General features: G+C 40.3%; 3 protein-coding genes across 19 annotated transcripts; 1 reads left to right on the top strand and 2 right to left on the bottom strand.

The window, feature by feature from the left end:
• Positions 1 to 32,328: 32,328 nt before the first annotated feature.
• Positions 32,329 to 95,317, bottom strand: CLEC16A (C-type lectin domain containing 16A). Of its 12 annotated transcripts, XM_048962301.1 has the most exons (25): positions 95,116 to 95,317; positions 90,359 to 90,487; positions 89,016 to 89,149; positions 88,108 to 88,256; positions 87,213 to 87,318; positions 85,314 to 85,437; positions 84,228 to 84,402; positions 83,508 to 83,561; positions 82,672 to 82,785; positions 79,492 to 79,720; positions 78,062 to 78,191; positions 77,028 to 77,128; positions 76,674 to 76,796; positions 75,198 to 75,307; positions 74,701 to 74,745; positions 73,146 to 73,196; positions 70,927 to 71,055; positions 67,226 to 67,346; positions 61,841 to 61,992; positions 61,003 to 61,207; positions 59,645 to 59,812; positions 48,181 to 48,327; positions 43,247 to 43,370; positions 40,094 to 40,170; positions 38,728 to 38,840 (listed from the first exon to the last, which is right to left on the bottom strand). In XM_048962301.1, exons 1-24 carry the CDS (start codon positions 95,193 to 95,195, stop codon positions 40,140 to 40,142), a joined length of 2,931 nt encoding a protein of 976 aa, XP_048818258.1. In that variant the 5' UTR covers positions 95,196 to 95,317; the 3' UTR covers positions 38,728 to 38,840; positions 40,094 to 40,139. The 12 variants fall into 12 exon arrangements, 9 of the variants coding, with proteins under 9 accessions (XP_048818255.1, XP_048818256.1, XP_048818258.1 ...); XM_048962298.1 differs by lacking the exon at positions 40,094 to 40,170 and having other exon boundaries at positions 32,329 to 38,840; positions 43,251 to 43,370; XM_048962304.1 differs by lacking the exon at positions 43,247 to 43,370 and having other exon boundaries at positions 40,094 to 40,174.
• Positions 95,318 to 96,162: 845 nt separating this feature from the next.
• DEXI (Dexi homolog) lies at positions 96,163 to 104,614 on the top strand. Of its 2 annotated transcripts, none has more exons than XM_048962316.1 (2): positions 96,163 to 96,644; positions 102,781 to 104,614. In XM_048962316.1, exon 1 carries the CDS (start codon positions 96,261 to 96,263, stop codon positions 96,540 to 96,542), a length of 282 nt encoding a protein of 93 aa, XP_048818273.1. In that variant the 5' UTR covers positions 96,163 to 96,260; the 3' UTR covers positions 96,543 to 96,644; positions 102,781 to 104,614. The 2 variants fall into 2 exon arrangements, 1 of the variants encoding a protein (XP_048818273.1); XR_007380104.1 differs by lacking the exon at positions 96,163 to 96,644 and adding an exon at positions 96,656 to 98,252.
• A 111-nt stretch (positions 104,615 to 104,725) lies between these two features.
• CIITA (class II major histocompatibility complex transactivator) lies at positions 104,726 to 131,506 on the bottom strand. Of its 5 annotated transcripts, none has more exons than XM_048962294.1 (20): positions 131,289 to 131,506; positions 126,024 to 126,161; positions 123,536 to 123,664; positions 122,997 to 123,056; positions 121,553 to 121,636; positions 120,860 to 120,919; positions 119,716 to 119,865; positions 118,333 to 118,473; positions 118,138 to 118,194; positions 116,975 to 117,040; positions 114,835 to 116,548; positions 114,561 to 114,734; positions 114,388 to 114,459; positions 112,980 to 113,060; positions 111,717 to 111,809; positions 110,668 to 110,751; positions 109,831 to 109,914; positions 109,175 to 109,258; positions 108,421 to 108,513; positions 104,726 to 106,899 (listed from the first exon to the last, which is right to left on the bottom strand). In XM_048962294.1, exons 2-19 carry the CDS (start codon positions 126,145 to 126,147, stop codon positions 108,441 to 108,443), a joined length of 3,330 nt encoding a protein of 1,109 aa, XP_048818251.1. In that variant the 5' UTR covers positions 126,148 to 126,161; positions 131,289 to 131,506; the 3' UTR covers positions 104,726 to 106,899; positions 108,421 to 108,440. The 5 variants fall into 5 exon arrangements, with proteins under 5 accessions (XP_048818251.1, XP_048818250.1, XP_048818252.1 ...); XM_048962293.1 differs by lacking the exon at positions 131,289 to 131,506 and adding an exon at positions 130,866 to 131,274; XM_048962295.1 differs by lacking the exon at positions 131,289 to 131,506 and adding an exon at positions 130,136 to 130,732.
• Between the last annotated feature and the right edge of the window lie 12,673 nt (positions 131,507 to 144,179).

Here is a 144,179-nt window from a genome sequence, read left to right as displayed (position 1 = left end):
AGAATATAGCCATTAGAAAGCTATTATCCCTATTTTACTTGGGCATTTTTACTAAATATGATCTGCAGATGAAGAAAAAGCTGGAATTAATGTGAAAGTACTCAGCAAGATCTCCTCTCTGAGTCATAGGAGGACTCCCATTCTTCTGCATTTATTTTAGTATAGTCGTTTTCTTGTTTTATTTTACTTTTTAATACCCACCCCTAAAACTGGGCTGAGTATTACGTAAGAAGCATTTAAAAGATGTTGGTGGGGAAAATATTACCGAAAATCAGAATGTAAATACATTGATTTCTGGAATGCTGACATGTCCTATTAACACGTTTCTAATTACCAGGGTTTGCAAAGGAGATATTCTGAGTGGTGAAGAAACTCTGTTGAAAGCCATATAGTGTGTCAGTTAACCTAAGTGGTTATATGTATTTACGTAAGTAATACCCATGGAAGAGGAACACGTTGGCTAAACCTTCACGCTCCTGGTAAACCCCCTGGGAGCTGCACACTTGCTGCAGGAGTTGATCTTTTAGGCAGACCTTTATTTTTGTCACTGTTGTAATGTGTTCAGTTTGAGTGGGACAAGATCAGAAGCTTAGATCTGAGCGAAGTGAGAAAACAGATTTGATCCCTTCTTGGAATATGTTATCTTGCTGTGAACTGTATCACAAGACAAAGTGCACAGAGCTAGCAGGTCTCAAGGCACTATTTTGTGCAGCAGCCTGCTGAGGTTATCTCAGGGACATCTGCTGAACATGATCTGCTGTTAAACAAGCAAAGAGTATGGAGTCAGCTCTCCTCTACGGGTGGAATTAACTGTTCTAGCCTAGGACACAGCCAGCTCTGTGCACTTCTTACCACCTGATGCTGCTGGACTCCTTTTGTTACAGCCCTGAATGTGTGAACAAGGACTTCTCCATTCAGGCAGACATCAGGCTGCTCTGGGACCAGATGTAAACACCAGAAAGTAACAGCTTCATGCTTGTCACAAAGACTTTCTCACACATAAGAATGCTTCTGCTTGAAAACAGCTTTTTCCTTTTAAATTCTTGGTTCTCATTTATTGAAAGTAACAAAGGGAAGGCTTTATACATGCAGAATTAAAGTAGAGATGTGATTTTTGGGAAAAAAAAAAAAATCCACTCATATTTTCCCTTATCCTGGGCAGCTGTAAGTCCTTAACACATTCACTCATTTTCTGCACACTTCACATTCAGACTCAGTCATTCAGGAAAAGAACATCCTTCTCTTAATTAGCATGCATCAATGTGCACCCCATCTCAATGCCTCTTACTCATGTCCTATCTCTGACAGAGACTGCTGACATTTTCTAAACAGCCTACCAGGCTGCTTATCTGCATCAAATGAAACCAGGCTTTGTCTTAAAGGTTTCTGAACTGATTCAAAGGAGTTTGCATATCTACTTATGACAACGTCCCGTGCATCCTTCCTCAGAGTGATCTGGAATATCCCAGAAAGTACCAAGTACCAGGCAGGCACCAGCTGTCCTAAGGGTCAGACCTTCCAGTACATGAGCACCTCTGTGGCACACGCAGCAGTCTGACCTACGGGAAGCACAGACTGTTCACAAATTACGGAGTGCTCAGCTGGCACTAACGAGAACTTCAGCCAGGAGAGTACACTGCGTGCAATCAACAGCAGCTTACCAGATGTTACAGTACTCTATGTAAGAGATAAGGTTAAAGATAACACATATGCTGCATGCTAAATGACTTAGTCAAACCCTTGCAGGAAACTGTTAATGCATCCTCTTCCAGGAATGTTTCCTGGGAAAAACAGCCAGCAATTCAGAGCAGAACCCTTCAATGCTGCCTCCATTTGCCAGCTGCAGCTTTGCTAGTGGCATGGAGAGTGGGAGTTAGTTTCCATTTAGTGTGTTTCCATGTTATAAAGGAATTCTATAGAAGAAAGGCATCTGCGAGTGGGAGCACGCTAAATTCTCCAAGCAGGGCTTATGGTTAGAAGTTAAAACTGAACTCACAAGCTTGAAAGGAATTTGAGAAAGCTCTGTAGCAGACATGGCCTGTCCTGATGCCCACTGCCAAGAGATATGAGGTTCTGAGGAAAGCTGTCCTCTCATAGCCCCAAAACAAGGCACAGAATGGCCAGGGTTGGAAGGGACCTCAAGGACCATGAATCTCCAACCTCCCTGCCACATGCAGGGCCACCAGCCTCCCCATTTAATACCAGACCAGGCTGCCCAGGGCCCCATCCAACCTGGCCTTGAACACCTCCAGGGATGGACGGGGCATCCACAACCTCTCTGGGCAGCTGTTCCAGCACCTCATCACTGTCTGTAAAGAATTTCCCCCTGACATCCAACCTAAATCTCCTCTCCCTCAACTTAAACCATTTCCCTTTGTCCTGCTGTTATCTCCCCTTTCAAAGAGTCAATTCCCCTCCTGCCTGTAGGCTCCCTTTAGGTACTGAAAGGCTGCAATGAAATCACCCTGCAGCCTTCTTCTCTCCAGGCTGAACAAGCCCAGCTCCCTCAGCCTGTCTTCATAGTGGAGGTGCTCCAGTCCCCTGATCATCTTTGTGGCTCCTCTGGACCCTCTCCAACAGCTCCCCGTCTTTCTTGTACTGGGGGCTCCAGACCTGGACACAGTACTCCAGATGGAGCCTCACAGGACTGCACGGCAAGATCACAATTTGATAGAGTTGCAAGATGGAAACATGAAGAATATAAATGTTGTTGAATACAAGTCAGCATGGATAAAAACAGCAGAATGGTTTCAATCTGCAGCTCATTAACTGCAAAAACAAGCATGGCTGTATATAGTGACCTCAGGCTTGAGATGCAATTCGCAAATGGGATAAAGCCAGGGATAAGAGAAAAAACCACAGGGTGTCTTAGCACTTAAGAAAAACTGAGGAGACCATGCAGTGCTCCACATCTCTGAATCAGACCCTAGAAATTGATAGGATTGAATAAAATTTGAGAAACTTTACAAATTTAGATCCTGCTGGCAAACAAATCTTTTGTACCAGAGTCTCATATGTAGGGGTTTGTATTTCTCCCCTTGATAATGTTTTTGCTTGGGGGCATTGCTTTGTTTGTTTTTAAGAGCAGACTGAGAATTTTCTGTCACCAAACATCATGAATCCATAGCGAATCTGAGCAACTCGGCAGCACTGCCAAGGTCACTGCATTAGGCAGGGTTTCTGCTGAGCATCCTGCTCAGCCCTTCACCCATGCCTTGTGGGTCATCTAAGCTCAGGTACTTGGGTCCAGCTGCAATGCTGGGTGCCACACGACCTGCTGGAGCCTCCGCATGGCCTGCCCTTGCCTTCCTTTGAGAGTAAAACAGTAAAACCCAGCCAGCTCACTGCCTGTCACCTCTCCTACCTGCTGCATTGATGTGGCTGCTAGCATGGAGAGGAAACTGCTGAGCAAGGAGGAAAGCACTCAATGTGGCCTGTAAAGAGAAGGGCCTCACACCCCCATTCTGATCACTGTGGCTGCAGATGTTGGGGTGACCGACCCTTGCTAATTAAAGAAATGATACAACTTCCTATTGCAAAAGTGTGAAAATGTTAAAAAAGGAGGCAAAACAACATAGGAAGAGTGCAGCAGACTGTCAAATCTTGCAGCAGCCAAAGTAAAACTTAACTAAGTTCCAATTGCTAGCAAAATGACTACATTCTTCCACTTTGCAGGTTGGTAAACAACTTGCCCATGTCATCAGGTAGGTCAGTAGCAGACCAAAAGTGGGAGGTGTCAATTAAATAGTCGGGCCCTTGTGCACCAGGACACCAAACAATTTAGGCACATTTCTTCTCACATGAAATCAATCAAAAACCCTTTGCGAAATTTGTGCCCTCAGGGTGCTCATTCCTTCCAATGGCCTACACAGGGAAGTTAAGGTGCGTGGTGTTGGCAGCTGATGGCCAGGGACTGGAATCCCACCCCAGCTCTCCTGCATCCAGAAGCAGGCACTGTGTGAAGGTGCCAGCCGCTTTCAGCTGCACGTCTTGAGGAGGAAAGGAGAGAGGGGAAGAAGAAACACAGGAATAGGATGAGGGAGGCACTTTCTGAGAAGAACACAAAGAGTCTATTCAATCAAAGGAAAAAGCAAAGAAAAAGTAGCCTGAGGAAAAGTTAGCCTCTGAGAAACAATGGATCAAGCCAAAGAAGGAAAACACGAGTAGCAGAGGCATATGGTTCATTTCAGTCTTTGTGTTAGTACACGTAATTTATAGGATTTTGAATTTCCTTTCAAGGAAATCTGCTATTCCTATCAATGCCTTCTCTTCTGAGAAGATTTCCAAGCTTAGAGCAAAGAAGTGCCAGCACCCTGCTCCTTAGCTAGCCTCTCCAGATGTCATCGATCTCTCGTTTTCCTCAGAAAGCCACTCACAGGCACACACTGCCTGCTCTCTGCCAAGCACACATCCCTTCAGGTGATCTGATCAACTAGGCTCCTGGCTTTGAGTATTGACCCTCACCAACCAGCCCCTGCATTGAGGAGAGGAGGGGAGAATGCTTTGTTTCCGCAGGGATTAAAACTGAAGTTTGGAATGAGAAATTCAGTTCCCTTTTATTTTTTTTCAGCCTTGAGGTTTTAGTTGCGCATTAGTTATAATGACATTGGGTCCCAAGAGAAGGCTTAGCAATAAGCCACAAATGAGCAGGGAGCAGCATGACCAGTACGCCAGCAGAGCTTTCAGTGCTCTGCAAGGAAATCTTCCCTGGGTACTGATGGAATGCACTCAGTAAAATACAGCATGAGCAACAGGGACCTCCCACCACTGGCATGCACTCAGCAAAGGACACCATTTTGGTAATTAGCTGAAAGCAATTTTATTAGTGTCCTGTAGCTTACTGCTGTGGGTGTCTGCATGGAGTCACAAGTTACCTTCACTGATCACATGTACAGGCAGGGTTAAGTAAGACTGAGAGGATGTTGTAAATCTCCTATTTCTTGACGCCCTTCCAAGCTTGTTTGCTCTGACTGTCATATACTTCTGTGCTTCCCAAAGACACCTTCCTTCTGTCACCCGTATTGCTAAATTCTTGTTTGCAACATCCATTATCTCTTCATTTTTATTTCCTTTATCACTAAAAACAAATGAAAGGAGTGCAACGCATGCAGACCTTGCAGCCGCTGTGCAGGAATTCAGCTTGTGAAGCTCTGTAGCTGTTCCAGCTGAGATGACCAGGATGCAAAAATTGTACCATGAATCAACACCCTGATGTGTCACACATCTCCATCTCACGCACACTCAAACCCCTGTCTCAGCCTCTTCCTCTCCAGAAAAGGGCAAAGCCTTCGCAACTTCCAACACAGCCAGTATCACATATGTACATGATTTTACAAACTTTATTTATAAAAGGCTCAGAATCTCTCCATCCTTAAATTATGATTTAAGGGTGGGGATGTTATTTCACTAGAAAACAAATCACATGCTATAACTTGACAGCAGGTTTTAAAAAGAAACCACCCTGCAGCAGCTGGAGCAGCTGACTAGATGTTTTCCTCCTGAGCTTACAGGTTGGCCCCAGAAACGAAGCTGATGAACAGAGCTGAGCCAGTGCCAAGTCATTGTTACACCAGAACTAACACTGAGTCCTGCTCCTGACATAACACAGCCCTCCCACACAAGATAAAATCCAACAGCAGTTGGGATCTCTGTCACCACCAAGTCTATTTCATTCACGTGTCCAGAGATTTATGCCCGTGTTTTGGGGGGGAGGGGGAGAGAAAGAATGCTGTAGTCCCATTTTTTCTCTCAAGAAAGACTGATGTAGCTGATATGGTAAAGCATACTAAAAGATCCAAGCAGGCTGACAAGAATAAGGAAGAGGCTACAGTCTGCTGAGACCAAGTGTGGCAGAAGACCACCAGGGCAATGCTCCTATTGTTATTTGTGGTCAGTGGGTAAAATCATCATCTCAGCCTGAGTTCTTCATCTCCTGGGCTCAGATTCAGGAAAAATGGAGCTGGATTTATAATCTGAGAGGAAAAGGAAAGTTTTTGCTCTTCTCTGCATCTGCCATAAATGACTGGTTCCCCATGAAGTGCAGCCAGAGAGTGCTGAAGGCAGGATGATTGCATGCAGGGCCACGTGCCTGGCAGCCAAGGCCAGGCCAGCTCTTTCCTTGGAAGAGATGCCAGCAGGGCCACAGCTTTGGACCAGTGAGATAAGAACACCAACAGCCATAGGGGAGATTGCTAAGTGCCTTAGGGTCAGGAGGAGGAGAAGCAGTGACTCACAACTGATCCTAGCAGTCCTTGACTCACTGGGCCTGGGAAGATCTGCCCAGTAAGATGGAGGAAAGATTCCATTGCGATCTTCCCTCCCCTTTTCCCCACACTCAAACCTGGTGCTCAGCTCCGACATTCATCCTCAAATAACTCCATAATGCTGTCCCATTCATTCTCAAATAACTCCAGTGAACTCGTGCCACTCGGAGCAGGCATAAACCCAACGCCCTGGAATAACAACGCAGCTCCAGGAGGTGTGCACAGATGAGGTTTGCAGACAGGAGCAGCATCTCCTCACAGACTGCCTCAGCTCCCAGGAGAGGGCTGAGCAGCGCTGGGCCCCGACACGCAGCCTCCAATAGCAAGTCAGATTTTGCGTGGAGCTTTGTTCTCAGCTCAGTTTTGGGAGAAGTGGCACAAAAGACAGCACTCCCACTGCCTGACTTCTGTTCAGCCTGGAGCTCATGCTCTGCAGCCTCCCTGAGATGCGACTGGTGCCAGGTTTCCTCTGCTGAGGTGCAGGCAGCAGGGAGGGATCACTGTGCTGTTCCACAGTGCCCCAAGTTACCACTACGCAGCCACTCAGAGACACTTTGGGCCTGTCACTAACTTGGCCTGCATTCCTCCAGACCCTTCATTCCAGCAAGCACAGAGGAAGCTCACAATCAATGCCCTGGATTTGCCCTTGGTTCAGCATTCAGAGCCTCAGCTTGCCAATCCCAGGATTTCACCTCTACCAGTGTGTTTTGTTCCTTAATTAAGCTGTTAAATACCCCCAGCTTCTGGGGGCTGAAGGCTCAAAGGCCATCAGTAACACCAGACACAGACATCACAGTTCATCCTACACACACTGCAGTAAACCACTAGTCTCTGTGCAGATGCATCTGTGTGTCCCCAAGAAGTGTTGCATAAACACCAGATAAGTACTTTATGTTTTGAACTAGCATACCACTTTCCACCTAATGATAGGAAAGGATTTGGTAGCATTTCAGAAATGGGATTCTGGATTCCAGCCCCTGGAAAGGTCCCCACTGCCTACAACGCCCAGCCTCACTCACTCCTGCTGTTGGCCTTGTCCTTCCCAGTATCAGCCACACACCCAGCACAGCATCTCCAAGATCAAGAGAATGTAAAGCAGATGTCCTTTCTCTGCCCACTGCCAGCATTGCTGCTCCCTCCAGAAGCCAGGCGAGGTCCTTCTTTTGCCATTGTACATGGAGGTGCACATGATAGCTTAATTTTGCTGTTTCACCAGTCCACTGCTTCAGATAACTGCTCGGTTTATACCTGAGCAGACTCTTGTAACGATCAGCATTCTGGCCAGATATGCAAGACACGAAATACAGAACAAAGGGATCCTTTGAAGAGTCAGCAGTGGTGGTAGAGCTATAATAGGAACTTAAGTGTCCTGATATCCAGCCCCTTTAACTGGTTTTCTTCTGTTATCATTAGTACATGTTTGATCCCCAGACTTCTCTGAATTTGACCTCCTTCCAGTTTGCTTTCCCCAGGTCTTTGAAACCATGCTACTCCAATTTTCCAGTCTTAGCTGTAAGGCATGTACTTCTCAGGTGAAACCTTGCATGGAAGTATGGCATTATGGATATAGGATGGTTTTCACTGTACCATCAACTGCTGTGCTGAGATCCTGCTTCTTGGGTTGCTTTCAGTCAGAACTATTTATCTTGGGATAGCATTGCATCATCATAATTCATTTTTTTCCTTAACATCTCTGCATTTTATGACATAGCCCTCTACCTCCCAAAAATTTCTTTACTACAGAAAGTTTAATTGATAAAAGAAAAAAAAATAAATCAGTGAGACATTTGGACTGCCATAAGGGAAACAATAGTACAGGCCTCTGTAAATGTGAGCAATTGTTTTATGTTATGTTGCTCAATCCATCAAGGTGCTCCAAGAGCTGTCCAGGGCCCTTCCATCCCTTCTACTCATGCACATCTGTAACCCAAGGCATTTCTGTAACCCATTCTCATTTCCAAGAAGTGACTTGAATTTTCTATGTCTCCTTCAAGTATTTCATGAAAACCAACTATATGCATTATTACTAACACATGGTTAAGGCAGAAGATCTCTGACACGGTGAGGATGAGGCAGAGGGGAAAGAGAAAGCAGTAGATGAAGACACCAGAGTGAAGGAACTCACTGCAGCCATGCAGGTGGCACAGTGACAAGCACTCAGCTTGCCAGTGATTGCTAATCTAAAATAGCTAATGATTCAAAATAACTCTCTTATTAATGCACTGGGAGCAGAAAAATGCTGCCTCCTGCAGGAAAGTAGATCAAGGGCTCCCTAATATAGGTGCGTAACTTTAAGAGTTTGTTTCCTCAGTCTAAGGATAGAGCCTTAAAATCTCTTTATCTCCTAGAGACTAGGTCCTTTCTGTCACTCAGTGCCAGCACAGGAAGCTGCAGAAGGCATGGTTTCAGAGGCTAGCTTGTGTTTAGTACAGAAAAGGTTACCATAGACATGACATAAATCGAGTGTAGAACCTATTTTACTCATGGATATAGATCAAGCCTTACACAAACACCTGAAAAATCCCTTTCAATAAATACAACCTATCCAAAAATGCTTGCTTCCTGTAGGGTCCTGTCAGTCGGGATTAGAGTTCAAATTCCCTGGCAGAAAATGATCTGTTCCTGCTCTCCTTCTTCCAGCAGTAACATTACAATAAATCTCACCAAACCTTAAGAGCTGTTCAAAGAAATGCAGCATGTAAAAATCCCTTTGGATTCACAAAGGGTAATAATGCTTGACCAACTTTAAAAACTTCTATCATGAAATGGCTGGCCTGGTTGATGAGGGGAGAGCAATTGGATGTTGTCTATCTGGCCTTCAGTAAGGCTTCTGGCAGTCTCCTGTGAGACCCATCCACATAGCTAAGCTGCTAATGTATGGGCTGGCTGGGTAGACTGGAAAGTGGCTCAATAGTCAAGGCCAGAGGGTAACAGCCAGTGGCACAAAGCTTAGTTGGAGGCCAGTAACTAGCAGCATAATCCAGGGGTCAATACTCTGACCAGTCCTCTTTAACATCACTAATGATCTGAATGATCATTAATGGCAGTAGTAAATAAAGAATACTGTTTTGGTAGCTAGGAACCTTCTGACACTTGTTCTCAAACTAACATTGCTAGGCATCCCGAGAGTGGTTCCACAGCATCACCATTTTTCAGCAATGGTTATCATCCATTTTACATGCAAGAAGCTCACGTGTTCGCCTTCCTGTGCAGATTTTAGCTTTGAAAACTGCATCACACCCACTCTTCTTCACTGCTCTACTCAATAGTATTCATACAGGCAGACTGCTTGGTAGCATAACCCGCTCTGTAGCGTACCAGGACAAATATGACGTAACATTGCTAATTCCAAGAAAAAGCACCTTTACACATCCTTATCTGGGCTGTATTTAAACAGGACGACAACACCTACACGATGTAATCCCAGCAGATGTATGTAACTGTTGACACACATCATAATTATCAGACCACAAACTATTCTATATCCTGATTGTACAGTGCTGCCAAACTTTCTATCAAGCTTCTTAGGAAACTACTACTCCCAACAATGGCTTAAAGAGCCAAGAAGTATAATCACTTAAAATACTTATGGGAGCTGCTCAGTCTGGGAAACCAAGTTCTGTAAATAGAGATATCTGAAATACCTAGAAATGTTTGGGCAACAAGACTGCAACAGCTTCCAGGGGAATTTGAATCAACTATTAGTATTCTTACCACAAAAGTGTTCTTCACAGCAAAAATAGTTCCTTAGAAAAGTAAAGGAAGGGAAACTTCACAGAGTGCTGGGTGGCCCAGGAAGCTGCGGAGTGGCAGCTGGCTGAGGATGCAACATTTTGTCTTATCAGGACACCTCATCCCTGATCTTCATTAAAAGAGGCATTTTGCAGTTGTCTGAGCAGTATCCCAGGTTTTTTAATCAAAAACTCAATAAAGGACTAAATGCAGAGGGATGGCCAGATACTGACTGGTTTTGAGGCGAGTAATAAAAATTAATAGACTAGTCATACTTCATGAGAGAGCAGTCAGAGGACATCCAAGAGATCGCACAAGAGAAAAACATCCTCAGGAGCTGTATTAGCTCATGTTAACTTACTGTGCAACATGCTGAACCCAAGAATGAACCTGGGCTCTACAGCCCAGTCTTGCAGTCTGCATGGTGATGCGTTCAGGTGAGCACAGCTCACCCCAAGCAATACAAGCCTAAACTTTCAGTGACCCACACACAATTTGCACTGATTTCCTGACCAACATGCCAAAGCTCCCGCTCAGTCAGGAGGAAATAACTGCTTGTAGATTTTGCAGGACTTCCCTCAGATATTGTCATAGCATTCAGCATAACTGAGAGTAAGCCCAGAAGGGGAATTTTCTGTGGACTTCTACAGAAGCATCAAGGTCTCTCCTTCACTCTGAAAGGCTGCCTTCCAATCAGGGGTCCAAGAAGGTAAAGGACACCAAGTTTACGTCAAGATAGACTCTTCAGGAAGCCACCCACTGACTTTGGTTGGTGGTTTACACGTAACAATTTTATTCAAAAAGATTACCAAGATTAGTTTTCCTTTTTCCCCCCCAGAGTGAATCCCCTGGAGAAATAAAAAGGTGAAACTCATAACTTTTGTCAGTTTGAGCTGTTTAAAAAAAAAAAAAAAAAAAAAAAGGAAAATGCACAAAATGCTCTTTTCTTTTGCTTCACTGCTTTTCTTTTCCCCAAAGACTCTCCACTCAGCAATACCCAACAGGCTGCACACACATTCACAAGTAAATGCTATTACACCTTTCACGGACTCTGGTTTTAGTGAGTATTTATCCCCCCAAATACCAACCTGAGGGCATTCTTAGAGTTAAAATTCATTGAGACAGTATTTGGTCACTGTTTGCTCATCAGTGTTTCACTCCACAGCGCAGAGTTCAAGCCAGGCTGTGGTATGCTGGATGACATTATTTGAAAAGTTATGAGAAATCCCATTAAAGCTTTTCTCAGTAACTTTCTGAACTTCTTTTTTCCTGGGCATTTGCCACATCGTACTGCCCTCCAAACTCTTGCTGCCTTCTTTCAGAAATTTCCCTCTAATCTAGTGGAAACTAAAGTGCTTTTAAAAAGAAGTGACATAGATATACATACACGTGTGCGTATATCAAATTTATATAGGCTGAATTGGCTCATGCTTTCCACTCTCCAGCAGCTTTTCTGGCACAGTTTCTCTCTCTCTCGCCTATAAAGGTATCTGGGAAACATGGTTTGCCCTACTGCCTGTGATTTCTGTTGGCTTATTTCCAATATCAAAATAAAAGCAGAAATGGGAAAGAAAAATAGTTCACGTCCCAACATTCATTCCTCCTTTTGCCCTCACCTAACCTACAACTAATGCACACGCTCAGAAATGAAATTACACCTGGTGAATGTTTGTATCCCTTCTGCAGAGCAGTCAGTACCCAGCCCTTTTTGTTCCCTTCCTTATCATAATCAAGTGCTGGCTTGAGCAGTCAGGGCTCCATATTTCTGAAGCATAATTATGTCTCAGCATTGTTTTTGCAGCCTCACGCTTCGTTACAAAACCCTGAGCCACACCAGCTTTACCAAAGAAATCCATTTCCTTGTGACTCCAAGAAAAGATTGTCTAAAGCTCCAACTGTTCCCTGGCTTTGCGTTATTTTGCTTATCAGGGACTTGGTCATAAAGGCTGTGCAGTCACATTTTATTGCCCAACACCAATTAAGAAAAGCAGATTTCACCACCTGATGAATCAGATACCGCTCCAATGTTACCAAATACTTCAGATGACCAAGAAATTGTGCACTCATTTAACAGAATGAAAACAATTAGCAGAAACAGAAAGTGGATAGTCCCTCTTTTGGAAACAGTTCTTAGGGAATTTTGGTGATGATGTTAATCGGAAAGGAGGAAGCAGCAGCAATTTCAAACTAATTTTAAAAAATCACGTTAGTGAAGTCTCTGCTGATCATATTCCTTACTGTCAAGGCCAATCCACACAACTCCATCTACACCATTGATGCACATCAATGCCATAAGTCTATTTAAATGACACTAGCAGTAAGTCTATAATCCAAACTACAGACAGTGGGCCAAGCCACTCCCTGCACAATTGTTTACCCTCTGCACTTCAGGATGAGCCAACTTTTTTTTGCTCTCCTCTTATCTCCTCTGACTGTTATTCCCATCTTCTAGCTTCCCTAAATTCTGTTCCCCCTCCCATCCCAGGGCAACCAGAAGCGTATTGGGAAAACACAGGAATGAACATAGAATGGCTTGATTTCTTGATTTGGGAAGAAGCTTAACAATCACCTGATTCCAACCCCCTGCCCTGGGCTGGCTGCACCAGCTTAGGCTGCCTAGGGCCCCATCAAGCCTTGAACACTCCCAGGATGGGACACCCACATCTCTCTGGATAGCACTGCCAGGGCCTCACCACCCTGAAGTCCGTTATGTAGAACTCACTGCTGCATTCAGGACATAGACAGTGCTGGACAAATGGTGATGGTACAGTACTGGTGAAAGAAAAGAATGGCAGCTCATACAGCACTGACTGGTCAGGATCCCATTCTAGACAACTGTAAATACAGCCATGCTGGACTCAGGTCTTTTGGTTGTATGGGTCATATGGTCCTCTTGCTCCCCAGCAGCAGCTTTCATGTGCTGATTCTAATTACATGAGATCAGAAACCTGCTGCAATCAGAAAGCCTCCACAGCATGCTCGCCTTTGACTGCATGGATCTGCAGCTGCCTTCATAATAAGGGCAAGAATACAGAGGAGGATTTAAACTCATTAAACGTTTGAAGGTGCTGGGCCATAAATCATATTACAGATACACTGATTTGATTTTAATATTAGTATTTACTGTCACCTAACCTGTGCTTCAGAGTCCTGAGTTCTAATACAAAGCACTAAATGAGGAGTTTGGGTTCAAACAGGGATTACTATCTGCCTATGTCCAAATCCGATTACAGCCTAATGACCCACTGCGTTTTGTGCTTGATTCTAAATCTGTTTCTTTTTTCAGTTTTCTCTTCTTTCTTGGAACATAGAAGTGATTATTTAAGCCTAAAGTGGGCTACATCCAAACTACAAAAATTATTTCCAGGATGGGATTCAGGCTAAACACTCTGTAGGTTTGTGCTATTTGCTCACGTCACATCTTCAAAGTAGTTAAAACACTAATAGACATATAGATATCTTAGTGTATCTATGGTATCACCTAATCTAAACTCAACTTATGTTAAGCATGCATATAACAGTGAGAAACCAAATAAGGTATCAGACTCATTAACTTACACCTAGTCATATTTATCTTATCTTACAGTCACATTTATCTCAGTTTAATCTTCTGTCCAGAGTAACAGGTTGCCCAAGGAGGCTGTGGATGCCCCATCCCTGGAGGCATTCAAGGCCAGGCTAGATGTGGCTCTGGGCAGCCTGGTCTGGTGGTTGGCAACTCTGCACATAGCAGGGGGCTGAAACTTGATGATCACTGTGGTCCTTTTCAACCCAGGCCATTCTATGAGTGTACATATATACAAGCTATAGGTGCCTGAGTGCTAGTATCATTGCATTATACACGGGCAGAAAAAAAACAACCAGCAGAAATAATTAACTTCGGTACTCTAACAGTGAGAGAAGGCGGCTTTCACAAAGCCACTGTGATCATTACCCTCTCGTTAAGAGTTTCTGAAGTTAAGAACCTTTAAAAATACTAGTGCTATGATTTAAAGTGTGCCAAAGTAACACTAAACAGATCAAACTCTTTCAGAGAGACAGCAAGAGTACAACCAGGAGAAAAAAGATGGGTCTAGGTGTGGGGGAAGTAATCCTTAGCTGCCTCACCAGACAGAGCAGACAGCTTCAGTTCCTATGTATGGGCAAGAGAAAGTAACTAGTGGCAGTGAGCAGAGTTTCCAGCTGTTAAATCAAAACTCACTTGTATTTTCTAGTCTACACATAGGCATATAAGAATTCTTCCGTATTGTTTTTTGAGCTCAAAGGCATTTACAATAGCATAAAAAAATACATCCTATAGATAAACACCACAAAAAGCTCAGGCTTACCAGGCTGCTCACTTTCACTGCAGGCACAGCTCCAGAACACAGATCAAGGAAACCAGCAGATGCAGAACCTCAACACCCAGAGCTCTGCACACACACTTCTACAGCTTCTCTGATCACCCAGGTGCTGCTCTGCTCAGCTGTAGCCTATCTGCCATCTAGTACCCATCCACAGCTTTTCCTAACCTCCAGTAATTAAAGCCAGAGAAAAGTGCTTTCAGCTGCAGCATTACAGCCTGCTTGTGCCTACTTACCCACAAGTTAAAACAGTCATTGTTCCTGGTCCTTTAAATACTAAACACAAGACAGTGAGATTTTTTTAAATTATTATTATTATTACTATTTTTTTAAACTGATGTTAGCCTTTGCTTTTTTCTCAGGGAAGCTCAGGGCTGACTTACAGCCAATGGGTTGCACTGGGCAGCTGCCAGATGGCCATATCACCTCTCAGAAGAGGTTTCCCTTTCTAGCTGTCCTTGTTATTTATAGACAATAAGCAGTGCCTCAAAAAATAAAACAAAACAAAAACCAAACTGAAGGGAGTGAAGGGGAGGGATGGCTTCAAGTTATTTGGTTCTTCATTTAGCTGCTGCCTGATAAGTGTTTGCCAAGGTCTCTTTGAACAGCTTTTTAAAAAACTTCCCAGTATCTGTGTGTGTGTGGGGGGGGGTGGAGAAGAAGGGGGAAGATCACAGAATTGTAGGGGTTGGAAGGGACCTCCAGAGATCATCGAGTCCAACCCCCATAGTCAATTATTCATAGCTCAGGAAGTCTGGAGATAAGGGAGAGGCTTTAATTTCAAAATAAAAGAACACTCGGTCTGAGAACAGCCTGCAAAATAGCCAGCTTAGGAAACTGGAGAGGGAGCTGTTTTATTTGCTTGAGATGTTAACTTACTTTGGAATCCAGAGCGTTTAGGGTGGAAAAGCAGCTGGAGGAGAAAACCAGTGCAGGCTTCTGCCTGTGTTTCCAAGCAATTCCACGGAATGTCAGGAGACGGTGGTGGAACTGATCCCTCGCTTTAAACTAGACAGCTGCTTGTGTACATTACGGAGCACTGCCAAAGCACATCATTTCCTTGTTTTGATTTTCTGATAATAAACTTCATTTTATTGTGCTGCTTTCCCCTCCTGCTGCTGCTGCCATGAAAGTTTCAGGTTAGCCCATGCCAACCTAGTTTGCTGCTGCCTCCTGTCCTTGGAAGGCAGAGAAAAAAATCACAAACAGATGAATTTAGCTGTGTTTGAGCTGAGCCACCCAGCAGCCAGCATCTGATCAGCTGCTATCCAGCTGCAGGACGTGCTGCCAGCAGCTCAGAAGGGTAGGAGGTTGGTGTGGAGAGCTGAGGGTGTGTTTTGGGGTGAATTTTTCAGCATACGTGTGTATGCGTGGTGAGAGTAGCGGTTGGACTGCTGAGACAAGAAGATACAGATGTGTCTGTAGGGTTCACAGAAGGCTGGAGGAGAAGCTGGGAAGTATAGGGCAAATCCATGGAAGACGAAATTTTGTATGGTGTGGTGCAAGCAACACAGCTGCTCTCCCAGTGCATTCATCAGCCACAAATAACAGAGCCACGTCTCTTTCTTAATTAGTCCTGAAAAAAATAATGATCTATCACTTGCTGTTATAATTTCTACTACTAAACAAAAGATTGATTACTCAGGGATTGGCAGCAGTAGCGATGACTTGCTTCAGTACTCAGAAAAAGATAAAAAATCCCAACAAAGACCCCCAGGCTGCAACTGAAAGTGAGAATCGCTTGAATGTGCCCAGTGAAGGTGCCCAAGTGTTTCTCGTTTGCCACCACAGACAGTCTCAAGCAGCAGAAAAATTTACTGCACTTGTGGAAAGCTTAGGTCTGCTGACTTCTCTGTAAGGATGGATTTATATTCCTGTGCTTTTATGATATTGTAAGATAGAAATGAAAAGCAAACATTAGGAAGAAAGCTATGGAATAATCAGTGGCATTTCTAATAAAGACATACAAGTCCAACAGAAGTAAAATTTCAACATTCTGTCATTTGAATATATTCCATTTTGAGTTAGCCAGTTATCTGGTGAACAATTAGAAGTATTCCTTGTCATAAAAAATGGCCTTTTCACAGCAACCTGTAGCTCAGTTATCTTGTTTTGCAAGTACAGAGGAAAAATGGCGAGGCAATTAACGTCGGGTTTGCAGGCTAAAAACGCCCCAGCTGCAGTAAACAAAGCCTGAAATTAGTTTTAATTCGAATGCTAAAGCCCTTTAAACTGCATTTATGCTAAGTAAACCACTGTAATATTAACTCTGGGGTTAAACTAGGCAGCTTCTGAGTTCAGACAAGTCTGGAGTTCTTTGAATTGCAGACAGAAACAAAATCACCAGAACTCATCACACAGCTGCTTTACACCACCTGGAGCAAGCAGGAAGGAGCACTGCTGTGCCCACCCCACATCACTCCCATTCCAGTGACTACCAGTTGTTCAGTGGGTGCTTTCCATGGAGACAAAATGGCCTCTACAGAGGCTGCAATGGACAAGAGGCCAATTTTTGCTGCCAGATGAACAGAATAACACCATTTCCCAGCCAGCTCTTTGGCCAGTCGTGTCCAGAGCCCTGATGACATCTTAAGTGTATTGAATTTAGATCTCGCTGAGAATTTTGTATATTATTTATGAGAATTGATTGATTTTTCTCTTCTGCGAGGGAATAATATAGTGTACAACAATGGGTTCCTCCCTTCTCTTCTGTGCTGCTGGTAAAATAATCCCTGCATCGCTGTCAGGTTGAACAGACTGCCTCATTCTGTAGCTCCTGTCTACTGCTGATTCACTAGGAACTCAGAGAGAGAAAAAAGGAAATTTGTGCCTACCTCTCCTGTGAACACTGCATTACAAACGTATTTATTTCGTCTCATTCCAAAGCACATTAAAATCAAGAAGAAATGAAGCATGGGGAAACAGGAGTAAGTTTCTTCCTTCCTCTCACCATGTATTATGCATGTTTGCTTTTTGTTAGCTTACACCTGACATCCAAAAGACTGTTACACAATTTATGTTCATGCTTTTTTTTGATGCAGTGAGGCTTCCATTGTCCCTTTGTTTTTTAACAAAACATGGCGTATCATAAGACAGACAGACTTGCAAAGTGAGACTATGGCAGAATTTGTGTCCCTGCTTTCCAAATTGTGATGCAGATTACCTGTCCCAGCTGAATAACTACTTGGCTCAGGAGGTGCTCCAGCTCCAGCTGTCCCTTTTGGCTTTAACTGTACACATTTTAAAGACAGTGTGATGGGTTCAGCATCCCTCCAGGCACCACTGGATCTGGATCTGAGTTAAAGGGCGGGATTATAGTGGATCCACTCCCCTGGAGCATCTGGTTCCTTACGATCTGTTGTTCATCAACCATTTCCCAAGAAGGAAGTTGATCTTCACTCAAAGAAGCCACTGTCCTTTAACCTACCTGACCCCTTCCACTTCATTATTTTACTGAAATTTTACTTATCTAGACTTTCTTTTAACGAGATGCTCTCTGCTTCTGTTTCATCCCCACTTTCAGTGATGAAGACATGAGCATCACCCTTCTCTCCCTCCAGGAGAATGGCTCAGGCTATAGCAATAAGCCATAAGCAATAAGGGAAAGAGAACAAAGAGGTGGGCTGAGGACAAAGCGAGGTTTGCCCTGAGCCTTCTGGGGAAATAAAAGCTGCAGAAGCTAGTTTGAATTGGGAGCCAAGTACAGAATGTCACAGAAATAATTTTTTCTATTTTTTTAAGTACATTTTGAAATCAGAAGAGGCCCATTTTTTTAAATTCCATATTAATGTTTTTACTTATTTAAACCATTTGGAAAGATTGAATATCTTCCTTTCTGTTTCAGAACTCGAGAACAGATAGTTATATTTAAACCAGTGCCCCACTGCTCCCTGCCTCAGGGAAATGCAGTGAGTCCAAGAACCTGAAAGTGAAACTCACTGCCCTGCAATAAGTTAAACTGTAGCTTTCAAGGAAGAGAAGCATTTACTAGAACAGCACAATTCTGGTTTTGAACAGCCAAGCATGTACAAAACAGCTGCAAAGAGCTCACATGCTTTTCCACTCCAAGGCTGCTCAGTGGCAACACAAAACAACACCTTGAATCAATCAGAGGAGAAGGAGACACTCAGTGGAAAAAACAGCTCTCCGCTTTGGAAGAAGTTTCTGCATGGACACAGCATTACCTAGCAAAGGGAGAAGTGTGCTGGGATCTGAAAGGATGTAACTCCAGTGCTGAGATCAATTCAGCTGCACAAAAGCAGAATCCTGCTCGCAGCAGCAGTGTGCCAAGCAGCAGGCTGCATGGGAGGACGTTGTTGTTGGCTGTTTTGCAGCCCCTCAGCATAGCTGCTGTTTACATCAGTTGCAGCAGTGTAGATATGAGCTTGGCACATACGATTGTGGCTGGTTTTCTGCTGGCTTAATCAGATGCAGGCTACAGCCCTGAATCCACAGTGCTGAAAATCTTCCCCTTCTCACATTCCAGGCATTTAGAAGAAACTATTTGTGTGAGCTGAGTCTTTGTTTTGAACAGGAAGGATACTGTCATCACGCTGGCAAGGAGTGCCTGTGAATGTGGTTGTGATTCCCTCCCCAGTGCAAATCCCTCAGATCTTCTCAGCCCCTTGCACAAGACTTCAGACTAAGAACAGAAGCCAAAGGGGCCTACAGCCCACAGTTGTGCTGCACATACCAAATGGGGAAGAGGACACAGGAGTAATATAACTGACGAAAAGAAGAAGAAGGGCAGGGCTGGACACAAGAGGCTGCCAGGACCCACAGCAGACGAGCTGCAGTTGGCCTGGCATGGTGCTGCTGGCATTTCATTCTGCTTTGTTCACAAAATGAAGCTGTTAAATTCTGTTGTCAATAAGAAAGTTCACAAAGTCCTTTCCCCAGTTCTTAGCTCTCTCCCGGAGAAAAATAATAATTAATAAAAAAATAAATCAAGGATGTTACCAATCCCACACGGCTCAAGGGGGGTGGTATTGCCCTTTATTGCCTCTGTCTTCAGACTTAGCAGGATGAGGGCAGAACAGTCTTTCTGCTGTTCTGTTGTCATCACAGCTGTACGGGCTCTCCTGGTACCAAATGGATGGTGATGTGAGGGGAGGAGAATTTCTTCTATGGGAAGATGACATCTAGCCAGAGAATGACAAAAGCTTGGAAGCCAGTTCATAGGAAAAGGGCAGTGAGGCATGTAAAATGCCAAAGCAAGCTTGTCAAATGCATGCCAAGAAAGCAAAAAATAAAACTTGGTTAACGGAAAAAGTCTGTCTTTATCTCTGAAGCCTGAAAGCAGAAAGTGTCTGCTGGCTGCTCAGCCACATCCTAGATCATCAGCCAAAACAAATGAAAAAAAGCTGAGGCTGGGTGGAAGTTTGCACAGCCACACCTGGAGGAAGCAAGCTTCAGCCCTCTGTTTGCATGCGCTGCCAAAAAGCAAGCCTTCCATGACAACACACATCAAGATTATGACGTGTTCCCTACTAAGTACATCTGCTATCAAACCAAGAAACTAACAAAAAGATCTACAACTGTTTGAAGAACAACAAATAACACACACAGGCACAGTGATGCCTGTAAAAGAGCTAAAGTAGGAGGAAAAAACAGCCTTCTCTACAAAGTCTTCAGGTACTGAGCATCAGACTCTGGCAAGAGCCAGGGCTGCTGTGAGATACCCTGCAGTAAAACAAAACCCCTCATGCTGACTCCTTCAATTTGGTAATCTTCATTCTTGTCTATATGGCATTATCAGCTGGAAACTGACATGCTCAATGGTTTCAGAGACCTCAGATTCCATTATTCTGCACTTACTAATTATAAACGCTTTGCCAAATATCTGATGTTTTCACTGGCTGAAAGCCCATGTTTAATGGGCTGATAAAGAACAATACTGTCAGAGAATGGCATGTGATTGGTTACATGGGGCAACTGAATCCGTGCCCTCAGGAGGTGCCTGCCCTGCCTGAGTGAACATTCCTGGCTGAGAAACTGAATGAAAGCTTCTCTCAGAAGAGAATTTCATATTTAACTATTCCAAGTGCTACTGAGCCTTCTCCTGCCATGCTGAAAGCTGAACATCAATGTGTGTTACTCCTCTGACCTGCAGTCAGTGGCTGGAAGGCAAAGTATCTAGCAGTCCAATCAAGTTGGGCCCCAAGACAATCTATGGCAAAGGTACTTCTTCCTTCCCTTAAAAAAAGAGAAGACAAACAGATCGACCCCAATGTGATGGTGTCCATGTGCTCTAAGTACTTTTTGGTTTTAGAACTAAATCCTTTCTGTGAAAACATGTCAAAGTACGTTAACTAAACAAGGGATTGGAGTGAGAGAACAGAAGACCAAACACCTCCAACAAGATGGCGATCAGCAAGATAGCCTCAGAAAGCAGCTCAAGGATCTCAGAGGTATCGAGAGGCTCTTCTCCAAAACATTCCAGCAGCTGCACTGGCTTCAGATAGCTCTTGGCTTACTTCACTCTGTTTCATTTTTCAAAATGCCTTATGCTGGTGGAAAGAGGAAAATACCAAATGAGTGTTAGTACTTCTGGCTCCATGATGCCCTGGGCCTTTGTCCTCTGAACTCTTTTAACTGCTACAATGACTTTTTCTCAGCCTCTGGAGGTTGCACTGATGTAATGGTTTTAGTTTGACCTACAAGCTGAGTGGATGCTCATTCTGATGGCAATCATATGCAGTAACATTTCCAGAAGAACTCTGTAACCCTTTTCCTTGAAGTCAAACACTCAGTCTAGTATGAACAAAAAAAAATCACTTATTTCTCAAACATTCTACCATGAAGTCTTCAAGATGTTAATGCTGCAGAGATGAGGCAAGGGAAGAAGGCAAAAAACCTACACCTCTGAACTTAAGCATACCAGAGGCTTCTGGTAACCACGTGAGGAAACAGAATTGCAGCAGAAGCAATGGGTATGCAGTAAGCTCTGGAAATGAATAAACCCCAGAGCTGGTTTTCTAGCCACAGTCAGATCCTGACTTCTCCTGTTGCTGATTGTGTTCCTCACACCTTCCCAGTTATTTACCATTTATCTTACTTGTCACTTCACTCATCTTTTTTACACAGTGATGTCTTCTCAGAAATAAATGTCAAGGGTAAGAAAGGGAACAGAAGCTACCATCTCCCAGAGGCTCGTGATTTCTCTCTTTAAGTCATTTAAGTCAGATTACAGATCTGGAGATTAGAGACATCTTTATAGGTCTTTGTATTAGATGAAATATCACAAGCCCAATTCTGTTCATAATACTTATTCCCTTAGTCTGTGTTGAGAGAATGTTTCATTGAGTATCACTACATCAGCATCAGCACATCAGGTGGAAGCACCATTAATATAACCTTTTCAGGCTAGCTAACCAAAAAAAGGCATCCATTCAGTTTGTTTGGAATTCAAACACCACTTTAAAAAGGAACTAACACAAGTTTTAATACACATTTTCATGAATGCTTTAACAAAAAGAGCAACCACAAACTGAAATAACCTCTCACTGATGAACCTGTTGAAGTGGTGGGCATGTTACACCACTAGATGAGCAGTCTATTCATCTACTCATCATGGACCATTAGATGCAGATGAGCTTTTCCCAACCTGCTGCACCTGTGTTTTGAGCCATTAGCATTAGCAGAAAGATGAAGGGTGGATGAGCAGAATAACAAGCTGTAGTTGAGTCAGCTCTGGTTTCAAGCTCAGGCAATGCTTCAAAGTGCTCACTGCCAATGATCTCACTCGAATCACTGAAATGCCTTAGTTTCACTTTTCATTTTCCTGGTTCAGCTGCCGTGCTCATCACCTGGGGAGGAGCTCAGTTTCTATTTCTCAGCAGAGCCTCTGCACACTTAGGTTTCCTGCACTCCTACAAGGCTTGTTTACAAAATAAAGGATTCTTACATTTCCACAAGCATTCCCAATCATTTCCAGAAAAGTAAGGACAGGACATAAAACTGTTAGAGAACATCCAAAGGAAGGCTGCAAAGATGGGGAAGGATCTAGAGAGTAGTATCTATGAGGAGCAGCCAAGGTCCATTGGTTTGTTCATCTCAGAGCAGAGGAGACTGAAGGGAAGCTCCATGGCCCCACATGGCCAGAATTCAAGGTTTGGACAAGGATTTGAATGTTGAGTTGTTCTGTATGGGGTTCTAGGTGAAGACAGGAGATGATGTGAAGATCTTTGTGGGTCCCTTCTAATGATTCACTATCTTTGCCAACAATGTTGTTGAATGCAATGGATGAGTGGCTGTAAGGACATTCCTTCACAGCAGTTGTTCAGATCAGTGAGTCAGTTTTAAATGCCTAAGCACACATTCTGCACTTTGCTAAAACAGCTCAAAACGTACATTTCGTGATGGGAAAACTGCAGTCTTCCGTGACATAAGCATTGTGTCCAAAGGTCAATGGCAGAGAATGCATAAAGCAACTTTATTCTTTCCCGTCAAATGTATCCAGGCTACTTTAGATTGCAGAAATTTGGGTATTTTAGTTCTCAACACAGTTCCATCTATTTAAGATAAATTTGCATCTGGTGTTTCGTTTTTTTCCTCAGTGAGGGACTAAGCATGACGAGAATGTCCTACCAACAACTGCACAAATGACTTCTGCTTTTTTCTTTTCTCCTCTTTTGACCAGCGAGTTTCACTTTTCCACCCTTTCAAATCCATCTCATGTAATCAGAACTGGTTGCAACACTTCCTCACAAGGAGTTGCATCAGTATATAGAAGGATGTGAAAACTTGCAAGTTAAGGGCAGAAGCAAATGACTTCTTGAACATTTTTACAAAGAAAAACACATGAAACTAAGTACTCTTGAATGTAATTTAAATTTAAGCTTCTGCCTATCTTGCCATTAAAATCCATCTCTGGAACATGAACGCTGAGAGTCACCCATAGAAGGAACATGCAATTGGTTGCACTGATGGACAGATGAAAAAGGATGGTTAGATACTTTTTCCATTAAAAGAAAAAAAGGGCTGGGGTTTTCTTAACTAATTTATCTTGTCAGAACAAGAAGTCTGTAGTGGGCATTACTGTCTTTGCTTTAAACAGTACTCTTTTTCTCCCTGATTTCCACAGAAAATCATTTGAAAGATAAAAAAAAAAACCCTTTTCCTTTTTATATAACAAATGGATATGGCCTAAACCAATAAGCGAGCATAAAATGAGTGCATCTAATGTGACCACTGAGGCATTTCAGACTTAATTACATCTGAAGCAGACTTAACCACCCATTTCTATCTCGTTTCACGCAAACAATAATTGCCTCGGTAGCCACACTGCAACACTATACAATTAACCACATCCTAGAGGAGCTGGAAAAGAAAAAAAGGGAAAGCAAACAGCCTCCAGAGCCATCTGCCTGTGCCCCTGGATTGCTCCAGCAGCTCTCCCTGCTGCAGGAAGAACCAGGACCGTTCCTCTGGGCTCAGTGTTTCCCCATGCCAGTTGCCTGAAGCAGGTAGCACTCCATTGCCCTGCTTCCCTCTTCAGTGCTTCTTGACTTACGCTAACAGAGGTCAGAGATGCAACAAGCACATTCCTCAGGCTGTGTGTACTGTGCACAGACAATCCTTATTAATCTTCTATTGAAATTGTACTTCCACGTTAAAATGCTGTGGGTTTCACTGCAAGCACCCAAATGACACTGCCCCAAGGGAAAAAAGGCGTTGTTAAAGTCAGTACACTGCTATAAACACAAACAAATGGCGCCAATAATGAGAGGTATAAATGTTGAAGTTAACGTCCCCACATAAATCGTACCCTGCATCTTCTGTCAGAGACCATCCACGTGTGGTTTTACAGCTCCAACGGTGCTCCTCTGGGCCAAGGAACAAATCTGTTCTGAACACCATCAATTTCATCCTTCTTTGAACTTGGGGAATGGAAGAGACAAAAAACTTTTTGCTACATGCTAAGGTCCTGTCACCGGCAGGGTTATCTGCAGGCTTACCTGCAGCCACATAGCTGAGGTGCTCTGCAGACTCAAAGCTTGAGTGGTAGGAGAGGAGTTCGGGGCTCTCTTAGCCAGTGGGTAATGCATGTCAGGCTAGTGTAGCACCTTGCTACAGTGCTACTCAGCACTCAGATGCTCTCACCTATGGATGCCATTCCCTCTCATTTTACACACCACATCCACTGCATACCGTTCAAAGGACACAGCTCACAGCCACCTTCACACCAGCACATCTCCCAGACCATCAGCAGCATGCAAAAGCCACTCTGTTTGCTCCAGGACTGTAGGAAGCCCATCAAGGGCCACACGTTTACTTTATGCCTTGCAGATAGTGGGTTTTTTTTTTTTTTTTTTTTTTTTTTTTAATTAAGCAGGTTGAATTATATATTTCCAGTTTGATCTGTTTCTTCTGTCGACTTTGATACAAAGAACAGGATTTCATGCTGCATGCTGAGCTAAGGATCCATCCTACCTAGTCTCCTGACCTGGAGGAGGAAAGCCAGCAAAGCATGGTGCAACAGTTCCTTCTAGAGGAAAAGAGTTTCTAGGGATCCTCCTGGTTCACTGCACAAAAGTGATTATTGGATTTAACACCTAAAAATAACACTCAAATATTCTGCAGCAACACAATGCTGCAGATTTGAAATTGCTCCAAAACAAGCCCTGCACAGCCTGAACAGAGCTATCAGATAGAATGGGTGCAGGTGTACTGACACAGTGAATCCCAGTGCAAGTTACCTGCACAAGGGCCCAGCTCAGAGCTTGTGGGAGCATGTCCCAGCCTTCCAGTATCAGGCTTTTTATTTAACACTGAAATCAGAAAAAAATTAATAAAAGTACAACAGCCAGCTAATAACTGACCCCAACATGAGCATGAGTTATAGCTCCAGCACAGATGGAGGCATGTTTCTTGTTTGCACTGCAATGTCTGCAAATTGCCCATTTGAGGAACCAACCCTCCTTTAATTCTCAGAGTTGAGAAATACAGTGGTTTTTGTTCCTATTGTTTCCTTAATCTAGGAGTCATTCTGAAATGACAGCTCTGTGTATAGACAACAATGTCAACACTGACGTGCCCTTAAGCCAGAAACAATCTGTCTCTATGTCTGGTTCTCATTTTTGAGCCACTTACAAGGCTCTTTAAAGAGTCATAGCAAACACCAAGTTGGAAGGACCACACAAAGATCATCCCATCCAACTCCCATCTCCACCCAGGACCACACAAAACCCAAACCCTATCTCTGAGAGCAGTGCCCCAATGCTCTGTGAGCTCTGGCAGCATGGAGCTGTGTTCACTGCCCTGCATAGCCTGATCCACATCCACTGCCCTCTGGTGCAGCACCTTTCTCTGACACAGCTCCACGCCGTTCCCTGAGGCTCTGTTGCTGTCCCCAGAGACCAGAGCTCAGCGCTGCCCTCTGCTCACTGTGCAGAGCTGCACAAGGCCTCCCCCCTCCTTGACCTCTGCTGCTCTGGGCCAAACAAACCCAGGAGCCCCAGCTCCTCCTCACACCTGTCCTTCCAGACTTCTCACTGTCCTCACAGCACTCCTTGGAGCACTCTCTAACATCTCTCAGGTGCATACTTCCTTCAGTCAGGATAACATTTAAATAGTTGTTCGAAGAAGTAAAAAGCAAGTCCTGGTTGAGTCTCATCACCAGCAATGCCTTGCAGGGCCCAGGCTGTTGGCTGATTCTGATTCCTCCATTTTGAAGTATCTGAAAACAACTTCACAATAAATTCTCCTTACTTCTTTCTGAGGCTGGACTCTTTCCAATTCCAGTTGTACCCAGTGGTTTAGGAAAGCTTCTTTCTAAAAGACAAAGCTGCACCAGCAAACTGCCCAGCAACCCAGCTTTCCACAGGCTTTGACAGATTTCAGTGCAGACCAACCTAAGGATTGTTCAGTCTTTCTATGGACACTTTGATACTGCATTTAAACTGTCTTGTGGGTTCTTAGGCTCAAGTTCAGAGGATGCACGGGCATTGTATTTTCAGCAGTCCCACTGATCAACCTCTGGCAGTTAAAGATTTTTTCATGTTTTCCTCCCATTCGATCCCACCTCAGAGACAGGAAAATGTGAATACCTGGGAGTGACTCCCCAACCTTACATCTGCTCCATTAGCTGAAAATTCTGGGCAGACCTTTTTCCTCAATGTTTGGATTCAGAGCTGTGGCACAAATGAAGAAACAAAAGTTTTACAGTTTTACAGTTAAGGCACTCACCAGGAACAGAATTACCTGCTACTGCACCAAGACCAGAATGATAATTTAGTTAATGCCCCTTTGTAGCAAACAAGCTAAAGCAATTCACATCAATGCACTCTGCAAATGTGAACTTCATAACCAGACCATTAACTATTAAGTTTGTCATCAGTATAGTTGTAAAAGGTGAGATAAGGATCAGACAGGCGAAGTAACCTGTCCAAAGCCCAGTCAAGCTGAAGGAAAGGTGAAGACTGCTGATGCCAGAATAACACACACACGCTGCATTATGTGAGAGCTCATCTAAATGCAGCTGCAGAAAGTTAGCTCTGATTATAGGAATAACAGGTCTGATTTTCTTCTCTGATACAGTGGAAAAACAGAGGAAGCCAAACTCCTAGCTATGGCTCAAAGACACCTGTGGTTTTCAGGAATGCATCAAGTTCCCTTCCCCTACCATACATCTAATGCTATGATTTATTCAGAAAGTTGCAAAGAAGCTTGAAAGACCTATTTTTACTAAAATTTAGGCAGGCAAGACTACTTCCCCCCAAATCAGTTTGGCAACTACGTAAGAATTACAAGTTATCTAGCAGACAGCGGTTGCAAAGAACACTTTCGCAGGAAGAGCCTTGAAGCTGATAACTGTGATAAGCAAATTCAAGTGAACTGCACCATGAAGAAGCAGCGACACAGAGCTGCTCACATCTTGTTCCCAAGAACTCTGGAATTAAGTCACACCTTCTCACATCAACAAATGAGTTTGCATAGGATAATATGCACACAGTATACTAAGGCTTAGAGGTGTGGGTAAACCCAGTGCCCTCACAGATGACTTTTTATAGTACCAGTAAAATAACTGACATGCTGTGTAAAGAACAAGTATATTGAAAGTATATGCAATTCGTAACACACACCATATTGTATTCCTGTAGATTAGCAGAGAAACAGCTGTCTCACCAGATCTGAAACATTTTGGTGGTAGATCAGCACAATTTGGAACCTACTTTGTAGTTTTACTCATTGATGTTTTCATTCTTACTCACTCCTAATTTCCCCTCAGCACAAGGGCAGTAACAACCATTTGTCCATCTCCTGGCCCACAAGGGAAATGCAGACAGACAAAGTTAACCTGCACCCACCAGCATGCACCTGAACAAGAGTTGCCTACATTTGTGTTGCTGCTCCTGTGGTGCCCAGAAGAAGAGGAGAAAGACCTTAAATAGAAGACAGTATCAGAAGAAAAAAAAAAAAAAAAAATAGCCAGACCGTTTCTTCCTCTGAATCAACAGTGAGTCACAACTCTGACAAACAGACTGGAGTCTGAAGCAGCACTGCACAGAAAAATTCCTCCCTTTGGTCTAGCCAATAAGAACCACTAAGCTAAGAAATAACCATGGGCAATAGCAGCTCTTCTGCCCAAAGATCAATTGCATTGCTAATTTCTTTCTTATTGTCATTGCTTTTTCACCCTTGAGAAAAAGCACTCAAGTGCTACATAGAAATAAAGGGTAAATTTTTTCTTTATCAGATATTACCCAAACCTGTTTGAGTTCTCATCTTGACCGCAACGTTCCAATTTAGTATTTGTTAGTAAGGGGCCTCTACTACCGAGATGGATACTAGACTCCAAAGAAGGATACATTCCTTCCCACCTCCAGCTTATGGCAGAGCTATTAGAGAGACTTTTGGCCACCCAAAATGGCATGCCCACCTTCAGGATATAATCCTAAACAAGGCCAAACCACACAAACCCTGTCTGTTTAGTACGGCCCTGAAATCAGTGGGAAAATTTACGAAGTCACTTCTAGATACTAAAAACAAGACAAAAAACCCTTACTCCTGCAGAATGAAGAGTGTTGGCACACAGAAAGCAGCTCTTCCTGAATAGGATGACTTAAAATTATGACAGAAAGTCCCTGCTACAGCTTATGTGAGAAATGTTTTAAATATCAGAGAATCAAGATGATTCTCTTCCTTTATGCACCTACATGAAAGGATTCCCCTCTTCTGAGTTTCCTAAAGCCTTAAATCAAAAACATCCTTAAAAAAAAGTTAGGCAAAAGCAAAGAAGATGAAGGCAAGAGGAAATATAAGCAAATCCCTCTAAGAAACAATGTAAAATCTGATAAAAGGTGCCAATTCAGAATGCTTCATTATTTCTACTTGGACCATTCTTCAGAGAATGCTGTCTCTTCTGCCGGGGAGCCACTATGGGAATGTCAGTTGTTGAATGAATGTACACAGCATCACCCAAGTCTAAAAGCAAGCCCAGACTCCAAAATGCACCATTTCTACCTGCTGCTTGGACATCTTGTCCAAGGCATGCCATCTCCCTGCTGCAGAATTCACCTCCAAAGCTGATGGTTTGCTACAAGCTACTGAACAGAATTTCCCATGCGGGTTATTACTCACCTCACCCTGACGTGTGACAAAACTCGCAAGAGGAACTGAGCTTTACTGACTGTGTAAAATCTGTCGTAATGAAAGTCATATATGGTTGCATTCTTCCTACACCTAACCTACACCAAGATGCAAAATAGTCAAAGAAGCAGGATATGCAGTCTTGTCAGTTCTTGGGACTTCATTACAAGCCTTTTAATTATGGAAAAGATCTCAAAATCTGGTGATAATGCATACTCACAAGCAACTGGTCTCTGAACTATCAGAATTGTACTGAAGTACCTGTTATAATACACTGAGATAACTTTGGCATTTCTCTTCCCCTCCTATGCAATACATAATTACAAAGATCTTATCTAATAGTCTTAATAGTGTATTAGCAATATTATAGCATTATTTAATTAGTAGTCTAGCAGGATATGTCTGCAGTAAAGCCCACAGGATAAGTACTAGGACAGTTATTCCAATATGCAAGCAACAGCTGTGAGCAAGTTGCCCCATTACTGCTTGGTCTGCCTGCTTCTCTGCTTTGTTTGAGAGGACACAGGCAAGCAGTTACCCTCAGTGCTGGAGGCTGGGCAGTTGTGTTATTCAGGGCAGGAGAGTTGTGGGCACATTTTCATTACAGCCAGGATTTCTTAGGAAAAGAAAGTCTACTCGTGTACTTTGTAGGCCTTACCTCCCTTCTACAGCCCTGAGGTTCTTTTCTCTAGGACATGGAGTTCTGCCTATCTCCTTCAGAAACTCCTCCTGTTTCTGAGAGCACTGGCAGTTGGGGCAGAGCAAGCTCCGCAGTCTGGCTATGCCTCCTTGACTCACTCATCCTTCACCATGCAATTCCACATAGCATCTGGAAACAAAGAGCATGTTATCTAGCGTAGCTGTGTAATCAGCCATTCCATAACCCTCAGTTTGGTGGCTTCCACCAGATGACCATGCCACTTCCCAGCCCTTCACTAATAGGTCAAAGCTGATGTATTTGAAGCATTACTGCAACAATTTCAGCTTTCCGAGAAGATCCTGGGGAGGCTGATGCTGGTACATGCCCTAAGGGAGCTCCGCTTTCACTCAACTTCTTGCTTTTGTGCAGGCTGCTATTCTATTATTCCACCTTCACACAGAGGTCTCCCGAAGGCACTCATGTTGGCAGTCCACGTAAATCACTGACAACAGCAATACTGTTGAAGCAAAGAGCCAAATGCTTCCTGGGAATAAGTGACCCATTTTGGAAAAGCACATTTCATAGCAGCGGAGATAGGAAGCCTGGGGAAACACTCTGCTATTAACAACTGTACTAAAATAAGCCTCCTCTCTCAATTTTGTAACAATTGTTTTAATAAGTTTTTTGGCAAGAGGCTGGAATAAATGATCATCCCTTTGCTCTCGTGCCAATTGCATTAACTCCTACGCCCAGCGTCACTCAGACAATTGGGTCACAACAGCTGTTCTCACTTCACGCACCCAAGTTTGAGCTGCAGTTGGAAATTTTAGACATTTTTCTAAGACAGCTTCTCAGCAGCCTGAAGTTGCTTCAAATAAATGATCCAGAAATGAGGACAAATTTATGCTAAGATGTCTTCCCCCAATTAACCTGAAGTCAAAATTTATTTCTGCAGTAAAATAACAGCTTGTTTTCCCATCCTGTATCACAATGTTTACTGCATACTAAGGCTGAGAAAAACTGATGTATAACTGGGAAACAGCCTGAGGATTCATCTGTCCCAACTGGTCATCCAGACAGGGCAAATAAAAATAAACTGTGGCCCATGTGAAATATAAACCTTTATTTAGGGGCAAGAGAGTGAGGACGGAATGATGAGATCAGTTTTTTCCATCCCACAAGTACAACACTTTCCAGCTTGGGAGAATGAGCCTGAGGACAGGCAAGAGCTTTCAGCATATATATTTTGAAAATCCCAATCTTCAGTCTGATTAATAATGCACTTGCACTTGGCAGCCTGAAAATTTCACCTCTAAAAATCAGCTTTAGAGAACTGGCAGCCATAAGCACTCACAATTTCAGCATCAAGATAAGCCTTTGGGAGAACACTCAAGCCAAACCCAGACACAACTGCACACTCTCCAGGCTGCCTTAGCTACTCCCTTTCAGCTCAGCTGCCTCAACTCCGCGTGAACACTTGCCTGAATAGATTCTTCTCATTTTGCCAACAGTGAGTGATGATTTTGCCAGTTAACTCCCACCACCGCAACTTCCACCATCTCTTGTTATTTGAGAAAATAAAACTGCAGCAGCTCTTCGAAGACTTTTCAGGAAACACTCAGATAAACCAGACAGTGTTCCCAGTTTATACTCAAAAAGATCATTGGGAGCTGTCAGTCCAGTTCCTGCCTACACACCATCCCTACGGCTCTACTACAGCAGCACAAACACACAGTTAGGAAAGTGACTGCTCATAGCTAAAGAGCTAAGAAGTCCAGACCATCCCAGTGAACCTGTTTTTGATACGGAAACATTAACCAGCAGTTTAACTGACAAAGAATAAAGGCATCAGCCTCCAAATGCAGAATTTTAACTTGTTATTTGGATAAGGATGGAGTTACTATGATAAAGGCATGGATCATGCTTTGACACACTTTCACTTTCTTATTTATAACCGTTAGACTGAATTATGAAGACCTCATCAGAAACAGAGGAAATGCAAAAGACAAAAGGCTGCAGATGTCCTGAGCTATAAGAAGGTTACAGGAAGCCCCAAGCTGTTCCAAATGAAAGGGAGGCCATGAATTAGGAAGTACTATTGGCACATCAGAAGTCCAAATGCCAGTAGCAGATTTAAGCTCTTTTTTACCCCCCCCTACACCACATTTTAATATTTGCATCTTACAGTAAATCACAGTATTATCTCCTCTCTTATATCTAGCTTGCTTGTTTCATGGTACAATGGGATTTAATTTCTACTCAAGAAAGCTTCTGGAGCAATGCCTAGTTTGCAAAATAACATCTCATAAGGAACATATATTGACTGTAATTAATTCCCATAGATGGAGAGTCTAATTAACAAGATTTCAAGTAATAACTCAGTTGGATTTAATCCATGAAGTGAACTGGCAACACGCACCAGGAAAGAGGCAGAGGGTGCGAGGATATATGTGGGGAAGAAATCACACACGACAGGCAAAAGGACACGTTCAAAGTGGTTCCCAGCCACTCTCAGCCCTGGATCTTGTCTGTTTTCCATCACCCCGGTGGGTTTCATTTCTGCTCCCTTGTGCATGCTATTTCCTGCATACACAACACAAAATTACCTTGGCTATTTCAGTTTTCAGCTAGAAGATTAATATGCCCAACTCTCATGCACCATTCTTCTTAACAGGAGCACACTTCTGCAAGTTGTGCATTTCACTGCCATTGGACGTCCTTGTGCATCTAATCTAGCAACAGAACATGAAAGGGAAGGTTCTCAGTAACACCATCTTTATTGCCAAGTTCCATTTACAAAGAAAGGTGTTTTGTTCACTCTTGTCCAGGTTTTCAATAGCCAGGACATGATCAGTGCCAGCAAATACAGACTCAGCTTAGAAATCTGGATTTCAAAGATATACAGCAATACTTTCTAAGTTCAGTCCCCTCCCACTTATATACATTTTTATTTAAATTAACATAAAATATCATCACACTTACTCCAAATGTATAACATAACTTACATTAAATAATTAATACTTATTGCCTGTAGAAAAGACATTTTGGAATCCCATTCACCTTGTGTTTAGACTTCTTTCCATTTAAACGTAGAAGTGCACATTCAGGACATTTTTTTTAGTGAAGCACATTTCAGACATTTTTGAAATGTATTTCATAGGAGGACAGACTTTCATGTTCATTAAATGCTTTAGTATACAAAGCCCAGATACAATCATTCTTCTAGAAAAATACATTTCCCTTTGCACCTGAAACAATCCAACTTGCAAAACAGCTCAAAAGGAAGCAAAAAGTTTGCAACAAAACATCAACACACATTCACAAGTGGAGATGCCTAAAGCCAGTCCCTAAAGCTGAAAATGCTCCCAGCAGGTCCCCTAGAGATGTAACCATCTGTTCTTCAGCGCTACCACAGGTAAAACAAAGCTCCTAGAAATCCTAACAGTCCATAAATGTAGAAGCTTGAAGCTATTCTCACTCCTCTTCAAAAACTATCCTTACGTTCACTGTAAGAACTGTGGCAGAAGTATTTAAATACATTCCCACACACTCAGACTCTCATCTCATAGAGACCTGAGTATCAGATTGCTGTTACCACGTCTTAAGCCCATTTTACACCAGGTATGAGTGTCCACGGCCAAAAGATGACAAAAAAAATCTTGATTATTTTAAGATCACAACATTAAAAAAATCCTGAGAACACCATATACTAAGCTGAGCTTTAACTCTAACCTTTGTCATCAACAAGTATTCCTTGTCATTACTTAGTTAAGCCCTTTTTAAATAAACACGCTCCACACATTCATTTATGCTCAAGAGACAGTCACAACAATGACTCAAATTTCTTTCCATATTCATTAAGAAGCACTGACTTCAAGTTAGCCAAACAAAACACATACTGCCACAGTGCATGTTTATTAGACATGCAAAACTTAGCTTTACATTTGCAATACATTAGCAAACATAACACACAATTTAAAACATCCCGCAAAAGAAATCAAGTTTGAGCAATGTGCATATCCTTAAAAATTCTGGGAGACCAAAATAGGGAAAATTTTGTACAAATGTGATATAAAAATATTTTTCCGTATGAAATAACCTTCTGTTTGAGACTCAGTCCAGAGCTTCATGTCCCACATTTCTATTGCTGCTCAAAAATTCCAGAACAGCAGAAAAAAAGCACAAGTATTCCCCCCCTCCCCACCTCCTTAGACAGCTCTACCCCAGCAGGCTCTGCTTAGATCACCATCAGCTTTGCTGGAGCTGAGAGGAGACAGACAGAGTTGTTACGTATTTTTGTAATTCATGATGCAGACGTGTAGGAAAGATCAGAGCACCAGAGCACAAAGCACAGGAAATCACTCCAAAAACTCAGAGATAATGGAAGAGCAGTGCCCAGGAGAACGATGCCCTGCAGTCAGCAAAGAGCGACAGCAACAGTTCAGAACTTCCCAAACATATCAGGTGCCTATGGCCAGGATGCCTGAAAATGGGTAGGAACCTTATTAAGGAGAGTTACCGCTTTTTAGGGAAAATGCCCAGATCTCTATGATGCCTTGATTTCATGCCTCTTCCTGAATCTCTCACTCAACCCTAAGACTATAAGGTGAAGTTTTCCAGGTGACACCTGTTAGCACAGTGTTCTTTTACGAGCAAATCTCCATATAGCTCTACCTGCTTAGTTGAGCTGGATAGCAAGGACAGCGCCTGAATTCTTAACATGACTTTTTTTTCTTTTGCAAGAGTGCTCATTAGGCTATTTTGTGTTTACCTCTAACACCTGTGCAGCAAAAGAGTGACCAATAACACCAGAGCACCAACAGCACCATGCGATTCAAGTCCTGTGTTCACTTTCACAAAATGACTTCACATTTACACAAAGCTCAACCTGTTTGTCTTACAGCTTCCCCATGGCTTCAAGCAGAGAATTTTATGTTTCATTTACTTCAGGAGAAAAAGAAACCCATTTCCTGCTAGCAAAACGACCCTCAGCTGCATGGCAATTATTGAGCTCTGTAATCAGTAAGCATCTGAGGCTCCTTGCTGTAAGCGTGACAATTACAGCTACTCATGTCTTACTGCTTAATAAGAAAAAAGTCACAGTAACTTCAAGCCTAACGATTGCTGATGCTGCCATAGATTATTTTAAGCATTGATTTTTAAAATTTTACACAGAAGAATCCTTCAAATCCACAGAAAAACATTATTTCCCCCTGTATTCTGTCAACATGGGACAAAGGGTTTCTATGAATAACTGGACACAGACTCAAACTCTGATTACCAACTAACGTGGAGTCCTAAATTCTAGAGAAGGAAGAAGGGTTTTAAAGTGCTGTATGTCCATACTTCAAGAATATTTCAGAAGAGTAAATCAATTCTGGAAGATATTACTGATTTTTTTTTTCTCAACAAATGACTTTACAGCACAGCTGCAAGTTTCTCTACAGTGAAAAGCATTATGGAGTTTCTTTAACAGGTGTAATTTTATAAGGTCAGATTAATTTAAGGAACAGAAGTCAGAATTTTAGTTCATCATGAATTCACAGAATCACTTTATGAGTGAGCTGTGAAGGATGAGCTCACTCTTTACAGCATAATTCATGACTATGCACAAAATACAGCCTCCAGTATTAATACGTATGACTGTACTTCTAGTAAATTTGTTTTAACCCACATAGCTAGTGAAAAACAGGGCAGAAAGCTAAATGTTAGGTTTCTTCCTATATCCAAGAATTTCAGATTCTTGTAAATATCCAAGAAAGAAATTATTGTACACAGGTTTATACTACAAGCATCACCCACTAGTAAGGCAGACACTGGAACTGAGCACTCCTTCACCACACGCATGCTGCCACTGTTCTGTTCACAAAGGAAACGCTGGAGCCCTGTCCATTGCTGCCCACCGTGCTACAGAACAGCAAAAGGACCTGCAAGAGGCTGTGACACTAAGCAACTGCTATCCTGGTAAAACTCAATACAGTGAGACACAGATCACAACACAAAGCAACATGCAGCAGGCCTTGGTGTTTTTGGTGTCTCTTCTCAAAAGGAAAGGACTATTAGAGATGTTTTATGGTATCAGAATATGGCTCAAGATAGGCACAGCCTCTACAAAACATGCCGAGCATTTACCACCTCACAACATATCAGCATTTTTCTCATTTTCTCCCCTTTGGCCTGCAGTATTGCACTGAAAGAGCAAGAATGGACAGTAGTTCAGCTGCTGCTCTCATTTGCAACTTGGTGTTTGGATTCGGTTAAACAGAGTGATGCTACACTGACTCACATCAACTTCTGTTTTAGAAGAAGGTGTATTTGTGGCTGATGTGCTAATGCTTTCTTGGTCGAGTTTCCTTTTTACAGTGAAACGAGGATAAGGAAATAGCCTTTGAGTTTTTCTGATAAGAGACAGATATGATACTCTTCAAGGAATTGTAGATTAGTAACAACACAACTCACGGAGATAAGATTGCCAGATGACGTACTGCAGCATCTCCAGAGCCTGTAATGCAGCATGAAGTGCAGTCAAACTGTACACACATAACAGTACCTCAGTTGCCTACTGAGAGCTGCACAGGAAACACCTGGTTGTGGGATTGAACCACCACTCCAAGGCAATGAAAAGCACAAAGTCACCTTTCTTTCATCACCATTTCTCGTGCAGTGTGGCTCAAGGGTGAGATTATGCATGCCTGTTAAAAGTCCCTCTGTGAATGGCCCTAATCTTGCTAGACCTAAATTTTAAATTAGATAAATAAAGATCAAGGTTTTCCTGTCTAGAATTAATACTATTTAGGGGAACTCAGCCCGCACAGTGGCATTTTCTGTAATCCAGGTCAAGAGTTAAGGTTAACAGCTAACATAAAATGCTTTCCAATTAAGGCATCATTTTTTATAATGATCTTTAGAGTATTACTGGGGCCACAGTGTAATGCTGCAACATGGTGGAGGAAGTCTAGACTGCAGGAAATTCAGCTAATAAAAATTTATTTATGTGGTCCTTCTGCCCAAATTGCTACTTGTTCAGATACATGTACATTAGCCACAACAGTGACTGCAGTATAAACTTACCCTAAGCACATGGAAAAAAGCTAAACCCAAAATCATGGCCTCTTACTCCAGCAGCAAGGCCAAATTCTCACCACCATACACCCATAACAGTGTTAAGAGCACCTAATTCTCTCATTTCATTTTAGATTTTGTGCCATTCTGGAATGGTCGGAATATTTGGTAACTCAATTTGAGACAAAATAGAAGCCACAGAAAATCAGAAATCAATAAAACTGCATGCAAAAGCTAATAAGGGAGTTAAAAAGATGCTGTTTTTCAATAGCAGGCACCTTATACACGTTTTACATGAAGGAAAAGACTGAAAAGCAAGTCAAGATACACTTGTGGATTATTAGATCTCATAAATGTAACACATAAATCAAGTGTTCTACCTGACAGCAAGGAAGAGATACATTAAGATGGGAAAGTAGGCAAGAACTTTTCAGATTCACCTATTTGATAAGAAATCAATGTTAGTAGAGGCAGAACCAGGAAACTGATTGCACTGATGATGGAAATCACAACAGCAAGTTTACAGTAGACTTCAATGTTTGACAGCACTCAGTGTAATACACAGACCAACATGGACACTCTGCTCTTTTTTTCTACCAGCTCAGCTTACTACGTATGGAAATTGATCAGAAAGCTTTAATTTACCATTCACAGTAAATTATGTATAAAAATCAGCAAAGAGCATTCCAAACTTGAATTCACATTTCTTCACTGCTTACTGTCAAATCAGATTCAAGATCTATGAGGCAACGTAAGGCAAACAAACTCGATTGCTTTTGTGCTGTAATTTCTTTTGGTGATACTTTAAAACGGGAAAAAAAAACCACCAACAATAGCTTTCTCTTTCATTTTCAGACTTGAAAAGAAATTACTAGAACTATTCCCATGGGAAGATGAGAAACAAACAGACAAATAATAAAAAAAAAAAAACAAACACAAAAAACCAACAAAACCCAAAGACACCAACAAGAAAGATCTCCAATAACAAAACCCCCCAAACCTTTTAAGAATAAAAGTGCCTCTGTCTGCTTCTAGCTGTTCTTCAGTAGAAGGGGTATCATCATACCATCATTCCTCAGAGCAATTTGACTGTCAGAAGTGAGCAAACAAGCAGTAGATATTAAAATATTTCTTATCTTTGTAGCTAGTTAAGCAAAGACTAAAAATGTTTCAAAAATGTCTTGCAATCATATGACTAAGCAATTCTCATATTAAGTTTCAGAGTTTTACCTTATGAAAAAAATATTTTTAGATGCATCTTGCTTTGAATCAGACTTTGAAATAAATATTACACATGGGAAACAAAGCACTGAACCTTGGAGTCCTGTGAACACAACACAGAAAGGGGCGAGCCTGCTGGTATCATAGAGGCCTCCAAAAGCTGAATGAGATCAGAATAAAAAACAATGAAACAAATGGAAATGGAATCTTTGTACTATAAAGTAAAGTACTTTATACTACTGTTCCTGGTGAACAATATGCCTCCAGTTTCAAAGAAGTAGCAATTCAACATCTTGAAGCCAGGTATCCAAAAATGTCTTCGCTTTTCCTTAGCACTGTAGGTCTTTGACTATAAGGTTACTGCAGCTGGATCTTTATTTGATAATAGGAAGAAAGTAGGTGCTCTTGTACAACAGAAATGGCTAGGGAAATGTCCAATCCAGTTTCTTTTCTTCCCCTGGTTTAAATATGCCAAACATCTGATGCTTATTCTAAAAGCTGCCCACATTCTTTCATCGCTGGGCCTCTTCTTGCAGACCAGATGTCTCTGATGCTGCAGGAAGTATCTTGTGCTCCCGAAGAAACAAAAATACAATGAAGAATTTGGTTAATTTGCATCACTGCTTATCACAGTCTGTGGGTAAACTTAGTCAGAACACTCATCTTCTATCTCTTTTACCTTGCAATCTTCAAGCTCAGACTGCAAAGATGGCTGAGGAATGCAGCTGAACGTACGAATACTGTGCGAATCGACCGGTGGGACCAGTGTGAGCGACTCTACACTTAGTGCATCTGTATTGTCATCTGATATTAATGATATTGTGGGCTGCTGTGCAGGAATCAGGCTAGGGGACAGGTTTGCTGTTTCTATGTCACTGTTTTTTACAGCACTCTTGCTAGACTTTGAGACAGCTGAAAGAGTTTCATCAGTCAACGTCATCTGACCAGAAACAGTTGTGCGGGGCTGCTCGGGAGCTGGAGAGTCATCTATTAAAGAAAACATCAAGAAAGAATCAATATTAGATTCAACTTAGCATGTACATTCATTAAGCCAAAGAGTGTACTGTACTTCATGAATATTTAAGAATACTTGGGTGGAAAATGTAGTGCTATGAAGCACTGTGCTTAAAAATTTGCTTTTTAGTAATTAGAAACAACATGTAAAATATGGCACGATATCAAATGCCAGCACTAAACTTTTCACATCAGAAACCAGAACATTCACACATCTTATACTGTACAGCAATACGGCAAATATTCCTAAAGAGAGGAAACAGAGGGGAAGAGTAAGAAAGCCTCCCCAGACTTTAGCACAGTCTAAACAAAATTAAGTGCCCCATACCTGGAAGCTCTTCAGAATTAGTAAAGAACCCCTGTATAACCAATCTGCCCAAGAGAACACCTATTTATTGTTTTAAAAACAAAGATTTGGAAGTTGTTCACTCATTCCATTCTCTAGATTCAGTTTAAAATGACATCTCAGTCATAGAAACTACAACTATGAAAGGACAAAAAGGAGAATTATGTGCTTATGGTAATGAAGGTGCCACAAAATAAGCCTGTTTTTATGTAGGCTTTTAAATGAAATTTTGTGCTCATAGCTGGAGCATGCAACAGGGATAGAACTGGGAATGAGCCACTACATACTACAGGAAACAGATATGCTGCTGGCACTTCCTTCACAATGAAATAAAACATTTACTTGTCTTGTCCTTTTATTTTTTTTCCCCTTAAAATCCTGCTAACCGACAAGTAAGCTGCTCATTTGGCACAGATGGACAGCGAATGTCCCAGATCAGGGGGTACAGCCTTGTATGAGCGAGTATGCCCACAAATTTATCTTCTTTTCAGACTAGTAATAGATGCCATTAAAGTAACAGGTATCCAGCTTCAAGACAGACCATTTAGAGCTTGTGTTAAAAAACAGCATGTGTTCAAGTGTACAGGCATCTGCAGAAAAGGCTACAAGGCAGTGTAGTGTGAATACAGAGACCAGGAATTGAACTCTGGTTTTAATACACAGTAACCTTAAAATATTTCACTTTCAATATAATTCCAATTATTTCTGTAAAAATAAAACAGAAAATGTGAACATAAGGGAGAAAAAAAATACAAACAAAAAACCACATCAACAAAGAAAAACAAAGCTTAGAATGGAATGAGCATCAGTAAGACATCAGTGAGACAGCAGTAAAAGACAGTTTTGTTGGTTGTTATTATTATTATGTTTATTATTTTACCTTTCCCCAAACAAAGGTGCACTCTCACTTCGAAAATCATTCAATTTTACTTTTTCCTGAATCTGTAGCTAAAGCTTCTTGCTTTAAGGAAAACAAAATTTAGATTTAAAAGGACAGTCTTTGAAACAAAAAGGCCATTACTACTTATTGTTAAAAGTAAGGAGAAATTCAAGTAACTCTGCAGATTATTCTTCTTAGGTGTCACGAAGCTTTAGACAAAACTTGGCAGCTGATAACAGAAGTGATGCAAGGCTTGCATGGAAAATGAATTGCTAAGAACTTTAAAATCAGGCAACAATTCATTCCTCTGAATTCCAAAATAAATGCTAACACTTCAATATTTAAAAAAATACAGTCTCTTTGCAGTGGTTTTAACTTCTAAGCTCACAAAACCTTAAAAAGAAAATCAAACACTTTGCCAAGACTTTTTTTTAATAGTAAGAATTCACCAAGATTCAAGCAGCAGACTGAGAAATTCTGGTAAATAAAGTACTGTCAGCCAGTGGTGTTCTGCTCAGGAATGGCATAATGTGTCAGGTCTCTACTGCTGCTATTTCACTCCTGGTTCTGGAGTTTCACTTCTTATATATTCAGGCCCCCTCTCCCGAGAAAATATCAGTGCATTTCCATATAACTTTAATTCACTGAAAAGCTGACATTTCATTACACTACACTGTCCCTAATCTTTTCACACAGGATCTAAATGACTGAAGTGAATCCCTTCTTACTATAAGAAAAAAACATTTAGAAAAAACTTCATTAGAAAATTATCTGGAGTCAAAATCCACCATATTTTCTATTTGAAGGTCCTACAGTGCATTCAGAAAAAAAGACAAAGAGATGGTATCAAGAAATGTAAGCAGAACAAACTCGGTGTCTAGCATCTCATAAGCAGAAAAGACAACAGCAGAGCTCTTCCGTGCTTTTTGGGGAGGGTTTTATTTATTATTGATAGCAGTAAGTCTCTCCCCTCTACTTTCCATCTTCCATTAGTCGCTGTCAGAATGTCGCTCCTGTCACTGCACTGAAGGGCAGCAGTGAGAGCATCCCTGCCAGAATGCCCAGGGAGCAGCCAGGCACCACTTAGTGCTCACAGGGGCAGGGAGTAAATATCAGTGCAGAACGAGAGGGGAAAAAGAAAAAAAGAAAAAGAAGTTTTAACCTTCTGGAAAAGGCCAACAGCTCTGGGTGCTATTTTGCAACACATCATCTCTACTGGAATGATTGGTATCTGAAAACCAACCCTTCAGTCACAGCTGTAACAGCCAGAGATCACTGCCTGCCAGACTGGCACCTGCATCTTCAGGACTGAGCACTCAGATTCACTGGGCCTTCAGGTGGGCACAGAGCTTTATGTGTTCATCATCATTATTACAATCTCCCAAATGTTTTGGATGCAGGAATAGAAAAAAAAATAAAATCAGAGTGTTGATGAAGTGCTAAATGGAGTAGGAAATCCAGCATCTTGGAATGAAAATTTGGAATATAAAGAGTATTACAATTAAAAAAACAAAACAGCAACAGAGTGCTGTGTTGATGTAGGAGATTTTCACATGTACCTCCCAGTTTAACTGAATGCATCACTTCAGGTCAATAATTCCAAGTAAGAAAACCTTGGAAGCTCATAATTTTGGAGCTGTTTTGAACTCATGTACAATTCAGCGAAGGATCCAAATAAATATCCATGCATTTATGTATGATCTGAACTGTCTGTCTCTGAAATTGGGAAAATCAATTGGAAAAAAATATATATCCTCCAACTGGAAAAAAATTATGAATGGATTATTACAAGAATGACTGTCTTTAAAAACTAGATAGTTAGCAAGCTATCGATTCAGGGGTATCAAGGCACCCAGTCTGCTATATGTATATATATCTGCTATATATCCCTACTCACTATCTGTAACTTACATCTTCACTGCATACAGTAATACTGAGTAGCTTTCAAAAAGACCCAACTTCTCAAATTTGGTTCCAGTTTACTTTTGGATAGAAAGAGCAAAAATAATGACAATTGTCATTTTTACCTGAATAAAATCTGGTCTCTGAAACATACTCTTCAACGTGACAAAGTTACCACCCAATATGGGAAAAATGCCTATTTACCTCTCCCCAGCTCACGTGTTCAAACAGAAGTGTTCTGACAAAAAAATGTCAGACTGGAATTCAAGTACCAAACAAGATTCAAAACCACGGTGTAACTTTGCAAAGCATTGGGTGACACCAGCTGTCCACAGCTGTGAAGGATTCAGCACCCTCAGATTTTGTTCAGCACTTCTATAGTACTACCAAGGTTATCATTACAGAAACAAAACACTTCTGTTATATCATCTTATGCTATAATGGTTATTAGGGAAAAAAGATAGGAGAGAATAGAAAAAGGTAAGAATGAATATAATCTACAGAAAAGCACCTTAAACTGTACAGCTATATACAATAAAAGGATAAACAAAAATATAAATAACGGTACATTAAGTAAAAAGACACAAAGCAAGTTTAATAAATGAAAAATAGTATTTCTATAATATTAACAGAGTAAAATATTTTTATGCCATGGTGGTGAAAAAAGAAAATTAGACTCAACACAGGTTACAGAACTGAGAACCAGTCTGAAGCCTACTTCCATCCTTTCTGTTTATGCTTCCCCTCCCCAATCCTTCAGGCAGACAAGCAGTCCATAAATCCATTTGCCTGAGTCTGATGATAAAAAGAAGCAAGTTTGTACCATCACAGTCTGAGGACAATCTTATACTGAGTGTTGTCTCTGTTTTACCTGAGTTATAAATTTCTTGCTGCTAGCAAATACCTGCGTTACTGTCCATTCTGGACCCTGTGCTAAATTCCACTACAGCCATGGCTGCCCCTGTGCAAATGAAGACATGGCTGCTTTGAAGCTGGAAGTTCGATAGATCATTTTGTGGTATGCAGAATTGCAGTTTCTGGGGAGAGAGCCATGAAATACGGGAGAAACTGTAGGTAAGACTTTCAGAAACAGCTGAAATCCAGAAATTGCAGCACAATTCTCCCCCAAATCAGTACAGTCAAATATTAATGATGCTTTCTTCAATTTCCTACCTCACTGCCACTACTGCAAGCATGGAAACCAAGCATGCTCTATTAACTTTACGGGCTTTTGAAATCTTATGGAGGAACCTGCCTGAATGGATATTGCGTGAGTTTCGGTTGCAGCTGCTGCTTGAAGACCTAAACCCAGTGTCCACCGTGACTGTCAGCCTCCGACAGACTAAACACCCGCCGTCGTCCTTTCCTGCCAGACCTTACTAGAGGAAAACACAGCGATATATCATACCAAGGCTGTAACAGTGAAACAAGGAAGGGAAACTGGAATGAAGACAAAGGATAAATGTTAGAGCAGCAACAAGATTAAAAGTGACGAGGACGCATCTGTAACTGCTGGTATCTCCAACACAACTTGAGACCTCAACGAGTCTTTTTAAGTTTGGGAAACAGTTCTGCAGCTAGAAGTAGTCATTCTTTAGAAATAATGAGTGAAGTTACTGTTTCCTTACCTATCTGGAAACATACATAATGCAGTTTGGACTACCTGAGGTCTGACAGCATTACACGGAGGCAATACCTGTGGGCTTTTTCATCACAAACTACATACGTGCTACAAAACCTTGAGAAAAGCTATCTATTACAAATTCTAGTAATATAGCATTATTTGGATTCCCACTGGCAATAAATTACATGAGGTGCCCCACAGCACAGATGATAATACTTCAGCCCACTCAGTGCTACTGTTCTAAGAAGTGACACTGAAGTATTATACTTGGATTAAAACAAAGGCAAATACAGCACTTTAAAAGATAGCAGCAGTTAAGATGATGGTGCTTGGTGCATAGAAAGCTTCTGAGTAAGAAACTTTCTAGAAACAAAAAACTAGTTACTTGCCTAATTATAAAATTACTAGCATTGGAGAACAGATCATACCACATTTACATTACTGATCATAAAAGAAATAGACAGGGATGGTTTCAGTAAGACAGCAGGCACTGCTCTCACAGGCTCTCCATCCTTGATCAAGCATCCTCTACTTGGAATACTAAGTTTTATTTTACAGATGGTATCCAATATTCTCTGCAACAGGGGACATGATTTTCATACTTATTTTAGACCATTTACCATTAATATCTGCCAGAAGCATGAAATAAGACTTCAGTGGCATAGAAAATCATTGCCTCCTGGAGTCCTCAATAACCACTGCTCCAATGTAAACATTTTCTTAAGTGTTGAAGCCAAATGAATTTTAAAGCTTTAAGCAACTCAAAAAGTGATAAAATACAACACTCATGGCATTACATACCCATAACTCTAGAAGACTGCTAACTTACAGTAACAGCTTCTTTATCTTAATCCTTGGCTTATATAAAAATAAGCACTTCAGAGAAGTTCACGGTTCCAGCAAATGCAGCCAAGAAGAGACTGTATTCTAAGTTCAGAAATTTAATGATAAAAATCTGCCTAGCAAGAGCATTTTTACTGTAGGCAGAGCAGCACTTCAGATGGACATCTCATTTTAAAAAGACTGTAAATATGAAGAAAAACACCTAACAGAGCATTTGCAGAATCTGCTGTACTTTTCCTATCTTGCCATGGACTACTCTTTCTTTAAGGGATGGACTCTGCTTTTTCAGTTTTAAGGAACAGGGCTAAGCTTAATGCCCAGGTATTGTAAATGCAGGAGCTGCTGGACTTTAAGAAAAAAAAAATTATGCCACAGAGTACTGTGACAATGGTTGGTAAACTCAGGAATTATACAAGCTTCTTTTGCATCCGATAAAGTAGTTAATGCAACTGTTGTTCTCTTCCATTAAGTGAAATGTACTCAATCAAATGATTCTGTGTAAGTTCAGTTAATCTTCCTTCTCACAGTATGATACTGTTTGATGCACAATGGAGCAAGGAAAACATTTTTTACAAAACAAAAGACCCATGATTTTCTGTGATACATTTTCAAAGGCTTTTTTTTTTTTAATTGCTTACCTGTTAATACATAATCTTGTAACATTTGTATTTGTCAACTAACAAATGCGCAACGTGTCTTTATTTTGTTCTCATCTATCAATATTCTATGTAAAATTCAGTGTATTATGCTCTCAATCTTAATATCTGTGTAGATTACAAGTACCAAATTTTGAACACCTTCAGTCTGTCAATAAACAATCTTGGGATGGCATGATCTCAAATTTACAGCAGAAACAGCTGATGTTCTTAAGATTGTTGAGGTGATTTTCTTGAAATGCACATATTCATCTCTTTTTTTTGGTTAGTTGACCTTCTTGCCTGAAGCTCCTGAGCAACCTTGCGTGTTCTCCATGGTCAACAACCCAATCAGCTGGTACAAAAAACTTGAGAGCAGAGAAAGAACACGTTTGTGTGCATTTTGAATGGAATGGGAAACGAGAAGGACTCTAACGTGACAGACTGCAGCAGCATTCAAATGCTACCTTGGAGCATAAAGCAGATCTTAGCAACTTCTTGCTGCTAATTAGCTACTTGCTACTTCCTGTTTGAAGGCCTGAAGCAAAAAGTCCCTTAAGTCCCATGCAGAATTGATATGTGAGCCTCAGCACCAAATGTTCATCAACCCATTGCTCTGAATTAACTGCCTGTGTACATACAGTAACTGTCTTCTTTGTTACTGCCCTCTGAGTTAGCAGAACAAAATCCATGAGCTTTGTTCAGAGTTCTTCCCTGCAGCACATCATTGCGAGTTGATGACTCTGTGCTGAAGCAGCTGAAGCAAATTCTCACATTCATTTTCACAGACCTTACTGAAGGTTACAATCCCAAAATAGTGATGTGACACAGAACAGTATCATTACAACTAGGCTTCCTAAAGCATCTATCAGAATCCCTAGATCCTATGGAGAAAAAAAAAAGCAAAACAAAACAACAACAAAAAAACCCCCACAACACAAAGCATCCTACACCAAAACCAACACCACCATCCAACACCCAAACACTGTTCTCCTGTATGATGTGGCATTCTGAACATGCTACAATGAAGCCACAATGTAGAGGTCATACTAAGCGCTGGCAGCTGAACTGGTAAAGTGCAGATAGAAATCAGACTTTTCCAAACTTTGATTAGTAATACTATTTAGTTCAGAACAGCATCCTGTTATCACACTTTTCAAAATGCAGCACAAATAAACAACTTTGATACACAAACAACAGCTTATTATGTAGATTTTCCTTTTGGAACTATAATATATTCTATTCTCCAATGAGGTACTCTCTTTCTAGATGAGGAATTACATCCTCCAGATCTATTCAGCTTTTCATAGAAGTCTTGAAAGCACTTGAAAGACCTCTGTCTGACCTCCATGGGATAGACTTATTTGATCCTTTTCTGAACTAACATGTTGCTTACTGCAACAGCAAGAATTTAGATTTTAATTTTCATTTCTTTTACAGTTATCTCCTAGTCACTAAAAATCACAGATGCCTTTTCAAATCTGGATCACAAAAAATTCAAATACAGTAAGGGAAATAATAGCTGAAACTTTTCACACAGCTAGGGAGAATCGTGTAGTGAAACATGTTCTGTCTGTAATGCTAATCCATATTGAGACTTCTGTCAAATCACAGTGCTTCACTGTGTGATCTCTGCTTATTTATCCTAGGCCTTCAAAGACCAGATAACAGCAAGTAACTGTTAGCCACGAAAATAAAATAAGATCCTTCCAATGTTTTAGAAAAACAACTCCAATTTTATTCTGGAGTTGCACATATTGTAGGAATATTGCGACTGTGTGTTAGTTTATTGAAGTAAGAAATGTTTTTTAATATAGTGTCTGGATGCTAGAATGCTTTATAATCTATTCATAAACTTGATAAGCAGTTTTTGCTTACCCTTCTCCAGTGGCACTTCTTGCAAGGATAGTCACTTTGGATGTATAATTTACACTGATCTCCTGACAGCGTTCAGTAAGCAAAGTTATTTCGTGACATATAAAACACTAAATGCCTAATACAGATTGTATCACTTCCTACTAGACTGCAAAAAAAGCTCCCTTTTATCTTCACATGACTTAAATGAAAGCAAAAAGGTGTGTCTTAATTGAGGGAACCATAACAACCATTTCAGAGTGATGAACGTCAAAAGAGACTGTCAAGAAGGGGCTGTTAGAAAATGCCTTGTGAATCCAAGTCAATTCTGCTTTGGCTTTTTTTTTTGTTTTTTTTTTCTTAAATATCCAGAAAGAACTAGAGTAGGGTCAACTCTAAAGTAAAAGCATTTCAATTTGCACCCTTCAGAATTTACTTCTTGCTTAGCCTTCAGCTGGAGGTTCTCTACCTCACATTCATTTTGTTTTCAAAACAAACATCATTGCTGGATTTCTGGTAAACACTACACACACAAAAAGGAGAAGAATTAAGTCATTGTAAGGCAACAAGAGATCCCAGTATAAACTATCTCACTGAACTTACTGACCAACTCAAACACGTGCCAGCTACATTCGTGCAAGTTATATTATCAGTCAATTTAAATGGCTGCTTCAGCTCCAATGAAATAGCCTCCTCAGATGTGGTGTTCAGCCAAGAGTGTTATTTAGTTATTTGAAAGTGTTTCATACTTGGACTCTCGTTAAAAATTAACAGAAGGATCAGATAAATATACAAAAGCCCAGTTGGAAAAAAAAAAAAAAAAAAAGCAGCTTCATGTGGACATAGACTTACCCACTAAGGCAAACAAATGTCGCTCTGAATTTATGCAGAACCAAAGTTCTGTTTAAACGACGACACAAAAACCAAAACACTTCAAATTGTACATGCTAGGAGACAAATCAGACAAACAGGATATCATTTAACCAGTATTTAAGATTGTCACTGAAAGATGCCAAGTATGTAACTCCTTATCCAATAGAAAAATCTGAACACATCATTAAAATTTGCACCACAATCTACTTTAACTAATTTAGGTAAATGATCAAGTGATCTGATACCATAAAGCCCTACCCTGTGTTGAACTCAATAACATCAGAAGTCCATTTGACAGAAACATCTACGGTTCTCCACAACTCTTGGTGCCTAAGCTGAAAATAGTGATTTAATACCTGAGGGACTCTGTGCAACAGAAGGAGTGGAAGCTGAGCTTGCAGCCACTGAATCACAGCGCCCTGTACTCCCACTGCCACTGGACGGCGATGGTGACGAGAGTGGTGATGGATGGTGCTGATTTATACACTGGGCTACAGCAAAGCCTGCAAGAAAGGACAAGAAAGTTTACCCATAAGTAATTAGCTTGTCAAAGTTCACCTACAGGAACAAATCAAGAAACACTAACAGAGAATACTGCATCAGAGTGATATTAATTCCATCAGGTGACTCAGAGGATGTACTCTCTCTCATCCTCACCTCAGGTGTCTGAAAATCTGAATGCATCTTACTCAGAACATTGATGCTACCTATGAGTGCAGATCAGTGAACAAGGATATAGAGGTTAGATGATGCAAAATATTATAAAAACAGAGCTTGTGCAAACAGTCTAAACGTGTCAGTTTGGGGTATATATAACGGTTGTACTCCTTAACGTAACGAAAATGATCAGTTAAAAGTGAACAAAAACAGCCTCTGCAACCTTTCTTACTGCAGTAAGAAGAAATTCACAAAAGATGTGAAGGTCAAGGTCTCAGAAATCCAACATGAGAGCCAAGACGAGAAGAATACATGGAATCTATATTGCACACTCACTGCACAATACTATACTGAACCAAAAGTAAACAAGTTATTCAATGCATGCTGTGTAAAAGAATTTGCATAGAACTATGCAATGAACCAAAAGATGACATAAACTTACACTTTTGGTTATCAGAGAACATTCTATGACAGTCAGACATATTCTACTAGAAAATGCCCCCAAAGACGTCTCCTGTAAATCCTACAGCACTGCAAACATCTGCTGAACACTTGGTAGCAGTAAGGAACTATAAGATCTTCCTTTTAAAGTTGAGAAGTATTATAACATAACTTCATAGAAAACAAGCTATATTAAAAACTGTTGACATTAACAAATTATAATCCTTATTTTTAATAGCTGTGACTCCAGATACATCAACAACGCTTATCGGACTTCGGCACTCACAATTAAGGAAGATCTAAAGTCAACTGCTTCTTGCATAAAAATTCAATTTGATCCCTTGCAAGAAACCAGCTATCAGCATCCCACCCAATTACAGCCCTCTGTGGAGCACACTGCAACATTTCCCTCCATAAATGAACACTCATGCTTTCTGTCTGGAAATGAACTGATCAGAGTAATCAGAGGGCAATGAAAACAGCATTTTCCCCCTGATTCTCAGGTATTAAACACTTCCTTTTTTCTCTTATAGTGAAAATTCACAGAAAATTCCATTTTAAAGGTTCCTAATGCAAAAAGATCTACGTTGTATGCCTACATGAACTCATCACATTATGACGCCCATTATAATCTTGCCACCAAACAGCAGCTAAAGACACAGCTATAAACATATAGCAGATACAGCAGAATGATCTTCTTAGGCTCTCATACTACTTTATTTAAAAAAAAGAATACATTTAAGTGTCTTCTCAAAACTGTAACTCAGATTCCCATCAAGTCATGTATGGTGCTTTCCAACATTAATGCTGTACAATCTAACAATTTCTGTCCTGCTCTGCTAAGTGGGTAACAGCCAGTTTTCAGGAATGTTTGTAATTCTAAAAACAACAGCTAAAGAAATCCCCAGCATACTGTTAGTTTCTGAGAAATCCAGAGCAGGAAGCGATCTGCAGAGTACGGGCTGCAGCGTTCAACTGTGAAGAAAACAGGAAAACTTCATGCAAGAAGTCTTTGCATCAAGGCTACAAAGCAGAACATGGAACTTAATACAGATCATCACCTAATCTTGCTTCTCTGCAGAATATGAGATGTCAGATCAGCATAAATAACACACAGTTGTTAAAAAACATTGAGAACCTGCAGCGCTTTCACAGCAGGCTACAGAAATTTGTCCTTCAAGGCATGTTACAATCAATAAAGTCATTTTCTAGTTCTTATTTTTTTTCAAAAGGAACCTGCCTAGGATTCAGCATTCCTTCTGCAGCATTCTGTATTTGTGAAAACAAACAAAATACATTTTAAATCATTATCAGTAGTCACTGTAGCTTCATAAGTTAGGAGAGTGTGTGCCACCAGACTTGCATAGCCAGATAATCTTATTTGCCTTTAAGGTGCTCCTACAGTAACAGGCCAAAAGAAGTCTCTAATTTATTCCAAAGGCTTCTTCACCCAGCCCGCAGCTCCCCCAACTACCTAGAAATTGCTTAGAGCACCCAGATAGATGTTATTAGTCAAAGAACAGTAACTGATCTAATTACTGATTTGATAGTTGCCAGTTTGGGTAGAAACTGCAGAATGTAATTTTAACGTTCTTCACTATTTTTAGTGTGTCTTTGAAAATTAATGTCCAAAACCTCTACCCCATAGCACAACCTGCTTCCATTGGGAGAGCCTCAAAGACAACCGGGGCAACATACAGCTACAGACAGTAGCACGAAGAGAGCTGACTGGAATCCACCACTGCTTGAACTGTGCTATAGCTATTCCACAGAGAAACAAAATATCAGCCTTACAGACAAATTATTCATATTTTCAGGCAAGTTTTATAAGACATTGATCAAGATTTTCCACTTTGTTTGAGTACAAGAGGTTCTTTAGGAATGATTTCCTCATCTGTCACTCACTGTTCCACTTTTCCAACAGAAACAGTCCTGAAAACAAAGTTCCTTCCCCACTGTAACACAGCGATAACTATTTCCTATGCAAAAGCCAAGTTGCATCTCAGGCACAGGTAACAACACTGGCTGGAGGCCCCAAAGCCTCAGCAAGCAGGGTTTTGTTTTTTTTTTTTTTTGCTTGGCTACCAAATAGAACAAGCAGAGATGGGCTCACAGCTGGTTCACAGGACTTGAAACACCCATCCTCACCCAGACAGGCCGGACGAATGACACAGAACTCAGCTTCATGGCACCCTTCTATAGGGTAAAGCGTAACTTGGACACAAATATCAGCAAAAAGCTTTCTTTCCCATTTCATTTCCTGAGGGATTAAAATCATTTATATTGTATGGAAGAACTGTAGTGCATTAGCAATGTGTCTGGTTGACGTGGTTTACTTGTGACAATTTCAAATTATCACTACATTTTAGGTATTCAAAGTTTATACGTGTGGAAGGCTTTGTTTATGCTGAGCTGAAATCTGTCAAAGACAAGAGAGTCTTTAGAAGAGTTCAGACACTCTACAATACGATCTTTTAAGAACACACTGTATTTGAGGAGAGAAGCTTGCAGCTGGGGACTGCAAGCAAAGAAAAACCCAAAAAGTTAATCCCACTTGTTTCCAAAGCACGGAACTTCAAAGTTACTTTATTTCCTTAAGACATCATGTTCAGTTACATATGACAGATGTTTCTGTTTGCCATTTGAAGTTATTGCATTTTCCAGTGCTTATTAAAACCACCTTGAAGCTTATGTTCCTATTTACAACACAATGAGCTTGTTTCTGCAGGGACAGAATTAAGTAAGTGTGCTCTGGCTTATAGCAGACTTTGAAGAAAGAGCATTCAGTTCTTGTGTCAACCTCTTGCAACGATTTATCAGAACAATACTGCTCTGCAAAATGACAGAAGGTCGAGGACTGACAAAAAGATTTGCTTTCACAGTGAGAATACTCCAGTTCTGACAAACTTCAAGAAGCACTTCATGCACTTGGTTGATCTCTATATGTTAAAGACTCAAAGTTTGCAACTCCTCCAAACTGTGATCAGATGTCTAAACAAGTCTGGATATCTACCATGAGAGAAAAACCAGTGAGTTGCCCTTTGCTGTGTCTCTCAATTAGCATTTTTTCCCCTTCAATCTGATTTTTCAGCTGAATTTTTAAGTTAAGAGTTTTCATGGTTTTGCTATTACAGTAGTAAATTATTTCACCTCAAATAGCACCTGTATCATAAAAATCTAGACAAACCAAAATGTTTATTATCTGCTTAGAATACCATGAAATTACCTCCTAGAATTTTAATACACTCTTGGAGCACAGTTCATGAATTGCCTGTCCTGCACAGTTCCAGTGATGACAAATACCACTGTACTGCTCACACTTCCCTCATTTCATATTTTCCTTAGAAGATCATACTCTTGTTGTGGTTTCTTAAGCAACATTCTGCTGTAACAACAACGTGCCCATAGGGATCCCTCGATTTTCTCACTGAGACTTTCCTTAGGCTGAGTCCTCCTAGAAGACAGAAGCTTTTACTCATTGCTTCAGACTTTGATAACAGCTCTTCAGCAGCACATCTTGCCTTCAGTATGAGTTGCATCCACAACTGTTAGTTGCTTCCAATGCTTTCCTCAATCTCCCATGGAAAGTATGAATGGCAAATTTTCCCTTTCATTGGCAGTTTGCTGAATTATTTACTGTTGCCATCACACAAATGCCACGAACTACCTAACAACGTACTACTACTTGCTGTCTTTGCTGTGTAGCAAGCACTGAAAATGCAAATGCACCAAGTAATACTTTATTCTTCTTTGAAATGGGCAATCTGCCATGGCACTGGATGGATGATTCACTCTTCATAGAGAATCATCTGCACGGGGAATTTGCCAACGCCTTGCAGCAGACAATCAATCTCCATGTTAAATCCCATTTAAATATAAAAAAAGAGATTACAAGAAGCATATGAAAGCTATAAAGTACAGATATGAGAAGTTCGGAAAATGCTTTTAACAGCAACACATACTGTCAGTCTGCAATACAAGGAAAAAAGCCAAAATAGATGAAGAAAGGAAGGCACACAGACAAAAGCTGATAAACCATAGTTGTGCCCTTAACTGAGCTTCATGTGTGGTCCTACCTCTTACCCTGTACTGCCCATGCTTACAGTCAGGACCCAGACTCAAAACCCCCTGCAGAAACACAGTGCTATCTGAACGGCTGTAGTACTTGCATCATAATTTTAGATGGGTGAATGACACTTCACCAAGCTTTTGTCCTACTTTAACTTACTACTCATCACATCCAAGACAAACACTACTTGAAAGAATTACATAACAGCTGTGCCAGGAGGCACCTGCTTTAGTTAAGATAGGATAGTTTGGTAAGGATCTCTTCATTCCATTAATATACATAATTTTCTTTATTTTCAGAAACCAAGTTGATCGATGCTCTACAATCTTTTAGCTAAGTTATACCGAGGTTACACACAGTAACACCAGATGGTCTGCCAAAAGCTAACCAAAAACTAAAGTACTCAAGTACAGTTTCACTCAGACAATTCTCTAAAGCAACAAGCAGTCAATAAACACAAAGCAGAATTTTGAAGACTGAACTTCTCAAAATATTTAAAAGCAATCTCTTCCCTCCTTGATTATTCCTCTACTCCAAAGCAATAGGCTTCATGCAAGCACTACCATATTTAAGACAACTTTTCTATCAACTGCCCTAGCATGTTTGCATGAGAATGTTTCCTGAACGGAAATATTTAAGCACTCACCCTGCCTGAAAATCCAACAATTTTCTAAATCTACAGCTAACGTGGAAAGAACAATAAATCCGTACTTAGGACAGCCCTTCATAAAACAGCATCCAGATGGGATTTTTTGCACTTCCATTAAAAACAAAAACTTTTAAAGCTGTGGGTCAAGATGCAACAGCAGACAGTTCTTCTGGGAAGCTAAATAACAAGCTCATGAAGGCTCCATGTATTCCATGGTAAACAAAACAGATATTAATTTCAAATTGCAGTAAATACATGCAGCAAAACAGTAAACAAAACTGTATCCTACAGCATCAGATCCAGAACTTCCCTAAGCTCTATTCAGACAGTATCTTGCGTAAGCTTCCATACACGCCTCTGTTTGAGTATTTGACTACTTGAAATAAATGGCTGTTTTTTTCCAGAGACATTGTCCTCATACACTACCATAGGCTGACCAGAACTCAGAATGGATTAACATCCAAAAAACTCAGCTGCCTCAATGCCTGGCCCTAGTTCTTGCAGTGGCTCATGTCTGTTCTGCTTGCCACAGGATTACCAAGCTTCTTTCTGAAAGACCATACTGAGACTCAGTGGTTTTTCAAAGTGCCTTTTATGGGAAACAACTGAACAATCCAGCAGACACAGGTACAGCTACATAGTATGCTTTCTTCAGCAGTCTATCCATCTTTGGAATTTTCCATCTCTTTTCTCTCCTGTCCTCATATAACACTCCTAGTTGAATCTGCTCAACCACCTATGGTTCAGTTGTTTTGGTAAATGGATCACCATGAAGACTACAGCAAGAAAAGACCTTTCTTTGAAGACAGCACTGAAATTCAACCCACAACCACTTGTGCTAAAGGAACCGGTGGGTCGGTGGACAACAGTTGAATGAGTGGCTGCTGTGGAAGGCAGCTGAGCAGAAAACTGAAATTTAAATCTACTCTCCTGCTGAAGAATCAGGGGAATCCCAAAACAACACATTTAGCACGCCCTTGGGCATGCACTGCATGAATATTCATTTTTCATTACTGCAAGCACAATGAAGTTTTGAAGATTTTAATTTTAGTCCTACACCTGTGTCATTGCAAAATAGTTCAGCATGTTTTATCACTTTGAAGGTGAGAGAAAGATGCTAAACCCAGAGCAGCCTGATTCCAGGGATCAGCTTAAGACAAGTACAGCAAGATACTTTTTCTGCATTTTCAGAGAAAATTTTCCCCGATTTCACTCACAGATGACTGAACTCAATCCTTGCAAAGGCCATTCTCAAGCCCCACCTGACTACCTACAAATTGGCAGGACTTTCTGACCTCCATACAACTATTTAGAGTTCTTTGTTAAGAGCCTAAAAACCCAGTGAACTTTTAACACTAAATCAAACTATATAACAAACTACACAATCAATATATCCAGGAGAGGCTGCAAAGAGATCCTTGTTTGTTGCAATTGTTTTTAGTAATGCAGAAAATTATTTTAAGCAAGTACACCAATGTCCATGTTGGTGATTTTTGAAGGAAAAAAACCCACACGTGCTTGTGAAAGCAGCTAATTCTGCTTGGTTTTCAAAAGAAAAATTCTTCTTGCCCAGTTTTGTGAATGTCAAATGCACGTTTAACTTTCTATTTTCCAAGTTACGTAATTCACTTCCTAAAAGCTGTAATTGGGAGGGCAGATCAGAAATAAAGTAATAGTTTCTGGAAGGTACAATGTAACAGCTTCCTGCATAAGGTTAAATGGAACAAGCAAGGCCATGCTTCACCAAGTGCAGAAGAACAAAATTAACAATCTGAGAAACATTTAACAGTTACACAAACAGAAGTTATTATACCTAAATGCATCGATCCCAAGGCATTCATCACAGCTTTAGACGCAGAGTTTGTGCTAGCAGAAATGTTGCATAATGCTAGGGAACAGAATGGGGAATAAAAGCAACAATGCAACAACTGCCTGCAGTTATGTCTGAAAATCTGTTCAGACTGGATAGATTTTCCAACAATATCATTATCCTTGTCATCCTGTTCCTGTTCAATCGTTTCCCATAAAAAGCACTTTGAAAAACTATTGAGTTTCACTGTGGTCTTTCAGGAAGAAGCTTAATAATAACCTTGTGGCAACTAAAATGAGAAGCAAAACAAGTTAGTTCAACAGATTTTGGTATTTTAGTATTATTTTGGGAATGTTGCTTTGTTTCTTCAAATCATTTTAGGGGAGTTTTGCTGATAATTTCCACATAACAGGCAGATTTGCAGCACCCCTTACTCAGAAGTCTTCCTTACCTATAACATCATGCTCAATGGGAAAAATGAAAAATAAACCATAAGTTTGGGCTTTATAATAGTTAATGTTCATGACTTCTTTAACCCTCCAGGTAAGTGGACACTGCCATTTCAGAGAACATAAGTTTTATTACACTTTTCAGTACAAAATATATATATATATGCCACATAAAAGGACATACCTTGTCCTTATTTGTATGCTTATTAAAATAACTAAAATCAGTAACAAAAATGTGAACATAATAAATACAAAATCTATTTTTAAAGCTATCACCTAAGAGTAGTCTCTGCAATCACAGAAACACAGTGGTTTTCTACCTTGTGTTCTTTATCACCCTTCTAAAAACCAGCTTCCCTCACATGAAATACCCAGCAGGATATCATGATAGACTTCCCTACAAATCAGCACTTTGAACTCTCCGCACTGAACTGCAGGGAACTTCCAGGCTTCAGTTTGCTTTACGTGAATGTAAGCAGGAGAGTAATTCCACCTCAGCTGGCACACACCACTACAATGAGGCTTCCTAAAAATTCCATAGTGGGTGATCACATATTTATTCAGGTGAATGTTTTATGCAGTTTAAACATGAAAAGCCCACAATTATATGACACAGTACATCTTAAATAAAGTTGTGCACCAGTCAGTGAGCAAGGGGTGAGGGGTGAATAACCAAAGGGTGAAGCATATGCTCAAATAGTTGTGCCAACACCCTGGGAAGGCATTTAGGACATTTTGACCAAGGCTGCTTAAATTTGTCCAACTTTTTTTGTTTTTCCAAGCTACATTTTTTTTCCTGCAACTCTTTGCACTGAAGTATTAAATTCCACAAAGAGCATTTCATGAGAGTGGCAAAAAAACCCTCCTTCCTTTGTTTATTATATGGAAGGAAAGCACTGGTGTCTAATATGAGTACCTCAGTACAGGACAACAGAAAGAAAATACAGTAAAAACAAACACTCACAAAAAAGAAAGATGAAATGCATCAAGTCACAACAAAATACTGAGTGTGGCAATGGCAAAACATTCACACCACGCAATACAACTGCAGATAAAGGATTACAAGTGTGCTAGAGTAAGGTTATTTAGTTGGGAGAGGAATGTAAGTCATTCAAGTCTTTCACTCATCATTCAAAATACTGTAAATGAGCACAACTGATCAAGAACAAATATTCTAACCAGGAAAGTCATTCAGGAAAAACCTGCAGAGAAAACACAAACAGAATTAATCATAACTCCAGGAAACAGAATGGTGCTCAAAAGCTTCTGGAGGTGCCTTTGTCACTCCTTCACAGCTCTCAAGTTATGACAAAGATTAGTTACAAACATAATTGCTTCCTTTCCAATAGTCATGTTTTCAATTCAACAGAACGCACTGTTTATGACTAAGGTATTACTGAGAAGAGGCCCCATCCCATTTCAGGGCCAGCAGTTCTCTTTAGCATCTTTATAAAAGATCTAGATGCAGGACTTGAATGCATCTCAAAGAAGCCTGTGGCCACTACTAATTCAGTATGGGCCATTAATTCCCTCATCGTCTCTTCCTGACAAATTGGACGGCTGGAAAACCACCAACCTCATGAAGCTTAACGAGACCAAGTGTCAATTCTAAACCCAGTATGGAAAAATCCTGGCTACACGTACAGACTGGGGGACAGGAAGTTGGAGGAGCAGCCCCACAGAAAGCTATTTGGGAGTTCTGGTAAGTTGGAACTGAGTCAGCAGTGTGCTCTGGCAGCCAGAAGGTGCAGCCATACCCTGGGGCGCCCCAGGCCCTGCACTGCCAGCTGGGCAAGGGAAGGGCTTGTTCTGCTCTGCTCTGCGCTGGTACTGCCTCACCTTGAGCACTGGGTGCAGGTTTGGTTGCCATAACATGCAGAGGGCACTCATCACAGCTACACATACACAGCTCTACAAGAAGGCTGATTCTGAAGCAGTAATGCTGGCACCTTTCCCACCACATATTTTGCATGGAAGCGTCATGTCCAATAAGGAAATACATTCCTGTCACACAACATCCCTATGTCTTGAAAAATCTGAACAACAACTGGAAAACTTTCATGATTTCTCTCCTCTGCGCTCAGGACTCAGGTAAGCTGAGCTCTGAGTAAGTCATAAGGCAACAGAACACCTGCTTTCTAGGTAGAGCATTTTCTTTTTTCTTTTTTTCCTTTTTTTTTTTTTTTTTTTTTAAATATCTGTGAATCATGCTTCAACAGAAATGCTGTAGCTAGTTTAGACTTTTTTTTTCCCAGTTCTAATGCAGATGAAGCAGTGCAGATGAAGTATGCCAGTTGCTTCCACAAATCAGTGAGAAAATAACTTATAGATGGCCTTATGCACAACTGAGAGATGCGTTGCATAAGTACAGAGAACATGATGATTTAAACTATTTGCAAAGGATGACAATGCAATCAGATGCTTCCAGTGTATTAAAAGAAAGTGCCATGGACATGTAACTTTTTCCATCAGCCTCATCCTGGAATTGTATGTTCAGAAATACAACACAGAAAACTTTTCATTGTTTATACAAACTACAGTTTAGCCTCTGCAGTTCAATTCAGTTATCAGAAAAAGTAACTTTAGTGTCTTCCTGAATTCTCAATATCTAAATGAAGTTGAATACCTTGGAAACGTGTCAGTTATCTGCTTTGTTTATATTCACTAACTGCTCTATCAGCTATTGTTAATGGTCTGGATCCGATACATGTACTTTAAAACCTCAAAGTTCAAGGTTTCAAACAGCTGAATGAAACAAGAAGAACCACTGAATATATATGCAATAGATCTGTATTTATTAATTACTTTTATTCAAGTCACAATTTGGATACTTACCTGGAACTAAAAGTTGATTACAAGTGTTACAGACAATCTTCCTCCATCTACACGCCCCCTGTAACACCTAAACCCAACTCTACAGATCTCAATATTTATGTGCCTTTGGATATCAACTTTTGTGGAAGTGCCTTTCACAATTCCTGTGGAATCACCTTTTTTCTTTCAAAATACGGACAGTGTCTCTATATTTTTGGTAAATATTTAATACAACAGCTGCAGAAAATATTGTATTTATCAACCATTATTACAGAATCTTGCTTTAAGGACTCAGGAAACTTTCTGCTAAGGGAGATTCTCTGTCAGAGAATTCAAAGGTTGGATAACACTTATCCTTTCAACAGTAAAACACATCCATCCTTGCACTCTGAACTCAAGAATTCAACTATAGCTAAATTGCTACTTCAGAAGTAAGACAGTCAAGACTAAAACCAAAATTTTTAATACTAGACTTCAAAAAATTACATGAATTCTAAGAGAAAAAATGAAAGCATATGATAAGGCTATACCACACAACCATGAGTCACAAACTCACATTTGCATCTGTAAGGCAGAACATAAGCATCAGAATAAGCAGCCCAACTTACCAGACCTATCACAGATAAGCACTATTTAATGGGTAGCTGTCAGAGCATTTCTCTATGTTCACATTGCTAATACTAAGAATTTTTAAAAAAATAAGTAGTGATGCTGTAAAAAGAAAGAAACTACACCCAATCTCATTCAAAAGTCATTTGTCAAGCCTTTATGAAGCATGAAAACAAGCTGTTTGCATTTTTTTTATATATATACAGTTTTCAGTAATTACGAAAACTTCACAAGGAATCTAGTTAGAATTTTCAAAGTGCATTTCTTGTTTTGCCTACTTGAAACACAGCAAAAATGGCTTGATAATTAACACTAATGTTACCTGGAACTTTGTCAACGGATGCAAAAACAGAACGTTGCACTGTAGGATCACTGCTACCACGTCGTGCATGATCATAAAATCTAAATGGAAGGTGCTGGGATGCAGCTGCAGAGCTGTGTCCAAAACCCATAACTTCATTTGAAGGCTGAACAGGAAGATCCAGGAGAGCTATGATTAATGACAATTGATAACTGTTGTTACTTATAAATATAGAGAGGGATGAGTAGATGAAAATAAAATGATATTTGCTTCCTCAGAATCTTAAGACTACATCACACTGTTCAACATAGCTTGCTTGCATTTATTACTTAATTGCAGTTGCAAATGCACTGAAAAAGGAGAAAAGATTTCTGACAATGTTTTTTTCATAGCTTTCATACCACACTTACACTAAGGAAGCCTCAGAATACAACAGAGTAGAAACAAGGATTACAGTAAGCTCCTAGTATGGCTTCTGTAATGCAAGGAGTTATTTAATAATAACTGAAGGTTTTTTCCTGTACAGATGAAGTCATCCATAGTTACAAGCGAGCACTGCAGAAAGCCATTTAAAGAGTCAATCTGCTTTAAACTGACCAAAAATAACCCTGCATGGCATTTCGACTTAGAATTTTAGATATCAAAATGGACTTGTATTAATTTCAAAACTTGCCTTAAGATCTTTATAATGCAAGATGTAAGGTTTTGATGTACTGGTTTCATAAAATCAGAGCATAAAACTCTTTTCAGTTAATTTGCTAAGCCATAAAACACTGAAATAATTTTAAGCCATCTATAATCAGAATAATTATCTGGTCAGCTCATTATCCTTAACAGCAGCTGTGTTTTTGTTTTCCCAACACCAATTCATTATAGATCCTGGTCTGGTAGCTGCTATCCTTTTTCATTTTCCCACCGATTTCCCATTCTGTATTTTGGAGTTTCTGTTTCCACATCATTTCATTCAGCTGATTTAAGCTTCAGTTTATGCTTCACTCATTTAATACTCAAGCAATACTTTAATCACTCTTTGCTGTTTACTCAAATTACCTCTTTATCTCTTCTCAATCATTTCCTCCAATCACCAACATCTAGCTGCTGACATTCTATTTAACATTTTGAAATGCTTATCATCAAAGCATGCACCACATCCAAGCATTTAGTGTATCATTAACACCATCACACACAATTCCTTCTTTTTCATCTTTTCTTTCATTAGATATCAAAACACTTTTTACTCCAATAAAATCTACTGCTTGGAAGCTAGATGCTGGTTTACAGTTTTCGGTGCCCGCGTCAGAGCTTTCTATCCTTACATCACAGTCATTTTCTATGACACAAGTCTTGCTCCTCAAAGTCACTTCAAAATAACTGCTCACCTGCTATTCTCTGCATTTTCATACGCCGCGCTTGGATACGGCCTTTTGCAAGACGCTGCTTTGCAATAATGCAGCGAATGTGATCAGAAAAAACAAACGTGGCTTGCAGGATAGGGAAGGGCTTAGAATGAGGACTTGAGGCAGGTTTATGAATTATAATGTTCAGAGCTCTACTATCATCTTCTACTCCTGTCACCTGCATATCCTAAAAAGAAAGAGAGGGCAATTAGCTAATTCAAAAAATTAGCATTTTATAACAGTTCCAGGGTTAAGAAGAAGGGCTATGCAGGTTGGCAGCCCTGGATTCAGTTCTGAAGAAGTTTGTGCTCCTGGATATCAAGTCGGTTTAAAATGCAATTAAATTACCTGGACATTAGAGAATTTGCAGGAAATACAAACATTAATATTGACTACAGTAAGGGACCTAAGTAACAAACATTTAAAGTTTTTGAAATCAATTGAATAAGCACAACTAACTCTGAAGTTGCAATCTGTCACCACCCCTACTCACTTATGAGGGTCACAATTCTGGGAGGGTTCATTTGTTGTGTCATTTAGGGAAAGCACCTGGCACTCAATCTTGTTCTCTATGTTTTTAGTGTTCAAACTGACATACCCCACATTATATTGGAGAATTTATCATATTTTTAAGTGTGTCTCCAGTTATCTACAGAAACAACTTTAGAAAAACAGTTTAAAGGCAGGAACTGAAAATGACTGCTAACAAAAGGAACAGATAAGCAGGGTACACCATTTAAATATACAATTGGTACTTAGCTGCGTAAGCTGAGATTTTCAGCTGAGAAAATGTAGAATTATCCAGATTAAAACTTCTTACCTGTAAAAGGCCTGCAAACTTAACTACTCCCCAACCAAGTCTGGCAACATCTGGCTCAACCAGACTCATCTGGTAAATATCCACAGCCAGGAATCTTTGAACTTGACCTCCATCCTTTGTTATGACTGTACAAGCAATCAGATCACTGTTATCTGAAAGAAAGCAAAAAGTCACACAGCTACTGAACTGCAGGATTCTTGGTTTTGTTTCATGTAACACAACGTTAACACAAAATCACTGGATGGTTGAGATTGGAAGGACCTCTGGAGGTCATCTGGACTAACCCTGCTGCTCAAGCAGAGCCACCCAGAGCAGGCTGCATGGGACCATGTCCGGATGGTTCTCAGTCTTGACTTCATAATAGATATAAATGTTCGGAGCTGCTTATAAGTTATATATTACAATGCTTTTTTTTTTTTTTTTTTTTTTTAAATCACCTTCATCCCCTTTCCCTATAAAAGGTCATTTTACTTCAGAAGTGAATTGCACCACTGATTTCATTCACTAAATGGAAATCTCAAGTCTTGTTGAGAAATCCAGTGCTGCTGAATGCAGCCACACCTACACTTTCTTCTAAACTTCAGACCCAGCCCAATGCAATTTACACTTCTAGAAGACTGAAACCTGGCTATTCTAACTGCTCGAAGACTTCCAGCTTCAAGATTATACGGACTGTCATTGCAAATTGTACCTTTTTGCTGTTAATTATTAAATCAGGTTACATCTTCTCCCACCCACATTATTCGGTATGAATGTATAACCAAAACTTCTTTCAGCCATCACACTAAAATCCCCTTCAAACTACAGATCTCAAAAAACAAAGTACCTCCCTTCCCTGATCCTTTCCAAACCTCATGGTATGTATTCCAGTTCCAACCTATCATTCTTCAGTGACCAAATCATATTCTTTTCACATTCTTTACACCAGATGCAGCCTTACAAGAGCCCCATAAACATAGGCTGACACTTCCTAGTTGACCTTTGCTAATCTGGATAAGCTTTTTCTTCATTTCATCAAATTTATACTTTCATTCATATTATCCATTACACTTCAGATTTTTTTCCCCCTCTTCTCTCTCACCTCTAACTACGACAATTTACAGAAAGTAAAAGATTTTGTATCTTTTATATAGCCTGCCCATACCTGGATGGGCTCAGCAGCCAAGGGGCTGTATTTTAACTATTCCCTGCAATAATATACACACGTGCACACATACACACTATTAGAACAGAAACCACTGACCACTTGACTCGAAAGCAATGAGTTCCACATCTTGCTTTTATGGCAGCCACAGGCTTTCATCCCACCCTTACCAATTCTTTAGAGCTGCCAAGGCAGTGCTACATGGAGCGGTTTGGACTTGGTCACTCAGCCTTTCCTAAAATGAGGGCTTAATGCTACAGGCATCAATTTACTGTTCAGATGTACGAGACCACTTTTCTTCTATTCCACATACACTGTTCTTAAGAATAGTATGTGTATTTTAGTGTCAGATACACTGAAGTCATTTTGATAAATGGTATTATTTGCAGCAAGATAAGCAGCTTTCAGAAAGGCTGTCTTCTTTTTCAGATTATTTATATCTAGTGAGCTTCCTGACACGTAGAATTCAGCATTTCTTATGGCAGTATCTCCACACTTGCTCTTGCACTTGAAAGCTAGTTATTGTACCAATCATCTGAATAAAACATACATTAAATGGATCAAAAGCACTCACATTTTTTGATCCAAAGATGTATTTGTATGTCAACACATTTTATATATACATATCAAGGAAGCAACAGTAGAAATAGAGCTCTCACATGCTCCTTCAGAAATTACTTTGTAATACCTGTGTTATTCCACTCTTTCATTTATGACTAGAAAGCTTGGAGTTACCATCAACATTCCTAAATTACAGGAAAATGGGATAATGGAAAGTCATTTACGTTGACCTAGCCTATGAATTTAAACAAAAGCAAAAAAAAAAACCACATTTCACTGTTTTGAAACATATAAAATATCAGAGAATGAAAAAGAAAAAGCCAAGTAGGGTGTAATACAGCCAGTACTTAAGTTCTCTGAAGCAGACTTGCAGTGATTGTGGATCCCACAGTTTTTCCACAATAAAGTGACAAACACGACCTCAGAATGTACACAACCAGATAGGAACCCTGCTTTATTCTCATTCATTACTGTGAAACTGTGTTAGTTGGAGTACACACAATTTTAAAGCAGGCTGAAAGAAACTTGAAAGACAACCACAGCAACCCATTAAAATTAAATACTTTTTTTCTAGCTAAACACCTAACAATTCCATGTAATTAGAAGAGTACTTGGGGAAAATTTTAATTCATACACAAATGGTAAAAGAGAACGGAGCCAAGAAAACAAAGGGAGTCAGGCTGATAACACGTAAAAGCCAAGGGAACTTGGTGACCTAGAACCCCCCGGTGCTCTGTCACTAACCAGAAATACAGACTGTTTTCAGAGGAACAGCAAATACCTTTCTTTAGAAAATAGAATTTCACATGAAAAAAGGATTGGGGTGGGAAAGTTTCAGACAGAGTTCAGGTGACACACATCCTTTCAGAAGCCAAATGCATTTGCTGTAAATGCTATGGACGTGCTTTATTCTTTGGAACTGAAGAGTTAGCATGACAAAACCAAAACTGGTATCAGATTATTTAAGCTTTAATGAGCAAGGAATTTAACGTAAGGTTTTGCTTTGAAACTAAGGCCAGTTGCATAGAAGAGCTTAGAAGATTCTGTACTTTTATTAAGCTATAATAACAACACAAAGCAAGCCCTTCTAAAAGTTACTTTGTGATATTTTTGCAAAGAAAGTCTAATGAACAATTCTTTGTGAAATGAAGAATGCATTGAGCTTTTAGGAGCACCCTCCTGACGCTGAAGTTATTGTACTGACCTACTGCACACTCAGCTCTTACGGGCTGAATCAGCTGATACCTGCACTGTCATCTGGCTACAGTTTTCCCAAAACAGGAAATTACATGGTAACTAACAGGAAATGCACAGTTTGGAACAGTCTGTAGTACAAAGATGTGCTTACTATACGGTTTATCTTATGCAGTGTTTGAGTTCTTATATCTAGTACCCTCTCTGAAACTGTTTTATCAACAAGCACAAAGGGTTATCAGTGTTAAGAAGCCCTGAAGCCCATTAAGGCTTTTAGCATTTACAAATGTTTCAGAACAAGACTCTGGAATACTCTGAACCCAAGCCTTCTCAGTTTGAGACCTTTTATTGCCTCTTCCATTTTTTAATCCAACGAGTCCATCAATTTGTTTATTACTATCAATGGATAGTAATTCCAGCCACATTTTCAAGAACTGAAGTAACTTGAAGTGGAATTTAGGGTTGCTGAATGTTCTGGCAGAAATGAGCTCATCAACACATGAGCCATAACACCACACAGAACAGTAAAGTTGTCAAATATACTGTTTTGTCCAGTATTAATACTGCTTTAGTGCAATAGTAAAGAGACTAAAGAACACAGGTGAAAAGATATGGAAATAGTGCCTAAGCTGCCTGACTACAGAAATGCAATAGCTACTAAGATAAAGAAATCAAAAGATTGATTTTTCAGAGCAACTTCTCATTTCAGATCTGAAAAGAAAATAAAGGCAAAGCATTACTGTCAAAGCTTATTAAATATCAGAAAAGAACATTCATAATTCATTAGGCAGCTAATGAACTATGAGAACCTTTTGGTTTTTACACTAGTCAAAACACACCTCATTTACACTCCTATTTCCACTTTAAGGCTGCTGAAGGGCCATATGCTACAGTTATAAAAAATGACTGAAACAGGAAGCGTGATTAAATACATTTCCAGTGATCTGATCTGAGAATATAGCATCATTTCTGAGATTATGAGCAGAAATGCTGCAAAATGAGGCTTACAACCAGCCTGGATGCTACACCTCCAAGATTCTGGATTTACAAACACAGCTCTCTGGGTTTCATCCAAGGAAATTACAAGCTTTTGGGAAACTGCCTCGGAAGGAGAGTTCAAAGACTTCAGCTGTTTGCAGCAAAGAAAATGTACACTAAGTGAAAATACCGCATGAACACAACCAACCGTTTTCCTGGCAAGATGTTACCCAGAGTTTTCAAGAGCATAACAGCTACTTTTAAGAGATGGTCTAAATAAATCTGGCTTCCTTCATAGCATAAAATAAAGTGATTTCATGATTCACTCAGCACAACTCCACAAATCTTCTACAGAGACTGGACGAATCCTACAGAAGATATTTAGCATGCTGGATGTATTTAGCTGGCAGTCCAACAAGAATTTGAGCTCCAGCAGGCAGGCTGGTGACAGTTAACGCACAGCCTCCCTGCCAGACAAAAAAAACCAACAACATTTTCAAAGAGCACACAGCCTTTTTGGTAAGATATGCCATTTCCCTAAGTACTGTGCCAGGCTCATTGCAGTGAACTTTGGAGTTAAAAGTTCTGCAATTGAACCAAATGGTTTTATGGATGAGTACATCAACCTTGACAGAGCTACAGCACTCTCCCAGGGAATTCTAGAAGCAATTTGAAACTTTAAGTCCCTCAACTGATCTGCTCATAATCTCTACCCAATTTATTTATACAATCTGTTTTGACTCAAAATTGTCTCCAGACCAGTAGAATGCATGTCTCACAGGTAGGGCAATGGAACCAATTTTTCTTCTTGATTTCAAATGCATGTGTATGCATATGCAAGTGAGTTTATATATACATGTATATAAATAGCATCTCTTATTCTGCAAAAACTGCTTCCAGTTAATTTAAGAACACATTTTTTTTCAGTAGAAGCTGATTCATTATTTCACTCTATCCTCTGCAAAAGAGCCAACGTTACAACAAGCTCATCTGAAACAGGAAACTGAGTTAATTCTATACTAGTAATCCATCAGCAATTCAACACTAATGTACATTTGGACAAATTTTTTTTTTAACCTAACAGCTGAGAAGTGTTATAAGCAGTATAACGTACTGTTCTTTTTTTTTTTCAGATAAGTTTTTTTGGGGAATTCGTGTTCCTTTCAAAATAAGCAGTCATGGAAGTTTCAAAACTAGAACTAAAACCTTCAGATAGGAAAAAGACTTCAAGGTTTGTGTAAGGGTAAAGTCTGAGTCAAAAGCTGACATTTAAAAAGCAAGAATTTGTACCATTTGAACATTATTTTCTTAAAGGACAGATTAAAAAAAAATGCTTCTGACAACATGGTTTGCTGTAATGGCAGCAAATTACACAAGCACTTTATACACTGCTCTACCATTTTGTTACTAAGCACATGAACAAATTCCCATCTACTGTGACAAAGCAGGGTATACTATAAAAAGAAAGACCAAAAGGAATCAATTCGGGAAACGGAGAGACTACTTACTCAAGTCGAGAACATCATCTGTCTTTATCAGATCTTCCTCCCTTGTCAGTGGTAACTGAGTCTCTGGCTCGCCTTGCAAGTGCAACGACAACGAACGAAGCATAAAGAAAACTCTGATTGCCTTGAGAAATTAAAAAGACAATTAAAATATTGCTGCACTCAGAATCTTACAAGCATAGACACTTTCACAACCCTGAGTTTGCTGCCATGCAGTATGTTTACTTTTTAAATTAAAAAAACTTAATGTGATTTAAAAGTCAATTGAAAACGTGTATAGAAGTCAATGCATGTTTTTTGTTTTTAGAAGCAACAAAGCTTTTACTCACTGGCAAAGGCCAGGGACAGTGACAGGCAAATCATCACGAGTGCTGCGAAAGCAAAGACTAAAAAGCTTTGTCATTTTTAAAAAATCATTTGAAAACTGATTTCATTTACAAAATATGCTCCAGACAAGCAATCACACTCACATTGTGAATTTAAAACAGCAGAGTAATTACAGTCAGTCAAGTTACAATGTCCAACAAGTTTGAGAGAACACAGTGGGGATTCCCAAGTGTTAATCTGCAGTGCTCACATACACCAACCTCCTGTAAGAGCATTCTCAGAAAACTTTCATATTCCCAGAAGGCTTACATCAGGGCAAAGCACTCAAAGCCACACTAGCCTTCAACATCCACTCTGTGAAATTTATGTTCTTGTTTTGATTTATAAATTAATGACACATGGTATGCAAAGACTGGACAAAGCAGCAAAGAACAATCATGATTTTATTAAGACTTTCTGAAAGGCACCTCTTCTATTACAAGAACTGTTCTTTCAGTACAACAAATGCAAATCATTGTTTAATGCTACTGTTGCTTGGTGCTGTTTTTCCTCTTTGCTTTAAAGAAGAACTTCCAACATAGGAATCCCATGGCACACAGTAAAGTGGCTGCTGCTTTACTGTAAAAGCACTGAATTCACAAACTGCTGCAGCGCCTGAGCCTTCCCAGCTAGCAGCAAGCATTACAAAAACCTGCTTAAACTGCTTTGAGGCAGTTTGAGAACTCTTTACCCCTTTGTATTTTTAATGACAACATAGCTGTGGATGCTGTGAGCCAGAAGCAAGCTTGGCCAGCTGTCATACTGGCAGTGCTTTCAGAAACTTCTGGCAGAACAAAATGAAGAGAGGGATCTCATGTATCTGACATATACGATGTGACAACAGATGAATTTGATATGCTGTTGAAATCTAGTAGGGGAAGAACGTGATTATTTTGGAGCAAAAACTAAAAACTGTATCTAGAAAAATAAAAGCAAGCATTATCCTACAAGTAAGAGCAGAGTCAGTTGATCATAGGAGATAATCTCTCCCATCTGGGGAGATTGCATTCAAGGGTAGTGTGAATTTGCTGAAATTAAATAAGATTAATATAACAGTTTTACTACCAGGTGCTTCAACAACAGTTAATGGTACTGAGATTACTAGTTTCCATATTCAATCAAAACAGCATTATTCTTGCATTTTTATTAACCCTAATGTAATAGTCACCAGGGCTTTTTATCTTCCAAAACAATTTCATTCAAAGGGCAGCCATCACTCAGCCTTTCACTTACATCCCCACAACCCTCTTTCCTTCCTACATAGTGTAAATTGTCCTCACATGCATTCCCCATAGATCTACTGTCACTCATCTCCAACATGTAACTGAATAATCTACAAGAGTAGAAAAGAAAATTAGGAAGTAGCCTTTGCAAGAATGAAAGAATGCCAGATCAGAAAGCAACTACAATGTTAACCTTACAAGTTACGGCCCAAATCTGCTTACAATATCAATACAAACCAGAAAGCATGAGATCTGACTTTGTAACTACTAACTTCAGTAGATCTCAGGGTGGCAGCAGAACAGTTCCAAGGCCAGTAATTTATTTTTTTTTCCCAACTGTCTTGTTTTCAGAATCAGATAGAAACAAACATGAAGAGCTACCTACCGTAAGCTATTATACATACTAAATTTTGTGCTGATTCTTTCATTTAAATATGCAAACTATGTGCAAAGGAATACCAATACACAGAGAGACATATCAAAATCTCACTATACTCCCATGATATGCATCCTCAGAGGTAGTTCAAAACCTTCTCTCAAAAGTCTCTGCTTACTGTGTCAAGATGCAGAGTTCAACACATACTGTTCATTAGTTCCCCAAGCAGGCATTAAATGTGTTTGCATTACTGTAGGTAAGCAATACTGTCTTCAGGACCATAGAAGTCAGAAGCAAGAAATGCAGCTCCTCCTAAAGCTGTTAAAAGGAAAATAACTGCCATTTACAGGGACTTTCTACAGAAAAAAAAAAAGAAGTGAAAATATAAAAAGATCTGATTTCCAAGCTAAGAGCTCATGATATGATCAAAGTATGGGACTTCTTCACTTGCTAACAAAACAAAGCTTGACAAATTTTTTGGAATCATGCCACAGGATGCTCAGAATTGAATCAGTATCCATTTAAAACTGTCAGCAAAAAGAACTCTAGTAGGTTAAGCACCAGCAGCTTGTCACAAGATGCTCCAGAAATTCAGCTTACTGGCACTGCAGTTCAGCAGCAGCAGGAGATAAAGCAAAGCTTAACAAGAAGTAGCTGGAATAGGAATTCTGAGAAATTCTGGGAAGGCATAAACGACAAGAAAGGACAATTCTGGGAATTTCTGCTGATAAAAAAAGGCTCTTCCACTGCAGATAATTTACAGGAATATTTATGTTTTGGATTTCCACTAATTTATTACATTAAAAATATGCAGTATTTTCCACCAGAAAGAATTTCTAGGTACCATTCCTGCTTAATACCTCACAAAAAGTATTCTAAGAAAACATCCCGGCTTTCTAAGAATACTTTTCAAGACAATTTACTGTACTTGATCAAAAAAGTTGCTCTGGTAACAACAGTTGTGTGGCTTATAAATAGTACTGAAAGAAAGACTATTTGAAAGATAACTGGAAATCTATATTTTTTCCTTCAGCAGCACTTGAATATCCTTTTGCATACACTTACACAAATGCTATCCTCCTCATAGAACAGCACTTTCCAAACAGCAATATTGTGCAGTAATGCATTATTAAGATGTAAGCTATGTAGTGCTGGTATAAGACACTGCTGGATGCAGGCCAAAACTGACTGTTGCAAGAAAATAGACATTGATGTGGTTATCTATGTCAGCATCATCTCTACAAATCGTGTCAGTCAAAACATGAACTATTTTGCTTTCATCCTCCTCATTCTCAACATCTCAATACTAAATTACTTTGGGCAAGATGAGTGTCCTTGAATAGAATTATATGCTTTGCTATGTCAAGAAACACAACCAAAGCCTGGTTTGCTCCATACTAAACTAATATAACTGAAGACTGAGATATCAGATAGCAATGGAATAAATAATAAATTAGTAAAGGTAATAAAGTGTCTTTTTATGTGAATTTCTTTGCTATTGCCTGAAAATGAAAATCCCAACACAAGAAGGGTGTTGAAGAGACTACAAGAAATTAGAAAAAAGGCTTCTCCACCTTAGGAGAGGTGAGTATGCTCTACTCAGTTCTGTCATTAAACTTCTATGATGTTACAGACGAAGCTTTCAATCAAGCAGCTCTCAAGGAAAAACACCCGTATTTCCAAAATTTTTCAAAGCCTTTGACACATGTCATGAATGAAAGGAAAAAGGCCTTACTTACCCTTCGTGTTCTTTCCACATCTCCACAAGGCAATCTTTTCACAAAATCAATACCAGTCAGTGGTGTTCCTGTTGGAGGCAACAGAATTGAGGCATCCATCATCAAGTACTCCACATTCATGGGCTTAATCTGTAAAAATATTTAACATTGATTTGTTATACAGAAAGCTACAGTTTGCATTTTGACTTTCAAATACAATTCATGATCTCAGATGGAGAGGAAGGAGCTGGCACAGAGTTCTGAGAATTTTTGATACCACCCATGTTATTTTAAGCAAGCAATCTCCATTTAAAATCCTAAATTCATTCATTGTTCCCTAACACACTGCTGAAGTTTCCACACTGAAAAACCACAGCAAAAAACCCTGAAAGATTAGAGTAGAAAAGCCATTTCAAGAGCACTAAAATGCAAGGCCTGTCATGTCTGATTTCAAGTTTTGACTCAAGTTTATAACTATTTCAATAACAAAAAGAAAAAAAAGTTTCCCATAACTTCTCTCCTGAAAAAAGATATTCTCCAGTATCTAACAATGCAATAGCTTGGAGACTACACGCTTCCTTCCATATTTTCATGGTTAAATGATGTTTGAAATGTCTATACTTCTGTAATTTTGGGCAATTTCATCTGATGTCTATTACACACATACAGAAGACGTGAGGTTTTGTTTTTTCTTGTTGCTAGAAAAACACATGGAATCAATAGAAATCCCCTTGCAGAGTTTGTATGATATTTTGTGCAGAAGAAAAGTGCCCTTATGTAGGCATTCTAGAGCAGCCAATAGGACCTGGAAGCATTCCTGCTCACTTTGCCATGATCCCATACCATAACAGCAGCAGACTAAAACAAGATGCAGAAATCTCACAGCACAGACTTGAACTGCTGCCTTCCGTGCATAAAAGCTCAAAAATAGTGTCTATCCAATCATTCCTATCTCAGAAAATTCATCTTCAGTGTCTAAAGCATTGGATTAACAAACCAAATTAACGTGTAGAAAAATATAGAAATCCAAACATATGGTACAAATGAGAACACAGAACTAAAATTTCTGACAAGTAAATAACTATTTGTGATGCAATAGCATAGTCATTTAAACAGTGTTTTCACTCATCAAGGTGAAGAACATGAAGAAAACTCCTCATTGAGAACTTTTTCCTTTGCCATTCGGATAGGATAAGTGTACTTCTGTCTCACTGAAGCTCCACAACATATTATTTGCACACTTCAACCAGTAGGACTACTTCAGTGACACTCAGCACTTAAATTTGCTCTGCAAATTTTCTAACTAGCCAAACAAATATGCTTTAAAGAAAACAAACTTTCAGGGTGTAACTCTGTCTTTTACAGTAAATGATTAAAAAAAAAAGCAGCTTCAGAAAATGAGATACTTGTATAACAGAAAAACCTACATACAAACTAATTTGTAACATGACAACAGCGCTAACTTCAGTGCCAGTTTTCAAACTAGAAGCACATCAACACTAAAGTACTAAGAAAAAGATACTGATTAAATACTCCTATTATTTAAGCTAGTAAGATACTGCAGGATGCTTCTCATATTAAGAGGTGCTGCAATACACCAACTGTAAATTGTCCTATTTCAAAAAGACAAAGTGCCTGCTGATGAAATCCCTGTAACATTGCTGTGAGGAAAAGAAAGATCACTTCATGTGACAACTCAATTCTTAAACACTAACCTAAGAATTTAAACAGGTAGTTGCTTTTTAAATGCATTTACAGCTTCAATATTAACTGAGATTCAAGACAAAAGTTCACTAAGAAGTCCACAGCAGTGCTCCACAATTGGCAATGTGCTGCTCTTTGAAGGGACAGAGCTCCCTGTCCTCTGCTGGTAAGTAAAGTGGCTCCAGTTAAACTTGAAACCATGCAGGGCTTCAAACAGACATAGGAAGATTATGACTTTGACTTTTAATTATTCTTTCCTTCAGTTGTTAAACAATCTAATATCTTGGTCCCTAGGATGAAGAAGTTTTTGTATACCTACTTCCAGAAACTGATGGTGCTTTTTATTTAATAAAGAGCTGTGAAGTTTCACACAAATGATTTATGCAAGTGTAGAGAATTCCTCAGAGGAATTAAAACATTCTGCTATTCTACTGCTAGATACAACAGATACATTCAATAGTTTCCAATAACTACTTGTTTCTGTCTTGCATCTGGTTTGGAAGATTTTGGGAGGAACTCATACAGGCGTCACTTACTGTCATACTCCGATATTCATCTTCAAACATATCCAGAAAAATTTCTTCTCCCTTTTATTAAAAAATAAAAATGAACACATCAAATATGAACACATTATGAATCCACAAACGTTGCTAAAGAGACATGCTTGCTCTTGTTTAATTGTGCAGTGGGTGTAGGTGGCAAGGGGTGAACAGCAGGGGTGACTTCTGGAAGAAACCAAGGCTGGCCACAGCCAGTGCTCCAACAGCCCCACCACAGCCAGGCCCCACAGCAACACTGGCTGTGCCTCTTCAAAACAGATTTCAGGAAGAGCAAAATGGTGTTCAGGAGTAAGGGAGATGAAAAAAAAGGTGGCGAGGTGGGCAAACAGAGAGAAACAGTCCTGCAACACCAAGGACAGAGGAGGAAAGGAGATGCTCCTGGCGTTGGAGCAGATCCCCAAAGATAGCCCATGGGGACCATGCTGCAGCAGCACAGCAGGTGCCTTAGTCCTGAAAAAAAAAAACACAGTTTGTGGAGTGTCCATGCTGTGGCCAGTTTTTTTCCTGGCTAAGGGCAGTAGCCCACAGAGAAGATCCCCACTAGAGCAGGGGAAAAGTGTGAGGAAGGAGCAGAAGCAGCAGAATGGAACTGCTACAGATCAACAACAGCCCCAATGTCCCATCCTTCCTGTGCAGTGGAGGGCAAGAGTTAGAGGAGTTGGGAATGAAGGAATGAAGTTGATCTGGGAATAAACGGAGAGGTGAAGGAAAGGTGTTGTTCTCATTAGTCTTTGTTTCATGCTACCCAATTTAATTAGCAGTAAGTTAAATTTTACCCAAGCTGAATCTGTTTTGCCCACAACAGTAATTATTAAACAACCTCTCTATCTGTATATGAACCTACATGTTTGTTTTTTTTTTTTCTCATCTCATTTTCTCCCAGTCTGTTGAGGAGGGACAGTGCAAGAGCAGCTGGGTGGGTGTCTGGCAGCTGGCCAAAGTCAACACATCACAAATTATGGTTTTATTTTTTACTTACTGGAAATTAAAAATAACCCTGCACCTTCTTCCTCAAGAGAATTCCAACAAATTGGAGGAGAATTTAGACACTTCCATATAAGGGAAAGTAAATTTGTAACTAATAAGTTCATGCTTAGGGCTCATTGTTTGCAACACTAAAAAAAAAAAGCAAAAAGCTGTAGAGGTCTCAAAATAAGATTAAATAAAGTTTCAGATCATCATTTTGAATGAGATACAAACAAAAAGTAATGCCAAAAGAGGCATCTTCCGTATTTGTGCTGTTAGTAAAATCCAAGAAACTTTCCAATGGTATGGCAGCTCCACAACATACACAGCACCTGCAACAAAAGCAGGACTACTCGTTTGTCCTCTGATGCAGAGCCTATGGGACTTCTCACATCCTTTTTGTGAAGTCATCAATGGGCTATGTGAAATGTAGGAAGGAGAGAAACCATCTAAAACTTCCTTCTCTACAAGAAATATGTAGTGCTTTCTTGGGGAATTAGACTGGTTTTATTTATTTTAAATCCACGTGTAAAGACTCGTTTCTTACAACTCTCTGCATATATACCTTATAGAAACGGCGAAGGAGATGAACGCCTTCTTCTCTTGCACCCTAGAAAAGAGAAAATAACCATTTCAGGGAGTAAAAATACCATTTAATCAGAAGTAACATTTAAAAAAAATGCACCCAAACTACTAATATCCCCATATGTATAGCCTTCAGCTCAGAATTTGATGTAACAGTTCTAGCACTCACAGCTCAGCTGAGCTTGTTTGTTTCAAAAGTACTTCTCTTCACATTGCTGAGATGGTTACCATACACTCTTCAGAGAGAAAAATGAAACTAAGTATTCAGAGTTAATCAGCAAGCTAACAGCAGACTTGAGAATGGTATACAGAATATTGCTTCTTTCACCGTATGGAATCACCAATGGAAGATATTCTAGAGGCTCAAGTTTCACATTAAGCTTATTACAATAAGAAACAAAAATATTTATGCTATTATACAGCAAGATGCAAATGCAAGTAATGCTGAAACTAGTAACATGAAAGAAGAATACTAACCTCAAGGCATGCAAGATGAACGTCTTTTATTATGCTGCCATTTTTAGAAAACACAAGCTGCTTCAGCAACAGACAGCCAAGTTCTAGAGTTGCCAAACGGATTTTTCCATCTATGAAAAGAGAATTTTAATATAAAAAACAGTAGCATCCATCATACACACCCAGCCTGACAAGGGTGGATGTGTGGTGTGGATGGCTGTAAGAAGTGAACTAGAAGAGTTATTGGGAAGAAGCAGAACCACGCAACAAGACGGTAATAAAGATGTATTTCATTACAAAAGCCACTGAAACCAAACACCTTAGTTAACTGGAAACACAGACTGAATTATACATCAGGGGAGAATCATAGGTGGCTGGCATGGATAACGTTACAAGATGAAGTGATGCTTTGTACAGAGCATGCTAGTGAAGCACAGGTCTTCCTCACATCCAGAGGACTTAAGCAAAGCCTGGACGCAAAAATCCAGAGAGGTCAAAAGGAAAGAATGTATTGAGAGTTTAAGCTCTTATTTTCAGTAGAATTATTAAAAAATTAGAAACACAAAATTGGAGAAAAATGTGACAAAAAATGTGCAGCCACAAAGGCCACTGAAGGACAGCAACAAGGTGCATCCCATGGAAAAGATCTTCAATGAAGCATATGAAGTCCTACTGCAGCCCATGGAGAAACATGTCAGAGCAGATATCTATACTGCAGAACATGAATGACCCCGCACCACAGCAGGAGGATAGGGGCTGAAGAAAGCTGCAGCCACTGGAGAGCCCACAAAGCAGACTAGATTTCATTCTGCAGGCAATCAATAACGACAGTGCATCAGTTGCAGGGGAAACTGGCTCCACTCATTTAAAGTTTTAACAGGGGCAGCATAGGTGGGAGGAGCTGTGACTTGAACAACAATTGTGTTTCCCTGGAATAGTTCATTAAGCCTTCTATCCCTTATTTTACAAAAAGTTGAAGTTAAGAAAAAAAATGTTTTTTGCATAACAGTTCAGAACTGAAAGCACAATACATAATTAAAAGAAGTCATGGGAAAGTTTACTATTAGCCTCCAGAAGCAAAGGACAGCTATAAACAGATTTATTTCTTGTGTATATTTTTGAAGACCACTTCTCCACTGGCAGCAGTGCTACAATTAAAGGTGCCACAAACCGTATTTTCAGGATGAAATTGTACATTAAGCTGAAATCACTACCCATCTCATTATTCCTTGTTTGATGTTTGTTTATTCAAGACAGTGGAGAGAAGGAAAGTTAAGACAACAGATCCCTCTGTAGTTCTGAGCATAAAAACAACTATTCAGCAGAAATGCAGTTACTGGTTACTCAACAACTGAGAGAAACCAGTATTTGTCTTTCACAGCCCATATTTACTTACTGTTCAACAGAGAGCATGTTAAACACACACTTTCATCTCATACACAAGAGGTTAAGTAGCTTTTCAGCTTGTGAAGAAAACAAATATTATAAATGTGATACCTGGTTGTGCAGCATAATTCATTATTCTGATGAGCCCTTCTGCAAGTACATGATTATATGAATTTCTCTCTTCAGCATGTTGAGCAGGAAGCTGAATTCTCTCCAGCTTCACTGGGTCAATGCCTTTGCAGGGAAGAAAATGAAGTAAATTAGAAAACAGGACTATGCCTAAAGGTAAGCATTTAATAGATACCAATAGTTTTCTTGGAAGAGTGTTATTAGCAATACAAAGAAATTCAACACCAACTCGCAAAGTTACCACAAGCAAAAGGAAGAACAACAGATTAACCACCTTTGGGGATTGTTTGTACCAAAAACCACGTTTCATTTATTTTCTCTAAGAAAGTGGCTTACCTTTATTGTGTGACATTGCATACAGAAGACAGAGCACAAAGAGGGCATAGTAATCATCTTCAGCACAGTCCAGTGCATTATAGACCATATCAAGAAAAGGTCTGCAGAAAGGAAAAACTTTGAATTGGCCAAGAATAAGACAACATTTACAGGAAAATCAATAACTATCCTGCTCTACATATAGAGAGTGAAAGAAGTCTACAGTAATGCACATTTTCAGGCATTAAAGCAAAAGAACTTGCTTGAAAGTACTCAGATTACAGTATTGTCTCATACTACATTCTGACATTAATTCAAACATTTTTACAGGAATGGTTTCATAATACTTTTCCAAGAACTACCTGTTCATACACTCTCTGGGTTTGTTTGCAGCACATATAATATGTATGCAGAAGCATTGTACAGCTTCAATGCATACGTACATAATTAAGTTCAAGAAGCTGCAATCACTGTTGCATTAAAAAAGAAAAAAATACCTACCTTAAAAATTCAAGCACTAAGCAGAGTTGAAAAGCATTTACTAGAGCAAGAAAGAAATTTTCACTAACTTTCACTAACACTTGGAGCAAGGTAGGCTATCCTACAACGAGCTGTCAAGAACTGCACACTCAACTGACTAAAGGAGAGAAAAATGAGAAAGAAAGAAACATTTGAATGGAAAAGTTAAAGTTTGGACTGCAGAAGTGTTTTGGTCTCCTAGGTTTAAGCACTAGCAATGGTTTAGAAAGTTCTGCAATGAAAATTTTTATGCTTGTTTTAACTGTGTTAATATTTTGTAACTCAACTTTACCAACTTTCGGTATCACAACTGCTACAAAAGAAAGCACCACCTTAACAAAGAAACTGGATCATATCCCAAACTGATCAGTAAAGAAGCAGTATTCTGCTTTCCTATTGCCTCCCATCTTACTGTCCTACGAGAACACTTGTAAATTTAATTGGAAGCAGATTTGAGACATCCCATAGAAGAGATGAGAAAGTTTAAAGGAAGGCAAACACAGAAGAAACTCAGCAAGATGTTACAGCTCCCATACCTGTTCCAGTTTGTTATCTCACTTCCAGAGGCAGCAGCACTCTTTTCTTCATCCGTTGTATTCTGTTCTGTCACAGCAGAGATGGACAATTCTGAGAGCTTGCATCGCTCCATGATGACCATCTCTATTTCTATAAAACAAAAGTTGGTATTTTTAAACAAACAGTTTTTGCAAGCTTTTTCTTTTTCCACTTTGCATTAGAAGCCACTGATGCAACTACAAGAGGTGTAACCGCAGCCTCAAAAAATGAATAACTGAATGTAGACAAATTTTTCCCCATGATAGAAAAAATGCTTGCTTACATTCCTGTATGAAAGTTAATCCTATAAGAAATTTACACATACATACATGAAAGAAAACATGCAAATTATTTTGTTCAATAAATAAATAGCAGTAAATCCCTTCTCTAAACCATGGGAATAAAACACACAGAACATTGTTTGGAAAAAATAAAATCACAAAAACACTGATGAGTGCTAACAGGGAAAATGGAGTTTCCCAGAGGGTGTGAATGGCTTTCTACTATCAGAGCAAACAAGGTACCCAGTCCCACATGCTTCAGGCTTTTTGGTAGTACTAGCTTTTGCTTATGAGGTTGGACAAAGACTAATAAATGCACCAGTTTACCCAGCACATCATGTCATGCTGAAAATTATGGCAATGTACCATCAGCTATTTGATGCCATTTAAGGAAAATAAAAATCCTAGAAAGTCTTATCAAAAAAGGCAACCGTGTTTGGACAGAATTGTCCAAGAACAAAGGTCTTGTTTTTAACTCCTTTTATGCCATTCTCCATGTTTTCTCAGTACATGCCTATTTTCTGATGTACCCATGTCTTCTAGTTACTATTAAAATAAACAGTTATGATGTGCTATAAAACCACTCATCTTACAGAACCAGTTCTTCTTAAGGCTCTTAAATCCTCTTAAGGCTAGTATTAGATCAAAAGTCCTGAAATTTAGCAATAAAATAATCTCCGTTTAAGACGTTTCCTTCAGTTTTTAGCAATTGCATGTTTTCAAAAAAGTAGTGTCAATTTTAGCATACTTGAATCACTGAAACATGCACAGAATACTCCTGACCATCTTCCACATTATTTGCTTTACTGAATAAAAAAAGCTGCAAAGGTCTACGATGAGGTTTACTTATAAAGCTCTCCATAATCAAAGGCACAACATTCAAAGGCACAAAAACAGCAGGTAGATACAAAGGCATTTTTATGGTTTTCAATCAGACTAAAAGTACACCTCCCAATAGAACGATTTCACATGAGAAAAAAAACACAGCCAAAGAGAGTGAAATAAATTAGTACTACCGTGTTACCTACCGCAACAAGAGACCAAGCCATGTAATACATCAAAATTAGATGCACACAGTAAATAAGAGTACCCAAATTGTAAGCAGCATTTTGATTTGCTAATGTACACACCTTCATTTTCACTGCTTGTTCTGATGCCTTTTGAACTCGCTTCTGTACTTTTAGTTTTATCTGAGTCATCTTGGGTATCTTCAGATTGTCTCTCCTCCTCGTCTTCTTCACCAACATTCTTATAGTTGGGTCTTTTCTGCACTCTCTTCTTCCCCTTCTGTTTATTAATTTCAAGAGACCTCTCAAGTGTTTCTGTTGGCTTTATGAAACATCTGATACTTGACTTCGCCTACAAACGTTAAGATTTTACACTGAGCTACAAGCAATGCATTTTTAACTCTATAAAAGACACTTCAGTTCAAAGTTTTTAATTCCAAAACTTAAATTTCAGACCAGTTTCAAAATACAGGAAAGCAGACCTTGGAGAAACAGTACCAAACCAGCGAAAGTTGTACCCAAAGTAACATAACCTAAAGACTTGCCATTAAGGAGGATGCCATTTCAAAAAAAAAGAATAAAGCAAATGATCAGCTTAACAGTGCAGGGTTCTTAAAGCCATATTTTGCTTCTTTGAATTTTGCTTAACAGGTAAAGCAGTTAATACAAATAAAACTAAAAGACCATATGCAAATAGGATAAAGGCAGCAAAATCAGAAGTGTCTGTTGATAGCAATGTATTAATATGAAACACTCAGAGGAAAGCAAGCAGTATTCAGCCAATACCTAATTTTCCTGATAATCACTTCATATATGAAAAAAATAAATGAAGATGACAACCTCTGACTTACAGGGTTTTACAGAAACAAATGATTGCTTCAGGAGAGTCTGTGTCATCCTAACAACAGCAAACAATGCACTCTTACAGAGAGACGAAACATAACAAGAACCACTTTGACCAGCGAGATTAACAGCTTGGTTTCCCATCCTTTTGCAGACTGTTTCTGAGCTGCAATGCTTTGAGCTCCCTTCACATTTGCTAGGGCTGCCACTTGGATTATGGGCACAGAGCTCCCAGCCAGAGCTACACAAACACCACAGAGCCAAACTTTTCTGCTACTGGGAAGTGAAACGTAGACTGGGGGCTTCCCCCAGCACAGGCTGAACCTGAACAAAGCTCTTACAGAAACTTCACTACTTTTTAGATCTTGATATTTCAATCACATTTAGCTGACACTGGCTAAACCATTCAAAACTTGAGGGCAAGCAATAGAAAATATAAGTAAGACTAAATACATATACTGGGATTCCATTCCTTGCCCCATGTGACTCAAGCACTGAAGAGTTCAAAGATACCTCAGGAAAAATGTTGGGAAATAAACCCTCACTCCAATTAGTAAAGAATACATTGGAGGGTGGAGGGAAAAAGAAGAAAGAAGGAGAGATTAGGAATGACTGCATGAGGATGAAGCCAAGCACAAGTCAAAAGGCCAAAACATTTATTTGAATCCTCTGACTCACAGGGTTTTACAGCAATCCTGCATGTCTCCTTACACTTGTCACTGAAATAAGCTACATGGTAGGAGGAATATTTCACAACACTGAAACAACCAATTCAACCCACACTGTGCAATTTACTGCACATCTCTTCCTGTAATTTCTGACATATTTTCAGATATACCAAACTACAGTTTGGACAGATTATAAATTAATTGGAGTCACAACCAAATTCCTTTTATTGGTGGCTTCTGGTCAGAAAAGTCGTAAGAAAAGGGAAGGGCTCATTAAGTCCTATTCTTTATGGGAAAAAAAATTACATATGCAAATTGCAAGAAGCTTTCAGATTTTCCCCTTCCTACATTTACTTTTTACACTGTTTTCTAGAACTATTTAACTACTTCATGAAGAATGCAGGTATTTAATATCCTTGTATTATAAGCTGCTGCTTGTCATATGAGCAAAATAACAGAAGAGACATTTGAGTGATACACTGATAAACACTGAAGGATGGTCTGGTCCACTGCAAGAAAGAATACTGAGGAAAATACATATCCTGTGCTGCCAAACAAGGCTAAATAATTAAAACAATCTCAAAAAAAAAGTTAGCTTACATTATATATAATTTGCTTTTTCATTTAGAGATACTGTTTTTTCATACTTTCAAAAAGTGTCTATCATATTTATAGTTTCTAATTTATAATCATAATTTATCTTGTGCAGTGTGTGCTAGTACAATAATTAGTAACAACTTCTCATGAGAAGGAGAAAGTAGGTTAAACAAGAAATTGAGAAACATGAATTAGGTAGAACTGACCCACATCTGAATTACGTAGGAAAACAGACTTCACAGGAAATAATATAGAGCTGAGTGTATTTTTTCCTAGTATCACTTAATGGCAGAAATAAAAGGGAAAAATATGTAAAGGAAAAAGCATCTTAATTCGGTATACTTCTCAAACTCCACGGAGTAGCTTCACGTTCCCCTTTTCAGGGCCTAGGGAACAGTAAGGCTGAATTTACTAAAAAATACGATTCCAACCATGGAGTGGCAACAAAGCTCCACCTCTGGTACAATTTTGCTAAGCATCTACCCTAGAAAGCCAGCCGCCTCCTGTTTGGTAGCTGTTCACGTGTGACAGCTCGCAGTGTGTGCACCATGCGTCACAGGACAAGTAAGAAGCAGCAATCTAGAACAGCATTATAAACATGAGAACAGATGAACAGGCATTTAAAGGAAACTCCTACTATTCCTCACATTAATGTAAGCATAAAACATGTGCTACAGATATTCTGCAACTCTGCACAGTAAAGAGAACAGGAAAAAACCTCCCTTCCACAACATGTGCTATCTCACCCTTTTGCCACAGATTTCCTAGTAACAAAGCCACTTCTGCTCAAGGAGCACACAACAGTCAGTATGCAACTAGTACAAGGTCAGACATTTCCTAACGCAAACAAGAGATTGCTTTATCTCATAGAACTCAGTCAGCTCCACTGGAAAAAGGTCAGTAACCAGAACTGAACCAAGGCTGGATGATAAAAGTACTGGAAGACTTTGCAGTCTGACCACCACAGAAGAGATAAATGTGGACAAGTAAGAACATAATGTTGCAAGTCACACAGAGCATTTTCTGGCAGTCATATTTAACAATTTTTCTGCTCTTATCTCCTAAACACAATCACCTTAACTTCAGTTTCAAGATGCAGGCATTTCTTGCTACTTTCTTGATATTATTGGTATTTCAAATAGAATGTTTACATCTTAAAAGAAGGAAAATATCCATGTATTACTTGACCACTTACTGAGTTTTTCTGAACATCTTGCTCAGCTTTAGAAGAAAACACAGACAGGTCACCATTAAGTATAACCTCAGCCAGTGAGTTCACCAAAGGGGCATAATGTATAATAAGAAAAACCTGTTAAAGGTGGAAAGAAATATTAGACACATTACAAGACATGGTTTCTCTACTTCAATCATTGAACAAATTTCATTTACGTCCTTGTTGAACACTGGTATCTTAAGTTTACATACACAGTAACATTAAATTATTAACACTAATAGTTCATGAAATCTGCTTCAAAACACATAACTCCTCTAGAGCATAATTCCCTCTACAGACATTCTTGTTCCTTCTATATTATTTTTTATTCTATGTTCTTTTCCTACATTTTAAGCTACCTAGTTTTAATAAAGAAAAACACAAGCCATGAAACAGATCAATACTCCCTCTGTTTTCCCAAGAGAAAATCTCAGATTTAGGTAGATTCAAACTGCACTGCATGTCTAGGAGAACCTCATCTGTAATTTTACAAATCCTGTCCTGAAATGTTGCATGACTCCATTGTGAGCTGTTTATGAAGTGTTGTACACAAACGGATGCTCCAAAAGCTGTCATTGTGTGCTACAAGATCCCCAGAGGAACCGTGAGTGAAGCAGCTACTTAAACCTGTCTTAAGGAAAAATGAGCTATTATTTTTTATTTTTAATAAGAAAACTGGAAAGTGTTCAACAGTGTGTTTGCCAATTTTTTAAAAATGGTTTTGTCAGGATAGATGACAATATGGTAAATAATATTACATATAAAAACACTACAGCAAAACACATTCTGAAATAGGACAAAATAATTCAAATACATACTTGAGAAAGAAGATAGAGAGAAACTTGGAGACTTATTTTTGGACGCTCCCCACCCTAAGGAAAAGAAGTTGTAGAAGTAATACAAAACAATGATTTATTTCCATAAAGTTAAAGCACTGACACTGATGAAGATTTTATTTAAAATGAAGTTTTTAACCTCGTATTGTTTCACATCCCATCACAAAATATCCACTAATGGATATTAGTGGATATTAGCACTAACGATGGTGCTCTTTAAAATTTACTTATTGGTAAACAATTTCAAACGAAGACTCTCCAGTTAAGAACACCTCACAGTCTACAAGCTTAAAAATGGCTTCTGGTTGTTCTCAGTCACAGCCCCTTTAATAACATCGCAACAGATAAATAACCCAGAATTAAGTTGGTATTTCCTACTCAACCATTCCTTCACAAGTTTTTTCTGATAGCATTCATTAAGGAATTGGCTGTTACATAAACAATTATATAAACAATGAAGTATTACGTATAAATAAAAAAAAATAATATTGACATTTTAAGAGATCAAATAAATAACAATGAACAAAAGCGTTCAAACTATAACCTACCTCTTCCCCCTACAGTCCCTATTTGTTTCAACGTACAAACATAGGCATCAACAGTATTAACCAGGTGTGTTCCTTAGTAGGGTTAACAAATTGCTATGCATACTGAAGGCAAATAATTCCTTTACAACTTACAGATTTGCATGTATTCACTTACCTTATCTTGATTTACTAATGAATACACATAGAGGGGAAGAAAGAGCCTATTGAGTAGGTGGTCTGTCAGCACATCATTTAAAAATTCACAATTAATGATAAGTATATCATTAAGGTAATGCAAATGATCAAGATGTTCTGCTACCAGGTCACTCAGCTTGCCCCTATTCCTGTGCCTGAAAAACAGAACAGATGAAGTCTCAGGTAAGTAAAATTTTTTTAAAAAACTTAATGACTTTAATCATTCAAGTCCTATCAATTGCCTTGTGCAGACTGACAGCCTAAAACAGATGTTTTCACATCCAATGCACTAATGCAGCTACCAAACAGCATTCAGGCATACGTTTTCTTTAAGAAGCACATATAAAGTCTTTCCCCCAGTTTTCACAGGTAGTACTTTTAACAAGTTTGCTTCCCACTGCCAGAATCTTCTCAGAAACCAATCATAAAAAAGGGTTTCTTTCTAAAAAGAAAACATCTGTTTTATTACACTTCTGCCTTTTCACTTTAAGGAAGTATGAAACAATCACCCACTGTGAGCGGGAAGTAAAGCAAGCAACCTTGGTTTACCTCCGGTTATTTAACCTGAAGCAACAGAATATTTCCACAGTTGATGGTAGTACATGACATGGGAATTTCATTGCTTACAGTTCCCATATTAAATAAAGTTCATCTTTCCAACTATTTTCTTTTTTTTTCTCCTACAGTATCTTTTTCTGAGAGCTGTTCTGCTGGGATAGTACTCAGAAGAGAAACACACAAAAGAGTTACTAAAACTGAGAAGCACAAAATCCCATCCGTGCTCTGAATTCCTACTAAATTCAGCAAAATTAAAACAAAGATGAAGAAAAGGCACGTCGTCCAAGAATGATTTACTTGTACTGACATGAGTACAGATAGAGGACATCACTGACCACTTAATCCAGAGCACCGATAGCATAAATCTGTGAAAAGAAAAAGCTTCAACTGACTGCAAACTGTCTCAGACACCTACTGTCTGAGGTGGACCACTGCAGACAAAGTGAGGCGAGCATCAATGTCTGGGAAAAGCATTTCCATTCAATAAATGACATTTTAAAAAGCTTACTCTTCATCAGTCTGCACACAGTTATCCAGTTCAATCACATGGCTTCCAATAAACCAGACAAGGTTGGAGAAATAAGGGACTGCAGTTTTATCTCTAATGTAATGCAGCATAGGTTGGTTGTCCACTGCAGAGAAATTGTAAGAGAAAGAAAATCAGTTTCCACTCCTTTTATATTTAAGGATTTTAAAAATAAATATAAACAAAGAACCTTCTGAATTTTGATTACATGCCAGCTTTTCAAATGAGTATATACCTGAGATGGTCTTATGCATGAAATGGACATCTACAAAAGCATCACATCAATTCTTAATTGGCTTGAAAGAGCCTAATATTGATATATTTACATGTCTGAAGACAAATCTAGTGGAATTCAGAAAGAGTTTTTAGCACATTCCTTAATAAAAAGAAAACAATGCGGAAGAATAAAGCAGTAATGCTGAAAGTCAAGCTAGTTAAGACTTACATGACACTGCATTAAGGAACACGGGAATCATCAGTGAAGGAAGGGCAAAAGAAACAGACAACAGTTAACAGGATTAGGAACTGGGATAGTGACATCCTCCAAAAGGGTTTAACAAGCTAAAGCACAAAGCATCTAAACTAAAAGATACAGGGTAGGAGTTAGATCAGAACATAAGCAAATGGATCGTCAGAAAGTTATGAACCCTGAATATCTGAGCTGTTTTCCTACTCTAACCTTCATATTGCTACAAAATTCTAGAAGTCTATTTTTTACTATAACAGCATTCAGTCATGTAAACACACACTAACAGGATATGAAATCTGCACTTAGCTCTGTGAGCACACATTTGGTTTTATAGCTGATGAGCAAAAAACAAGTACCAAGTACCTCTTCCTCAACGTCCAAAACAAAACCTGTCCCTAGCAGTCAATGCTACAAAGAACCAGCCTGCTATTGATGCTACTTGTAATGTGAGTTGTCTTAATGCTAAAAAAAAGATCTTACGCTCTGATGAAAACCATCACCAAATCTTTACTTGATGGAAAGTTGTTTAAATTCAAAATGCAGTTTTATTAAAAACCTATTAAAAAGAAATACACACTGCACAAACATATTTCATAATTCATACTACTATCTACAAAGCATGTTGCTTCCAGGAGTGGAGAGTATGCATATACACTATTTTTTCCACAGAAGTCACTGATATTTTCAGTCTCTCACATGGTTTATAGATTCAGGGAAAAATTCAGTGAGAGGAGACTTTTGGAGGATGGGTAGTGCAAACCCATTCTCAAAGCAGGGCTAACTTCTCATTCGAACCAGGCTGCTAAGGGCCTCGTTGAGTTTTTAGGATCTCAAGTAACACAGATCCATCACCTTTCCAGGAAAACTTGTGGCAGTGTTTACCTATTCTCACAATGCAATTATTTTCCCTATGCCCAACTGGAATGCCCAGTACAGCAATTAGCTACTGCTTTCATTGGGCACCTCTGGAAATGATCTAGGTCTGTTTCTTCACACAGGCTGCAGTACCTAGGAATGCTACAGTCATGTTCTATTGCACTTTGAAATGAAGTGATACCACCAGTAAACTCACTGCTTTATATACTATAAAACTCAAGTTTATAAGTAAGTTAAAAAAACCCGACATACTTTATGTTCTCAAATTTCTTTTGCTTTTAAATTCATCCACACCACAATCTCTACTGGAAGATAAACTAAAGTTCCTCATGTAAGCTTGGCACTCTTTCAGTGCATTTTTTAAATCAGTCTCACACGTGAGATAGTACTATTTACAAGTACACCTACAGGCTTACACCCTGTTTCATAAAAATCAAAATGTGTACCTGCAGCACATCAACATGCTGAAGTTTCAAATCCCACAAAATAAACAAAACCCCTCACACGTGCCATTTCTTTAGATATAGAAAGCATACCTTTGTAGACATTTAAAGTTATAGTCCTAACAGCAATCCTGACCATGCTTTCTGGGTGGTTAAAAAATTTAATGGCTTCTGTGTACAAAGCGAAGTCATTCGTGTGCTGCAGCAAGAGAAAAGAAAGCACAGTGAATTAACCACGACATGGACAATATGCCTGCTGGAATTCTGTATGAAGAACGCTTTCCGTGCACTGCTGAAAAACTTCTACTCTCAACTTAAGTAACTGAAATTACTTCACAATGCACAGTCAATTGGCTCCGTAGCTCTGAATTACAATCAACTGCTTCGAGCATCAAGAGGTTTCCATGTTAGCTCTGCACACTTTCAGAGCTTTCACGCCCTCTTCTGGCAAAAACTGGCACGGAGCAAGGATAAGCTTATTTCACCTTCAGCCTTTGATCAACTCTTATCAGACTTCAACTAAGCCTCCTAAAGTCAAGTGGAGAAACAGAAAGCAAGGCTCAAACAAGTTGAATTCTCAATGAAGCAGACTTCAGAATTGCTCAAGCAGTCCAGTTTAACACTATCTTAGGAACCTTCTTTACTATGCTTCTGCAGAGATCCTCACAACTTCATTCTCAGTCATCGAGACTAAAATAAATTCAGGACAAATCATTCATTAGACAAGTTTAGACTTCTGACACAAGACGTTCAAGAAAACAAATGCATTCTTCTCCAAGAAAATGCTAAAACAAAGAGGTGTCAAAGTCGCTTCCATATTTAATGAGAATACAATTTTTCTATGATCAGAGATGATTCTCAGCAAGTTGGACAAGTTTAGACAGAAGACTAAACAAAAAATGTGCCAAACTGTCTTCAGTGCTTTTTTTTTTTTTTTTTTAATTAAAAGTCCTCTCATCATTATACAGCAACTCCTTTTCTTACTTACCTCATTGTAAAAGAAATGCACAGTATGATTGTTGAGTTTCAGGGAAAGAGTTTTCAAAAATGATATGTAATATGCCATGATCTCCTCATCAGAAAAGTCAAACTTATGGACAATAATAGAATTCACATAGTTATTAGATAGCAAGTAGTCTGAAAAATAAGAGACATTACAGAAATTAATCAAAACAAATTAGTATGTAAGTAACTGCATTTAACACACCAGCTAGCAACAAGCTACTCAGTGCTTCAAGGTAACAACTAAACAACCCAAGTGATGGCTGCATGCAGAAACAGTGATTTACTGTTCCCCTGCAGGTGTCTTCACTGCCAAGAACATCTGTTAACTGAGAAGAGACCATCCCTCCTTAGTTCAGTACTAAATAACACTTGTAACACACACATGCAGAATTCTTCCCTCCCACCCCCAAAATTATATACTTCCAAAGGCCTTCACATGCTAGGCATGCACTTCCTCCTCTTGCTAGTCACAGAACACTTTTAACCAATAATTAATTCTCTCTCCTCTTTGTTTCTGAAAACACCGAAGTAAACACAGTGGGCTGAATGCCAGTAGGGAGAACAGTTCCAGTACAAATTAGATGACAGAGTTCTGCTGCATAACCTGCAGCATCAATGCAAACATTTCAGACCATGACTAATCTGCTGACCTAAAGAACACCTTTAAACATATAAAATGCTTCAGAAGTACCAAACCACTGCATTAATGAAAATTCAGATTAAAAGGCAAGCTAGAGTCAAATTACAACATTTTCAACAGCGTTTAACTAAAAGGAATATTAGGAATTCATAGAAACTGTTCTGAAGAGGCACTAGAACTAAATTGTATGAAAGTGTATTAAATCAGATTTTGATCATTTAATCCTGAGCAGTTCCAAAAGGTGCCCTTACACAGCGATGTTTCATGACTGATGTTCTCAAAAAGGATGTTCAGAGTCTGCAGCAGCTGCACACACACGTAACGGCCGGACTTCTGGCGCAAGATGTTCAAGAAGAAAACAAACATATTCTTCTCCAAGAAGAAGCTAAAATAAAGAGGTGCCATCAAGTCACTTGCTGTATTTAACAAGAACATGATTTTACTAATATCAAAGATAATTCAAAGCACATTGGACAAACAGCATGATCTACATTTACGCAAAAATATCGTGCAAAGCTTTATTTTCAAAACCCTCAAAACCTAGAACATTTAAACAGTCAAATTATGCAGTAAAACAACATCAAAACATAAGAGTTATGTTATTTATGTATAACCAACCTATCAGATAACTTCCCTAACTTGCACTCACAGTTTTGAAGGGAAAAGCTTCTAAACAAAGCCTGTTTTGTTTAATACTCATGTACCCCTATTAAGCTAATCCACCTCGTCTTCAACACTGTGGATCTGACTTCTGATCACAAGTTTTTTGGCGTTTTGTTTTTTGTTTTCCTGCCCGTGGTCTTCCATCTGCATTCATTAAACCACAGTTTCTGCTATCAGCCTCAAATCACTATTTTCAACTGCCTATCTTTAATACCACATTAAGTGTGCAACCAAACAGGAAGCAAGAATTGTAAGCTATAAACAAATACCCAGCAGACAAGGAGCAAAAAGATAATTTAACAGGAAAATTATGGTCTCTTTCCTAGCAGGTCATCACAAATACGTATCTACAGCTTTTATTTTTCTGTTGGTTTGTTTCTTGTTATACTTTTATGTGCATTAAAAGAAGGAGAAAGCTGCTAATCCCCTCCGGTAGAGAAGGCTGGGAAAAATTTCATGAAGCTACAATACAGATAGGAAAAATCAATACCCCTTTTCAAGTTATTTTTACTGCCACACTATTTTACAAGGATTAAAATAATATCTAATATATGTTACGTATCATAGCTAGAACAAGATATCATTAGGAGTATCACAGAAACTACGATGAACAAATGAGCATCATTTCATTTTAACAGAAGCAGTGAATAAATCTGAGCACTACTAGGTTTGATTTTTGTACCTATGTCAAAAGATGTGAGTCAGAAACAGTGTATATAGAAGGATCTCTGAAGTTGGAGCTCTCATTAACAGAAGCAAATTCTGTTTCATGACACAAGAACGTGATCCTGCTTAGCTCTCTACTACAGGACAGGGTATTTTCACGACCATCAGAAGGAAACTGTCTTGGAAAAATTTATCTTTGAAAACCAGGAATCTGTGTAACTCATCATTCCCCACAGCCAGAGCTGAACTGCCTGCAGGTACTTACTCAAACACCGAGCTGTCATTCTGGTCCCCCCATATAAGGATCTCTGTTATAGAACGGATAGTTTCCACCAGGAGATTGCGGTTGTGATCTGTCACTGTTGTGTTTTTAGTCAAGACATGATACATGTACCTAAAAGAAGAACAGCACAATTAACACACTGCCCACCGCTACTACAGTCACCACGGTTGCCTCTGGTCCCTAACTTAACATAGATACACATGTACAAGCAATATTTCTCATCACTGTGCAATTTTAAAACACTCAAATTTCCTTTTAATCCTGAAGCAGAGTGAAAATAACTGTTAAGCACAATGAGACAAGCAGAATAACCCCTAATCAACCAAGTGAATTGGGAATGCTTGTGCACATGCTAACACAGGAAGGAGAACTACGCAGTATTTGTCCCTCAGTGCTTCTCACAGCAACTCAGGGAATTTCTTAGAAAGCACCTTAAAGTCGAGGGTGCAAGGAGCAAAAACCAGCAAACAGCAGCAGCAGGTAAGTGTGCAGCAGCAGGTAAGTGTGCAGCAGCAGGTAAGTGTGCAGCAGCAGGTAAGTGTGCAGCAGCAGGTAAGTGTGCAGCAGCAGGTAAGTGTGCAGCAGCAGGTAAGTGTGCAGCAGCAGGTAAGTGTGCAGCAGCAGGTGCTGGGAAGTAATTTTGGAAAGAGGCTCATTAGAAAGCAGCCCTTCTATTGGCAGCAGTGACACTTTACAGACTGCAGCTGGTTTGACTGCACTGTCACACACCATTCATTCATCCAGGCCATATTTAATCAACTCTCTGCCCTCTCAAGCACAGAAATACTGGTCAGAAAGGTGGCAAATTACAGCTTTATTATCTTATGAGTCAAGGTTTGAAGGCTGTCTAATGAAGTCTACAAATAGAAGTACAGATTACAACAGGTGGCAGAAAACTACATGAAGTTTGAAAAGCTTGTGTTACGTTTCTGAATTTTACATGGTCAAGCAAGTCTGTCTGTCTTCTTCAAAGTAACACATAACAAAGATCACTTCCCTTCGTCGTACAAAGGAGGGTACACAAAGCACAAGAAATACTCCCTTCCTTCCTCTGTTGTTTTTAAAATGCATTTATACAATAATAATAATGAAAAAAGAAGAACATAAGAGTTTGACACGCAGACATCGTATAAGAAAAATGTAAACTAATTAGAGAAATTTCACATCACCTTAAAGCTGCAAGAGCTTCAATTACTACGTACGGATCACAGCCATATCTTTCCTCTCATAAATCAATATTTGTTTTCTGAATGCAGGGGTGCAAACTGCTCAGGTTGAAACCATTCAAGGTTGAGTTGACTCAAACATCTCCTGCAGCAATAACTCTGGGTTGTGTGCTGCTCCAGAACAGAACAGCAATGCCTACAAATCCTCTGCAGTTAATGTATGGATCACAGTTTGAGGTTCCTGCTGTGGATACTGACAGTGGGACGGGACACAGTGAAAATGGGAGAGTTTAAGCCTGACAGTGTAATTCTGAAAGTAATGACACTACAGCTACTTCAGCCTGCCTACTTGAAGTCAAATGCTCGTAACTGTGATGATATTTCGCAGCAATAAGTCACATTATTGCAAATTTGGGAATGAAGTTCCATCCAGCAGCAGAGCTGTGGTCAGCATAAACGACGGTAAGATTTATGTACCATTATTGAACCTCCTGTGGGGATGGAACGCGGAGCATTCTGAAGAAGCCAGACTGGTTTGATAGCCAGGAATACACTGTGCCAAATTAATTTACTTGCTATAATGTCACCACAGACCCTTTGGTTTGCTGACACACTGGCACACAGAGATACAACACAGCCCTCACTTCCAAACTACTCTGTTATCCATTTCTTGGAATGAAAGAGCTAAAGTGCAAACAAGCTTGTTCCTCCTACTGGACATGCAATTTCCCACACCATGACAATAAAGGTACTGCACAGAAGCAGATTTTCTTTCTCAGAAATACTTAAAGTCAATCTTTAGACATTGATTTTAGATAAGCCAAGTCTGTGCTCTGAAATGCTAAACCCTCAGAGGAACTGTGACAGATCTGTTGCTCTGCTGGGGACTGGAGATGAAGCAAAAACCCACCAGGAATTGTCATAGCACTGCTGACGATGGCATCAGAGTGATGAAGTGTTTTGCCAGCAGCTTAGCGAAACACATAAGATTCTGAATGCTCTTCTGTTTAGAGACCGCATTCAGGGCAATAGCACACTACAAAACTCACAGATACAGAAAGTTTTAATGGCTTTTCTATTTATTACTTTAAAAATACATTAACACATGAGAGTTTAAGAAGTCAGGTGTTCAGAAATTGAAAAAAACACCAACAGATTTAACTATATTTGCTTCTTCGTGCTGCCTGGAGCTATGGGATGATTTATTGTTCACACAGAGGAAACAATGTATAGCATGGACACTGCTTCAGGAAATGAATCAGCTGTGAAGGAAGCCTCCAGGCACAGGGCTACGGGCAGGGCATGTGACCAAGCCAGGAGAAATGCTCAGCATGCAGCTCTAATGGCAAAAAAATCTTTGTGTTATCAGGGAACAATGAAAATACCAAGCATAGCAGCAACAAGCAGAAACACACTGGAGGTAACAAAAGGCAACAGGTAGGAAACGTTGTTCTTTGCATTTAGAAACAATGATATCATGTTTAAGTTCTGAGGCCTTCCACCAAAGCTGGAAAGCACAGGACATGTTCAATCAAACTCTTCAAAAACACAGCCTTACAGAGCAGATTCCAGCCCAATTTCAGAGCTCAGGGCAAGCGAAGCAATGGCCTTTTCAGACCACTGTCACAAGTAGCCAATACCAGCATGCAGCGTGCGAAGGCCTCCTCCTCTGACACCCTTAACAGCCCTGCCATTGCTAACCAAAGGGTACAAAAGTGCCAAGGGCCCAAAAAAATCCACCAGAAGCACTGACAGTGAGAGAGGCTGTGAGATTGTGCTGTGCAATCTTGTTTCACCACTGGAAAAGCAGATTAAACTACAACTATTGCCACTTAGCAAGGAAAATGACATGCAAACAACCACAACGTGCCTTTAGCCAATCTGCTCAAGCAAATCTCAAACTGTATTCAAACAAATAGAAACAGAAGTTTCAGATCCAACACCTGCTGATGAAAAGCAGTAACTCTCCCACTAAACAGGCATATTGTTTACAACTTCGGCAGAACTCTAACTTTATGAACATTAAAAAAAAAAAAAAGCATTCCCTAAGGGACAGCCCTGGTTAATTCTGCTCTCATAACTTACCATAATATACTTCCTATACACTGAGCTAATTTTTAACAGCAAGGTCAGTGAGTTCTGCACAGCTCACTGACGAGGAATACAAGGTGGGATTCTGCCAGAGTTGAAAAGGCAGGAACACAGACAGCTCACAGTGAGCTCACCAGGGCTGACTGCTAGGTCCCTTACACACACAACAAACCCAACCCAATCTGGAGCTTTCACAGGGAAACATGTACTTCAGCTCTCAGGTAAGAAGTCAAACATAACCAGCACAGCCCAATTCTTCTTTGCTGCAAACCCAGGATACCACTTGCTCTACGCTCTTTAGCTACAAGAAAACAAGAGATTACGTTTTTCTTGCCTCAAACATTCCTCTCACCTTTTCCTTCTAAACTTGAACTCAGTTTCTCTGAATTTTTGACTTGCATCAACATCCTTTGCTTTGTCTGCAAGCATAATACCAAACCCAGGCAGACCTACCACTCCTCAAGCACTGAGTAGCACCCAAGGACCAGCCCTCATAATGAGAACACTGCTGTGTCTGTATCTGAGCATGGCTCTTGCCTGCAATGCTGCACACTATGTGCTCAGCCTGACCCTCCCGGATCACTTCCTGCAGTACTGCTGCCTCACTCACTGCGCTCAGGTTTGTTTTATGCACTTGATTTTCCTGTCACACACTGCAGTTCAGTCTTGCTGCTTTGAAACGTTTCTCTAGTTTCAGTAAGGACCAGAAGCCATAGACCACTGTGATACTGCAACTGCATGATCCAAATCTTGCGTGAGTGCACCCTGATCAGGGCTGTCAGACCCCATTCAAGCTCTTACAATCAGACCAACCACCAAAAACCACCAGCTTTACGTTTCTCAGTGAGATGCGTATTGGCAGCAACTTCATTTAGAAAACGCTTCTCTCCACGCTCATCCTTTGCTGCTCAGCAGAAAGAAAAGCAGTCACAGGGACCTCACTGACCCACCTCCACCAGCGGAGCGCTCGGAGGAGATGCTGCGATGTGCAGCCGCGTTACCAGCTGTGCGCCCAGCAGCACGGAGGGCAGCGCAGCGCTGCGTTCCCCCCGCAGCCGCGGCCCGAAGGAACGCGACATTTCTTGTTTTTATTGCCTCTCATGCTCTATTTCCTAAGACGAACCCGCGACGTTGTTACAAATTAAAAGCCACGGCCACGAGCGCGGCACCACCTCACGGAAGCGCGTCTGTCCCGAGGGTGTTTCGGGGCGAGCAGACACGGCCCAACGCGGGGCCGAACTGCGGGACAAAACATCGCGGTACCGCGTGGAACCCAGCCGGGGGAAGCCGCCATGAAGGGCACGGGCGGGAAAGCGCCGGGAGCGCAGCCCCTCGGCAAAGAATGGCACAGTATGGCACAGCAAACTATGGCACAGCACACTGTGGCACAGCACAACCCGGCACGGTTCTGACCCGCCCCGCGCCGCCCCCACAGCTGCAGCGCCGCTCCCGCCCGCCGCCCCCCTCACGGCTCCCGCTCACTTGAGGTGGTCCAAGGAGTGAATGCTGCGAGCGGCCTTCCCGTGCCCACCGCCCACCCAGCTCCGGGAGCGGCCGAACATACTGGCGGAGCACGGCGGGGTCTTATCGCCTCATGGCCCCGCGGGGACGGCCAGCGCAGGCCGCGGACGGAGCTCAACGTCGCTGACGGCCGCCGGCGCGCACCCGCAGCCGTGCGCATGCGCGGCCGGGGCACGCCGGGAATCGCTCTTCGGAGCGGACTGCAGCTCCCGGCGGGCACCGCGCTGCTCTGTCTGCCGCTGAGACCGCGGGCAGCGCGCGCCTTCGTGCCGGGCTGCGGGGAAGCTGCGCAGCGCAGCGCCGGCTGGTTGCCGGGCACGACGGGGAGTGCTGCGGGCCAGCCCTCAGAGCTCCGTAGGTGGGAAGAATGTAAACAAGCAAAGGCAGCATCGGCCGACACGGCGCTGAGGTGCGCGCTGCTTCCTTCCATAACGGGGCGCTGCGTGCGGGCTCCGACACCGCGCGTCGCCTCTGGCGGGCGGCTGCGGAGCGGGGAGAGGGCAGACCTCGAGTGGAGAGCAGCTTCGGGCAGCTGGAGCTGGAGCCGAGATCAAACCGGTGTAAAAAAAAAAAAAGAAAAAGAAAAAGAAAAAAAGAAAAGTTTACAGTCGCACTTTCGCTTCTGTGCGCGGTGAGAGAATGCCGCAGAGAGCCCCGCAGCCCCACGGGACAGCCTATGGAACAGCCCTATGGGACAGCCCCGCACGGCCAAGCCCCGCTGCGGAGGCGCTGACGGACGCCCCCCCCAACCCGGCCCGATCCGCGCTGACCGCCCCCAGGCGCGGCCACCAGCAGCGGCGCGGGGGGAACGCGGAGGTGAACGGCACGGCGGGGCGGAGCGGAGCGCGCGGGGCAGGTGCTCGGCCCCGATGCGGCAACGCGCCCGCGGGGGTCGTTCCGCCGAGTTCGCGGGCGGGAGGAGGCCGGGAGGCGGCGGCGCTGCGGCGGCCGGTGCTCCGCGGAGCGCCTTCTGCCGGCGGCGGGGCTGCGGCAGCCGGAGTCGCGCGGTCCGCCCGCAGCTCGGCGGCGCCGCCTCTCCCCGCAGGTCCGCTCCGGCTCCGTCCCCGCTCTGCGCCCCGGGGGCCGCGGCCCGCCGCCCCGGCTGCATGCCCGCCGCGGTATCGGCACGGCTGGATTCGCTGGAGTCCTGGGCCTTTCACGCGCTGCTGGTGCTGCCCTATATGTTCTACGTGGGCTTGTTCTTCGTCAACGTGCTGATCTTGTACTACGCCTTCCTGATGGAGTACATCGTCCTCAACGTGGGCATCGTCTTCCTGCCCGAAGACATGGACCAGGCGCTGGTGGACCTGGGGGTGCTCTCCGACCCCGGCTCGGCGCTGTACGAGACCGACGGCGAGCTGGACGTATTTGACACCTACTTGGAGTGACGCCGTACCGGCGCGGCGCCGGGATGCCCGCGCCGCCTCTCCCCTCGCGGCGCCCCCGGAACGCGCCGCCGCCGCCGGGCCGGGCCGCGGAGGGGCCGAGAAGTAAGTGAGAGCCGGCGGCTCCCGGGGACCCGCAGCCTTCGGAGCGGCGGGGAGGGACCGGCGGGGCGAGGGGAGGGCCGAGCTGCTCTCCGGGCGGCTGCGGCTGTCAGCGCGGCGTCGGGGCTGCGGCGGTCAGCAGCCGCGCTTCCCGAGGCTCGGAGGTGCTGCGAGCCTTTGCCCGGGATCGTCGCGGCGATCGGAGTGCGAGGGTCTGTTTGATCAAACGTTTTGTTACCGCTGTAGCTGTCGGTGACGCTACCGCGTTGGAAATGTAAGGATCCGGCGTTTTGTAACGCTAAACTGCAGTTGGGGAGAGAACCACTATTTCCAGCGAAGATGTTCTGTGCCAAATGGATGTTAACAAAAATGTTCACAGTTTAAGTGTTTCCAGATCTGCCAACAGAATGTTTAAGCAAAATATCGCCTGTGAGTTTGAAAATCGAGTTAGGATGCCTTTCAAGTTACACTTGAAAACATGCAGGTAGGAGTTTCTGCTGTAAGGTCACAGAGATGACCTTGGTGAACACATCGCACAAGTGCTGCCTGTCACAGTACTATTTTAGTGTCTTCCAGATGAAAAAAAAACCACCATAAAAGCAAAACCACATCTCTATAATGCAGTCCTTCATACTGAAACTCTAAATATTTCCATTAAGGTTCTGTATAAAGCAATAGTGTCAGGTTTTGGTCAATAGCCTAGAAAATATGAAATGGGAATTGATGTTGGATGAATATGGATAGCACCAACACAAGTGAGCAAGGCTTGGACAACACCACGTGGGAGCACAGAAGTGTGTGTGTGGCATTGGAGACACACATATCTCTTGCTTCTGGAGAAATCCCACTGCAGTTACAACAGATAAAAGCATACATGCATTTTGTGTATGCTGGCATGTCTGTTTGGTGCATCCCAAGCGACTGGGTTAGAATCCCTTCTGCTGGCACAGATCTGTAGCAGAGCTGAGCTGCCCACACTGTGCTGCTGCTGTGGCTGTCCTCGGCCCTTTTCAGTTGGGCAAACAACTCAGGAGGTTTGAATACGGGGATAGGAATCGAAAGCCTTTGTAAGTATCCTTCAGACCGGTATCTCCTGCCTTCCAGGGAAGAAATTCTTAATAATTAATGGAAATTTAAGCAAAATCTTTGGTGCAGAAAGTTCTAATCCTTTGCTTCTCAGAAACACCTTCCCCCAAACTCCGGATCTTATTACTCCAACATCATCTAGTACAAGGATTCAGAAAATAAACATTTTTTAATGCTTGTATTAGGTGATGGTAGAGGACTTTTCTGCTGGCCAGGATTTGTTACAGTGAATTCATCTAGTTTTCAGGGAGACCCAAGGAGAATAACAGCCACAGTTCACGCAGGGGATCTGTTGTAACTGCAGTAGGATTTCTCCAGAAGCAAGAGATATCCCTACTACATGAGCACATTGTTTCATAGAGCACAGGACGTGAGCACCATTCTATTCAATGTCAGTAAATGGGCTTCTTAACATTTTCCTTTATGTTAGTAGGTTAAGAAGCTCTTCAAAGTACTTGCTACTCTCACTGTAAGACAACATCAGCTCCATGTGTAGAAATGGCAGTGATGTCACCATGCTCAGAGGTAAGCACCAGCCTGCTCAGCCCTGTCGTTTGGCAGCTGTTGTCTTACATTGTTGTTTCTTCTGAGAACCAAATTACAAATCTCCAATTACCGGAGAGCAAAAAGCATACACCATTACTGTGCTTCATCTATTTATATATTTAATTATACGTTCAGCAACCAGGCTGCAAATTGCCTGGTTATTCAGCTAGCAGGCCAAGGCTCAGCACGTCACCACGAGGAGGGATTTGTGCTCAGATCCTGCTTATGGAGTTCTTCACAGTGCTGTGGTATTTGTCACCACCGGCTCCCCGTGTGAAGCCATGGGCACAGGAATGCTCACTTTGAGCTGGCATGCTGAGGATTCAGCACATGATGCAGAAAGAGCGGTCTCAGCTTTAGCAGCAGGGATGAAATGGTAGGAGTGTCGCTCTTTGCACTAAGAATAAAAGGAGTGCTCTTCATGTGACTCACCAGCGATTACTGAGAACAACTAAAAAGCAGTGATTAGCCTCAGGTAAAGCCTTGCAGGTGTGCTCCTTGCATTTAAAAAGTGTTGCCTGCCACGCAGGAGATGAGTGGCATGCATGAACAGGGAGGAAATCCCAAGAGGCCGTTCTACGCAATGTGGAAAGGCTTATTTCAAAGGAAAAGAGTGTGTGGATCAGAAGAGCTGTGTTCTCTCTTGCACTGAAAACCTCAGCTGAATAAACTCACTAGGAGCAGAATTACATTCAGGTTTCTAACCATAATTGGTGGCAGAGGCTGAAGATAGACAACTAAGAAGACTCCTGTCCTTCTCAAATGGAGAAAACCATCTGTGTGAGCTGAGTAGGATTGAGCTGACTCACGGCACCTACCCTTTTCCCTTGGGTATGCCAGATTCTTCATCATATTTCAAGTCCCCTGAAATAAGGTGATGTGATTGTTGTCTTTGCACTGCCTTAAAATCAGATGTGACTCATCACAAAGTACTTTAATCAAAGGGATAACGAGCAATTGATAATGAAACCAAATTGGAAATATTCAATTTACATAATTTTACTGTACAAGTATTACCTGTGGTTTTGTTTTGCTTTTTTTTTTTTACAAAATGAATTACAGCGTATGTCTTTGATGAGCAGAATCCAGCACCCAAAAGCTTATGACTCAGCACTTCTGCTCTTTGCCAGCATGTAAATCCTGAATCAGTCAAAGAAATAGCTGTACTCATCAGCTTATCGAAGTAGTGCCAATTAAAGCTGAGGGCTCAGCGTCTGCAGAAGGCAGTGTGGTCCAGTGGGGAAGGAAATAAGCATGCTGGGCTCCTGCCTGGGTCTGCCACTGGCAGCTTCTGTGAGCTTACCTCAGCTGTGCTTCTCTTCCATCTCAGAAACTGCAATGCCTCATAAAGGAGCAGATCAGAAGAATGTTACCACCAGCCATGCCAGGATGCACATAAATGCATTAGAACTTTCACTGACTTGCAGTCATACAAATAATGAGCAAAGTGATCTGTTACTTTTTTTAACCTTCTCAATTTTCACTCTGCTCTTCCCTTATTTGTAGGAATCTCCTTGCCAAAGAAAAAGGTGAATTACTGACTCCATGAGATGGATAATTTGTCTATTTTGTTATCAGTTATAATAATGACAGCAACAGCTGGAATTTTCACAGCTGTGAACTCTTAGGTGTTACTAAAATTACTAGAAGCTGAATGCTCAAACTCACCTGGAAGCTCTGCTGTAAGGAGACTCGTATTCCAGCAGTTCTGTCCTAGGTGGAAAGAAGAAAGAATTGTGGCTGAATAATGAACAGTTTCATTATTCAGTGCTGCTAACCACAGCCTGGCAGGTTGAATTCAGTTTGATTCTTTTTGTTTGTTTTCTCTTGAGAATGGGCAAAACAGCGCTTTGTTTCAGATGACACTTGCAATCCTAAAATAGAAGAATAATTTGTTTAGAGAAATTTAGGATGCATATTTGACCCGTCCAACTCTTTGTCTTTCTTCCCTCGTAATGATGCTCATTTATATACTGATATATAAGTGGTACGCAGAAATGGCTGAGGCTTTCCATTTCTTCAGGGAAGTTTTCAGATGGTCTTTCTCTTCCCAGTTATAGAGCCTGGGTGTTTTGTCTGGCCACAAAGTTGGGAAAAAACAGGTGAAAAGTTTGAGGGATGTTCTCTGAGAACAAGAAGTGTTTCTAAAATATATCCTGTCTACTTTTCAAGCCTGGTATGAGATCAGAGTTCATTACAAAGAGCTAGCAGGTGTTGAAATCATCACAGAATCAAACAGGAAACTTCTGGCAAAGTTGTGCAGCTGAGACCTGAATACAGGAGGATCAGTGTCTCTTTCAGGCACTTGAAACTACTGAGGAAAATCTGACACAAATTTACTCATTCAATTTACAAACTGCATTCTCTTCATGTAGAATAGTATGCATTTCTTCTAAGATTTTTTTTTTTTTTTTAAAAGAAGTTGAGCATTCTGTCAAGAATTCCATAAGCATCAGTAGAAACTCCACCATCTACTGGCATTAAGGGGTTTAAAAATCTTCCTTTTCAAGGCCTGGTGGGGGGTTGGTGTGGAATGGGATCAGTGGAAATGGAAAGCCACGGTAGGGGTCCCACTGCTCAGGGTTTTCTTTTGCCATGAATAACCAACTCCATCTTGCTCTGGAGATGGGTGCTGAGAAGCATCAGTTTTGTGACCTGCTATGGGGAATGCACTGCTGAACTTCCCTTCATCCTGTCAAGGGTGTTGTTTCCCAACTGCTAAACAGCAATTTTCCCCTTTGTCGCAGTGGGTTGTGGCTCCTCATGCTCTGTTCTGTATTCCTCTGTGAGAATTGTATGGTCCATCTACCCATAATACAAAAAGCAAGGGCTAACGGAAACCATATATGACAAGGATACAATGGATAATAATGACATGCACCAGATGATGCATTACTGTGTAAAGCTCTAGTTCAGGTGAGTGAGTTAAGGCTTCTCTTTGAAGGGCCAGGAACAAGGACCCGAGGCTCGCTCAGGCAGCGTGGCCCAAATAGGCCGCACTATCTGAAATACTTTTAGAAAGCTGGAAACAAGGCAGACAATGCCTGGATGCAGAGCAGGGTCACTGCATTTCCTTTGGTCCAGCCCATCATGAGCAATGACTTCACCCATAGAATTAACAGAAATGCCGTGGCTGCTTCTACTGTTTCTTCTTCTAATGCTGAAGTTGTGCTCTACCAGCTGTGCTGTTGAATGCTGGCAGGTATGTTCAGGCTGTTGGATGACTGCTTCTGAGATCTGAAAAACATCTGTTATCTTTTGATTTTTAGGGGCTTTTTTTTTTTGTTTGTTTTCTGTTAAGGATTAGGTTCACATAAAATTTGAAGGACAGAACAGAAATACAAGACTGAATATCCTGGTCAATTGTATCATATCTGCCTCCACAAATTACTGTCCTGGTCTAGCAGCCCTGCAGACACGTTGGAAACACAAGTTGGACAGCTTTATGTTTCGCTTTGGAAGCCCAACACGTTTTACTGTGCTTATTTTTAAGTCAGCTGAGGATTCGATCTGCAACGCAGAACAACCATCTCTCAGAACTACCACTGCGTCTGTTCAGATAACATCACATTTGTAACCTTTTAGAACTGCTGTTCCCCTTGCTTTAAGAGTCACGATATTGAGCATATGATTGCTGTTAGCAGGGTACTGTAGTGTTAAGCATTTGAGAAAAGAACCTCACTGACCACAGAAGAGCTCACTCCCAGCTTTGCATCTGCTAAGTGGCACAGAGTAACATGGGGACAAGTCATACCAGGACCACCCTGCCTGCATTCTGGCTCCAGCTGTGGCAGGCGATGCCATTTGGGAGCACACATAAACTTGGCCAAAATCTGCAGTGCTCCCTTTGTGCTTTCCGCATCCCCGTGGAAGAACTAGAGATGTTAGAGGGCATGGTGCTGCCCGGCCCTGTAGCAGCTGCTTTCCAGTTCCTTCTCCCAGCCCCTTAAACCTGAAACGAGCTGGTCCTTCCCCTGGATCTTTGCAGTTTAGTCTTTCTTGTCTAACCCTCTTTGCTACACCTTGGTCTTCCTGAGATATGGGAACCAGAAGTGCACATAGTACTCATGATGCAGGCACTCAGTGGCTTTTATGGTACTCACCATAATCTCAGTGCCCTTCATGATGATGTCCAAAGTTTTCTTGTCTTTTTTGTGTGCCACGGCTGAGATACTGAGCTCAGGGAGTTGGTGGTGGTGATGCCTAGCTGTAGTTGTCAGCTCCAACCTATGTCACATAGGCAGGTCTTGATTATTTCTCTCTAATTGGATTATACTACATCATCAAAGGTCACCTGCCCTTTTTTGCCCACTCAGTGTTATGAGGTCCTCCTGGAGTTCTTTGCTGTCAGCGCAGCACCTGAGCACCTCAAACAGTTGATCGATTGATTGATTTACTTTTGAAAGAAACAGATGGTATGGTGCTGTATCTAACATACAGGACTTCTCTGTTCAGTGTGGGTCTGGAGGGTTACTATGTATTTGTTATGTGTTCTTTTTTTAAACAGATTCATTGAACACCTGAAATGGATTATGACCAGGTTAATGGATCAAGTTATGGAAAGAAACTGTACTCTGAAGTGTAGAGGTGAAAAGAAGGACAAGGGGACAATGAGAAGAGTTGTTATCAGACCTTGTCAGCTGTGACTTTTTCCTCATGACCATTGCCTCTTGAGTGTGCACTACCTGCTGTGATTCATGTACAGTACTGGGCTTCCATAGGTAATTCGGGGATGGACTCTGTGAACAAATAATATAAGCTATGTTCTCTTACAAAGAAAATCAACATATTACTCAGATTTGATAAACTTTTCAATAAATACCATTTCACCTGAATGGACACACTGTACATGCTGCTTAAGCAAGTTTTGCATTCACACATTGAAAACTCTACCAGCCAATAGCTCCACATCTGTGCTTTCTCAGGGGAACACATCAGGAGTGCCGCAGGGTTCTGTTCAGGGCAGTATTATGACAAGAAGTGCACTAGTAAGAGACTTTATTTAAATTGCAAGCTTTGAAACAGATCAGAGACTGACTTTTGTTAGGTGGATTCATTATCTAACACAGGATAATTTGCAGATTAAGTTCATGTTCCTATGTACAGATCTGAAAGCAATACAATAAAGATTGACCTTTTCCATGAAAGAGTAAGGAGTCATTTGTTGGCGTGGTTCTTTTTCCATTTGAACAGAAAATAACATGAAAATGCTTTTCATGCTTCCTGATTACTGAGATGGCCAGCATACAGAAAGTCCTTCTGCAAGGAAAATGTATAGGGGAAAAAAGAAGAAGCTATTATGCTGGTTTTGTCCTACTACATATCTTCCAAGGTTGAGTTTTCATAACAGTGCAGTTGCTAAACCAAGTTGATGTATCAAGAACGTTTCTGAATTTTCATGTAGGCACCTGTGTAAAGAACAGACAAGTCTGAAGACTTGTTAAGTTTGTGTTTGTGTGCCCATTTGGGACTAACACGAGGAATACTGGATTTTGCTACCAAAGGCAGCATGTCTGCTGGTTGTATAGTTGTGACTTTAATACTGTTCAGAAATGGCTTACACCAATTATTCAGGGTCACACGTATGCCATTTTAAGGACATGGTTTAGTTTGTCATTATGGGTTCTACAGCATCTGCTGCTTGGTAATCGTTCTCTGCAGTGGGTTTATGCTGTGTGACTCACAGATTAAGGAATACAGTTTCCACCAAGTAATTCACCTTGGAGATTCTAAACTGAAGATCAAGATTTCTGACTTTTCAGAGCAGTTCAACTTTAGTTTTTAATGATGGGGAAAGTGATCAGATTACAAGTACATCCGATCGCCATCATAAAACAAGCCGTAGCATTTTAGCAAGGTTTCAGGTCTAACAAAAAGAATTTGGGCACAAAGAGACAAGATAAGCATTCTTCTCATCCTCAAAGGATATTTTGGAATGCAGATTTGATTTTTTTCAGGGTAGCCAGTGAATTCTGTCCTCTGCACATAAGGCACGCAACCGATGGAAGTCTTTTCCATGAGCTCTGTTACACAAGAGCGTCCAGCCTTTGATTAATTTAAAAACTTGTAAATGCAAAAAGCCCCAAATGGGTTGGAACTTGGTGATTGGATGATGGACTTGGGGTCCCTTCCAGCCCAAGCATTCTATGATTCTATGATTTTTTTCTGTTATCAGCAGGCAGCTTCAGACAGCACTTTTATACCTTCTACCTGTGGATGCACAGTTTACCAGTTGGCTTTGCAAGATCCCACAGCCTGTTCAGAAAGCATTATTTCTCCATTTCTCCATTCCAGACCACTGCTGACTGCCAGCAGGACTGCGCTGTCTCCCTTGCACACTGCTTGCCATTACCATGGAATAGGAGGACCCTCAGCTTGTCATCATGTTCAGCAGCGGTTTCCCAGTTTCCCAGAGAGAAAAACACAAATGATTTTCAATGAGTACTGCAAGCTACTGTAAAAAGGAATACTCACTTTAATTAATACTTTCAAAAAAGATGTATAAAGATGACCAAAACACTGCATCACAATTCACAATCTACATTAAAGCCTACATCTCCCACTAAGAGAACAGTAGAATACCCAACACTGTTTTAGCAGTGCAGAGTGCTGTAACATTCAGCTGCCTCCATTATAGTTAGCATATTCTTAGATTCAGTCACAGTGAAGCCTGGTTGCAGAATTTATCCCTACAGGGGCATTTGTCATCCTAAGTGTGGTCCAAGGAAGCCGAGAGGAGTGCTCACTGTAGCTCTGCGTGGCCGGAGTGCTGTAGGCTGATGGGAATGTCACACTGAATTTAGCTCAAGCTGCTTCCCATTCAAGCAGCTTAAAGAGGGGAACATAAATGAGGTTTTTCCACACCTCTGGCTAGAACTTGAAGACTGAAGCAGATAATGAAGGCAAATATAATTTTCTAGTTAAAATCACATTCTCCATAGTGTTTTTTACCTTGCCCTCCTGCACTACTACCTCCACGTGCTAGGTCTGGTTCCTGACTTTTTTGAACAGAAACAATAAATTAGATGACCTTCCTTCCTTCTTTCTTTAAATTGTCAAGATTCTGCAGGTGCAGAAATGTAAGTGGAAACATAGAAATTGCTGGAAAGAACAAAGATTGAGGTTTTGAACTGTTTAAATTGGGGATGTTTTCAAACCAAGTAACAGAATATTTGGAAGGTGAGTTGAGAGATGCTCATTTGCAAAGATCTTTGATCAGTGTTGTCAGTGCTTCCTAGCAAAAGAGACTTAAAGGAGGCTGTTGATCAAGTTAGCAAAATGAGGTACACAGCCCTCCCTTCTCAATCTGTAGCATACTGGATGCTAGCTTCTACCATCCAACCTTGTTTTCCTGTCGCCAGCTTGTATCTAGACATGCAGAGAGCTAGTCCAGGCAATTGCCTCTGTACAATTATTATTTTTTCCTGTGTTCAGAGGGCTGAAGTGCAAGAAAAGGAGACTGTTTTGCTATTGCTTTCAGCAGGAGCAGGCTTTGGCTCAAACAGCACTGAGGGCAGCAGCACAGATCCATGTTAATTCTTTGAAATACGCGATTTCCCGTCATTGCCTAATTCTTCTTAACTCTGCAGAAGCAGACCACATCAAGAATACAAAGTAGTGATTTCATTTTCAAGTATAGAATAGATGCTCATGCATTTAGTCTCACACTTGCAGGTGACAATTAAATCTCAATTCAGATATATAAATGAGAAGAAAAATTGGTTTCAGAAATCCAGTTTTGTTTTCAGTTTAGTGAAATTCTTTCACTAAAAAATAGAAAAAACCTCACACTTGTAAAGTTTCCATTTGTGACAGAGTAAAAACCTTTAAGCAATGTCACTCTGAAGATTTCTGTGCACTATGCTGGAGCTGTTTGTATATAATTCGATTTCTGTCACATTATCAGAAAAATCCCTGATAGTTTTTCAGTTTAATTCATCTCTCTTCTCCCTCCAATCTTTTTGAAGGAATCTGTAACAAGACAATTATTTGATAAAAAGTACTTTTCTTAAGGCAGCACTGATAATGAGCATGAAGAAAAGAGCCACTTCTAGATTCCCAAGGACAACATTACAATTTCAGACTGTTTTCCAGTCTGGTCGTTCTTGTGCTTCTGATCCAGACACTTCCATTTAATCCAGACTTACAGGTGAAAACTTCAACTTTGGTAGTCCAAAATCAAAACAAACTTAATTGTGTTTATCAATGGCACCACGAAACAATTAGTTTTCATCTCTCATGACTTCAGACGTTGAGGGTGCAGCAGCTTGTAGCGTACACTTCGATGACTCGATAGAATTTTCTACTGTCAATAAGCTGGTGACTCCTGTTCACTTTTAATACTGAAAATTATCCAGCTGTTCTTCTGTGAAACGTGTTACTTAACTGTTCATCAATTCAATGGAGACGCAACTGAGTTTTTAAAAAGCACTTTAAATGACCTCTTAAAACTGTGAACTCCATCATTCACCCACTTCAAGCATCACCCAGAAGGTTCAATGTGACTTTTTCCATGTTGCCACTATCACAAAAGTTGGCATTTAATTCCTGCTTCGTAATGGTAAGATAGTTCGAAGTGGTAAGATAGGAAAACACAGAAGAGACCTTCCCCTCTTCTTTATGTTACCTGTGAAACAATGGAAACAGGATATTAGATGAAAGCACGTCGGCTTAATCGCCATCAACATTGCCAAGACTGCAGATACGAGCTCCAAAGAAACACAGCAGTGGTCAGTGGGTGCTGGATGTTTCCAGATGGGAGACAGGATCCAGACCTCCTGATGCTGCCAATCCTCAGTGCTAATGAAGATAAATGCTCCCTCACATGCTCAGATACTGCACTAATGTGGTAACCTGTGCCAAAAAATGCACTGCGAACACAAGAGAACAGTTGTGGAGGGAGATGCAAGGAGTTAGAGAAAATTTTGCCCTTATGAGGCTTCCCAGCAGTGTTGTGATCCTTAATGACTTCTCTCCGAAGTAGGTATGACTTTTCAACATGACAAAGCATTGGTATTTTGTTGTGCTGTCAGCTTAATTATTTAAAATATTAATAATCACTACAGCTTTTCTGTTCTGCTAGTCTGTGAAGCTGGCATGGCATCTGAATCTTCCAAAACCTGTAGCCTGATGAGAGCTATAAAAATAGATAAATCTGCATGTGGTGATTAGTGCACTGAGAGCAAGAGTCATACACAACTTCGGTGCTCCTGCGTGGCTTTGGGGCCAAAGGCAACTGCAGGACTATTCAGAACAGCTGCTTAAGCAGCCTGGCAACCACTCTGCAGCGTGATGTTAGTCATTTGAAAGAAAGCTGGAGAGTCTCTGTTGTCTGACTTGACTCTGACTTCTTGATCCTCGCAGAGATCATTTCACTGATTCATCCTATATTATTATTATTTTTTTTCCACAAAAGCAGGAGGAAGCACATAGTGGAGAACAAGGAGTAGAAATCCTAAATGAAATCATAACTTCCCATAACTGCCTGCTGCAGCTTCAGACCAGTGATGTCAAGTCCAATCCTGGAAATGATCAGCAAGCTGTTCTTTGCTAAGGATGTAATTATTTCAAGGATCCTTGAGGCTGTGCAGGCAAAATCAATGAAGTGAAAGCGGCAGCCAGTGGAGTGGGCAAACTGCACAAAACATACTGACAAAGAGGAATGTAGGAATGAATGGTTTGCTCTGAGTACAGTACAGGCACAGGCTCATAGGAAAAAAAAACAGCTGTGGTGGATTTGTACTAAACAAAGGAGAAGTGAAGTGACTTACTTCACTAAAAAGCAGCACGAAACCATCTCTAATGAGTACAAGTCATGAGAAGAACTCAGATCTATTTAGTTTTGTGCAACTGAAGATAGGAGGGTTGCAGGCCTGTTGCCAGGCACTGAACTGGGCTGAACCAGGAGCCCCTGATGGAGTTCATTCTTACAGCTCTTGCAGTCTGCTAGTGCTGGCGTTAGGGAAGAGAGGGGATCAAGATGACTGGGCAAAAGGGGATCTGTTGTGATATTGATCTGTGCCAGCATGTCTTTATGTAGCCACATACACACAGATGCTGCTACTGTGCCTGCTGCCAGTGAGACCTGTGAGAATCTGCCACAAAACCAAATCTGTTTCCTGTTTCAAGGAGCCAGGATTTACATTACCTTTATAGGATCATCTGAAGCTACACACTGATCCTGGAGTCCAGCTGCTGAAGGTGTTCAAGAACTCCATATGGAATTGTAGGATTCCACATCCTGTAAGAGCAAGTTCAGAAAAAAAAATAAAAGATTTTAAAACATAATTAATTCTACAGTTTTTTAGGGTTTTATTTCCATCATATATATATATATTGTTGTTGTTGTTAGAGGTAATAGAATTCTGCTTTGGCTTGTCTTCAGCCCTCCGGAATCATTCTGTAGCATTACTTAAGCTAAGGAACAAAGGAAAATACATTTTCATTTCAAAGTAAGCAGTCCACTCCCCCATTCCACAGCTGACTGTGATTATAGGACACACCACAGTCCTGTCTCCCTAATTGTTAGTTTCCTATCAAACTCCCTTGGAACGTGCACTGGCAGTGTCAGTCTATTTAACCTCTAATGATGGCTGTTCACTGTTTCTCCTTCAAATACAAGTCCTGCAGCACAGTTATCAGGTGCACTGGAAGGGTAGGAGATAAACAGTGGAGTGCCAACTGTGCTTAAAGCAGGACAAGCTTGCTTGCCTGTGGCAATGGGGACTTAAAGCCACTGAAACCAGCGATTCATTTTTAGCATTTGTGTGACTGTTTCTGTATTTCAGTGATTTCTCTTAATGCCTCTTACAAATCTGACAAATACCTTAGATAGCATTAGCATGAATTCTCACCCGATTTACAAACTGAAGACACAGCAAACAATATAGCAGGAGACTTACACCAAATTTTTAATATGGGGACATTTTCTTAGGCTGTCAGTCAGCTGTTGGGCTCCTACACCAGTTATTTTGTTGTACTGAATGCTGAGGGGGGAAAAAAAAACAACAAACCTCTTAATTCAGTTCAGATCATGTAGCAGTACCATCAAACATTTCATTCAAAAGCAAAAATACTACAGGAGTGTGGATGAGGGGAAAAAAAAGAAAACCATGATTCAAAAAACAAACTAAAATCATTTATTACCAAGTATTTAGAGAATTAGAAAGTTACATCTCTTGTGGTTCCACAGCATCTGTGGTGAACTGCTTGTTAAGCCCTGACTGTCTGTACTCCAATTATGTGCTTTTCCCCTTCACATGAGGCTGGGAGTGATGCACTGCTGTTCTATAAGGATAGGCAGCAACAAGGCAAGTCTTCATCATTTCCTAGAACCACATCAGCCCTCTCAAGAATTTCCTTCTGCACTCCACATTTTCAGGCAAATTCTACAATTTTCTGTCTCAACAAACATCAGACTGTAAGGATAGCATAACCACACTAAAAAAAGATTTTTCCCCTCAAATTTTGTCTCTTTTGCCTATAGCTTGAAGATGTGAGTTTTCAGTATCCACACAAATCAGCTCTCCTGGGCCGTTTCAATAGATTCCATACTCACTCTAGCACTCTTAAAGAAGCCATTGCAGGAAGGACTTTTGCAAGGTTTTCTGCTCCAAAATCACAAATGCTATTGTTGTATAAGCTGCAGACAACAAAACCGATGCAGTCACAATTGAATAATGGTCAACACAAACAGACTCTGTGTTAGATCAAAGAATTCTAGGTATGACTGGTATGCCCAAGTTATCCTTATCTAATTGCAGGTAATCTTTAAAACATTTCCACGTTTTCTATATCAAGGCACATGATCATATATATCCTCCAGCTTACACAGCTATGGCAAAAACAGATCTAGGATTTTTAATGAATAAGGAGAAATTCCTGACACATTGGAGGAAATTAAAAATCTGCAAGAAAATGAGGATCAAAGCTATGGCACACTGCATTCAGAAGATTTCCACATGAGCAAACTATTCCAGAATTGCAGACCAGTTTCCTACATTCCAGTGACACTTCATTCAGGCCTATGCCAGATATTTTAACCAAGTGGGATGGACCATTAGTCCCCTATCTGCAAACACACAGTAGCCCGTTGCTGGCTTAGCAAGCTCTGCATAAGTTTGCAGTAGACCATGATTATAGGTGTGTATTTGTATGAGGCATTATTGGTTACCAGGTATTATGAATTGGCTTTACAAACCAGCATAGTTCTTGTTACATTACTGAGATAAGCTTCTGTATATTTACACAGAGTCAAACATTCACCTTACACATAATTTGTGCAAGAATGAAATCAGAAGTCTGTCTATTGAAAATTTATTCTCTTTACAGTAATTTCTGATGGATACAGTGAGGAATGTTGTATAAAACAACCCAACAGGACACAACCACTTACCTTAATGTTGTTAATGAAGACAAGGAGGGAAGAGCTGTAGCTAGTTTCTCTGCACCCACATCTGTTATCTTATTCTGTGACAAGCTACAGTAAATGAAATTGCTTTGTTAGCTGCACACATTTATTCTAATTGATTACAACGTGTAACAAATTGATTTTAGATGTCCTGAAAAACCAGTGTGATGCTACAAAGCCTCAAGTTACCATTAACCTGAGAGCTTTGCTCAGAAATTGAAATAAAACTGAATTTCAAGAATCTTTTCTTACAAACATGATTATCCTCTTGGTTAAATTTGGCAACTTTCTGGAAAACGAAGAGCAGTAACTTGTGTTTTCAATAAAAAATAATAATAAAATTAAAAACAACAACAACAACAAAAAACCCCACACATTCACACTGGGAAGCCTAACGACATCATATGACTGTGAAATTGGATGGTTTCAAGAGCAAAGAGTTGAAAAGGAGGCAAACATATCAGCAAATTGCATTTTCCCACTGAAAAATTCAGTCCTCTGAAGCATCAGCAGAGGGGAGTCTTGATTGTGTGAGGTGGTGATTGGGACTGGCAACTTGTTTCTCTCTCACTCCCTCATTGAAGTCAGAAGCAGCAAGGTGAACTCCCCTTGAGTCTCAGCTTCACTCTGCTGCCTTTCCTCCTGCCCTTCAATGTTTGTGGCCCTAAGAATATGTCTGCCTTGGTCTGGCCCTCATTCTTCCCTGCATTGCTTTAATTTTTGAGGCAGCTCTGGCAGAAACATCTCAATAATTCACATGCACCTTATCTTTTATTTTTAATGCAATTTACACGTTGTGTTCGAACCAAAGGCAGGGAAAAGGCAAACTATAAACCCTGGGAGGAAATAGGGAATTGCAATAGGATTAAACTATTTCTCTAATGAATATGCAGATTAAATATGTCCATAGATTAATTACTCTATTGTGCCCATGAGTTAGTCTTGCCTGTAATTGTTACCACACAGTCTCTTTAGACCCTTGGTTTAATCTACTTCTTTTTAAAAAATTCCAAGTTGTTAACCTTGAAACTTACTTTAATGTTTCCAGTGATGTCAGTGTTGGAAAGACTTCACACAGACTCTTTGCTCCTTCATCTCCTATGCCATTTTCACTCAGAGCATCAAGGCTGGATGAGGACAGGAAAGAGAGAATTAGCTTTCCCTTTAATACACATTTTTTTGGTTTATTCACCTTAGAGACCATTCTGCATGTCTTGAGAACCTGCATCTCAGCAGTGGCCTCAATCAGCAACAACCATCACACAGCTTCTCTAATAAGTTGCTTTCTGCTTTTCAAATATACAGCCCAGTTGAAGGCTTGACCCATTTCCTTTGATATGCAAATGGTAGCACTTAATGCCTTACTTCCACCATATGCTGAGGATTATTAAAATGGTTTGAAATAGCTGTGTTCCAGCTGTGTTGGAATGAGATTTCCTGTGCACATAGAAACACAAAACTGATCAAATGCAGCAGAAGCCACAAATCCCTACCTAAACAGCAATTCTGCCAGGTAAGGAGCTTTAGAAGTTTTTCCTCATTCAAGTATCCAGGTGGAAGAATTTTAGATAATCATAATTTCAGGTATTGGATCCCCTTCCAATCTGACAGACAACACTAGGATACACTGGGATTGTTTCAATTTCGGAGCCCTGTTGTTTTCCTAAAATATCATAAAAAGATACAGAGAAATGGCTTATGGGCTGAACCATTGACTAAAGGCACTCTCAAAACCCAGTAATCTACCCACAGTCAGCATACTGAATATTGGCTACTGCTGCTACCGTTGTTTCTAAGTAAAGCAGCTTAGAATTCAGAGATAACTTGTCATAAAAGAGAATTAGTAGCAACTGGAATTCTTAAAACTTTATTTCTAAAGTTGCCCCTGGTAAAGAAATGGACAAAGACAGCATGAAGATGCCTGGGCAGAATGAAACCAGATACTAGCTGAATATGTCTTTTTAATGTCGTTTGCAAAACCTGTAAGGAGAAATAAAAAACACAAGGGCAATCAGCAGGGCTCTGTAAGTAACCTCATCAGCTTTTAATCACTGGGAAATACCCAGAGAGGTGATAATAGGGCTATTGAATGAGCCACTACTGAGTGCCCTAATGTTGCTGAAGGGCCTTAATTCACATTTTGTAGTTATATTCACTGAATGTTTTTGTTATTCAGTTTGTTCATCAAAGCGAATAGTCCTGTTGAAAATAAAGGGTTTCTTGGATAAACAACCTCCCTCCTCATCATGGGCTGCTGAGGTGTAGCATTAGCAAGATTAATCTTTAGCTTTACTCACTCTAAATGCTGCAGTGATGGAAATGCTGCCAGAATTTCCACGAGTTTTAGGAATCCCTGAAGGCCACACGCTGGACCCAGACTGGAGGAAAATAAACGGATGTAGACATGCAGCAGTTGATTCACAGTCAGAAAAGAAACAGCAGAAGTTATAAATTCGTTAAGTAAGCTCTTTCTCTACAGCCCCAGACGCCAGACAGTTCACCTTCCTCAGAAGCAACCATTCCCTACAGTCTGCAGGGAGTATTTCTGCTCCAAAGCCTGCAGATGAGGACCAACAAAGTCAAAGTCAGACGGAGCAGAGCTGTTTGTACAGAGGAAGTTTCATTAGAAGCAATACCTGCATTTCCATCTTTTATATTCTTTGTAAGACTCTCAATTGGTTTAGATTCATATATTTCTGTTCTTTTTCTGTTTCTGCAGATTTCTCATTTTAATTATTGTAATCTTGAAAGCAGAGATGTAAAAAACATTCTTAATTTTTTTTCCAGTTATTGGCAATTCAAACTAACTTAAGATCAACATTCTACTGCAGCTTAAGGCATAAACAGAACTACAGTATTCCAGCTCCAGGCGTCTGCTCATCAAATTTGTCCCTCAGATGCTAATCTCATTTGGAATTCCTTTTGTATCAGAACAAGATCAGCCTAATTAAAAGACATGGAATTTTAACCAGAGTTTTAAAATTAAAAGAAAGTAGGAAAGGAGCTGAGTAGAGGAAGAAAGATAAAATCAGAAGCAAAGCATTATAGTTCTGAGCTTGGTCAGATATCAGAGCAAGAAATGAAGACCTGGTGAGAGTTCTCCACTGCATCTTCCCAAATACCCAAATAACACGGGATGCTTTTAAGCAGTAGAAGAGAGAAATGTCTACCTTTGTAAGCTGTTTTACAGTCTGAAAAACGTAAGGATTAAAAAACCTCATTTTTCAAGACAATGTTTCCAAGTGAATCTTCCCCCTTCTAGGAAAACTGTACTACATACTTAATTTGGAAGGAATTCTCTGACCTTTTCCTCTCACAGCTTAAGCTTAGATGGGGCAGAATATTTGTATAGAACAGCTGAATATTTCTGGCAAAAAATTGTTTCACGGGCATTTAGATCACTATTTTGCATTTTGCACACTGACATGACGTCTGCACCTGATTATAAAGAGCTAAATTTTGGTACAGTCAAACAAAATTGATAGAACCACATTGACCTGAATCACTGCAGGATTCAGAAATTACTTTTTTTATTGTTTTTTTGGTTGGATGTAAATTACTGAATATAGTTCATATGAGCAAAATGTAAATAATAAATGGGTTTTACTTAATGCTTTACCATAAACTGAGTACACACTGTAGACAATCCCTATGACAGTCCTAAGTGTAATCAGATATCAATCATCAGGGAAGATTTTCACTTACGCAAATTCTAGTTTTCTCAGGTTTTTTACGGCAGGAATTTCATAGCTGCTGCAACTGGAGGTATCTTGAACACTAAATAAATCACATTAGAATAAGAGCATGAAAAACATTTTGTAACCAAAATAGTGCTTTAAAAAGAATTTTAGAGGGATCCTGATCATAAACAAGTTTACCAATTGATTATTATCTCCTGCATTTCTACGAGGTCAGAAAGGTCACTGATGTCTTTCATTGTCTTTGCCTTAAAGGGATCAAGAACAAATTTTTCTGTTGACACTCTCAGCAGTTCATAGTCTTTTGTCTGTTCTAAATATTTCCATAGTTTGATTGTATCACTGAGGGAGGCCCTGTGAAGTGATAAAACATGTGAAATCAATAGCTATAACTGCTGTTTCATTTATGCACAGCTTTATGAATGACACTTGCTATCTACACAGAATGACCAACCTGAACGATGTCACATTCTTCAGGCCAACCAAGTCTTTTAGCCCGTGCGTGTCAATACTGCTGTTCTGCAAATCCAAGGAAAACTCTTTTCTTGACCTTTTTAAAGTAGAGGACAGTACATGGACATCTGGTGGTGTAAGAACAGTGCCCAGAAAGGACAGGTCTGGCTTGAGCCTTAAGGCCACATGCTGCAAGAGATAATTGTTTTGTGTTTCATAAATACAGTGCAAAAGCTCAAGTAACCTCTCTGGACAGAGGTTGTTTATTTGCAACCTTTTAATATATTTCAGGAGCATTTTCTGCTTCTTGGTCGATTTTTTTACACCCTTGTTTGAAGAGCAGAAGTAGGTGTCATCCTGGAGGAATAACAATCCAGCCAAAAATCGAGGCACTAAATGTAACCAGTTATAAGGTTTCTTCTTTTTGGATGGAAAAGACAGATACTTTATTAAACTTTTGTCCTTGATGCCTTCTGCTAATATAAGGTGAAGTGCACCCAAGAAATTCTGAATGACAAAATCGGAGAACATGGTCCCATATTCCTCTTCTCCTGTACCTGAATGTTTGGGGAATGCAAATGGCAGGAAAAATCCATTTTTCAGAGCAAACTCTTTAACTTTCTTAGAAGGAAGAAGGTCACTTTTCATGGCACTTTGGTGCTTTTCTCCAAGATACCAGGCTATACAGGCTAGCGTAGCAAGATTCTCTTGGTTTTGTGCAAGTGTAACATCTGTAACGTCTGTTTGCATAGGCATTATTTTTTGCTGAACAAATTTCAGGAAGAGTGTAGTAAGAGTTGAAGGAAGGCCTTGGTCTCCCATTTCAAGTATTGCCTCACAGAGAAAACAAACAAATCTACACATAACAGGGCTGTAACAATGACTGAAGAGGTACTCACACTCTTTGATTAAATTCAGTGCATTGTCGCACGAGGGGAATCCTTCAAAGTATTTGGTTATGTACAGTTCTCTCTGCTGAGGGGAGAATCCTACTATTTCAATAGTCTTATCCACTTTGGATACATACTGGCACACCTTTTCTTTTGTTCTTGCTGTAAGTAATAAAGTACAGCCATTGAGTATCTTCTTTTGGATGAGTCCCGAAAGCAGCTCCTTCATGCGGCACAAGTCTTTGCTAGGCTGGCTGGCTGAACAATGAGGAAAATTCTCATGGCCGTGCAACCCTTCCAAACCATCAAAAACCAGAAGGACTTTAGTAGAATTCTGAAGTAAATACTCGAAGATCTCTTTGCTTCCCTCCTGAGGTCTCACAAAAAAGTCAAGAAGTAGATCCTTCAAGCTGTACCACTTCTCAGGCAAGCTTATTTGTTTGCAGTCAAACCAAAAGACAAATTCAAACTGAGGAAACTCTCCATTGGACCAGTCCTGGCAGATCTTCTGAACAAGAATGCTTTTGCCCATTCCTGCTTTTCCCAGCACCACAATCACTTTAGTCTCTAACTCTTTACCTCCTGGGATTTGAAATATTTGGTTTCTTTCAAGGACTGCCTTTTCCTTCCCTTGCTGACTGTTAGTTACCGAATCCTTTTCCACTGATTTTACACTGTTCTTCCCAGGCTTGGTTTCAATTTGGCTTTGCCTAAGTGTACCATCAATATACATGTGATCAAGAGACATTTCACGCTCCACAGACACAGATTTGCATACGTCTCGGAAGTAATCCATAAGCGATGTACAGAAAGCTTCCACTGACCCTAGAGAAAAAAAAACATATGCAAACTGAAGGAACCAGTCCAAAAACGACGTCCAAAAGCAATGCTTCAGGGTGCTTTAAGCACATGACTGTAATATGGTCAAAATATATCAGTTCCCATAAAGCACGCAGGCCTGAATTTATCTAGCTCCAGTTACTTCAGACTTCAGTAATGACAAACACCTTTACACTAAGAACTCAATCACTCTGAAGATATCTATGGACGTGATAAAACAGCTAAGGACATTAATCTCCTGGGTAGGTTATATAGCTGGATGTCCAGAAATGTACAAGTCTAAGATCTTAAAAGCAGGAATTTAGCTCAAGAGAGTTGGAACAACTTAAATTGTTGAGAATGACAATTCCTAAAACAAGGCTCTATTCTGCAAAGAAGGGAAAACAGCAAATTGTGGAAGTTTCAACTCACTTGGTCTTCTTGAAGTTTCTTCAGAAAGAATTACTGGAACTTGGACTTCTTTGTACATTTCTAAGCCTGAAACATGACAATATACTTGAGAAAGATATCCAATAGTTGCTGATTCAGCTTTACTAATTTTAGCAGGAAAACGAATCCAAATGCTCAAGTTCACTGCAACATAAAACATGTACTGTCAGGAAAATATTACCACTGATCTTACACAAGAAAGGGGAGAGAAAAGCTCACAGTATTACACGTGAGCTGATGTGAACCAAGGCAGCATGACACTCAAAAAGATGACAGCTGTTCCAACAGTGTGAAGTCATAGCATAACAAGGTGGCATCCACTGCTTTTTTATTTTTTTCAAATGGCGGTGTGCAGAAATTCACATTCACATGTAGGAAAGGTTTATCTCATCAAAAGTAAAAGCAGTATACAACATTTACAAGTGTTTTCTCAAAACTTGGAGTATTTGCCTATTAATTCCTAGTTCGAAGTTGTGCATCTGTGGGCTGGGTTGGCCACCAGAGGGCAACAAAACACTTGTAGTAAGCCGCGAGGAGCTGAAATTGCCAGATCACGCAGAGATGGGAAGGAGAGGAGCTACTGAAAACAAATCTCCCTGCACTCCGAGAGTTGGAAGAAAAGTGCAGAGGAAAGTCTGCTATCCCAGCTGGGACTGTTACAGCCTGAAAAAGACTCTGATCTATTTATAAGCCCTTCTGCATACTATGCATCTGCACTGTTTCGTTAAATAAGACTTCAGTTTTATAGCTCCTATGGAAGCTGACTGCAGCATATGGCTTCCAGCACAGAGCACTTCAGATGCTCAGGCAAAGACAGTAAGGGGGCAGCCTCATGCTCTGATAGCAATCAAACACAAGGGGCTTTTGTAAGGTTTTTAACTAGATAAGATTTTCCTTTGTGGCAAACTGTATTTTTTTTTATAATTGAGCCAGTAGTTCTACAAGCCCTTACCTGCCTCGTTCTGTGGACTAGACTAAGCAGCAAGTCAGCAGTATAAAGCAGGAAATGCCACTGGTTTTTTTTTCTTTTCTTGAATGAGGTCAACTTCAGTAAAACCAGCAGGGGGGAACTGGCTTTGAATAGAAGGGAGTGTTCCCTCCCCGATCCGAAGTAATGTACATATTCAAATTGATGCTATACTTACCATTTAAATTAACTTGAAAACCTGGGGATACCATTAATTCAGTGGAGGAAGTCAGTGCTGGCAAGAAACAAATGAGAGTTTTCACTGTATCGCAGCTATTAGTGACTGAAATGAGGGAGTCTTGTACTCTGTTAACAGCATTGATTTTCCAGTACTTTCTGACTATTTATGTGGATAAAAGATTATAGTTCTTACCTGGATATTTTATAGCATTAGATTGATCATTTCCAAGAAAATAATTAATTTTCTGCTGAGCAGGATCCACAGAGTCTATGTTCTCTCTGTTGTCTTTCATGCCAAGTGGCAGACTCTCTGGAATCAGAGGTACTGAAGACCCTGAAACAGCAGAATCATTACTCTCCTGTTTTCAAATCTTCCTATCTCAAAAAGTTCCTAAAAACAAAAACTAAATAGCCTTCTGAGAGATAATTATCTTTTCTTGTACTTTCTGGGCAAATACTTCCAGCAGAGACCTTATGATACAGAACTGTATGACTTTATGTTTTTTCTAAAGTTCATGAGATCACGTGAGGGACACAGAACATATCAGAATAAACTCTTAAAAGGTATGATTATTGGAAAACACAGGGGATTTCCCAGTGTTTAGTGACCCTTGTGTGTTGACATTCAAAAGACAAAGTCTATTACTATTAAGGCAATATACTCAGGGCAAAGTCCATAGATGTGCAGACCAGAGATCAAGAAGAGAGAAAATGTACCGATACCACATATCTGAATGAATGCTTTCCCTCCTTTGCACAGAACTGCACAACACAGCTGTACAAGCAGCTAGTGAGCATTCTCCCTCTGACCATAAACCAGGGAATTGTTTGTTGATGGAGTGTTTGTAACTCACTCATACATAGCCCCGAGTTTCTGCGGTGTGACAGAATTTCTTCCACTACTTTGTGCTGTTTCACCTAGCTTCACAGAGACACTCCCACACTTCCAACTTACACAAAGCTTTTGGATTCATTTCCAGCATAGGTTTAACAGCAGGAGGTATTAGATTGTGATTCTTTGTCATTAGCACTTGCCAGTGGAGCCTGCACACCTTCTGTTATATACAACATGACCAAATCAAGGTGACTACTCAGCCCATCACTTGGATAAGTATTCACTTTTTGTGAAAAAATTCCACACTAGATTTTGGTCTGCTATTGCAAAGACACAAATAGCATGTATAACTGCAAACACAGTTATCTAGCAGCCCTTTACAAACACCTGGATGAGAAAGAAATTGGAACTAAACAAAAGTTTATTCCAGAAAATTTTGTTATTTCCTATTCTTTTAGGACCAATAGTTAATTGTTTATATTAAATAACTCTCATCTCTTCTTTATTAACCCGCACTTCACCAATTAAACAGAAGATTCATTCTATTCAGGTAGGGGGAAAGTACTTTCAATTTATCTTGAACATTTTCATTCTGTTAGTGAGTGTCTCAATTTTAAGTCTCAGACTGAAGTGGCTGTTAAGTTGTTTTCCCCACTACTGTTCATGGTCAATGACCAAACTTACAAGATGCAATAAAACAACCAACATAAGAGTTCACAGCTGCAGCTGTGGGGTACATACCAGGAATTACAAAATTTCCCAGTGGGAAATTGATAGTGGGAACAGAAAAGGACATGTGCTGGTGAGTTAGTGGGGTGCAGTCAGATGAATGGCTGTTGAGAGACGTCGTAAGGAAACATCCATTCCCTGTTGATACTGCAGGGGCATCCACTTAAAAATAAAAATGAGACAAAAACAAAAGAGAAATTTAGTTCACTGCTAGAAGCTGAGGGACCCATAGAAGAGGTATCAACAGATATCATAAAAACCCAATTCTTATCAGTTGAGTTGTGAAAAAAAAATTAATAACTTTCTAAAATTTACTCTGCAAAATCTAAAGAGTAAATGAAATTCTTCATCTTTCCTGGCCTGTCTTCTTTCTAGATGTGTTTAGACTGACAGATAAGACTCAACAAGGTCTTAAATTGGCTTCAAGGGTGCAGTCTGTCCCTTAATACTGCTTGAGATGAGAGAGGGTGAGGTACAACAAACCGTATTTACTTATGCCTGTCACACGCATTTATCCTACAGCCAGGCAAGAACTTGAGCACTGCTTTGTCCTTGGAAACAAGTTATAGCCTGCTTGCTGGATGCTGATATTACCTTGTAGATGGTCTGACAGCTTAGAAATGTTTTATATTTGTTTTACTTTGGTGCAAAGGACTGTAGAATATGGGCTGGGCCAAGAAGCAGTCTCTTCACTATTATTTTTACTAGGATGTTTCCCTGGATTTCTGTGAAGCATCACACTTAGCCACTGTTTGGCATTTCCTGGTATTGATCCTCTTTTTTTCAGAGTCACATAACGCATCATAAATAAAAGGTGTACATGAAAAGTTACAAAATTTATCACTGTTCCAGTTCTCCACTGGCCTTCTTTATGCCCTCAGGTGGGTTTAGAAAAGTTCAGCTGTGCCTCTCTAGACACAAAGTCATTTTTCTATCATGAATTGGACAGCTGCATGGTAAGAAGCATGTGATTCTACAGCAGTTTCTACTCTACTGGAAGCACTGAAGTATGAAAATGCACCACTATGCTAATCATCAAATCTATGACAGCAGATCTTCTTTGCAAGGCAGAGTTACATCTAACCAGGAAGGCAGTATGGAACATGAGGTGGTGTAATACAGTCAATAATCTTTTCGTATTCAGCCAGTATCTTACCAATTTTCTTGTATTTAGGTTCTGAAGTATCAGAACAAGTCTCTGCAGAGCCTAAAAAGGCTGAAAGAAAGAAAGGTGACAGTAAATGACAGAAAGAGGATTCAGTTTGTTGATTTTATGTTTCCATTGTAGAAACTTATTTTACACTTTAAAGTAAAAGAGGATGCTAATAATTTCAATTCAGCTACTTCAGAACTGCATGAGTCCAAAACATTAAACATGAATGTGAGTAGTCTCATATTAGTTTACTGTGATCCTGAAATTTGAATTCAGCTATAGATTATTTTTTTTTCCTTAAATAATGTAGCTTTGCTGTTTTTCTTGCTGTTAAAGAGTGAACAGTTGAACTAATGCTTGCTAAGCTGTAGATACACTGCAAACAAAGTTAACATTCTCACAGAGATTAAAAAAAAAAAAAAAAGGAAAGAAAAGAAAAATTAGGGGGAAAGAAATACAACATTCTTAATGTCATGTTACAGGAAAACAAATTCTGCAAATTGTGAAGAATGTGCTGGAGGGAGTTTTTGCTTAATGTCCATCCAGGATAGGAAAAGTCAGGGGAAGCACATCTGCTTGTGTCACTGAAGAACTACATGAGAAATGCACTGAGGCTGCATATAAAACCAAAGAACTCTAATCCAAATTTTGGATGCAAACTTTAGAGCCTTTCAGACTCTCACTGTTTGTACTTACTTCTTTTGTGACATTTCTGCTTCTTTACGTCAGTGAATTTCTCAGTGTTTTCAAGAGCCATTTCATCCAAAATAAGGTTCCCTGCTAAAAAGATGAAATATTGCAAATCTCAACTTTTGTTCTCCTAGAAATGTTGCAGGAGAAGATAGAAGTGAGAGAATGACATGAGAAGACAGCAATGATGAAACATGCTCCAAATAAAAGATGAACAACAAAAACCATTCTGCAAAGCATACCCAAATCTATAGGATTTAGAAAGATCACAGAACTCCGACCATAGATTCTGTCACCCTGTGTTAGTTTTGAGGGTGAAGAAATTGATGTACTGTGACAAATTCAATGGCTACTAAAACACTGCTAATTATGAGCAAAGAATTAAACATCATAGCTGGATCACAGCTATATTAGAGAGTTTGTGTGATCTCTGTACCAGAAAAGGACCTTAGTCATTATATAGATGAGAAAGATTAATTATTTTAGAGGAAGAGTAAAGGGTTCCAAACTGTTAATATATTTTTTGTTATAAAACAGTGAAGCTATCTGTATCATTCTTCTACAGGAAAATACATAAATATTAAAATTGGATCTCATTTCCCCTAAGATCAGCACCAGTTTTGCCATTACGTTCAACCTCTTCACTCTGAATTCTAAAAAAACCAGGGAGAGGTAAAAAAAAAAAAACATTTTAAAAGCCACATGGGCCTCTTGTAGCCAGAATTAACTGCCCTGGATATGCTCTGACCTTTAGCAAGCAATTCCAAATTACTTTCTCCAAGCATAAAAGAGGATGTGCAGATATGCTGTGAACCTTTCTGAATCTACGTATTTCTCAGCAGCCACACGATAATACAGATTCTCTAAAATGGTGAACTGCTGCATTTGTGCCACAATCAAAACACTGATTTTGATCAAGATGTCAAGCAAATATCTCCGGTCAATTACTGATATGAAGAAATCATTTACTACATATATTTTATACCATTCCTGTGTTGATGTGGGAGAAGTAAAATCTGACATGGCTTCTCAGGTGACTTAGTGCATCCTCCACAGAAATAAGGGTGCAGAACTGAATTTATACACATGATAAGACCTATTGGTGTGTTGGGCTTAATGAATACATGGACATCATTTGTGTCAAATGCTGATAAGTCTATGCTTCTTGTAGGCATTTACTGCACTAGACAGTCAAGCAATGCCTACAATATTGCTATGGTGAAGTGATCAGCAGTTTGGCCACAGATACAACTGCTATCACATGGAAAATCCTGCAAAAAGCAAAATATCCTCAGAACTTGTCAGGACAGTTTCCAGGTGAAAGAAAGCTGAAGGTGGAAGAGGATACCTGATGACAGAAATCTTACTGGTGTTCTAATTGAAGTACAGTGCAAGGTGTTATCCAGAACTCTGTCATGAAGAAAATTAAACTTGTCCACATAAATCTTACCAAAAGCATCTTCCACCTGCTTCTCATGCTGATCCTTGAGCACATATTCTGCTAATTCAGCTAAAAGAAGAAAAGAGACAGGAAAACAGTAATGCCACAGTAAATTTCACAGTAAAAATTGTTTACTATTGTTCACAGAATTCTGCAATATAACTGAAATAACAGTTAAATTAAGATTTTCTTGTAAATTGTTGCTCAGGAAACAAAGAACATGAGAAAGGAGAAGTGGAGACAGGAAGTATTAAGCAGAAGGAGCCATTAATAGAGAGATTTTCCCCTAACAACCACAGACTGTTGTTCATCTGTTTCCCCACAATGCATGGTTTTAGGTACCAAGGTTAGGCTTATTGTGCATGAGAAGCCTTGAATACCTGCCATACCATGGTTAGACTTACTGTGCATGAGGACCCTTGAATATGTGCCACTCTTTAGAGTGAAAATAGAATTTGTAGGAAAGAGCTATATCAAATGGGTAGAAAAGAATGAGCACATTAAGATACCAAGAGCTGGAAAAAAAAATAAAAAAGAAGCTTTCATACCTATTCTAGCATAAGCATCTCTGGCACTGGAAGAGAGATACAATTCATCCTCACTTTCATCATTTTCCACTGTACACAGGAAATCCATATTATTGAATTGTTCATAGTTGCAGGTATCAATTTCAGGATCTAGAATGAAAAAGGAGTTAGCACTGGTTTAACAGATACCACAGCTAAGGAAAAGTAACAGAAAGCAGGACATGAAGAAAAAGGAGATGTATTATTTCAGTGTAAGGCTTTTGGTTTTTGGTGCATGTTGGCTAACTAGGAACAGAATTGAATTCTCAGTAACTTACAGTCAACCCAGAAATCCACATTCTTTTGTTAAACTCTGAAAATTCACCTCTCCTAGTATATAAAATGGTTCCAGAACCCATTTCATGGCACTACAGCCTGGAGACATGGCGTGGAATCATCACAGAATCATAGAATTGCTCAGGTTGGAAAAGACCTTCAAGATCATTAAGTCCAACGACAACCTAACCGTACTACCCTAACTCTAACAACCCACCGTAAAATCATGTCCCTGAGCACCACATCCAGATGGTTTTTAAACGTATTCAGGGCTGGTGACTCAACCACCTCCCTGGGGAGCTTGTTCCAGTGCTTAAGAACCCTTTCTGTAAAGAAGTTCTTCATGATATCCAACCTAAACCTCCTGGGGCAACTTCATAGAATCACAGAATGGGTTGGAAGAGACCTCACGGATTACCAAGCTCCAGCCCCTCTGCTGCAGGCAGGACTGCCAACCTCCATATCTAATACTAGACCAGGCTGCCTAGGGCCCCATCCAACCTGGCCTTGAACACCTCCAGGGACTTGAGGCATTTCCTGTTGTCCTGTCATCTGTCACATGGCAGACAAGACTAACCCCAAATAGTCCATGTTATTAAACCTTTTTACACTTCAGGATGTGGTAACACCATCCAAATTCCCTCTTGGGAGTGTTGCAGAGTCCTTGCTAACCTCTGATCTGCAGCAGTAAATTGGCTAGGAAAGTGCCAGTCAGACAAGGCCAAAAGCATGTCAGGGACTGTGTTAACAACTTAACAATGAAGATGTCCTACTTCCAATAAATGGGGCCATATTTTGACACTGTTTAACTTATCCATGTCTTCTCAGACACTAGGAAGGCTAAGAATTCAAGCCAGCAAAACATCTCTGCTGTTGTGAAAGTCAAGTCCTTTATCCCTAATTCATCCTACTTTCAGTCCTGTGCAAGTGAGGTCATGGCAGTGCAGAAAAACTCCTGCAGCAAGATGCAGAAAGCAATGTGGATTTGAAATGGTATCACTCCAGTATGGTAACTTCTTAACGTCTATCTGGCACAGAGCTCTAGGACTTCAACATATGTTCTCCTTTCATTGCCATTCTCAACATGTTGAGCTCCTTTGCTTAAAACAACCTCAGCTACTGTTTCATAACACAGCAGCACAGGTACACTTTCATGCTTTCACTCTAGCAAGCCCAGGCAAAGCAGTGTGCTCTGCAATGTCCATACTAATTTAGGAGCAGAATTTGAGGGCGAGGACCAACCTTCTAATCTGCTTAGCTGTAGAAACCTGTATGAAAGGAAACATCCCCTCAGCACCCTAGTCTTTCTGCTTTCTCCTCCATCACAGAATAATGAAATCATTAGTTCGTGATCTGAAAAGATGTAGAACAGCACCTGCTAATGCAAGTCTGTTGTGTTGGTGCCTTAGGAAATGATAGCTTGCTTGCAGTTGTCTAGCTTCATAGAATCACAGAATGGTTTGAATTGGAAGACACCTATAAAGATCATGACTTAATTTTTAGGTAGTCCTGTGTAGTGCTGAGTTGGATGTGATCTGTGTGGGTCCTTTCCAATCTGAGATGTTCTATGATCATCCAGTTCCAACCTCCCTGCCATGGATACCTCCCACCAGATCAGGTTGCCCAAAGCCCCATCCTACCTCGCCTTGAATTGTTAAGCCTTGTCCCATCACTACACACCCTTGTAAAGAGTCTCTCCCCATCTTTCTTTTAAGCCTTCTTTAAGTACTGCAAGGCTCCAGTAAGATTGTCCTAGAGCCTTCTCTTTTTCAGGCTAAACAACTGCAGCTCTCTCAGCCTGCCTCCATAGGAGAGGTGCTCTAACCTTCTGAGCATATTTATGCCTTCCTCTGAACCTGTTCCAACTGCTCCATGTCCAACACAAACATGTGAGCTTGTGCAGGGGGCACAGCTCAGAGAGGCTCTCCATCCATTCACTCTAATTGACACTGATATTTGGGATTGTTCTGGACCAGGTTCAGCACCTTGCACGTCTTTAAATACGTGGTAGTTTCCGGAAGCAGTCATTGTTTTATATACTTACACAGAAAAAATTATCATATTGCAAAACAAAGCACCTGGTGAATTCAGTCCAGCCACCATGATGAACTGTCATCGAATGGCCACTTAATCTTGAAGAGATGGCAATGCCTTATATCTAAATTATTCAAGTGCTTTTTAGTGCTTTACTAACCTGCAAAGAATTCACCTTCATTTCCAGATGACTTAGGGTCTGAGAATGTAAATAGATGCACTGGATCAATATCACAAAGCAGCAAATCAAGGTAGCCATTTTCAGACACAGATGCTGAATCCATGATTTATCTCTTGTCTGAAATCAGATCACAAAACAATTAGCTATGACAGAGACAACTTCTGTAAATGAAAAGTAAAAGTCTAGCACTGTGGCTTTCTGTTGATCATAAGCCATTGAAATCTGACAGGACTGGAACTGGTCTCACTGGCCTCACGCGTGAGACTCATTGCAATCTGCATCTAGGTCTGTAATTTTAAGTCATTGTTATCATGCAGATAAGTCTCAAGTGAAGTTATTGCAATGAGATTCACTCATTTTTCACACCAACCAGGTGGGATACTGCAGTCTGACCATACAGCCAAAAACAACCTGGCAAGTACTAAATAAACTGCAGCTTCTGTAACTTCATCAGAATATAAGTGGTACAAGCACAGATCCAGCAGTTATTGAGGGAACAAGGACACTGCAGTGAAGAGGATGGAAGAACACCATCCTGCACTGCTATGACTATGTCTGTTCGGGGTCAGCAGCTTCTGGCTGGGCTGCTACATCCCAGCTCGTGAGACCTGCAGACAGCTCTAGGAGACGTCCCCTCAGTACAGGAAAGAACAGTAAAAGATCACACAGCTATTTTGTAGAGCTCTTCCCCAAACTTTATGGTTTACTGTGTATGGTCACATTGGGAATTCATTTCTGGTAACAGGGCACTTGCTGGCACTGTAAAATTTACTACAGTAATTTAAAAAATAGATTTAGCAATATCTGCTGGACAAAAAAAAAAGCACTAGACAAAAAAGCATGAGCTAATAAGAATTGCTAAGCATTTTAGAGTGCCATACGAAATCCAGACAACTCTCTGTGTACTCATGTGCTCCCTGCTGCACTCCCACATTTCTGTACGGTTTGGGAACTGCTTTGTTTCTGCATTTCTTTAGATTAAGTTTATCTGTCCTCCACCTCATTTTAAATCCCTTCTGTATGCTTCCAGTTAGAGCAGCAAGCACCAGCATAAGCTCAAACATTCCACAGATAGTGGAATAACTGTACATGTTGGTTATTCATCATCTTTATCAAATTATTTCCAAAACAAATATTGGCTTCTCAGTGCTTACAGATCTCTGATATGAATGCTATCCATGTTGATGATCCAAGTCATTCAATCCATCATAATACGCAGATACCAACATGAGATGGACAACCAGCAAATTTTCCAGTCTGCATCCTGTTAAAATAGCTGGTCACACACTGCAACTATGGAAAGTTTCAGACAGGCACTGAGAATCGTATTTTGAGGTGAAGGCAGTAAGCAGAACCAGTCACACTACCACAAGCTACTTTCTTGTGAACTAATCCTCATTTCCCTCCCAGCCCTGGGTGGAGTTGTCCCTTTGTGCAGCTTGGAAATGGACCTCTCTGCGTTCTTCTGCAGAAGACACCTGAATCTAGAGCCAAATCTTAGGAGAGCAGGTGGACATAGCAACACCCCATGTGTAGGGGTGACCTACACTCAGGTACTTCTCCTTTTTCATACTGTGTGGCCTCATTACATTATCAACATTACAAAAAGTTGTGGTTATTGCCTGCCCTACTATAAATGGAAAGCAGAAGTTGACAAGCCTTCATGAGAACCAAGAAGGAGGTTATAAACATATCACATTAATTTCTCAAATTGTTGCTGCATGCTCTTTGTTGTATTACTGTAAAATCTAAACACAGTTGGGCCTTGCAGAATATTGGTTTTCCACACTGTGAACAATGTTGTTGAAACATTAACCCCAAAATAATAGTGGATCAGAAGTAGAGACAGAAGTGATGAGCAGAAGTTCTGCTGTCCCATAGCCCTGGGCAATGTGCTTTGGGTAGCCCTGCATGAGCAGCAGCATTGGAGCAGCTGAGCTCATCCCATGGTCCTGTGCAGTTCTAAAGGGAATGCAAAACAGACAGGTGAATCACTCCTTCCAAGTTCGGCAATTATTAAACTGCTTGATTACAGCAGATGAAGAAAAGGGCAAATCCTATGGAAAGGGAGTAAGTAGGTCTTCTTAGTCTTTGTGGAAATATAATCCTAAGAGCTTTTGTTACTCTAAAGATCTCTTCCAATTGCATTTCCCTGTGGTTAAATACAGACATAATGCAAAATGTTTTGCATTACAAGGTCAAGGTGTCAGGAAGGAGCTGGGAAAGGAGCCTTGCCAGTGCCAAGTCCTGCTATAGAGCTGAAGATTAAGAATTAAGAAGAGCTACAGCTCAGGAGTACAGGAGTAAGAGAAATGTAGCCTTCTACCTTGGGAAGATTGAAGACTTTCAAAAATGAAGAACTTGCACTGATAACCCTCTTTTTTTCTTCACTGCATTGGGCTGACATACATCTACACAAATCTGCCTTTCTATTATCTACGCTGGATTTCAGGTGGTGTAGTTTCTTTTGCTGAACCAAAAAAAATCTTAATAACAGCTGTGCTGCGGCATTAAAGTGATGGTGGGATTGTGGAAAGTGCTCTGTCCAAAGTTTCAGGGAAAAAGAAGTGAGTTTTGGAAAGAGGAAGGTTGCTACATGAAGGGTGTGCCAGAGGGAAGCAGGATTACACCTCTGGATAGTGAATGCTTGGCTGTGTGTTTTAACTGAAGCACAGAAAATGAAACCCAGCATTACTAAGTGTGTTTACAACAGCAATTGCTTTCCAGGACTTTTCCTTTTTTTTCCACACAGCATCCCACTGAATCCAGCACCCTCTGTCTGAGGCTATAGTTGATGTATTCTATACTGCTCAGTCACTTTCTTGGTTGTTTCACACATGACTTTACCTTAGTTTACTGATAATACAGTCCCCTGGCGTCCTGCAGTGTTGCCAAAATGGGCATTTTGCATATTTTCACATCACAGGATTAAAGTTTCATCCAAACCTTTGTGTTAGGGCATTGAATGCTGTTACCAGCTCTCTGGGGAAGGTAACAGGGGACCAAAGTCCCATGGGACATCAGCACTGACATTTGCTTTTGGCCTCTGCACAAGCAAAAGTTCTAGGTGAGAAAGACAAGTTGTGCTTCCCAATGTACTTCCAGGGTGCTGTCTTTTGCTATTTGGGTGCTTGTTAAGACTAATTTTTTTTCTTTAAATAATGAACTAACACCTCCTTTCCCAAGCAGCCTGTTAACTCCAGCTCCATCCCTATATTCCCCATTCTCCCTTTGCATTAACTCTATGATGACTCAGTGCATACCTCTGCTGCAGTAAGGTTTCTACTCAGGATGCATCCATGTTAGTGCTGTTTTCTACATATACAGCACAGCAATTTGATTCACTTGCAAGACTCTGGGTGGGTTTTGTTCAGTGGACAAAACTCTTTTACAGTGCTAGCAAAACAATAAGAATTACAAATGCTGGTAAAGTAGTAAAAGAAATAGTGAGCATCACTATACCAGGACAAAGAATACAGCTCATGAAGCAGTACGTGTTCCCTTAAATCACATACAAGTCTTAAGAGTTAGATGGCACATTTTAGTTTCCTATAGATAAAGGGAGTAAGTTGTGACTTATCATTTGACACCAGGCAATGAAATCTGCTAGCAGTTAAAACCAAGTGGTAGTTAAGAGGAAGGAGAAGATTTACAGAAAGGCAATAATGTGAAGTTTTCTTCCAGTGTGAGAAAGATGCTTCTGAGGAGATCTGTCAGGGGGTTTTCTTTCCCAAACTCTTTTGACTGACAGGGAATAAAGCAATTTCCCACAAGTACAGAGGATAAGAAAATTTTAAAAGAAAAAGAAAGTCATCTCAGGAACGGAAGAACCCTGCCCTACAACTTAATTTTCATATCAGTTTAGGAAGCCAAAAATAATAGTGTGCAGCTTATATTTAGCATTGGAAGTTTGGGGTCCTATTTCAAATCTATGAGAAACTTATGTCCAAAAGCCTGTTTAGCTTTTCCTGCTGTATTATGTGATTTACCAAAAGATGATGCTTTTGCCTACGGAAGGCATCTTACCTATGCATTAGTCTAAAATGAAAGAACTGAGATGATGCTGGAAAAAAATCTGCTGTATGTCCTACCTTACTCTCCTTTGTCTCCTTCAGATGAGGTTAGAGAAGTTTGAAAAAGTACAGATGTCAGCCTGAGGGATTTTCTGCCTTTCTGTGAACTTCATTGTGTACTGAGAAACAACAGATTAGAAAATCAAACCCCAAAACCTCCAGCTTTGCCTGGTAGATAGGTATGTGTAGGCAGGCTGCAGGCAAGCTGTCCTGCAGGCGTCAGAGTTGAGAAAATCTTTGAGAACAGAATTTGCCTCCTGAACCCAGCAGTGCCTCTGCTGTCAGAGCTGTGCCCATCTCTCCCATCTCAGCAGGGAGGTGATACGAAGTGGCAGAGGAGACCCCTTGCCTATTTTTTAGCAGACAAACTTCCTTTATATTCAAAGACCTTCTCTATCACAGAAGCCCTCCTAAACCAGAACGTTTTCTTGCCAAAACAGTCAGAAGAACAGAAACAAGCTAGTTTATTCCAATACTCCGCAGTTTCACTTTCCGTATAAACAGTATTTGTACAGAGAAGAAGCATGTTCCCCTCAAAACCTGAAACTACTCATTTTCAAGCAATTAACATGACTAAAATTTCTGCAAAATTTCATCCCTTCTAATTCAGACTTTATCCTAAGAATACTTCAAGCAATACAAGTCCAGATACTGACACACAAATCAGTTACAGTTCTTCACGGCAGGTAAGATAAAATGAATTTACCATGACAAAAGCATAGCAGTTGAGAATTGAAGAAAAACTGACCTTAGCAAAGCAGGTGGTTCCTGTTCCTTCAATCTGGATTCAGCACCAGCACAGCAGGAGAGCTGCTCTCACTACTGAGGGTTCATAGAAATAAGGAGGAAACAAGCCAGGCAAGTCACAGCTGAAACGTTAGAGGCTTAGGGGAATTCCAAGGAGGAAAACTAAGAGGAAGCTTCCCTCTAGCAGCCCTGTACAACAAACTCTAGTACCTGTCACTTGCCACAGCTAAGAGCCTGCACTTGCTGCTTTGTAGGAACAGAATAATTTATCCACTTGGAAATTGAAACTACTTGAGAGTTGGCAGAACAAGGTTTGGTGTTCCCCAAAATTCCCCATTTTTTTCCTGGTTCAAATCTGTCCCAAAGTCAAACTGTTAAACAGTTCCTTGGAAAGAATAAGCAGGCAGCATGCAAGCACTCTTACCTTGGGGCTCCATTTGCTCAAACAGAAGTGAAACTATCCTTCACATGGTTAAAAACTGCCAAAACAAAGCTAATTTGGTACCTTCTGCAAGTGGCTTTTGCCCTTGGTCCAAACTGACAAGTATGGTGCTCTACACAACACAAAACTTGTCTGGTTTACACATGACATTCAGAGTTTGCTGGTACCAACATTTGGCAGACAGTGTTTATTCATCTATTGAATCTCAGACTGAGTCACACCTTGCTGGTGCCTGTCTGTCAGAAGACAAAGATGAAAACTAACTTACCTAATGAGTGTTCCTTCTGCAATCCTATCATTGCTTCCATGTGGAAATGCAACCCTGTTTACCTATTTTTCAAATTTTGTATTATGCAAAGACCTACACGAGTTAGAAATTGCTGAAAAAGAACTTATCCTCAAGTGAGCAAATGCTTCTTGTAAGTGATAGCTTATAACACAGTTCCAGAGTTTGAAGGGGGAAGGAAAGCAGTGAGATTTGATCAAGTCAGTGGTATCCAGGACTTGCAAGCTTTTGGTCAGCTGCTTGGTAACAGTTGGCTTCCTCACAAGGCAGCAGCAGGTCCTATAAGCAAAGCAGCTGCTGATCTGTGTAAGCCTTTTTCCTTTAGCTCCACTTCCACCAGGTTCTGGGGGAACATGTTAACCTAGAACAGATAATGATTGTAATACAGTCATTGCAAGGAGATCTCCTACAAACAGTCAAAAGGATTATTGTTAATCTTGCAACATGCAGAACAACCCCACAAATCTCAAGCTCCTTTATCAGTTCTATAGGCAAACTTCATCAGTTTCTGTGGCTGTAATCCCCTGGTGTAATCAATGTACCTCAAGAATGAAAATTTGGAGAACAAAGGAGTTTGGCTGTTTACTGTAATTCCAATTCATATAACTACAGTAAAAAAAGTTGCCCACTTTGTGCACAACAGCCATAGCTGCTTAGAAACAGCAGAAAAGAATTGCTGGAACAAATCAGAGTAGTAGTTCATCTAGTGGACTAATCTCTAATGATGGTCTTAGAGACAGAGTGTAAAGAAGACAGGAGGCTGTGAGACAGCTGAGAAGTGCCTAAACTCCCTAGGAGAGCACCTGCTTCTGTGCTTCAGTTTTTGCTGATTCAAAATGAAGATAAGCTGCCCTACAGCAAAAGGAACAAGCAGAACGTACCAATGGATGTTGGAAGCACTGCAAAATTGATGTAAATGATGCACTTTACAAGTGGAGGAAATCTGAGGCTTTCTCAACCAGATATTTTAGAGATCCTTATTCAGGACCTGCTGGTATCTGTCTGTTCCTGACCTGTGTTGTCTTTGCTAAGTAAAAGTCATTGAACATAGATCTGAAAATGAACAGATTTGAAAAAGAAACTTAGAAAAAAAATTTGCTTCAAAGGAAGTTTAATCTAATAGTTTGAGTCATTTCCTGATGAACGTATATCTTTGAAGCTACTGCTTTAAGCTCTGCTCCTAATTACAAAATCTAGAGAATAGTGGCAATAGTTGAACATGTGATGGATGAAGACTAGTGCTTATTCTGATATACTTTGGTTTCCTTCTGTCATGTCTCAAATTAATCCAAGTTTTGTGACAGAGACGCAGAGCCAGGCATTACAGGATCATGATCTTTGAATGCAGATTTTAGGCATGAGTATTACAAAAATGAGAAGCAATGGATGTGTTTACAAGCATTTCAGGGATTTAATTAAAAGCAGACTCTATACGGTCCCAGCTTATGTAACCCCAGGCTACCTGCCATGATATTCTATAAATATGACTTCTTGGCATTAATTTGAGTGTAAGAACAGCACTAAGATCTTCCAGTTCAGTATTTTTCCACTAATGAACTATCTATTTTTTTCATTAGCATTTCTTCTTGTATTCTCAGAAATGCCCTTAGAAGTGATGCCCAATACTGTGTTATAGGAGAGGAAAAACACACAGCCCTGTGCTGCAGCCCAACTTTCTTCCATCAGGTTTACAGGACTATCTGCATATTCTACTAATTATTCTTTCATTATCCTTTTAGAATTGTTTTCTAAAATTCATTCTGAATAATATAACTAAGCTGAAGTTCTGTTTCACATAGGATGGGCCATGTTAGGATTGTCCCAACACTACTTCTGTTTTCCATTATATACAACATTAATCTCCTGATGGATAAGACTTAAAAGTTAAGTGAGTTTACAACCTCACAGTTTTAAAGACTTCACATTTTTATCTCTCCTTCTGCCCACTAAGAACCTCACAGTTCTTGAATCCAGCTTCTTAAGTCATTAAGTACTTCCTCTCATTAAATATGCAGCAGTCTGCTACAGATATTGTAATTTTTGTGCTTATAGGCAGCTGGAATTTACAACAGAAAATGTTCTTCCCACACATGCTTGAAAAAGGTGAGTGATATTCTCACCATGAGTTGTCAGAATGGGTTGTGAACAAATGCTGCTCAGATTATCAATGGTTGAGATGTCAGTAGACAAAAACTGACTTTACTGTAGTCCTTGATCTACTTTACATTTCTTGTTCTGCAGAAATATCAAAGATTAAGTATTATTATGGACTGACTATATAAATGACTATTGGAGAGCTAACCTGAATGGGTGGATCTGTTTGTAGCTGCTCTTGGACTACATTCTGCTCTCTTCTCTTCCTTGCCTGCCCCCCACTGATGCACTTTGCACTGTTACAATGCAATAAACAAAAGTAAATCTTTAACAATACAAAAAGAAAAATCTGATTTACCAGATAAGTACTTGGTCCCTGTTGGCTTTGCTATCTTTCATATTTTGAGGTTTATTGCCACAGAGTTTAAACAGTACTGGGGAAACAAAGTGTTCAAATACAGATCCCATTTTTCCATAAATGTCAGTCATATCTTCCTAGGTAGGTCCTCTCTGTCTTTTTCATGGAGCAAGGCCTGGTGGTTCTACTTGGCTATCACATCTTCCTTCAGCATGAGGTTAAGCGATGCATGGACATCAGAAGCCGTAGCACCCAAGATAATCTTTCTTACTCCAGGTAGGATCTCCTTAAAAAGATTTATACCTGCAACTGAAGATGCTTAAAGGAGGTTTGAGCAAAATGTGAACTTTATCTAAAATAAAAGATTCACTCAGTCAGCATCAAAAAGATGAAGTGAAAAAAAAAGTTGAGAGACTTTGGCCTGCAATAGCAGAGGTATTTCCTCATTTGAGTTAGCCTTTAAATAACACTTCCAAGAACAAATACAAAATGACCAAACAACACAACTCTTACAAGCATTATTAAAAGACAGTTCACCAAATCAGCAACATGGTCACTTGAAAAAACATATCAAAAACGTTTGTCTCACTGAAGAGGATTACTATAGCAATATCTTTGTCTTCCAGTAGAGTTGGAGTGTGGCCACACCAGTGGGCCCACCAAGGTCACTGCTAAATCAGAGCAGTACCAAAAGCTCTAACACAGAACACATCCTCACGTGAGGGATAGATTAAAACTTGGAGCTTCCAATGCAGAATTAGAGATTAGGTTGTGAATACTTTCAGAAAAGCCAAACGAGAACCAGGTAGAAAGCCCAGGCTGTTTTCAGTGGCACTCAGTGCCAGGACAAGAGGCACTGGGCAAACCCTGGAGCACCCCCTCCATTCAGGTATCTACAGACACTGACAAGTCTCCAGGCTGAACAGCCCTGGCTCTCTCAGCTCCAACCCTTCATCATCTTTATGGCCTTACGTTGGGATTCTTTCAAGTTATGTCCTGGTCTCTCCTGTACTGGAGGGCCCTACTGGACATAGCACTCCAGGTGCTGCCTCACCAATGCCAAGCAGAGGAGCAGGATCACCTCCCTCCACCTGCTGGCAATACTTGACTTAGTGCAGCCCAGAATAGCTGCTTCTTAAATCTGATTCATTTTCCTTAACTTTATTTAGAAGTTTTTATTTACTGATCTATGTGACCTGTTGCAGCAGCTTATGTTTAGGTATTGTTTATATTTGAAAATACACGTAAAAGAAGTTATAAAGATGGCAGTGGGTAAATAAACAATTACCTATTACTGACAATTCTCTTTATGCTATTTTTTTCTTCTATGTTTTTAAGTATCTGATTGCTATAGCAAAATGTACAGCTTTAAAATAAAAACAGGAGCAAAATTTCTAGGGCTCTTTCAAGGCTTATAGGTAGAATCTTTAACATCCAGTTTACTGTGTGACTGCTAAACAAGAATGTAGGCCAACTATGGGATAAGGATTCAAATGCCCAAATATTTTTTTCGTTATTTGCTCAGAGGTTTCACTTCCTTGAACACTGCCATCATTTCTTTTCATCAGACACGTATGAAGTTGGATCAGTAATTCAACCTAGCTAGAAACCTTGCACTGAGATGAACTTGCTAAATGATTATAAAAGTTATAAGTACATAACTGTCAATTCTGGTTAAGATCTAAAATCTTTGTAGAAGAAAAATGATTTTATGCTTCTTCTGGATGTTAATGTTTATGCTCAGTAACATGAAATAGATGGAAAAGATAGGAAAAACAAGCAAATATTATATGGCAGTACAATTTGGCTTGTAGTGCAGGTGGGTAACAAGTTCAAACTGTAGGTATATAATCTGCAATTTATTTTCCTCATGGGAAAGTAGACCCCTTAGATTTTTCAGGCACATTCATGTTTCAGTTAAAAAATGTATAAGGAATGTTTTTTTAAAAGTATTAACTATTAAAGTTGCTGCCTACACTGACTCAAAACAGAAGAGAGAACATTTGTTGAAGTACGAGCAGGAATACGGTCCTACTCACTCAGAGTAGCAGAGAAAAAAATCTTCTATCAACACAGACCTGTACTGAATCAGATGTCTACACTTGTACATTACCATCCTGAGGAGCAGAAGAGCATATGCTGAAGGTCTGCCCTCCAGAAAGCTGGGAACTGCTTACTCTCACAGCAAACATCAGTGTGCTTTCTGCAGCTTGGGGAAGAGAGGCAGTCCCAATCTCAGCTTCTTGGATATGGAGGTTTACAGAAGGTTTTTTTGGCATCATCAGTCATATTCAAGGTGTCTCTAGGCAGCACTTCTGACTAAGAAGTCTTCTTCCTGGTGGGAGATTCAAGCAACATAGTAAGCCATGTATTAAAAGAAGAAAGTGAACATAAACTGTAATTCTCTGCCCGTCTCTTCAAATCTTTGACCTGAAGCACCTTATCTTTTGCGAAAGTTAGATAAAGAAAGCCTGTATGGTAGATTGCTTTTTGTGGGCAAAGAAAGAACTCATGTCCATGGGATAGTTCCCTCCAGATGCTGACAAGCAAGTAAACAAATAGCTTGTGATACACCATTGGGATTGACACTTAAGCACAAGAAAAGCAGGTATTTTATATTTCACATCTGAATCAGTTTCTTCCTGCAAAGGAACCCAGGGAAAGCACAGCCAAAAGAAGTGATTATAGGCTTTTAAAATAAAATACAATATTGTTTTTTTTTTCTTCTTATGCTGGATTTGAGACAGACCAAAAGTGGGATTACCTTTGCACAGGTATTAGACTATAGGGATTATAACTCATTCTTGTTTTACTCTTCCAACACATTTTCAGGATTCCTGTTTTCCAAAAATATGTTCAAGACCATCATCTGGTGGGAAGCATGTTTTCTACACAGCTGTCCCCAGCTTTTGCTGGGCTGTAGGAAAAGATATCAAGCAAATAATATGCTAGAAGTACTCTCTGCCTTTGACTTTAAAATTGATTATCTTGTAGCTATGAGCAAAATGAGGGAAAGGAGACTACAGTGGCATTAGGCTTTGAAAACTTGACTCAACTTGTAGCACTGCTAATTTGCTATTTTGGCAAAATATTATTTCTATTTCTGTTTCTGTTTTTGCATTTGTAAAATCAAAACATTCTCTTACCATCTTGACACAGGTAAAATCTGCTGAGGCTCATGACACACCGCAGTGCCAGGTACCAAAGGCCAAAAGCTGGCCTACAGTGGTACATTCCATCTGCTGCAACCCCTAGGAAAAACAGTGAAATTAATTGCCAAGATTTTACTATGGCTATTTGGATTTCAAAATTAGTGTAGATTGATATTTACTTAGAAGTGATACTTCCTCTCAAGAAAGAAATCAAAAGCACAAGTTCTCCTTTCTAACTAACTTTCCTCTTTGAAACACATCATAACACAAACAATGCACATGAAAAAGGAGAACTAAGCCAGACTGTACATTTTTGCTATTCACTGCTTCTCACGTTGTAACTATTTAGAACTTTCTGGATTTCTTTTCCTTTGGACTTTCAGAAAAGGCTACCACTGTAATCCTTAAAGAGAGATACCCTGACTATGTCACATCACTTATCTACTTGAGTTTATGTGTTATTTAAAGTGAATTCTTAGGCAGGGAAGCTGTGCTGATAAACGCATTCATGTGTGATGCAGAGTACTGACATGCTGATGCACTGTACTATACAGCTTGAATCACTACAGTCAGAAAGGAAAGAGAACTGCTAGATGGACTTTTCAGGCTATGAAAAATTGCTCAAGCAGCAGTCTGTCAGTGCTATTCAGACTGGATGAAAGGAATCCCAAACAAAAATTCTGGTATTGAATCCAATTTATGGCCAGAGAAGACAGAGTTGCTAGCTGATTGGAAAACCAGAGACAACAGCTCAGACTATGTTAAAGGAATTTCAAGTATACACAGAAATCAGTCAGGACTTTGCAGCAACCTCCATCAGCATTCGAGAATGTTCCCTCGAAGAATTTCTAGTTGCTGGCATCTCCCTTAACTTTGCTACATTTTGCAATCTGGTCTGTGGAAACTTACTTTGTGTATTAGAATGGTGACTTTTGTCATCAGTGTATTTTTCATCATGCACATGCACACAGGATTTCCTAAGTAATTCTTCCAAGGTCTACAGCTCTTAATTTAAATGTCTATTAAGAAAAAATGTCTATTAAGATAAAAAAATAAATGTCTATTAAGAAAACTTCCAGTAGGGAAGTACAGATGCAATATCGTGTAAGATGTTTTAAACATAATTAGTTATTCTTCCCCAGGGGTTATTTATAAAACATATCTGATCAAATCTTTTCCCTACATCCCTAATTTCACCTCAGAAACCAACTGAACTTCTACTGATGTGCAGAAGTTCTTCAGCATCCCTCCATCCTGACAGCTCTAGCACCTACCATATTGCTTCCCAGACACTATGATGGGCTGCAGTACCATACTAGACACACTGCAGATAAGATACTGTATGGAGCTGGTCATGCTGATTGCCTCCCCAGAATATAATTCTCTAAGCTGAGGTCTGAGGTTAGGAACTCAGAAGATGGGATACTTCCAGTCTAGCAAGTGCAAAGAATAGACTGCAAATATCTGTGAAATAACAACTGAAAACTAAATTAACAAAAATTTGCTGGTGTTCAGAACAAGTACTAATCCTTTATAAGCATGTTGTTATCCTACCACAAAATTCTTACTGGTAACTTTTACTGGTTACTTTTACTACCTCAATGACCTAAACGTCAGCAGATTCAGTGCCTGTTCCAAGTGATCTGTTCTGCCTGAGAGGAGCTCCAGAGCTGACTGCAGAGCGGCTCTATCACTTCTCGTGTACTTCTCCATGTCCTCAAACAAGTGACTGGGAAAGTGAAATGTGAGGATGTCCTAAAGGGATCATCAGTCTTTGATCCTTAAAAGACTGCTCACTTGTAGAGTTCCAGTAAGTTGTATCGGAAGGGAATACTTCCTAGAGAAAATCATTTTAGCTACATTACACGACTTACTCTAGTTTACAGAAAAACTGCCCACCTACTCCTTAATTTGTAGTTCACCCAAGCAAAGTCTTTCATCCTTAGGTATCCTCTTTCAGAGATGCTTTGTTTTAAAAGCTGTCTGATGTTTATTCACAGCCCTATAACCTCACCTCTTGGATAACCAGTCCTGTCCACATATGGCAGCTCTAGAAGGGGAAGTGTAGCTTTTCACACTTGCATTTAGGAACAGTTACATGTGGGTAACATTCCTAAGATAACTTGTTCTCATTCTTTGGAAGATGTTGAAGGTCTATCTATCTTGTTTTCCACTGCAGCATCACCATTGCAGGTTATAATTAACAGTAGCTGTGCAAGTCCCATTGATGTTCTTACCTGAAAGAGAAGAGATAGAGAGAAGGTAAGAAATTTCAGCAGACTTTCAAGAAAAATTTCCACAGGAGCAGCATAGCCAAGATGGCTAACAAGGAAGAAATCGTGATGCTTCTGAGGGTAGGAAAACCATCGCTGTAAATACAGATGTGCCTTTCTTACTTGTCCTAGGAAAAGAAGATAACATCTGTCACATGCAGGAAAAGTAACACCTTAGGGACAAGGTATTTTGTCAGCATGCCATGGAGTGCAAAGCATCTTCAGTGGCAGCTGGCTGCAGCTGCATGCTCTGCAAGCTCACTGTGAGCACCAGGACCTGTGGCAGCATCCAATTGCCTCCTGGCCTGTGGACTGAGGAAGAGACAGGAAGGAGCTGTTATCCTGTTAACTGTTAGCTGTTAACTGTTTCCACCAGTTTGCAAGTGTCATGTAACTGTCACGCAAATCTCTTGCCAATAGTTTTGGGATAAGTGGCACACAACAGTACTGATCTTGTTACAGAAATGTTATCTAAATTATTATCTTATTTTGTCTTCTATAGCTGTGAGCAATTACAGAAATTGAAGAAACAGAAGAAAAAAGGAATTAATACTCTTTCTGTCACCATCACTTGGACTTCACTTAATGAGCCCCATACACTGCAGCATTGAGCAGGTGACAAAAACTGTAATTTCTCTTTACACTGAAATACAAGAGAGCAAGAATAGGAAACAGAAAACAAGTTCAAACCTACACCAACAAGGAAAAGCATAAGTTCAAAACCACAGTTCAAGTTTCACAATGATGGAGATGAGAAAACTGGGCAAAACCACTCCACTGACAGTTGGTAAAATCATGTATTTTAGGGGCTTCCCTGCAGCATTTCTGATTTTTGTCAGCTAGCAGATTTTAGACACAAAAGACACGAAAATACACATCAGTCACAGTAGCTCTATCTTTAGCCACTTGTAAAAACAAGCCCTTAATGCTATTTTCATTTCAGTAGCTGTACTCATTTTCTTGTAACAGCAGCCAGTGAATCTGATGATCAGATGAAGTTTTCTTCTTCAGGAGCTTCAGATTCATGTTTCTACAGCTCTGCAATGTGACCTCAGGGCTGCTTGGCTGAGAGGGACATGGAGCTCTCAAACCCTTTTTTTGAATCTATTCTATGCTGCCCAAAGGGTGAAAACAGAAGTTAATGCCTTCTGAGAAACAAGCAGGGCTGGGTATTGCCCTTCTTCTAAGATGTATTTCAGTACTTTTATTTGGTGATTATTTACAGATTCTGGTTTAAAAAAATAAATCTGTGGATCATGAACTGGGGCCCATCCATGAGAGAAACAGATGCTTCAGCCTCCAGCCTGGGGATCAGGCAGAAGTGCTTTCATGGGAACAGCAAAGGCATCCTCAAGCTTCCTTCTCTCCTAAGCCAGGAGGCTGAACTACAGCATCTCTGAGGCAGCAGAGGAAATTGTAGCCTCTTCCTGAGCACAGACTCCATTGAGAAGGAGTGGCTCATAGGCCACTGTTAACAGACAGACATGCACCATGCTTTTGTTTTTGCCAAAGCATGTTGGGCCCCTATCACCAGGAGAGGCTGAGCTGTGTGCAGCATGTAGGGCAAGACATCTCCAGTAGCATTCAGTGTAATTCAGTGTAAAAGAATGTGCAAGTCAGTGTGCTGGACTTTGCTTCAAAGCAATATTTCTGTGGCTTATGTAAAGGATTGAACAATCCTGAATGCTTTCACCTCTGGGTGTGATGCAGGCTTATAGAAACAGCATGAATTTCTCTGACACCTTGTCAAGTTCTCTGTGATTGAGTTCAAGGATTTTTAAGGAGCTGAAGCTATCCAATGAACCAGACAAAGATTAACAAATTAAGAAAAGATATTATTGAACAGAAACACTGCAGCACTGGTCTGCTTCACAGAAATCTGCATGTCAAACAAATTAAGAATTGTAAATAGAGGTTTCCCTCTTCACTGTGTAACCAGATTAGGAACTCTTTTTCACTTCTCTTTTTTAATGTTTTTTTTTTTCTGTATTCTTCTTTTTCCTGAGAAAGATTATTTCTCCCTTCAAAGCTACAAATTTGGAATAAATAAGAACAAACTCAAGCAAACATAGCAAAAGCCACTTAACCACAGCGTCTACAACAAAAGATGAAGTAGACTTTGCCATTGAAAGCTGTGGTTGAAGATCTGTCCAGCAAGCACGTCAGAGATCTAAGCAGAGCTATGAATAATAGAAATTTATCTATTCAATAAATTCTGTAATTTGGCCAATCTATCTCCTCAAAATGTAAGCATTTTACCGATCCCCCATCAAACTGCATCTGTGTATTTAATACAAGTGAGGCAAAAGTCATTCTTCAACAATATCTTCAAGCATTCGGTTCCTCTGAATATTAAGCTGTAACTGAGATACTTAGGGCACAATTACTACTATAGAGTTATTCAAAATATCCTTATGCAGTTTAAAGGGCAAGTCTCTATGCCAGCATAGATTCCAGGCACTACTCCAAAGCATTACGAGAAACCAGCTGACTTCAGTTAGCCAAGTCAACAAAGCACCACCTTACCCTTAGAGCAGGTTCTATTTACTGGATGTGAACAGACCTTAAAGAACAAGAGAGATCTATACCAGGTCCACACTGCACACCGTGGTCAGCGGTGTCGCGCAGATTTTCTGTTGTGCTCCGTTCTGTTCCCTGCCTGATGGTCAGCGGTGTCACACAGCTCAGTTAACACACTTCACTCACTACAAGTCAGGCAGTTAACTATACATTTGTTTTATACAATGTCCTTAAGCAATTACAATCTCAGTTGGCAAATGCTCAACAGATAGCAATTCCAAACATACAACAAATACCGTGCTAAAGGAGAGGGACTGTTAGGAAGGGTAATACAGTCTGACGTTCCATGGTCAGTGCAGACGTTGGTGTGCACGGTGTGGGGGTCTCAGTGCAGCTGAGGGGGGATTCCACTCAAAAGTGGTCCCTGCACTATTTTGTATCCTGCTAGCATGTGGTCTCTGCCGATATTGTTACTTAATGTCAGGAGTGCATGCTGCTTCTGCTGTATGAGAAGGCCTCCCCTGGGTCCTGCAGGAGTTGGTTATACTTCTTTTACTTAAGCCTAGAGCCATGGAAGCACATCTGTGAGTGCTGTAACATGTTTTTGTCTTGGCACAGCACCACCTTGACACGAAATGACAACAGAGTGGCACGATGTCCCGACAGAAATTGCTAGGTCAGGCTTTTGATATTAGTTTAGGCCATGATCAGGAGGGGCAGAGTCAGGTTTATCAGTTTTCCCAGCAACACAATTGCCACAGGCCATGCACCAAGAGGGTAAACAAGATGACTAGGCAGAAAACCACTACCAGACCTTCGGCTGGTCCTGTTTTCCACCCCTCACCCAACTATGCCTTCCTTTCCTCCAGCATGTCTTTTCAGGAGAATCCTACAGGACTAGGATAGGAAGGCCTCTATTTGGTCTTGGTGAGAACTGCTCATTGAGCAATGGCAAATTCACAGCAGCAAGTGATTGTACCTGTAGCAAGTTGTACCCGCAAAGTGGTATAGCATACCACTTCATGCTATAAATCTTAGCAATTAGATGAAATCTTAATCTATTTCATAAGTGGCCAAGGTTGTACTGTTCACAAACCAGTCTTCCCTCAAAACCAAACCACAATTCTTAATTCAGTGTAACCACGTCTTCAACTTGCCATTGAAGCAGCATTTGAAGATTTGCTATCTTTACTGTATTGCTGATCTTTCCAGAATTGAAATAATTTGTACTTAAAATTACTGCAAAATTGGTAGTCTTATGAAATCCTAGAAAACACCAGAAATGTTTAACAAAGAATGTTTTTCTAATAATCCCCAAATTAATTCCTTTACAACAGTAAACTGCAGACCACTTCTAAAGCTGAGGAAGTCATTTGTCCAATGATTCCTCTAGTGACCAAGGATTCTTTCTAGCTTCTAAGTTATTTTAAAAGAAGATGATAACCCATAAAGTACCTTCAATAATCAGAACATATTTTGACAGACCTTTAAAAAGAATATCAATAAAATCACTTGCATGGTATAATGACAGTCATCTGTGGGATTATCGAACAGAGTTTGTCAGGAAAGCAGACAATCCCTGCAGTGAATTGCTGGCACAAGAACTGGAGAGAGGGAAAAGTAAAGAACCATTTATCCATTTTAAAACAAAAAGAACAAACCAAACCATGTGTTCTTTTTCTTGTTTCCAGAGTATCATTCCGATGCTACTACTGAAGTCAAATAGCAGTAGCAGAGTACTAAATCAGATACCTAATGTAACTGACTAATCCTCACCTCTCCCACGGAAGTATTGTCTTTCCTGACAAGGAACACAGCATGTGGTATTTTCTTTGACCTCGGAATAAAAATTCAGTGACTCAGACAATAGAGCAGTATTATCAAGTCACTAAATTCAAACAATCCAGCTTGCTGGCACAACGCTGCAGGTGGTTGGACTCCATCCTTAAAGGTCCCTTCCAACCCCAACAATTCTGTGATTCTGTGTGACACGAAAGAAGAGCTGATACAGAAGCTTAGGTAACCAAGCTGTCAGACAGAGAGGCAAGACCTTCACTACCGCAGTTCTGGAGCTGCTTCTAAATTAGAAGCCAGCTCTGTTTAAGTTGTTTGCAATGCATTTCTCATAAACCACAGTGCCTGTTGGTATGTTAATTATGTATGTAAACTTCAGGCACACGTAAAATTATT

This window comes from Lagopus muta, chromosome 15, assembly GCF_023343835.1.
Source record: "Lagopus muta isolate bLagMut1 chromosome 15, bLagMut1 primary, whole genome shotgun sequence".
Taxonomy (NCBI): domain Eukaryota; kingdom Metazoa; phylum Chordata; class Aves; order Galliformes; family Phasianidae; genus Lagopus; species Lagopus muta.
The sequence above is the reverse complement of the archived record's forward strand: the minus strand, read 5'-3'. Positions and strand labels throughout refer to the sequence as shown.

Excerpts from the sequence above, each read along its gene's own strand:
- CIITA (XM_048962294.1), bottom strand. The coding sequence starts at position 126,147 with ATGGATTCAGCATCTGTGTCTGAAAATGGCTACCTTGATTTGCTGCTT. Across the intron at positions 120,920-121,552 it reads GCAGAAATGTCACAAAAGAA|CCTTTTTAGGCTCTGCAGAG; the intron begins GTAAGTACAAAC and ends TCTTTCTTTCAG. Across the intron at positions 114,460-114,560 it reads CAGGAGATAATAATCAATTG|TGTTCAAGATACCTCCAGTT; the intron begins GTAAACTTGTTT and ends TGATTTATTTAG.
- DEXI (XM_048962316.1), top strand. The coding sequence starts at position 96,261 with ATGCCCGCCGCGGTATCGGCACGGCTGGATTCGCTGGAGTCCTGGGCC.
- CLEC16A (XM_048962298.1), bottom strand. The coding sequence starts at position 95,195 with ATGTTCGGCCGCTCCCGGAGCTGGGTGGGCGGTGGGCACGGGAAGGCC. Across the intron at positions 85,438-87,212 it reads AACTTTAAATGTCTACAAAG|TGGACAACCAACCTATGCTG; the intron begins GTATGCTTTCTA and ends ATTTCTCTGCAG. Across the intron at positions 82,786-83,507 it reads CTCTCTATCTTCTTTCTCAA|GTTTTTCTTATTATACATTA; the intron begins GTATGTATTTGA and ends CACCTTTAACAG.